General features: G+C 32.0%; 23 protein-coding genes across 23 annotated transcripts; 8 read left to right on the plus strand and 15 right to left on the minus strand.

The window, feature by feature from the left end:
- Positions 1–25,831: 25,831 nt before the first annotated feature.
- Positions 25,832–28,436, minus strand: K444DRAFT_579418 (glycosyltransferase family 90 protein). Its single transcript, XM_024877661.1, has 2 exons — positions 27,237–28,436; positions 25,832–27,187 (listed from the first exon to the last, which is right to left on the minus strand). Exons 1-2 carry the CDS (start codon positions 28,039–28,041, stop codon positions 26,094–26,096), a joined length of 1,899 nt encoding a protein of 632 aa, XP_024744591.1. The 5' UTR covers positions 28,042–28,436; the 3' UTR covers positions 25,832–26,093.
- A 2,256-nt stretch (positions 28,437–30,692) lies between these two features.
- K444DRAFT_515610 (arginase) lies at positions 30,693–31,778 on the plus strand (the record flags this gene model as incomplete). Its single annotated transcript, XM_024873611.1, has 3 exons — positions 30,693–30,779; positions 30,830–31,413; positions 31,463–31,778. The coding sequence occupies 3 exons, from the start codon at positions 30,693–30,695 to the stop codon at positions 31,776–31,778; spliced, it is 987 nt and encodes a 328-aa protein (XP_024744592.1).
- Positions 31,779–32,752: 974 nt separating this feature from the next.
- K444DRAFT_19959 (uncharacterized protein) lies at positions 32,753–33,943 on the plus strand. Its single transcript, XM_024870991.1, has 3 exons — positions 32,753–33,063; positions 33,175–33,449; positions 33,529–33,943. The coding sequence occupies exons 1-3, from the start codon at positions 32,876–32,878 to the stop codon at positions 33,627–33,629; spliced, it is 564 nt and encodes a 187-aa protein (XP_024744593.1). The 5' UTR covers positions 32,753–32,875; the 3' UTR covers positions 33,630–33,943.
- Positions 33,944–34,006: 63 nt separating this feature from the next.
- K444DRAFT_606590 (uncharacterized protein) lies at positions 34,007–34,449 on the minus strand. Its single transcript, XM_024879022.1, has 2 exons — positions 34,381–34,449; positions 34,007–34,327 (listed from the first exon to the last, which is right to left on the minus strand). The coding sequence occupies exons 1-2, from the start codon at positions 34,415–34,417 to the stop codon at positions 34,164–34,166; spliced, it is 201 nt and encodes a 66-aa protein (XP_024744594.1). The 5' UTR covers positions 34,418–34,449; the 3' UTR covers positions 34,007–34,163.
- Positions 34,450–35,212: 763 nt separating this feature from the next.
- K444DRAFT_649527 (uncharacterized protein) lies at positions 35,213–36,470 on the minus strand. The gene is made up of 3 exons (XM_024885579.1): positions 36,412–36,470; positions 35,864–36,360; positions 35,213–35,814 (listed from the first exon to the last, which is right to left on the minus strand). Exons 2-3 carry the CDS (start codon positions 36,320–36,322, stop codon positions 35,620–35,622), a joined length of 654 nt encoding a protein of 217 aa, XP_024744595.1. The 5' UTR covers positions 36,323–36,360; positions 36,412–36,470; the 3' UTR covers positions 35,213–35,619.
- A 1,660-nt stretch (positions 36,471–38,130) lies between these two features.
- On the plus strand, positions 38,131–39,557 carry K444DRAFT_658666 (glycoside hydrolase family 5 protein; the record flags this gene model as incomplete). The annotated part of the gene is made up of 6 exons (XM_024886285.1): positions 38,131–38,190; positions 38,247–38,288; positions 38,338–38,452; positions 38,502–38,821; positions 38,869–39,269; positions 39,299–39,557. 6 exons carry the CDS (start codon positions 38,131–38,133, stop codon positions 39,555–39,557), a joined length of 1,197 nt encoding a protein of 398 aa, XP_024744596.1.
- Positions 39,558–41,279: 1,722 nt separating this feature from the next.
- Positions 41,280–43,676, minus strand: K444DRAFT_579430 (putative alkaline phosphatase H; the record flags this gene model as incomplete). Its single annotated transcript, XM_024877662.1, has 5 exons — positions 41,280–41,656; positions 41,711–42,894; positions 42,921–43,418; positions 43,468–43,538; positions 43,589–43,676. 5 exons carry the CDS (start codon positions 43,674–43,676, stop codon positions 41,359–41,361), a joined length of 2,139 nt encoding a protein of 712 aa, XP_024744597.1. The 3' UTR covers positions 41,280–41,358.
- Positions 43,677–44,829: 1,153 nt separating this feature from the next.
- Positions 44,830–46,440, minus strand: K444DRAFT_515324 (aldehyde dehydrogenase; the record flags this gene model as incomplete). Its single annotated transcript, XM_024873586.1, has 2 exons — positions 44,830–45,251; positions 45,381–46,440. 2 exons carry the CDS (start codon positions 46,438–46,440, stop codon positions 44,830–44,832), a joined length of 1,482 nt encoding a protein of 493 aa, XP_024744598.1.
- A 407-nt stretch (positions 46,441–46,847) lies between these two features.
- Positions 46,848–47,993, minus strand: K444DRAFT_639532 (Metallo-hydrolase/oxidoreductase; the record flags this gene model as incomplete). Its single annotated transcript, XM_024884391.1, has 6 exons — positions 46,848–46,983; positions 47,033–47,067; positions 47,118–47,285; positions 47,342–47,501; positions 47,554–47,885; positions 47,937–47,993. The coding sequence occupies 6 exons, from the start codon at positions 47,991–47,993 to the stop codon at positions 46,848–46,850; spliced, it is 888 nt and encodes a 295-aa protein (XP_024744599.1).
- A 645-nt stretch (positions 47,994–48,638) lies between these two features.
- K444DRAFT_606598 (GroES-like protein) lies at positions 48,639–50,521 on the plus strand. Its single transcript, XM_024879023.1, has 7 exons — positions 48,639–48,940; positions 48,992–49,043; positions 49,095–49,602; positions 49,648–49,753; positions 49,819–49,931; positions 49,980–50,031; positions 50,080–50,521. The coding sequence occupies exons 1-7, from the start codon at positions 48,807–48,809 to the stop codon at positions 50,183–50,185; spliced, it is 1,071 nt and encodes a 356-aa protein (XP_024744600.1). The 5' UTR covers positions 48,639–48,806; the 3' UTR covers positions 50,186–50,521.
- Positions 50,522–51,238: 717 nt separating this feature from the next.
- Positions 51,239–53,134, plus strand: K444DRAFT_579442 (MFS general substrate transporter; the record flags this gene model as incomplete). The annotated part of the gene is made up of 5 exons (XM_024877663.1): positions 51,239–51,493; positions 51,544–51,818; positions 51,871–52,575; positions 52,621–52,697; positions 52,742–53,134. 5 exons carry the CDS (start codon positions 51,239–51,241, stop codon positions 53,071–53,073), a joined length of 1,644 nt encoding a protein of 547 aa, XP_024744601.1. The 3' UTR covers positions 53,074–53,134.
- Positions 53,135–53,839: 705 nt separating this feature from the next.
- Positions 53,840–55,379, minus strand: K444DRAFT_658670 (kinase-like protein). The gene is made up of 2 exons (XM_024886286.1): positions 53,966–55,379; positions 53,840–53,914 (listed from the first exon to the last, which is right to left on the minus strand). Exon 1 carries the CDS (start codon positions 55,251–55,253, stop codon positions 53,976–53,978), a length of 1,278 nt encoding a protein of 425 aa, XP_024744602.1. The 5' UTR covers positions 55,254–55,379; the 3' UTR covers positions 53,840–53,914; positions 53,966–53,975.
- A 2,527-nt stretch (positions 55,380–57,906) lies between these two features.
- Positions 57,907–59,685, minus strand: K444DRAFT_649534 (Metallo-dependent hydrolase). Its single transcript, XM_024885580.1, has one exon. It carries the CDS (start codon positions 59,374–59,376, stop codon positions 57,934–57,936), a length of 1,443 nt encoding a protein of 480 aa, XP_024744603.1. The 5' UTR covers positions 59,377–59,685; the 3' UTR covers positions 57,907–57,933.
- Positions 59,686–60,005: 320 nt separating this feature from the next.
- Positions 60,006–61,376, plus strand: K444DRAFT_658672 (NAD(P)-binding protein). Its single transcript, XM_024886287.1, has 5 exons — positions 60,006–60,447; positions 60,497–60,647; positions 60,699–60,863; positions 60,916–61,068; positions 61,118–61,376. Exons 1-5 carry the CDS (start codon positions 60,199–60,201, stop codon positions 61,315–61,317), a joined length of 918 nt encoding a protein of 305 aa, XP_024744604.1. The 5' UTR covers positions 60,006–60,198; the 3' UTR covers positions 61,318–61,376.
- Positions 61,377–63,787: 2,411 nt separating this feature from the next.
- K444DRAFT_606603 (HET-domain-containing protein) lies at positions 63,788–65,864 on the minus strand. Its single transcript, XM_024879024.1, has one exon. The coding sequence runs from the start codon at positions 65,835–65,837 to the stop codon at positions 64,017–64,019; it is 1,821 nt and encodes a 606-aa protein (XP_024744605.1). The 5' UTR covers positions 65,838–65,864; the 3' UTR covers positions 63,788–64,016.
- Positions 65,865–77,461: 11,597 nt separating this feature from the next.
- Positions 77,462–78,564, plus strand: K444DRAFT_623841 (uncharacterized protein; the record flags this gene model as incomplete). Its single annotated transcript, XM_024882327.1, has 2 exons — positions 77,462–77,838; positions 78,141–78,564. The coding sequence occupies 2 exons, from the start codon at positions 77,462–77,464 to the stop codon at positions 78,562–78,564; spliced, it is 801 nt and encodes a 266-aa protein (XP_024744606.1).
- A 31,503-nt stretch (positions 78,565–110,067) lies between these two features.
- On the minus strand, positions 110,068–113,727 carry K444DRAFT_606604 (uncharacterized protein). Its single transcript, XM_024879025.1, has 5 exons — positions 113,240–113,727; positions 112,245–113,181; positions 112,009–112,184; positions 111,748–111,935; positions 110,068–111,691 (listed from the first exon to the last, which is right to left on the minus strand). Exons 1-5 carry the CDS (start codon positions 113,674–113,676, stop codon positions 110,079–110,081), a joined length of 3,351 nt encoding a protein of 1,116 aa, XP_024744607.1. The 5' UTR covers positions 113,677–113,727; the 3' UTR covers positions 110,068–110,078.
- A 585-nt stretch (positions 113,728–114,312) lies between these two features.
- On the minus strand, positions 114,313–115,448 carry K444DRAFT_690642 (uncharacterized protein; the record flags this gene model as incomplete). Its single annotated transcript, XM_024887773.1, has 1 exon — positions 114,313–115,448. A coding segment is annotated over one exon (811 nt), but the record flags the coding sequence as incomplete, so codon positions are not given.
- Positions 115,449–115,459: 11 nt separating this feature from the next.
- On the minus strand, positions 115,460–116,340 carry K444DRAFT_690653 (uncharacterized protein; the record flags this gene model as incomplete). Its single annotated transcript, XM_024887774.1, has 2 exons — positions 115,738–116,340; positions 115,460–115,675 (listed from the first exon to the last, which is right to left on the minus strand). The coding sequence occupies exons 1-2, from the start codon at positions 116,221–116,223 to the stop codon at positions 115,460–115,462; spliced, it is 702 nt and encodes a 233-aa protein (XP_024744609.1). The 5' UTR covers positions 116,224–116,340.
- A 2,446-nt stretch (positions 116,341–118,786) lies between these two features.
- Positions 118,787–119,188, minus strand: K444DRAFT_515980 (uncharacterized protein; the record flags this gene model as incomplete). The annotated part of the gene is made up of 2 exons (XM_024873639.1): positions 118,787–118,999; positions 119,060–119,188. Coding segments are annotated over 2 exons (342 nt in total), but the record flags the coding sequence as incomplete, so codon positions are not given.
- A 4,140-nt stretch (positions 119,189–123,328) lies between these two features.
- Positions 123,329–124,982, minus strand: K444DRAFT_623843 (uncharacterized protein; the record flags this gene model as incomplete). The annotated part of the gene is made up of 5 exons (XM_024882328.1): positions 123,329–123,366; positions 123,553–123,675; positions 123,766–124,604; positions 124,667–124,807; positions 124,957–124,982. 5 exons carry the CDS (start codon positions 124,980–124,982, stop codon positions 123,329–123,331), a joined length of 1,167 nt encoding a protein of 388 aa, XP_024744611.1.
- Positions 124,983–134,971: 9,989 nt separating this feature from the next.
- K444DRAFT_690655 (uncharacterized protein) lies at positions 134,972–136,669 on the plus strand (the record flags this gene model as incomplete). Its single annotated transcript, XM_024887775.1, has 1 exon — positions 134,972–136,669. The coding sequence occupies one exon, from the start codon at positions 134,972–134,974 to the stop codon at positions 136,667–136,669; it is 1,698 nt and encodes a 565-aa protein (XP_024744612.1).
- Positions 136,670–140,853: 4,184 nt separating this feature from the next.
- Positions 140,854–142,647, minus strand: K444DRAFT_690656 (uncharacterized protein; the record flags this gene model as incomplete). The annotated part of the gene is made up of 6 exons (XM_024887776.1): positions 140,854–140,985; positions 141,016–141,173; positions 141,210–142,054; positions 142,121–142,289; positions 142,413–142,477; positions 142,517–142,647. 6 exons carry the CDS (start codon positions 142,645–142,647, stop codon positions 140,854–140,856), a joined length of 1,500 nt encoding a protein of 499 aa, XP_024744613.1.
- Between the last annotated feature and the right edge of the window lie 1,532 nt (positions 142,648–144,179).

Here is a 144,179-nt window from a genome sequence, read left to right on the forward strand (position 1 = left end):
TAATAATTAATTAATGATAAAATAACTATATAACTTATAGTTATAATTTTTTATATAGTAATAGCTTATATTAAACTTTATAATTATATAATAAAACTTTTTTTTAATATTATATAATATTATAATTTTTAAAGTATTTAATATAATAAAAGCTATATATTAAACGCGACTTTTTTTTAATTATATTTTTTTAATTATTAATTATTAAAATTATTATTATATTAAAAGCTATATATTAAATAAATAAGTAAAAGAATTAAAAAGTATTACTAATATTTATATTATAATTAAAGTTTTTAATATCTTTTATTTAATTTTATATAATAGAAATTAAAAAGTTAACTTTTTTTTATAAAATAAAAACTATAATATATAATTAAATAAAGCTTAAAAAAATAAACTTAATTTAATATATAAATATTATAAGCTTATAAATAAATTTATAAATAAGAGAAATTAATTAAAAAATACTTAAATATTAAAATAAATATAAGATTAGAGCTACTTTACTAAAATTCAAGCCTAATAGCCCTATATAAGCTTTAAAGCTAATCTTTAATTTTACTTTAATCTCGAATCGAGATTAAGAGAATTATATAACTTTAGCTTTAATATAAAACTCTTTCTTTATAAATTACTATATTTCTTAATTATATTTATAAAGCTTTTTTTTCTTTTTATAAACTCTTTTAAGTCTTATTTTTATTATCGGTTCACTAGGAATGCGTAGCACCGTTATATAGTCGTAAAATGCTAATTACGTAAGGTTAATAAAGTTATTATTCAGAAGTAAGGATTACAGTATTATAGTATTAATATGCGATCCCTAAATCTGCTAAGCCTAATGGGAACTAGCTACCGGTCGAGTTACTAATGGAACGCGAGGTTATATAATTATATCCCGTATCCTATATCCCATTGCCCATATCCCATTGCCCATATCCCGTATCTACACACGTAACTTCCAAAGGAATAGCTATACCAATACTGGAAACTCTCTAAAAAACGCAAAAAACAGAAAACAGTACTCCCCTCTAATTACATGCAAATTCCCTAATCCGGCCTAGTACCAGATCTCCCAAACACTCTATATATCCGTATCGCTTTTAAGATTTTGGTTATATACCAAAGGCCGCGGCCTTTTATATATAACTTCTCCTCCCATAATTTCCTCCCATCTTATATATCTATTTCCCGCTCTATTCGTATTCGACCTATCCCTCTATATCTAATTATATTGTATTCGTATTAATAAGGCGCTTAAGGGCGTTTAATGGCTTTGATTTCGTTATAGAGTCGGCAGAATTCGATTCTCCCTTAATCCACTTGACTTCCGTAATCTCTCGTTATTTATATGCCTGGCGGAGGTATATTATATTAATTATTAGGCGTTTCTCTCGAGTAGTGCCTAATTTGACGAGGCATTTATATAATGACTTCGAATCCGTATAGACGACTAGTAGTAGTTCTATTTCTAGTACTTTATTAATTATAGATTTGACTAAAGCGCCTATATTAAAACTATAAGCTATATTATAGAGTTCCGAAGCTAGAACGCTTCTAGTAACTCTCTTATATTTAGTAAAGGACTAGTAAATAATATTAGCGTATCTAGTTCTATTTACTAGAACTAGAATATATCCGATTTAAGAGAAGAGATCTCTATTATTTGCAAATGAAGCGTCCGTAAAAATAATTAAATATAAGAACTCCTTCGCTAGCTTTATAAATCTCAGTCCTCTGGCGGCATTCTCAATTTGCTATTAAATGCGCTTATTAAGTGCCTTTATATTAGTTTCTAAGGGTTTAATAGCTTAAGTAGTAATTAATAGATTATATAAAGCTTCTGGTTAATAGACTAATGTAATATATGCTCCTCTAGTATATTAGGCAATATATTAGTCCTTAATAGAGAGATTTTAACAAATAGTACTTCTATTACTTATAGTAGTAGTATTCTTTATAGAAATAATTCGGAGGTTTTTATACTAGTATTCTTATATAAAAGTAATTCCAGTAGTATCTATATAGATAATACCTCTATTAAACTTGAGATTATAGTTAAAAGTAAGGGATTTATACTCTTTAGCTAAGAACTTAGCTTTATAAAGCTTTAGTTACTTTGCCTTTGCAAAATTATTAGTTCTAATAAATAAGATATTATTAGTTTAAAGGCCGATAATTCCGAAGGGTTACTTGCTATAAAGGAGGCAAGGGTTATAAGTCGACTATTCTATAGAAAGCTCGTTAATATAATAGAAATAGTAAGTCTTAAACTAGTAATTTCCAGCTTCCGGTATATTATATAATAGTTTTATAACCTTCAAAATAGAATTGTCTTTTAGATTTAGCTCTCTAGTAAGCTTATAGAGTAAGTTAATATAGAAATTATAATTAAGCAAGGTTATTAATTAGATATAAGCTTGCGAGATATTATATAAATATAATTCTGTAGTATCTATTATTATAGTAGTAATACTAAGGATAATTCTCTGGCTAATATATTAAATAGTAAGTAATTATATTAATACTATATATTTCTTACTATTATTATAGGTTTAAATAACTAGTCTTAACTTCTTAAGCTCTCTTTCTATACCCTTATTCTTAATCTCGTTAATAAACCGGAAGTTAAAGATATATATTTCCTTTAGTACCTGAAATCTGGAAGTAACCTTAAATATACTCTTTTCTAGAAGGCTAGCGACTTTAACTTAACGGGAATTCTTATATAGTTTATTATTCTATAGAAATACCGTAATATCCGGGATCTTATAAGGGCATCCTCTGCTATACTTTAGTGAAATAGCAGGAATAGCAGGAGGAATTATACCTATATTGCCTTTGGCCTTACTATTAGATTCGGGAACAGGTTTAGGTTCAGGGTTATTAGTAATAACCTTAATATCCCCTATATAAAAGGGCTTTATAAAGGTTAAACGGAAAGTAGTATTACTATATAGTAGAGCTAGTATGCAGTTCTCTTCATTAATAGCTACTAGCTTATATAGTTTATTCCAACTACTAGATTAATTAGTATTTCCTTTATACTAAATAAGAATATTCGAATTCAGGGGTAGTTTATAGATATTAGTAATACTAGAACTATTTCGGATATTTAAAGCATTCGCAATTTAATGTCTAGCTTAAAGCTTCTGAATTTCTACTATTACCTTCTTGAGTGCCGCTAATTACTATAATATATTGGGTAATAGGGTATTATATTCGGTTATTCGAGATAAAGTACTATAAATTAAAAGAATTAGAATAATACTATTAGGTTCTATAGAGTTATTAATGGCCTTAAAAGCCATTTAAAATACGGTATTCTTATTAATTCCGTTAACTTTGGCCGTAATAATAAGGTAGGTATATTAAATCAGGCTATAGTAGCGTTCTATAATTCCGACGGAGTTATAAGCTTCTATAGGGATAATCTTAACCTTGATTCCTATAATATTTGTAAGCTAAGCAAACTTCTTACTAGTAAACTACTTTCCGGCATCCGCTATAATCTAATTAGAAGGGCCTAAATAGTTATTAATCTAGTACTACTTAAGTATATTCCAGATATATATTATACTAATATTCTAAAGCTATTAGCCGGCTTAATATCGAGTGCCTTTATTAATAATATAAAGTATAGGCTTACCGGAAATATAGAAAATATTAATAATAATAAAATAATTAAAGCTAATGTTATCTTTTAGGTTAAACTTGAATTATCCGGGTAATTGGCCGTATTTCTGGCATTACTTATAGTACTTTATAAAATACTTAAGGGCTTCTATATTAATATTATAGCCTACTTATTCTAGTATATTTCGGAGCTTACTAATAAATAGATAACCAAAACGACGGTATAGATATTATAATTCGATCTCTATAAGAAAGCAGGGGTTATAAATAAAGGATTCGGAAATAAAGCCTTATAGTATAATATTTCAAAGCAGAAAAGAATATCCGAAACATTATATTATAAATATATATTCTCTAGTAGAAGTAATAAAATAATTAGTAAGATTATTAAAATAGACCTCTAGCTTGTTTATATTAGCTAAGCTAAGCAAAAATAAAGTCTTTAAAAGTATAATATAGAATTATACTTGCCTAATTAGTATATTTACTATTATAGATCTAATAGAAAATATAGATCCGATACCAAACTAGATATTAACTTAACCTTTAATGGTTTTATTAAGTTTAATACTATTATTAGTCTACTAGAGAGCTTGAAATTAGTTAGAACTAGTGGTTAAGTATCTAAAGGCTCCGGTATTAATTATAACTTTATAAAAGCAGTAAGTATTATATCTTAATATACTATTAATTATAAAAGTTTAGGCATCTTCTATTAAAGGTTTAATAGGCTCTAATATATAGTTTTCGCCTATTATCTAGTATATAAGGGAAAGAAAAGTAAGGTTATCTATAAGGGTATTAGCTATAGTTATTAGTAGAGCAAAAGTAGTAGAAGTAGCTAAAAAGCTCTCGACTAAAGTAAAGTAGAAATCTGAGTAGTATTTCTCTTCTTTATCCGTTTCCGCTAATAAAGCTTTAAAAGCATTATTTACTAGTTTATTCTTACTACCCTTATTATCCTCTTTACCTTTAGCTTCAGTAATATACTATATATAAGTACTACTAAAGCGTTTATTAAAGTTATAGGTGTTTTGGGATCTGAACTAATAAATATTTCTACCCCTAAATCGAGCCTTCTTAGCCTCTTATTTCTCTGGTATATACTTCTATAAGTAATATTCGGGCTTCTTATATATAAAATACAACTTCGGGATATAATTATTGCAATTATAGGGCTTGAAGTAGTTATTACGGGTTCTGAAATTACGGCTGGATTTATATTAATAATTTCCAGAGGAATAATAGCTTAGAGAATTCTAAGAATAGTATTATTAATTAGTAAAGAAGATTTCGGGATTAGCTCGTTATTTGCTCTTATATATAGTAATAGATAACTAGAGCTTATTAATAAGTTAGCCGAGATTTATAGAAGGATCTGAAATTATATATTTATATATCCGGAAGCCTTAGTAAGAGGTAATAATTTTATTATAAAGAAATTCGGTATTTTGCAAGTTAGATATAAGACTATACTATAGTTAATATAGTTCGTTAATTAGTAATTAAATAGTTTTAAAGGTCGTTTTTTCCGGAAATTTAGCTATTATAGAAGCTAATATAATAGTATTTCATATATCTAAATTTCGATATTTAAATTCAGGGCCTTTAAAGAAGCTACGGATATTAATATAAGCCTTTTTATATATATATTAAAAGAGCTAGTTACTATAGAAGTAGTCTTAAGCTAGTTCCTTTAGTATAGTAGGAAAAGCTCGCATTAGTACCTTTTATAGAAGCTCTATATATTAGCAGATATCGAGGAAAATAGTAAGTTTATAATTAAAATTACTATTAGATCTATTATACTTTTACTCTTTAATATAGATCTTAGTAATTTCCTTAATAAGTCTTATAATTAAAGGTAATTAGAGGGCATTCGGATATAGTTATAGTAATAGTAATAGAGCTAGTAAAAGTAGTAAGGCTAGTAGAAATATATTATTTGCTTCTAAAGCTTCCGTACTAGTATATAAATCTGGTAAAGATATAGGATATAGAAATAGAGGTAGTAATAATAGTATAGAAATATTAAAGATAATAGGTTCTAGATACTTATTTTTAGTAAGGGTAATAAAGCCTAATAAAATCGGTCTCTTAATTAGGTCTAGTCTAGCCGCTAATAGATTCTCGTTTATTTAGATATATTATATATTTTCCTTAATAATAGAAAGCAGAATAGTTATAATAGTAAGAATACCGGTATTCTATTATATATATATGCCGCTATACTAAAGGATCTTATATAGGTATAGTATCTCCGGAAGTTCAAGCTTATTAAAGTTCCCTTAATAGATAAAGTTCTTAAAGTTATATTTAAATAGCTCCCAAAGATTATTATTAACTATTTTATAGAGAATATATTAAAATAGCTTAGTATCTAAGAACTCAGATATCTTATATACTATAGTAGTATCTAGATTAATTCCATATCTCTATTTTATTACTATTTTCTTGAAATTATTAGTCTCTATAGGAACGGAGTAATCGGATTAGACGGATCTAATAAAGAAATCGTCTGCTATAGTAGGTTCTGCTATTATATATTCTATAGGCTTATATCTAGTTCGAGATATAGTAATTCGTAAGAAGAGTAAATTCATAAAAAGAAGAATAGTTTATAAGATAGATAGGTGGGAGTTATTATATTCGAGGTAAAAATTTCGTCTATAATAAGAAATTTAGGAAGTGAAATTTAAGAAGTAAAATATCGAGATTCCGGAAGAACTTAATAGTTCTAAAGCTTAAGAGCTCCAGATATTCAGGTAGTTATAAAGAGAGTGATTTTTCGTAAAGAAGGTGGTTTTATAGGATAGTTAGATAGTTAAATAGCTGACCGTTTAGTAATTAGTAAGAATTAGTATCTTTTCTCCTTATAAAACCGAATTATAAGTAAAGGCGACTATTATTTCCCCCCTTTAATATAGCTTAGTCGGGCCTTAGTAAGATTAAGTATCTTTCCCTTTCTATAGAACCGAATTACAGGTAAAGGTAGTTAATAGTTATCCCCTCTTTAATATAGAATAATGGCTTTACTTCTAAGGAACTAAATCTTGAGCAAATATAGCTTAATTCTTCTTACTATCTAATCTATATATATAAAACAGGTCTTGTTCTAATCTGAATATAAACTAATTAGTATTAGTTTACCAGAAATATATAGTACTATTATATAGTCGTGAAATACTAATTATATAAGGTTAGTAAAGTTATTATTCAGAAGTAAGAATTATAGTATTATAGTATTAATATATAATCCCTAAATCTGCTAAGCCTAACGGGAACTAGCTACCGGTCGAGTTACTAATAGAATACAAGGTTATATAATTATATTCCGTATCCTATATCCCATTACCTATATCCTATTACCTATATCCCGTATCTATATATGTAACTTCTAAAGAAATAGCTATACTAATATTTATTTATTAAGGTTTTTCTTTTTTTTTCTTTTTTTTTATTAAAATATAGCTATATTATATTTATAAGCTTATATTAATATAATATATAAATATATAGTTTTTAAACGGCTTTTATTTAAATAATTATTAATTTCTAATAGCTATTTTCTATTATTTTTTATAAAATATTTATAGTATTTTCTTACTTTTATTTTCTTAAACTCTTATTTACCCGATTTCTTATTATAGGCTTATATATACATTTAAAGCTTATTTCTAATAAACTTATTTTCAAGTTTTGATATTTTTTTCTCTTTAAATTCTATATTAATAGTTTGATTTTTACTTTTATTATTAATATATAAAATATATAAAGAAGTATTTAAATTTAATAAAAAATTAGTTTTAATTATAATTAGAATAATATTTTAAAAAAAGAATTAATAAGTATTTATAAATAGAATTTTCTATTTATAAGCTATAGACTTATTTATAAATTAATTTATAGATATTTCTTTATTTATAAGCGTTCTTTTTTTATTTATAAATTTTTATTTATTTATAAATTTTTATTTATTTATAAGTTTTTTCTTTTTATTTATAAGCCTCTCTTTTCTTTATATCTTAAATATTAGCTAGCTATAAACTAATTCTATATTTTCTTTTACTTTTACTTTTATTTCTATTTTATTTTTTTTCTCTTATATTTATCTATAAACTATTATATATTAGTTCTATTATTTATTCTTTATAAGCTTTTACTAAATTATTCTTTCTTATTTTCTTTCTTATTTTATTTTTTATTACTTTTTTTCTTTATTCTATTATTATTTATTATCTTATAATTAAATCTATAACTTTTTTACTTATTTTAAGCTTGCTTTTAGGCTTCTTTTTTTACTAGTACCTTTTTTAAGTTTATAGAATTCTATATTTTATACTTTTATATTTATAGCTTTATTCTTTTTATTTATAAAACCTACTAATTATATCTTTCTTATATAAACTTGCCTATAACTAAGATATTAGTTATATTTTTATATAAAGCAGATTTTATAAATATAAAATTAATATTTATTTTTATAAAAAGAAAATCTTATAATTAAATAAAAGAACTAATATTTGAAATAATATAGCTAGTTTAAAAAAAGTATTTATTAGAAGCTTCTAAAGCCTATAAAGTCTATTAATTATATAAAAAAAAGCCTATAAAACCTATAAAGTTTATAGAATTTATAGAGTCTATAAAGCTTATAAAACAAATCCTAAATTATAAAATAGGCCTAAAGTTTTAGTATTTTTATATAGATTTACTTATATAATAATAGTTATTTTTTTTAATAAAAAAATAGTAAAAATATAAAAGAAATAAATTATAAATAAATAAATTCTTTTATTTTAAACTTTATTTTAGAAATCTTTAAATAACTTTATATAATACTAATAAAATATAATATAAAGATTTTTAATATATATAATATAAATAAAATATATATTAGTAAAAAGCTTTTTTATTAATATTATATAATTAATAACTTAATAATAAATAATAAATAAATAGCTATAAATTAAATATTAAAATAATTATATGTTATTAAATTTATAATAGCTTATAATTATATATTATATATTAGTTAAATATTTATAAATAAAAAATTATATAAGTAATATAATTTTTAAAAAATATATATTAATAAAAAGCTTTTTATTAAAATTATATAATTAATAATTTAATATTAAATAGTAAGTAAATAGCTACAAATTAGATATTAAAATAATTATATATTATATATTAATTATATAATAAATTAATTATAATTTTATAATAGAAAATATATATTAAAAGCTAAAAATATATAATATATATAATATTAATAATAATTATATATTATTAAATTTAAAAAGCTTATAATTATATATATTAGTTATTAGTTATTTAATAAATTAATTATAATTCTATAATAAAAATATATATAATATATATAATATATTTTAATAAACTTATATTATATTATTAATAACTTTATATTAATATAAAACTAAAAAACTATAAATTAAATAATAAATTAATTATATATATTATAATAAAAAATATAATATTTTTATTAAATAAAATTATTAATAAGCTATTAATAAAACCTTTAATAATATAACTAAAATCTATTAATTAATTTTATATTTATAATTTTAATTAATTATAAATTTAGAAATTTAAATAAATATTATATTATAATATTTTTTTTTAAATAATTTATAAAACTATTAGTTATTTAAAGCAAATATTATAAAATAATATTTAGTTAAATTTTAAAAATAAATTTCTTAAACTTCTTTTTATAAAAATATAATTTGAAATAATATATAAAAAAAAATTATACTAAAAAGATTTAACTTATATTTAATTTATATTTTTATAAAAATAAATAAGAATTTAAATATATTTATTACTAATTATTAGTTTACTAGAAATATATAATACTATTATATAATTATAGAATGCTATTTATATAAGTTAGTAAAGTTATTATTTAGAAATAGAAATTATAATATTATAATATTAATATATAATTCCTAAATCTGCTAAACCTAAAGAAGTCTAGTTTACTAGTCGAGTTACTAATAAGACACGAGGTTATATAACTATATCCTATATCCTATATCCTATATCTTATTACCTATATCCCGTATTCCGTATCCTATAACTATATGCGTAATTTCTAAAGAAATAGCTATACTAATACTAGAAGCTCTCTAAAAAACGCGAAAAATAATATCTTTCTCTAATTATATACAAATTCCCTAATCCGGCCTAGTACCAGATTTCCCAAATACTTTATATATCTATATTACTTTTAAGGTTTTAGTTATATACTAAAGGTTATAGCCTTTTATATATAACTTCTTCTCTTATAATATCCTCTTATTCTATATATCTATATCCTATTCTATTTATATTTAACTTATCTTTCTATATCTAATTATATTATATTTATATTAATAAGGTACTTAAGGGTATTTAATAACTTTAATTTCGTTATAAAGTTAGTAGGATTTAATTTTCTCTTAATTTACTTAACTTCTATAATCTCTTATTATTTATATATCTAGTAAAGGTATATTATATTAATTATTAGGCATTTCTCTTAAGTAGTACCCAATTTAATAAGGTATTTATATAATAACTTTAAATTTATATAAATAACTAGTAATAGTTCTATTTCTAGTATTTTATTAATTATAGATTTAACTAAAGTACCTATATTAAAACTATAAGCTATACTATAGAGTTCCGAAGCTAGAATACTTCTAGTAACTTTCTTGTATTTAGTAAAGAACTAGTAAATAATATTAATATATCTAGTTCTATTTACTAGAACTAGAATATATTCGATTTAGGAGAAAAGATCTCTATTATTTATAAATAAAGTATTCGTAAAAACGATTAAATATAAGAACTTCTTTACTAGTTTTATAAATCTCAGTTCTCTAGTAATATTCTTAATTTGCTATTAAATATACTTATTAAATACCTTTATATTAGTTTCTGAGGATTTAATAGCTTAAGTAGTAATTAATAGATTATATAAAGCTTCTAGTTAATAGACTAATATAATATATACTTCTCTAATATATTAGATAATATATTAGTCTTTAATAAAGAGATTTTAATAAATAGTACTTCTACTACTTATAATAATAGTATTTTTTATAGAAATAATTCAGAGGTTTTTATACTAGTATTCTTATATAAGAGTAATTCTAGTAGTATTTATATAAATACCTCTATTAAACTTAAGATTATAATTAAAAGTAAGGAATTCACGTTTTTTAGCTAAGAATTTAGCTTTATAAAGCTTTAGTTACTTTACTTTTATAAAATTATTAGTTTTAATAAATAAGATATTATTAGTTTAAAGGCTAATAATTCCGAAGAGTTATTTACTATAAAGAAGGCAAGAATTATAAGTTAACTATTTTATGGAAAATTTATTAATATAATAGAAATAGTAAGTTTTAAACTAGTAATTTCTAGCTTTTAGTATACTATATAGTAGTTTTATAACCTTTAGAATAGAATTATTCTTTAGATTTAGCTCTCTAGTAAGCTTATAGAATGGGTTAATATAGAAATTATAATTAAGCAAGATTATTAATTAAATATAAGCTTGCGAGATATTATATAAATATAATTCTATAGTATTTATTATTATAGTAGTAATACTAAGGATAATTCTCTAGCTAATATATTAAATAGTAGATAATTGCATTAATACTATATATTTCTTACTATTATTATAGGCTTAAATAACTAGTCTTAACTTCTTAAGCTCTTTCTTTATACCTTTATTCTTAATCTTATTAATAAACCGGGAGTTAAAGATATATACTTCCTTTAATACCTAAGATCTAGAAATAATCTCAAATATACTTTTTTCTAGAAAGCTAGTAACTTTAACTTAATAGAAATCTTTATATAGTTTATTATTCTATAGAAATACTATAATATTCGGGGTTTTATAAGAGTATTCTCTATTATATTTTAGTAAAATAGCAGGAATAATAAGAGAAATTATACCTGTATTATCTTTAGCCTTATTATTAAGTTCGGAAATAAATTTAGATTTGGGGCTATTATTAATAACCTTAATATTCTCTATATAAAAGGGCTTTATAGAAGTTAAATAGAAGGTAATATTACTATATAATAGAGCTAGTATATAGTTCTTTCTATTAATAGCTACTAGCTTATATAGTCTATTCTAACTACTAGATTAACTAGTATTTCCTTTATATTAAATAAGAATATTCGAATTTAGGAGTAATTTATAAATATTAATAGTATTAGAACTATTTCGGATATTTAAAGCATTTGTAATTTAATATCTAGCTTAAAGCTTTTAAATTTCTACTATTACTTTTTTAAGTACTACTAATTACTATAATATAATAGGTAATAAAGTATTATATTTAGTTATTTAAAGTAAAGTACTATAAACTAAAAGAATTAAGATAATACTATTAGGTTTTATAGAGTTATTAATAGCCTTAAAAGCTATTTAAAGTATAGTATTCTTATTAATTCCATTAATTTTAGCTATAATAATAAGATAAATATATTAGATTAGGCTATAGTAATATTTTATAATTCTAATAAAATTATAAGTTTCTATAAAATAATCTTAACCTTAGTTCCTATAGTATTTATAAGTTAAGCGAACTTCTTATTAGTAAACTACTTTCCGGTATTTACTATAATCTAATTAGAAGGGCCTAAATAGTTATTAATCTAGTACTACTTAAATATATTTCAGATATATATTATATTAATATTCTAGAGCTATTAGCCGGCTTAATATCGAGTGCCTTTATTAATAATATAAAGTATTAGCTTACCGGAAATATAGAAAATATTAATAATAATAAAGTAATTAAAGCTAATATTATTTCTTAGGTTAAACTTGAATTATTCAGATAATTAGCTATATTTCTGGTATTACTTATAGTACTTTATAAGATACTTAAGGGCTTCTATATTAATATTATAGCCTGCTTATTCTAGTATATTTTAAAGCTTATTAATAAATAAATAACTAAAATAATAGTATAAATATTATAATTTAATTTTTATAAGAAAGCAGAAATTATAAGTAAATAATTCGGAAATAAAGCCTTATAGTATAGTATTTCAAAGTAGGAAAAAGTATTCGAAATATTATATTATAGGTATATATTTTCTAGTAAAAGTAATAAAATAATTAGTAAGATTATTAAAGTAGACCTCTAGCTTGTCTATATTAGCTAAGCTAAATAAAAATAAAGTCTTTAAAGATATAATATAGAATTATACTTACCTAATTAGTATACTTACTATTATAGATTTAATAGAAGATATAGATCTAATATTAAACTAGATATTAACTTAACTTTTAGTAGTTTTATTAAGTTTAATACTATTATTAGTTTACTAGAGAGTTTGAAATTAGTTAGAACTAATAATTAAGTATCTAGAGGCTCTAGTATTAATTATAACTTTATAAAAGTAATAAGTATTATATTTTAATATATTATTAATTATAAAAGTCTAGGCATTTTCTATTAAGAATTTAATAGGCTCTAATATATAATTTTTGCCTATTATCTAATATATAAGAGAAAGAGAAGTAAAGTTATCTATAAGAATATTAGCTATAGTTATTAGTAAGCAGAAGTAGTAAAAGTAGCTAAAAAGCTCTTAACTAAAGTAAAATAGAAATCTGAGTAATATTTCTTTTCTTTATCTATTTTTACTAGTAAAGCCTTAAAAGCATTATTTACTAGTTTGTTTCTATTACTCTTATTATTTTCTTTACCTTAAGCTTTAGTAATATATTATATATAAGTATTACTAAAGCATTTATTAAAATTACGGGTATTTCGGGATCTGAACTAATAGATATTTTTATTCCTAAATCGAGCTTTCTTAGTCTCTTATTTCTCTAGTATATATTTCTATAAGTAGTATTTAGGCTTCTTATATATAAAATATAACTTCGGGATATAATTATTATAATTATAGGGCTTAAAGTTGCGGCTAGGTTATATTAATAATTTTCGGAGAAATAATAGCTTAGAGAATTCTGAGAGTAATATTATTAATTAGTAAAAAAGATTTCGGGATTGGCTTATTATTTGCTCTTATATATAGTAATAAATAACTAGAGCTTATTAATAAGCTAGCCGAGATTTATAAAAGAATCTGAGATTATATATCTATATATCCGGAAGCCTTAGTAAGAGATAATAATTTTATTATAGAGAAATTTAGTATTTTATAAGTTAGATATAAAACTATACTATAGTTAATATAGTTTATTAATTAATAATCAAATAATTTCAAATATTGTTTTTTCCGGGAATTTAGCTATTATAAAAGCTAATATAGTAGTATTTTATATATCTAGATTTTAATATTCGAATTTAGGGCCTTTAAAAAAGCTATAGATATTAATATAAGCCTCTTTATATATATATTTAGAGAGCTAGTTACTATAGAAATAGTTTTAAGCTAGTTTCTTTAATATAATAGGAAAAGCTTATATTAGTATTTCTTATAAAAGCTTTATATATTAGTAAATATTAAGGAAAATAATAAGTTTATAATTAAAATTACTATTAGATTTATTATATTTTTACTTTTTAGTATAGATCTTAGTAATTTCCCTAATAAGTCTTATAATTAAAAGAAATTAGATATTACGGTTATTATAATATATAGTACTAGTAGAAGTTAGACTAGAGTTAGCTAGGCATCTAGTATCTATAGTTACCTAATAGTTATATATAACTCCGACCTTAAGCTAATATATAGGCCTGTATATAGCTTGCGATTATTTAGATTTAAGGCTCCTTTGAGATTCTCTTCTCTCTTTAGCTTTGAATTATCGAAATAGAGATAGTCTAACTATATCTTCTAGGCTCTAGATCTTATACTTATAATATAATTTAAAGCTTATCTACTTCTCAATTCTATAGAGAATTTAAATAATATCTATCTAATTGGTTTTTTAATAAGTACAGATATAATATACTATAGCTACTTCTATACCGGTCAACTAATATTAGAATAAAAGAAAGCCCTAGAATAATTAGGCAAGAAAGCCCTGAACTAGCCAGGCAAGCGGATAGGCTAGTAACCTTACTACTAGACGAAGATCTATAAGAAAGCAAGTTCCGGAATAACTAGGCAAGTTAGAAGAAGCTATAGCGCGAGACGCTACTAGTATACTACTAGAAGATAGACCAGAGCCTCTCGTTAAGTCTTCTAAGGGGTCCGAATATTCCGTTAATGCTTATAATAGAAGAGATACTCTCTTTTAGAGAGCCAAGAAAAAAGAAGAACCTGCCTTATTAAAGGCAGAGTTTCAAGAATTACTTCGGAACCCAGAGGCTTTATATAAAGAGATTATTAAGCTAATTCTAAAGATACGTAATATTCTTGCCTATAGCGAGAATTATTATAATTAGCTAAGAGAAACCAAGTAAGCCCTATAAAAGAATAAAGCTATTATCGAGAAGCTTATTATATAGCCTGCCGGAATAACCGGTTCCCTTACTTCAGAAAATAGATATTTAATTAAACTCCCTAACTCTTCTATTTTTGAAGGTATAATTAAGGATAGTATTACCTTTAATAATTAGTTAGTTTAGATTAAGAATAAGCTCTATAGTAACTCTAATATTTATTAAATAGAGGACCTTAAGATTATTTATATATCCGGCTATATAGGTAGCTATATTCTTATACTAATCTCTCCTTACCTAAACCAGGATAGTTAATATATATATAAGACTATTAGGGAACTATATACTTATCTGGAGGAGCTATATAATAACCTAAATAAGAAGTATAACGCTCGGCAAGCGTTTAAGGAGCTATTTATAAAAAAGGGCCAGACCTTTTAGGAGTTCTATATTCTGTTCTTAAGGTATATAGTAGACGGAAATATTAACTTATAGGACCTTAAGAATAACCTAAATAATAAGCTTACCTGAAAGCTCTAAGAGGCTATAGCTATATACTATAATAATCCGGCTATCCGTACTATAAAGTTTATATAATACTATACTATAAATAACTAGTAGATCCGAGCTCGCTATAAAAAGAAAGAATAGGCGTCTAAGAAAGCTAATAAAGGTACGGATAAGCCAAGCCCAGAAGATGCCCCTTATATAAAGCCCGCTTCTAAGACTCTAGTAACGGATAAGCCTACTGCCCTAAAGCCCGGATTCTCAGATCTCAAGTACTATAACTATAATAGATTTAGTTATATATCTAGGAACTATCTAGAGCCTAAGACAGAGTATATAAAGCAAGTTTTAGCGGCTAAGCTAGCGGCACTTACTATAAGTGAGCTATTTAAGGATATAGAACAGGAAAATAAGGACCCCTAAAGAAAGTTTCCTCTTTAGGGCCATATTATATAGATATAGCAGAAGTTAATTTGAGCTAGCTACTAGGGGATAAAGCATTTATACTCTCTTATATAGTTAGTAATAATGGATTAGGTATTAAGACTTCTTCTCTTATTAATACCGGAGCAAATAGATATACTTTTATTAATTTCAAGTTTATAAGAATAATTAAATGATTTCTAGATATTAAGCCTATTTAATTAGTATTATTCTGTAATATAAGGGGATTTAATAGCAAGCAGGCCGCGCCTATTACTTACTATATTAAGTTTATACTCTTAATTAACGGACGGAAGGTTCTAGTACCTATACTAGTTATAGGGCTAGGCAAGTATAATATAATTTTAGGATAATAGTAGTTTATAAGTACTAGTATTCTAATTAATTATAAGAATAGAAGATTAATCTAGCTAGATAATTAGCCTAGAAAGAAGGGTTAGGATAAGGTCCTAACTACTATATATAAGAACTTGGAACTTGGGAAAAGTAACTAGTACTAAGAAGATATAGATAGAAGAGATAAAGCTATAGCTATAGATAAGTTCTGGAGACCTTAGCTTATAAAGAGGAAACCCCCTTATTCTCTTCCTAAGCCGGGCTCAGAAAGCTATATATAGTAAAAGAATTAAGCTCGATATTATAGAGAAATATAAGTAGCCTTGGGAAATATAGAAGTTTCTCTTAAGCCAGAGACAGAAACGTTAAAATTATACTGTTTAAAGGAAAGCTATAAGATCTAGTTGAGGCCCTTAATTAATATTACAGGCATCTCGCCGGCCGCTTTTCAGATAAACCTACGGAAGAAGGAGAACCTTTTCTTTATAATATTGTTTTTCGAGATTAATAAAGAGCTAGAATTACGGCAAGAGGACGAGTTCGTTCCGGGCAAGTAATAGCCAGAAGAGACGGAGCTATAGTAGCTAGTAAGAGTCTTACTAGAGGAGTTTAAGGATTTTGCAGACGTCTTCTTAAAGGAAGTATTAAATGTCTTACCCCCGTATTAACTATATAACTACAAGATTCAGATTAATAATCCTAAAGGCCCAGAGAGCCTAGGGTATTTCCCGCTCTATTAATAGTCGACCTACAAGCTATAGGAGGTCAAGCGCTTCCTTAAAGAGAACCTCTAACGGGGCTTTATTAAGCCAAGCCAGTCCCCTTTCGCGTCCCCGATCCTTTTTATAAAGAAGGCCAATAGAGCTCTCTAATTCTGCATTAACTATTGCAAGCTAAATGACTTAATATGGAAGGACCATTATCCTCTCTCCCTTATTTACGAGACCCTTGCGCGGCTAGCTCAAGCCAAGGTCTATATAAAGCTAGATATTCGGCAAGTGTTCTATCGGATCCGAATAGACCCAGAATCAGAAGAACTTATAATATTCCATATAAGATATAGGGCCTATAAGTACAAGGTCCTTTAGGAAGGCCTAACTAATAGCCCTGCTATATATTAGAGGTATATAAACGATATTCTCTTCAATTACCTTAATATCTTTTATATAGCTTACTTGAATAATATCCTAATTTACTCGGATAATTCCCTGAAGTATAAAAACTATATATAAAAGGTCCTTTAGTAATTGCGGAATACCGGCCTCCAAGCGGACATTAAGAAATCCGAGTTTAAGGTTACTTATACGAAGTATCTAGGCTTTATTATCTTTACTAGAGGCATTGAAGTAGATCCAGATAAGATAGCGGTTATTAAAAACTGGCGACTACTAAAGACAGTTAAGGGAATATAAGGCTTTCTGGGTTTTTATAACTTTTATTAGCGCTTTATTACGGAATACGGCCGTATAGCGAAGCCCCTAACGGCTCTGATATATAAGGGAGTTCCGTTCAAATAGACAGATTAGTGTTAAGAAGGTTTTATGAAGCTAAAGCAAGCTATACTCTCGGCACTGATTCTACGCTACCATAACCCGAATCTCCCTACTATAGTTGAGACGGATGCATTGAATAGAGTTATAGCCGGTGTTCTCTTATAGCAAGACCCCTAGACAGGACTCTGGCACCCGGTAGCGTTCTTCTCCAAGACTATATAGCCGGCAGAGCTGAACTACGATATCCATAATAAAGAGATGCTTGCCATTATTCTCTCCTTAACCGAATGGCGAGCGGAGCTAGAAGGCCTACAGGAGGCACCCTTCATAATTTACTCAGACCACCGAGCCCTCGAGTACTTTATAACCACAAAGAAGCTCTCAGCAAGACAAGCTCGCTGGGCAGAGTACCTTTCCCGCTACCATTTCAAGCTTATATATCGGGCAGGCAAGTCGAACGAACGAGCGGACGCTCTAAGTAGGAAGTACGAGGATGTGACTGCCCAGAACAAGGCAATGGCAGCCTACCGAACCCAAATTCTCCTCCTATAGCAGTGAGGCTGCTCCGTAGGAAGCTCAAGTACCGAGTCTAGTGGAAAGGATGGGATCCAGATCCGGAGTGGTATCCTGCATCCTTATTGAGCAATAGCGCCCTGGCTCTTCAGAGCTTCTACGACAAGAACCCCGAACAGCCAGGACCGCCCCAGAACCTCCCCTATTGGTTAGACTATGCTAAGAACGAGATGCTGCCGGAACCGCGTAATACGGACGGAAATCCTTGCAAGTCACGTGCAAAAGGCCCTGGCCTTTCGCACGTGACTGCAACTTAAGAATTCGACAGGGACTTTCGAAGCTCGGGGACGAGCTTACTTCGAGGGGGGGGGTAATATTACGGTTGTTACGATATACGGTACTAGTAGGGGTTAGACTAGAGCTAGCTAGGCATCTGGCATCTGTAGTCACCTGATAATTACATGTGACCCCGACCTTAAGCTAGTACGTGGGCCCGTGCGTAGCTCGCGATTATTTAGATCCGAGGCTCCTTCGAGATCCTCTTCTCTCTTTAGCTTTGAATCGTCGAAATAGAGACAGTCTAACCATGCCTTCCAGGCCCTAGATCTTGTACTCGTAACATTAGAAGTTATTCGGATATAGTTATAATAAAGGTAATAATAGTAATAGAAGTATACTATTTACTTCTGGAGCTTCTATACTAGTATATAAATCTGGTAGAGATATAGGATATAATAGTAAAGAAAGTAGTAAAAGAGGTAATAGTATAGAAATATTAAAGATAATAAGCTCTAAGTACTTGTTTTTTATAAGAGTAATAAAGCCTAATAGAATTAGTCTTTTAATAAGATCTAGTCTAGTTACTAATATATTCTTATTTAACTATATATACTATTTATCTTTCTTTATAATAGTATATAGGGTATTTATAATAGTATTAGTATTACTATTTTATTATATAAATATATTACTATACTAAAGAATCTTATATAAATATAGTATCTCTAGAAGTTTAAATTTATTAAAGTTCTCTTAATAAGTAAAATCCTTAAAATTATATCTAAATAGTTCTTAAAGATTATTATTAATTATTTTATAGAGAATATATTAAAATAGCTTAATATTTAAGAACTTAGTTATCTTATTTACTCTAGTAAAGTTCAAGTTAATTTTATATCTTTACTTTCTTACTAATTTCTTATAATTATTATTATTTATAGAGTAATTAAATTAGATAAATCTAATAAAGAAATTATTTACTATAGTATATTCTGCTATTATATATTCTATAGGCTTATATCTAATTTAAAATATAATAGTTTATAAGAAGAGTAGATTTATAAAGAGGAAGATAGTTTATAAGATAAGTAATTTATAGAAAGTATTATATTTGAGGTAAAAATTTCGTCTATAATAAGAAATTTAGGAAGTGAAATTTAAGGAGTAAAATATTGAGATTCCGGAAGAACTCGATAGTTCTAAAGCTTAAGAGCCTTAGGGGTTTAAAAGAAGGTGGTTTTTAAGAGGGTTTTATAGGAATTAAATAGAAATAGAATAAAATAGTTAAATAGCTAATTGTTTTGGTATTTAATAAGATTAAATATCCTTCTTATCTATATAACCGAATTATAGGTAATAGAATTAATAAATATTTCCTCCTTTAATATAGTATAATTAGACCTTAGTAAAATTAAGTATCTTTTCTGCTTATATAACCGAATTATAGATAATAGAATTAATAGTTATTTCCTCTTTAACTAGAATAATAGCTTTGCCCTTAAATAACTAAATCTTAGGTAAGTATAGCTTAATTCTTTCTAATCTATATATATAAACTAATTAGTATCGGGTTACTAGAAATATATAGTACTATTATATAATTATAAAATACTATTTATATAAGTTAGTAAAGTTATTATTTAGAAGTAGGAATTATAGTATTATAGTATTAATATATAATTTCTAAATCTGCTAAGCCTAAAGAAATCTAGTTTACTAGTCGAGTTACTAATAAGATATAAAGTTATATAACTATATCCCGTATTTTACATTTTATTACTTATATCTTGTATCCTATATCCCGTAATTATATATATAACTTCCAAAAAAATAGCTATACTAATACTAATATTATTAAGAAAATAAGCTATATAATATTATATATAAATATAATACTATTATATAAACTAATAAAATTATAGTTTTATAAAAGGTTATAATTTCTTTCTTTTTTTCTTTCTTTAATTAATATAATTAAGTTTTCTTTTTTATTTTTATTTCTATTATATTATTTCTTTATTAAATTATATTATATTAAGAAATATATTTTTAATAAGTTATAAAGCTTTAGTTTATTTAGATATTTAGAAAAACTATATATTAAATATTTTATTTATATAATATAAAGATATTATATAATTAATATAAAAGAAATATAATTTTTATTATAAAACTTTATAAAAAACTCAAATAAATACTATAATATTTAATATAAGAGAAAATAAGAATTTATTAAATTAAAAATATAAGAAAAAGTTATAATTTATTAAACTAAAAATATTAAAAAAATAGTAATATACTAATAAATAAATATAATTAATAAGCTATAAATACTTTTACTTTTACTATTAATAATTCTATAATTATAAAATATTAAACTAGTATTTTTTATAACTATAAAATACCTTATTATAAATAATAAATAATATATTTCTAAGCTTAAGCTTTTAAATTAATTAAATTATAAAATATAGTTTTATAAAATATTATTAAAGCTTTATATTAAAGAAATCTAATATATTATTAATCTAAATAAAAATATATATATTATAAATATAATATTTATAATACTTATAATATCTAATATATTAATTTAAAAAAAAGGCAAAAATAAAATTAATAAAGAAAATAATTAAATATTATTTATAATATAAAAAGAAATATATAATAAAACAAATTATATAATAAAGTACTTATATAAATTAAATATTTTACTTTATTTAACTCAAGTTTAATTAGAGAAGCCTTATTTATACTTTACTTACTACTTATATTTATTTAAATAACTTAAATAATATAAGTATTTCTTTAATATATATTAGCTAAATTATCTTATATTTATATAAGATACTAGATATATTATTATTATTAATTCTATATTAGAGTTCTGCCCTAAAAGAATATATAGATCTTATTACTAAAAAGAGCTTCTATATTAATACTTTATTTAGTTTTAAATATTACTACTATAATATAGTAGTAGCCTATTAAAGCAGATCTGCTCGAAAATATAAAAGATATTTAAGGCTCTAATTAAATAGAATTAAATTAAACTTTTGAATTATTCGAATTTAATTATTAAATCAAACTTATATATATAAAAAATTCAATTATAGTTTATTAAATATTTATTAAATATTAAATATAGTCGAATATTTATTATATATAAAAAAGGCATTTTTTATCTAATATAATTAGTATTCTACTAATATTAAATAATAGCTTTCTTTTATTTAAAGCCTTATATATTTAATTATATGAAAATTTGATTTCTTTTATATAATTATCTTAATTTAGCTAAGTAATATAGATATAGCACTTTCTACTAACTAATAATAAAGCTAATATTTATAGATAACTCTTTTATAAAGCTTTTTTATAGCTATAGCTATCTCTAATTATTATTATTCTCGATTTTCAAATACCGAAAAATTAATAATTATTAATACTACTTCTATTTAAGGCTATACTAATACCCTAAAATTAAGTCTTTATAAGTAATAAAGAATTAACTATAATATATTTTATAATTATAACCTTTTAACTAATATTTCTTTTTCTCTAATAGCTAATCTTATAGTAAATAAAACATAAATTTAAGTAAAAAAGGCCTCTAAAGCCTTTTAATAAAATATATTTATAGTATCTAATAAAGAGAAAGAGATTAATAAAAAGAAGTTTTCTAAAAAGTTTAGAAAAAGTAAATAAGCTTAATAATAGAAATATTCTATTATAATAACTCTTATAATTACTTTTAAGAAAGAAAAGAAGAAAATAAAGGTTATTATATCTAATACGAAATATATTTGCAAATTATATATAAATATTAAGTCTTTTTTCTATCTAATATTAAAACTTAAGAAAGTAGTTAATACTTTAAAAGACTATATTAAATCGAAATACTAAAAGTATACTAAAACCGAAAATAATACTATATAATCTAAAATACTAATTGGGCTATAAAAATACCTTCTTTTAAAAAAGCTTTAGTTAATTAAATTATTAAAACTTGCTAGCTATTTACTATTATTAAAACCGAGTTTTATAAAGTTATAATAAAAGTAATAGAATATTATTAAAATAAATATTCTTATTATATATATTTATAATTGAGTTATTATATTAGATAAGAATTTAATTATACTTTTAGATTAAATCTATTCTATAATAATTCTTTTATTTAATAAATAAACTAGCTTAAATAAGTTCTTAATACTAGTAATTAATAGAAATTAAACCGGTTCTAATATTAAGATTTATAAGGCTTATTTTAATTTTATTAAAATTAAAGAAAGCTATTTAGAAAAGAACTTAATATATTATATTTATAAAAGATATAAAAAACTAGGAATTCTTTATAAGATTCTTATATTTACTAGAAATAATATTTTAAATAATAATACTATTACCCGATATTTATATAAAAAACTATTTTATATATATAATAATTATTTAGAGAAGAATCCAATTCGAGGCAAGAGTATAAGATTTTAAAGAAAAACTAGTAAAATTAACTATTTAGTTTATATAAATAATCTTATTATAAAGGCTATTTTAAAAAAGCTAGAATTAAAAATTTATAAGAATATAATTACTTCTTTAGATTAAATTCAGAATTATAATTAGAAGAAAATTATACTATTTATAATATTAGAAGATATTATAATTCTATATATTATAGTATTTTGGTTAAATTATTTACTCTAGTAAATTCAGAAATAGAAGGCTTAAGATAATACTAAGATAATAATTTTATATAATATAGATATATACTAGAATTATATTCTCTATATATTAGAAAATACTATTAAATAATATTCTATTCTTTAAGATTTTATCTCTAATTATATTAAGCTAAAATATCTCAAATTTAATACTAAATAATAGAAATATCTTATTTAAATATATAATCTTCTATTCTCTTTTAAAGAAATTATAAAACTAATATTATAAGATAAGCCTATATTAAATATAATTCCGAGCCTCTATATTAAAATAGAGAAATTTCTAAAATTAATTATAAATAGAAAAAGTAACTATATTTCTTTTAATACTTCTCTAATTATTACTATTATAAAAGGTTATAAGAAGTTTAAAAAATACTATTATAATATAAAAAAGAATAATATTTATTAGGTTATTTATATTCTTAATTCCCGAATTAAAACTAAATAGCTAAAAAGAAATATTCCCGAAGCTAATAAGATTATTAATTAAATTAAGGCATTTCTTTAAAAAAAAATACTATTAAGCCTGAGCTTTCTTTCTAATTATATAAAGTTAGTTAAAAGAAGAAAAAGAACTTAATATATAAGTATTTAAAAGAGTATAAAGCTTCTATTACTATTAAGGATAATATTAATAAATATTTCAATCTTTTAGGGATTTGATTTATTCTGAATAAGGCAGAGAATTAAGTCCAATAGATATTAAACTAGTAAATAGTAAATAAAACAGAGTTTCTATATATATTTATAATTATATATAATTATCTTTCTATTTCTGGGACAGAGGTAGATATTAAGAGGCTTTTTAATATTATATAAGATATTCTAGGGCTTTATTAAACCTTACTGGAAGTAGATACTTTAAGGGCTTTAATTTTAGTTAAGGATTACCTGTACTATAAGAAGCTTAATTAGGTTTGAAATTATATATATAATAGAATAGAAGTATAAATAGCTTTAAAAATTACTATATATAGAATTAAATTATATATATTAGAAGAGAAGTATAGATAGCTTCAAAGAATACTATATATAGAATCAAATATTACTAGAATTATATAGAAAAAGTTCGTCGAACTGTCGAATATTCGACAAATATTCGACTAAAAAATTCGATCGAACATCGAATCGATTTATAATTAGTTCGATTCGACCAAATTCGACGGATATTCGTCGAATGCGAATAATTCGACGATTCGATCGGAGCCCTAAAGATATTGTCGCACAGGTGCCGAAATAGAGTATTGGGCCAGGGTGAGTATTGGCAGGAAACCTGTTGAATTATATAAGGGCCTGGCCGCCTTCTTATCCCTTCGTCCACTGAGACATTGCCACATTAGCGGCCGCACATGAATATCCCTAATTTGGATTATGTTTTGGCCGAATTGGGGATATTTATATGCGGCCGCTAATGTGGCAATGTCTCAGCGGACGAAAGGATAACAACTTCACATAAATATAGAATATAGAATAATCTCAAAATGACTTAAACTTTCCGAATAATACTATAGGTAATAAGGGATAAATAGTTTTAGAGGAATAAACGGCCCTTCTAGGAATTAAATATTGTACTTGGCATAGTTAAAGTTAGAACTATAGTATTTTAGCGAGGTATAACCTTATAAAATATAATAATTGAGACTGTTTTCTTTAATTTAAAACTATATTAGCCCGAGGAACTTCGAGCTACTACTCCTCTCTCTTATATAAAACACAGGGCAGCTAGGGTATAGTATATATTAGAACGGCCGTATTAGCCTTGGCACTCCACGTTTTATTTGCGGGGAGGGGAGGAGGGGACGGTGAAGGGGTGGGGAGAAAGATACCAGGACTAGAGCAAGAAGTATTTAATTCTCTCTCATCCCAAAGAAAAACGCTATAAACTAGAGTTCTTATTGAAATCAATTTCAACGAACAATTTATCTAAACAGTTCTGGCTTCAAGATCAACCTTATTATCAGAATTTAGCAATGGTGAAGTTTACTTCTATCTGGGTCCTCTCAATTGTTACAAGCGTACTTGCAGCAAGTATTCTTTTGTCTGTCTATACTTCTGTCGCTAATTTATCCATTCAGTGTGGCGACAACTGTTGTTTCAAAGATGAGGACACCTGCAAGTCATATAACGTAAGTGTTAATCTAAATCTTTAGTTATATATCATATTAATAATTAGTCAAAAAACGTGTGTATAAGCGCGATTTGCACTCCAGACATCTTAATGGACTGTGTAAGTAAAAAGGCCGTTCTTAAATTCTACCATTCTCTGATATAATTAGGGCGCAAATTGCTGCAGTACTACTACAGAGTTCTATAATGGGGGGTGGCACTACTATGGGGTTGGTTGTTAAACCCGTAAACCCGTAAGCTGAGGAGGCAGATGGGTTAGAGGAGGACTTGAACACGGAACAGCAACGTCACTTGTGGAGAGAAAGTATATGCTCAAACCAGGCCTTGCCTGGAAAGTAGGAAATGTTAAGAACGTTGAATTCAGGCCGGGTTTTCTCGGAAGACAAGGAGTGCTCTCGGATTATTTATTACATTTCGCTGTGCCTAAGAGCAAGTCTAGCAGCTTTGCAGCCTGGTATCTGTACAGTACACACTTCATCTTGGTCTCCCCAATAATGCAAATGAACACCGAACTCCAAGAGCTCCAGCCATCCTGTCGGTTTTGAAAACAGTCCTGTACGCCACGAATACTCCATGGAAATGCTGCGCCACCATCTCGTAAACAAAAGAGACTCCACCCCACCACTCTATAACAGATCCGCAACCCAGCCCATATTGTCTCTGCGCTCATCAGATAACCTGGCGTACTCGAGAAGTAGTCGCAGAACATAAATCTGCATATCTTCCTTCCTGAGCACTTTATTCGCCCACTCCTGCCCGGCAAGCGCAATCCTCTCCGCCTGCGCATCATGGCCCTCCCTCTTGACAACCTCTCCCTCAAACCCGACAAAATACTCCATGATTCCCCAGAAATCCAAGAACCTATTATCCATCGGCACGAAGTGCTTCCACGGGACTAGCCTGCTATCATGCCATTCGCGGAAAATCGTAGCTTTGATAGGAAGGGAAGTAGAGAGGAGAAATCCGCGATACCGTCCAGAGAAGGAGTTGCCGTCGATATCAGGGACGTATTTCCGGTCGAATTGCTCTGCCATCTTCATGGCCTTGTTCACCTTAAAGTATGGGTCGGTGTAGTAGCAGGTTGCATCCTTCTCGGGTTCTAAACACATCAGGTCAATGAAGCCGGTATCAGCCCACTCCTCCGTCCACCGACCGAGCTTCCCCTCTTGTTGTGCAGCGATGTCATACTCCGACGGCGGTAGAGCAAAGTTTTCTGGTATCTGGGACCAATTCTCTGCTCCAGAGACTTGTGTCGCGTTTGTCATGGCCACGAATCGATGGCGCTGGAAGCCTTTCCAGTTGTCCGGTTTGTTCTTCCCACCAGTTGCCACACCTCTCCAGATCACCTTGTTCTGCTTGTCCACCCAGTTTGCCCCGTGGTTCGCGCCGCCCGAGAACCGCTCCTCGCCGTTCCAATACATCGGCGCAGGAAGGAGAATCTCGTTATTTGTGGGCAATTTCGATCCGCCGAACATGGGGAACAGATGCCTCGTGGAACTCACGGAGAGGGGCTCGATCATCATACCATGAAGGCCCTGCAGATCCGGCTGGTGGCAGAAATCCGCCGAGAGGGAGAAGTTCGAGACATAGCCTTTGTAGGTATGGGGAAGCGTATGCGCGAGGGTGATCGAAGGGGTGTCGTTGAAGTTCGTCTGATGATCCGCCTTGCGAGCCAAGCTGTCGGGATGGCATCCTCGGGATGCGACGTCCCAAAACCGTCCTGCAAAGGTTAGTTCAGCATTTTACCCAAGGCATGATGAGACACGTACTTGTTTCCTTCTTGCTCTCCCACCACTTCTGTGCCATCTCAACCTCCGCATCCGGATGCTGACCCAAGATCTGGAAGTCTGAAACGACCTCCTTTGGATTGGCCATCTTCCGCGACGCGCGCTCCTTCTCCATATATCCATTGATGTCCTCCCAAGGCACCGCAATCCGCGGTTCGTCCATCGAATTGAGTGCAAGATCCATATCGGGCAGCAAATGCTGGATTGTCTTGGTCAAATCCAACCAGATTTGTGTCCAGAACCAACCGCTGCCAGCGCTCGCGTTTTGATTTCTAATGTTGATCGTCATTTCATAGTCCCATGCTTCCTTTCGCATCACCTTCGGTTCGACTCCCCAGAAGGGACCGAGGTCGTGGTATATCTGGTCGAAAAACTCCTCCACCATGACTGCTCCGTTCTCCTGCGCGAAGCCGTACCAGGCATCAAAGCCTGGTGGAGGATGTCGCCCTCTTCTTGTGCGGTACGCTGCAGCCGCCGACTTCAGATCACGGCTCTCCTTCCTTAGAAGATCCTCGAATGTCACCTCTGCCTCTTCGATCAACGCGGTAATGGGATGGGAATGTGCGTTTGGTCTCGTCTTGTCTCCGGGCTTGATAGGACTCTGAGGTGTTCCGCCATTCATATGGTCTTCTATTGGTCTGAATGCCGTATTGAAGGTTGCCGTCGCAGAGTTTCGCAAGTAGTAGAGCACACACAGGGTGACGACAGCGAAGATGGTGTATTTGACCTTTCCAGCTGCGCGGCGCGGCTTTTGGAAGGCCATAGTGATGGGAGAATGAAGTGCCATGAAGTGGGATGGTTGGATTAGAGACGAAGAAGAAAGAGAAGAAGAAGAAAAAAAGAGCGAGGAGGATTGCTCTTGTTGTTCGTTCGGAGGGATGACAGTGGAGTGAGCTGTGAGGCTGGTGAAAACGAGTGTGGGCGGGCGCCAGCGAAAATAGAAATTCGGCGGCGGCGGGCTAAAAGGCGGTTGGGCTTAGAACGGGGAGGTGCATCGTCAACGCCGTGGCAGCGCAGCTGGAGGGCACACTCGAGACTCGTGACTCGTGAATAAAGGCGAATGCAAAGGGCGGGCAGCCAGCAGGAGAGTACAAACAAACGGAACACAACGTTTGGGAGTGAAGAAGGAGGAGGAGGACGGAAGGGAGGGAGAAAGGGAGGGAGGTAGTCCAGGTAGTCCAGGTGGTCCACCAGGTCTTGTCGAATTGATGAATAATCAATCTTCCAGGTTCCCACATGCTCCCATTGCTGATTGCTCCCTCATCCGCCCTCGTCCTCCAGGCTCCATCATCCTCCCTGTCCTCGTCCTCCCAAAGTTTGCGCCCCCTGTATCTCTTGGCGCACGCTGCACTGGCAGGCCAAATTGGTAGGGCAAATTGGCATTCATTTGCCCCCTGAGAGTCTGACGGCCGCCCATGCAATTTCTCCCATTTCTCCCCTCCGAAGGCGCTGCAGCCATTGGCCGTCCCCAACTCCAGGACTCGCGCCCCCCCGCGAAAATCGGGCGGGACGGGTTGCTATCTCAGAATCTCACGCATCACGCATCAGCGCGAAAGCTTAGGATTCGTATCGCTGCTCTTTTACTTGGTACTCCGTAAGGCTTGCCAGTTCGCGGTTCGCGGTTCGCAGTTCGCAGTTCGCAGTTCGCAGTTCGCAGCTCGCAGTATCTTCATGTTGAATGCTGAGTGTTGACCCTTCGTTAGCAATTCCCTCGGCCCCTCCCTATCTTCGTAGTTACTTTACTTTACTTTACCTCACGTCACTTTGTACAGCAGACTCGAGAGCCGGAACAATTGTTTGCTCTCCGCCTTATGAACGAACCCCCTTTTCGCCGCAAGTGCCACTCGGCAGCGAGCCGATCACCAGTTTCATCCTACGGTAATAATCCGTCGCGGACCCGCGGGAAGCCACAGACACCAACGGAATCAGGTGGACCCGAGCCTCGATTACGAGTAGATGGGCTTGCTGGGGTCACAAAGCCACAGGCCCCCGCGCCGTTTGAACTTTGCATGACCGGATGGCAGGGCTTGGATGGTGTCCAATTATAGTCCCCCCCCAGCAAATGTAGAGCTACATCTACACAGTATTATCCTCGAAGACCTACGTCAGATAAATAGTCTCGTCGGTCAAATTATGTTTATGAAACCGGTCCGGGCATATCGCATTCATCCGAGGTTGCAGGAAAAGCCTGGAGGGCAGATCTTGGAGATCTTCCACTCAGCCTCTCAGGGGTGTTTCATTAAACTTGTTATCTGATCCGGAAAGAGATTATCATTTCCATCGCGGAGAGGCTGCATCCTTTTCACATGAACGCGAGTCAGTCGATATCCCAAAAAAGGACCCGTGATTGCGGTGGATAGCTGCTGCAATTTTGAGCCTCAATGTTCCCAATACGCCGAAGAGCTGCGATACCCACAGCTCTTGCTCCGGGTCTTCATGGATCTCGATACCCTTTAATAATGTCAGGATAAGTCGCGGGGGCAAGGGGGGGTTGGTTTGAGGTCTGTATATCTCAGTATCATCGTGTAGAAGGGACTGATGGACCTGCGAATCGCAGTTATGCGAGGGGATATTCTGAACTTTGAATATTCCAACTTCCTACGTGAATTCGGGCTTCGAGAACAGGAAGACTTCGAGCAACAAGTTGCTGTTGCAAGGAAAAGAGGATGGCCTTTTGAAGAACCACGTGACTTGCCCCGCCATCAAGCAGGGGTCGTGATTGACTGTCTCACTTTGCCTCATCGTAGCTGTAACCTTCCTTCCAACATCATTCTTCGGCCAGGACCAAGGACATTCGACGTGGAGTGCGAAATGGGAGTCTCAGAGACACCTCCTATATGGCATCGACGGTTATAAGTCCAGATCGTACCGCAATAACCATTTTCATTTAAGCAGTCGTCGTCGAACGCTTCGAAGCATCCACCCAACTCAATAATCTATTCGCAGCCCCCCTTGAGCCTTAACGATGGCTTCGAGGACTTCACAACTCACCGGCGGCGATTGGGGCGCTATCTTGACCCTCTTACAAATCCCTCCTTGATTGGGTTTTGGCTTATCCTGATGCCCTGGTTGCGCTCGACAATTCCTGTACTTAACGGTCAGTCCAGGAACGACTTGCACTTAAAGGCCTAGGTCCAAAAGTTGCCTCGTCAAAATTCAACTTTAACGGTCGAGCATCATGGCGAGAAATTGCCTTTTACCTAAGAGGCCACCGACGAACACCGCTCTTTCGAATCTTGGGACCCATAAAGAGCGAGGTCACACCTGCTTGAGACATTTACGTTCTTTCATCGCACCAAAAAAAAAGGCCTCAAACCTTGAATAATTTGGAAGCTCCTACGTTCCAGCTACCCTACTAGACCCCACCATCAAACGAACGGTCCGCCATTGTCCTCATCACTACAATATATCCGTCGCGCCCTCCTCAACTCAATCAAAATGACGACTACATCAATGGTCCAACCGAAATTTCTCTCGAAAGGTGACCAGCTCGCCGTCGTCGCCGTCGGCTTTTCTGGGGGACAAGTACGACATCTTCCCTTCCAACTGTAACCCAACCTCTAACAACTACACAGTGCAAACCTGGCGTTGACGCAGCACCGTCAGCTCTCATCGCCAACGGCCTTCTCACCCAGCTCCGCGAGGACCTTGGCTACAAATTGTACCACGATGACACTGTACATTCCTACAAAGACCTCCTCCCTGCCTCCGACCCCGACTACCGCGGGATGAAAAACCCGCTCGCCGTATCTGCAGTGACCAAAAAACTCTGCGATCAAGTCTACGAACATTCAAAGGAAGGGCGTCTCGTCCTAACACTTGGGGGTGATCACTCCATTGCCATTGGCACCATTGCTGGCACCGCGAAAGCTATTAGGGAGAGACTGGACAGAGAAATGGCGGTCATCTGGGTCGATGCGCACACGGATATCAATACGCCAGAAACCAGCGAGAGCGGCAATGTACACGGTATGCCTGTTGCATTCCTGAGCGGTCTTGCGAAAGAAGACAGAGAGGACGTCTTTGGCTGGCTGAATAAGGACAATCTCATTAGCCTGAAGAAGTTGGTCTACATTGGTCTTCGGGACGTCGATCGAGGAGAGAAGTTAATATTGAGGGAGCACGGGATCAAGGCTTTTAGCATGCATGATATTGACAGGTACGTTCTACCTCTTTGTTGTGGGACAATGCTGACGATTACACTTCAGACACGGTATCGGCAGGGTCATGGAAATGGCTCTTGGTCACATCGGCAATGATACACCTATTCATCTCTCCTTCGACGTCGATGCACTGGATCCAATGTGGGCTCCTAGCACTGGGACGCCGGTTCGAGGGGGCCTTACACTAAGGGAGGGCGACTTCATTGCAGAGTGTGTTCATGAGACTGGATGCCTGGTTGCTATGGACTTGGTGGAGGTCAATCCAACGCTGGAGCCGGGCATTGATGATATTGGTGCGCAGCAAACAGTCAGATCTGGTTGTTCCCTCGTGAGGTGTGCGCTGGGTGAGTCTTTGTTGTAGGTTTGGCGAGCGTGATGGCATTCGAGAGGCACCGGAGCATTGCATCCGGCATCTGGATTGGATAGACTGGCATTGTACGAGGCAGATTCGGTGCTTTAGAAATTGGAACCCTTCTTCCTAAGAGTTGAATAAATACCTATTTTTTTGATGATTCATTTCTCTAATGATGAACGTTTTGGGTCATTCGTTGATTGTTTCGTTTGGCGGGGCAGCAGGAGTGGCGCTGATCATGGTTGAACTGACATTTCATTTGCACAGTAATCCCTCGAGTTCAAACATTTCCCATTCAACAAATATTTCGAGGGCTCACCAGTCGCAACCCATATGCAATCCAGGTCCCAAGTAATCCGCCCCGGCAAAACTTGGTTGTCGTGGTGCTGCAGCCCAGCCACGCCACTTCGCCAGCCTCGCGATAAAAAATCGACCAAGTTTCGTGCGTCACTTCGCTCCGGCGCGCCCACCATCACCCCACCCACCACTCACTTTCCAGTGTCACTCCCTTCTTGTTTGCTAGCCAACTCAGCTTCACTCGCTCCTTCGTAGCAGCTCAATTGCACAGCATCGTCCCAAGCACAAAGGCCATTCCGAAGTTTGCATCGAGTCCAGAAGCCAGCGGTTCGGTCCACCGCCGAGGCAAGCCAATCGTTATCTCCCTCGAGTCGCGACGTGGATCCTCCACCGAGCGAGCTGCCAGCGCAAAGCCCGAAGGAACGGTGAAGCCAAACCAACAACGTGGGAACTTGAGATTGCACGCGCATGCAATTGACGTGGGTTCTTGTCAGGGCATCGGTATAAAAGGTCAACGAGAGACGTACCTGCTCTGCGCAGACGCCAGGACCGAGTCCATCCATCGCCGCGAGAAAAGCTCCAGGTGGTACCACGAACAAGCAGACTCCCGACCACCTACATACGATCGTCGCGCGCGATTTACTCGAGAATCGAGGATCCAAGCATCACGCGGAAGCAGAAGGAAACACGGGAAAGAAGGAAAGAAGGATAGGGCAGGGCGGAATACCGGCTTGCGCGACTCGGACGAACCGGCGACGGCGCAAAGGCCTCCTCGAAGCATATAACGGATCTTCTCCCCAGCAAGCAACATGGCATCCTCGGAATCCACAATGACGGCGGATGCGGTGGTCGTCCACCGTATGCGCACGAAGTACCACTGGCCCGCGCTGCAGCTCAATTTCTGGCTCCTAATCATGACCATTGGGAGCGCGACGATACTGGGTATTTTCAGTTACTTTGCTTCCGTGCAGCAGCAGTTGCAAGTTGGGACACCATGGTTAGTCTCCTCCTTTCAAGAGCTCCACTCTCCTCTGCCATGACAGAAAACCCGGGCTGGGTTGGAGATGTAATATTTGGGAATCAATGCTAACCTGCATTCTGCGCGCAGGTACTTCCCCTACTGGATCACCGTCTCCGCGCTCGCCCTCCTGTTCATCCTCATGATGCTCTACCTAATAGCCCAGCGGCAACTCCTCCCAGGAATCGTAGTAATGGGCTCCTTCATTCTGTTTGTGCTGTGGATGGTAGGCTTGATCGTCATCTCGATCCAGCTGTGGGGGCCGTCGGGGAGTGTGAACGGGAACTGCAATCTTTATGTAACAGGAGCGGCGAGTCAAGGACCGAGCCAAGCTACATTGGCGTATTTGGAGCAGCATAGTATTTGTGAGTACCCCTGCAAATTTGGCTATCTGCGAGCTGGTGGGAGGAATAGAGAGATGGAGGCTAATGTGTTGACTTGCAGGCCAGAGCTGGACAGCCGCGTGGGCATTCCAGTTGGTGGGATGCGTCTTCCTGCTTTGGATGATGATCATGGCATACCAGGTTTACGCAGAAGATTCATAGGGCCAGTATCCAGCCACCCTTAATGCCACGGAACGAAGACGAAAGACGACACGACGAGAGACGAAGGCATATGACACAGGAATTGAAGGTGTAGGAGTGTGCATACGGGTCATTAATCGGTTTGGTTTGCATATATTGGCGTTCGGCGACAGGTTCAAGACTGCAGATACACTCTGGTCTACAACATTGGGTTTGGCGTGGGAGAATACGCTCCACTGTAGTCCTGTGCATTTGTTACATCTTCATTTCTTGTCTCAAGTCACAACTATATATCAGCTTCGTGTCGAAGCATATCTCACCATCGCTTTTCAGGGCATACAGTTGTGATGTGATAGAAGAGTGTTTGAAGAAATCATTTCTCATTAAATTTCTATTCCATCCATCATTCCTCCGGCATCAAACTCCCAACAAAAGAACGACCCAAGGTCTAGTTCGACCACTTGGGATCAATAGTTTTTCTGCAAAGCAAGCTTATTAGTTCGAATACTTGGCATCCAAATTCTTGCTATAGCACAACACGGCATTAGGTTGCCCTTATCTTTCCTCCCATCTCTTCGCGAGCGAGGCGAGGACCACAAAAATGGAGAAGAAGACGTACCCAGTAGCCTTCTCGAACAAGCCTCGCGCGCCATCAGTGATCTTCTCGTTGGTGTCCCGACTCATGGTGTGTCCGGTCTTCTTCTCGAGGAAGTCGAGTCCTGATCACAAAGCCATCAGCATCTAGCTTGCGAAGGGAAGGGAGAGGAACAACCCTTGTCACCATAATCCTCATTCTGGTTGTTGCCCATGGCTTGGCCTTGGCCTTGAACGGGGCCAGCGCTTCCTTGTGCGGCCTGGTTGTTGTTGTTGCTGCTGCCGCTGCCAGCGTTGTTCATCATACCTTCAGCCTTCTTGAGAAAATCCATTGTTACTAGTTCAAAACTTGGAACTGAAGTTTTGGGATGTGTATTTTGATATAGAGAGAGTGTGGGAGAGAGAGTGTGTGTGAGTAAGAGAGTGAAATAGGGAGGAGGGGTAATTCAGGGTCCTGGCTTGACTTTATCCCCCTCCACTAGCTCGTCACTTGAGCTGCAGAGCTTGCTTGCATGCCATTAATGCAAACCTCGCCGGCCAATGCTTACTTGATCCATTGCTAGATGTCGATAGCAGCGCAACCCACACCCGGTCGAGCTGAAGTTGTCTCACTTTTCATTCGATGTGGGGTTGAGGCACGCTACGTCATTGCTGCGATTGCCGAGTGATGTGTGCCAAGAGCCTTCGTGTCAAATCAAGAACAGGAATTCGTGCTTCCTTTTTTTGAAACTGGATAAAGGGAATGTGCATGTGAATCTGAATCTGGAGAGGGAGATAAGAAAAGCAAGTTCGTGGCGTTAATTGAGTTTGCATTTGGGGGTTGCTGGAGACCTCAGCTGAGTTTCCTCGAGGGAGAGGGCCTGGATGCTCGGGAAGCCCGATTACGGCCTCGGCGGGGGCTGGAGAAGCAAGACAAAGGGGAGGCTGACTCGCGTGCATTGCGGGGAGGAGCTATGGGATGCAGAAGAGTCTTTTCTATTTTCATGTAGCATTCTTTCATTCTTTCATACCAAATATTGAAGTCTGTTACGTAAACAGCGAGTCTAGGTACTGCAGAGAGTTTCATGCGTGTTCCTCCCAAGAACATTGGCTTCACTTGGAAGACAGGGGCGATCTGGGAGGTCCTCCATGGTATCTTCGAAGTTGATATTCCCCCAAGGCAGCTTTTCGATTCCGTGTGGGCTCGTGTCCGCATCCGTTGCTGGCCAAGTTACACTTTCAATCCAGCGAAGACAGTGCAGGAAGATGGGCAAGAAAAGGGGAAGCGAGCAGATGCCGCCAACTGAAGACACATCGGGGGCACTGACAAGACAAGAAAGGATAAGAGCTTCTATGAAGCCTCGTTGATACAACTATGGAGATAGGACAACCGCAACACCTTCCCCCTGCGGCCTGCCTAGATCACGGGGAAGCAAAATCAAGCAAAAGGCAGCTCCTTCGGCATACCATAGTCATCACAACTCGCGAACCTCCAAGCCCCCTTGAGTTGGGGTATGTACACCCAGCGGAATATCTGGTGCACAAACCATGGGAAGGGAGGAAATCGTTCTCCGTGTATCCCTGACTCGTACGTAACATCTGAATTCGTGATCAAGAAAGGAACCTCTCGGACCTGGGTTCAAGATCAGCTGTTTTCCTCTTTAAGAAATAAAGACACTCACCCTGTCAGCCACTTTCTTAGAATGTGCAGCCATAGCCCTCCCAAGAAGATTCCAATCAATCTTTTCACCCTTCGCCAGGCTCTCAAGAAGGTCGATTTCATTCGTGAGATGGGCCTCCAGTGCTGGTCCAAGGTCTTCAGTTATCTTCAAAATTTTGCTTCCGTCATACGTTTTTACATCGGCTTTGACATTTTGAATGTACTCATCAAGAGCCAAAAGCCCAGGGAGGAAAGTCTCGTGCTCTGTATGGTTTCTTGACATGACTCCTTTCTCCGTGGATTGCTCCTCAAGCAGCGGGAAGTACACCGTCTCCTCGGTATTGTGATGTGAATGGAGAGTGCATGACCAAGCATCACAGAAAGTCATAAAGTCCAAAATGTCTTCAGGCTTCTTGACATGGTTGGCCTGAAGAGTGATGCAGTTGAGTCCTCGGAGGACGATGTTGTGTACCAAGGCCATTTCGGACGCATTCGAGACGCACCCGACTCTGGCTGCCCCTGATAAAGGTCGTCAGAATTGTTTCATTGAATATTTTGTAAGATCTTCACCTCTAGAGCTGCCCTTGGCGTTGAAAGCAGTTTGTAGGGGCCGTCAGCCCACTTCTTGGTCAACATTTGGGGGATTGAGGGAACAGAGACTAATGAAAGAGAACATCGTTTCGAAAATGGGAGCACTCCTTGACTTGGAGGAAACAGAGATGATCGTTTCAAAGGGTGGGAGGCCGCGATGCATCGTTCGATTTGTGGTGTGATTCTTCTACATGTGACGCTCGATTTAACGAGCCATCCGGATCGCGACGGGCGATCTCCATCCATCAACCACCACTGTCGGATATATGCAGCACAATGAATTAGGGCAGAGGGAAGAAGGGCAGAGTTATGCAATGATCTGGAGGATTGACTGAAGAAGGGGAGGAGGAAAGAAGCACCCGCCGGAGGCTCGAATGTGGTGGCAATTCGCAACTTGGCTATTCGAATTCGATACAGATCTCACTCCAGCACGAACACTTGCCCGATATCCCGCCGATTCGAATACGCGTGCTCATAGAACACAACTAGACGGCAGATTGGAGATGCAAAGGATGATTCGCGGAGGAACGTAGAGCACGACGATGGCATGAGACTTCTTCCAGGCGTTGGCATGGTCTTTTTGATACCCACAGGCCACCTTCCGTCCACCTCTCGAGTTGAAGGTAGTTCAAAGCGCCAAAACGATACGCAGTAGCACCCTTGCGAGCAGGGCTGAATTTGCGGTTTGAAATGCCGTTGTGTTGCTTGGTTCCCCGGGAGAAATAGTACTCTCGAAGGAGCTCCCGCGATGACGAGGAATGATTCCTCGTCAGGAGCTTGTTATCACTTTCAAATACTGCATTAATGCTACTGTCTTACCGGGTGGTTTGAGATATTAATTTGATCGTCGTTACGTCGGGACCAAGTTGTGCCGATGGCTTTCTCTTCTTTCCTAGTCTCACTCACTCCGTCCGAATCAGCTCCAACAGCCTGCTTTTCGTCCTCAACCTGAGGTGGATGTGGAATGGCGCCGGTAGCAAGTAGATCAATTATTTTGCGACATGTTTGACTTCACGGGTGATGGCAAGTTGCCCTCCAGATTCTGGGCAATCCAACTCCGAGGGTGTTCACCCTGCCCATGCCCGGACGACGAGATGTCATCGCCGTCATTCTCATATTATCCGACCGATACCAGGACCGAATATTGTTCTCATCCCATGTATCAGCTCACAAGAAAGAATTTTCATGGTGAATTCAAGCTCTTGGCTGATGTTCACAAGGCTGCAGCTTGAAAATCTGGGGTGGGAGTGGTGTCAATGTGTCGATTGGCGAAGCCGGGTAAACTTGCCCCTTGCACACTGCATACATAGTGCATTTCGAATCTCAAGCTCTAGAAGTCTCAAGACTTCTCCTCTCACTATCAACGTCTTTTACGCATGAATAATCTTATTTGCCGAGTGCCTCGATGGGATTGGCATTGCAATATCAGGTATCCTCCTCCCCGGGCATGCCAGGCGGAGCCTCACAGAGTGAGTTTTGTTTTGGCCTCGCAATGCTTTGATTGCTCTACCCCATCTTCCTCCCCGGATTAAGGATTTCCACACACCGACTGTCGGGGGAACAAGAGTTAATATCAGCCCTTTCTTCCCACATGACTAACAGTTCTTTTCGAGGATTTCTCATTATAGGTGCACATTTTTTGTCCCATTGATCTAGCTATCTCCAACTATTGGCGGTCATTTAAGTTACTCGTTCATTATGTTGCTTCTCATATTAATTTCTTCAATCTCCTCAGTGGCCGCTGTTTCACCCCTGGCAGTAAGTTGAGAGGAAATCTTGGTGGGCTTCGCCGTTTTAGTTGACCCAATACTCAGGGTGTCAACATCGCGGGTTTCGATTTTGGCACTGATATCACTGTGAGTCGTCTTGGCAGATGGCCATTGAAGTTTACTAACACCTGCCCAGGGAACTGCCAATCTGATAAATGTGAATCCTCCTTTGACAACTCTCGGTGGCAGCGATGGCGCGGGACAAATGACACATTTCTTCAAGAAAGATGGGTTGAACGTTTTTAGACTACGTGGGTTACTTCGTTCTCTGCTCTGTTGCCGAGCCTAACATATGAGCAGCCGTCAGTTGGCAGTTTTTGATCAACAGCAATGTTCTCTTGGGTGGAAGGGCGGGCAACGGTACCATGAGCCCCAATATGATAATGCCTACGCCGCCAAAGAATGGTACTGCCCCGAGGCCATCCAAGGAAAATTTTATCAATATCTTGGACGCAAACAATGTTGTAAAATACGATCAGCTCGTGCAGGCATGCCTCGCAACCAGGGCAAAATACATTATTGATATTCACAACTACGCTTGCTTCAACGATGAAATCATCGGTCAAGGAGGCCCTACGAATGCACAGTTTGCAGATCTCTGGGCACAAATTGCTACAATGGTAAGTCGTTCAGTAATATCAGAATTCTCCCTGCTCATTTTCTCAAGTACAAAGCAGAGCCAAATATAATATTCGGACTCATGAACGAGCCTCACAACATCCTTGATATGCCAATCTGGGCGGATACGGTGCAAGCAGCAGTTACAGCAATCCGACAAGCTGGTGCCATAACACAAATGATCCTTCTCCCAGGCAACAATTTCACTTCAGCACAAACCTTCGTTAGCAACGGCTCCGCCGGAAACTTGAGCCGAGTCCACAATCTCGATGGATCAAACACTAGCTTGATATTCGATGTCCACAAGTATCTAGATTCCGATAATAGCGGCACTCACACAGAATGCACTTCCAACCATATCGCGGACACATTCATGCCTCTTGCCATGTTTTTGAAAGCGAATAATAGAATGGCATTTTTGACTGAAACAGGGGTGGGAATACGGTTTCAGTAAGATACTCCCCTCTCTCAACTTCTAGCTTCTCTTCTAATCTGTACAAGTGTTTAACAAAATTCTGTAACACACTTACCTTCATCAATGCCAATCCCGATACGTACCTGAGCTACGTCGGATGGGCAGCTGGAGGCTTCTCTCCCTCTACCTATAACTTGACGATGACGCCGATTGGATCATCGGGGAATTTCACGGATCAACCGATTGTGGCGCAATGTCTTGTGGGTACACGCAACGGACAAGGAATAGCTAGCTTCAAAAAGCGTAGTATTCGCCGTGGATGATAAGGTATTGGTCCTCGCTAGCCAAGAAGATCTCTCATGAGTCCATGCTTTTATTGCGTTGCTAATATTTGGGATATTCGGTATATAGGTAATCCAAGCTATTCAACCCGCCTGTAATTTTCTCTATTAATTTCTTACATGTGAATTCACAATAGCTTGTTGTTGACGCAACCGGTGATTGGAGATCCCAGTAGATTGATTCGTGTACGGATGGACGGACGAGCCCGACGGCAATCAATAACATCGGATTGGGACAACGTATCGCACCAAAACAATGCCAGTTGGTCAAGCTTCCAATAAATTTTCGGCGATCCCTAGAACCGAGGAGTTGAGATGCGATGATACTTCCCTTCACTGCTCAACCGTTTCTCCATCTCCGACTCCCACACCTGGTTCGTGTCTATCAAGCGAAATATGTCTTCGGATTCAGAAAGTATCTACTTGCCAATCGTAGACACCCCGAAAAATTCTCAGCTCGCCATTGCAAGAAAAGTCACAGAAGCATGCCAAAATTGGGGATTCCTTCTGATTAAGGAACATTCCATCCCCTCAGGCGAAATCGCGAGATGTTCTCGCTTGGAAAACCCTTTTCTCCATATTCGAAGAGCGGAAAGAGTCTTGGCCTAGCACTTCGAAGAATATCAGGTACGTTGGAGCTTGACGGATTCACACAAGGATAACAAGATGTCGACGTGGTTTGGAGGCGTTCCGGGATCTTTGCAGGGCAATGAAGCTCTGCCTCCTTTCTGGAGTGCGCATACCGAAAGGGTAGAAGGGTTCAAGCATAAGTATGCATCTCTTCGACCTTGGCTTCTCTGTCGGGTGTTCCAGGACAACTTCAACATTAAAATCCAGTCTATTCCAGTTGTTCTGCCGCTGGTGGGCAGTCTGATTCTGTCTCCTTAATAAAACCCACTGGAGATTTCGAACCTTTACGTGGTTTCATTTTAGATGGTCCGCAAATCAGACAACATGCCGGAGTAATACTGAGACATCAACTAGGTGCCACGATCCAGTCCTCAAACTCCTCACCCACTTTACACTCGCCACCGACCTTCCAGATTGTAACTTCTTCGCCACCGCACATCAAGAAGACTCGGGAAACGGCAACAGTCTCCGCATGCTCATGTATCCTTCCCGCGACCAGCGACCAGAAGCCACAAGAATGATAGAGCACATGGGCTCCGGTTCCGTTCCGTTACTCTTCCAACACCAACCGGGACTCGAGGTTTTTTCTCCTACTAAGAATGGATCAAAGCTCCTTGTGCTTCAGCCTGTGCGTTTGTTTTATTTCGCCAGTCTTTGAAAGCTCCTTAGCTCCAAATGGGGATATTTTTAAGTCATGTTAACGTCGTATTCTTGGCTGGCATAGTATTGCAATTTAGCTCTTATATAAGAATTGTTCGGTATCATTACCATTTCTTGAGAGGCTGCTCTTTACTAATTTCAAGGGGCGTAGAGGACAACCGTATCCGTATCTGAGCATCTGGCCCCGCATCGAATACTAGGGCCTCTATTGTGACGTCGATTCATTAATCTCCTGTCGGGTAGTCTGCAAGAATTTGTTGCTGTGCTCTTTTTAGATTAGATAGGTAGAGTAATGATTGGATGACTCGTATAAGGTGGTACATTTCTTCTTGATGTTTATTAATGACTCGCATCAGCTGAGACCAGCTGTGCCTGGAGTGTACTTCAATTACAAAGAGAAGGAGAATATTTCTTGAGGAACTCATGGATCCATTACTATTTCACATGCCTTCCTTTGGTATCCGAACTCATTACAATCCCCTCAATTAATTGTTCATAGAGTGAATGCAAACCACCCGATAGATATCATGAATGCCAACATACCAACCAACAAGCCCCTTTGGACTCTTTTGGTTGGTGCAGCGCCGGTGAAAGGAAAAGGACTAGCCGTGGCGGTGCCCGCGGAAGTCGTGTTTGTCGCAGATGTGTCGCTGGGTTGACCAAGTCCAAGGCAGTTAGCCATATTGAAGAAGATATCGATGTTGCCATATACACCCCCGAAGAGCTCTTGGCAAGGCCCCATTGCAAAGACGGGAACATCAGTCAAGGAGTGGACGCCCTGTGCCTCGTTTCTGATACATTAACGTCAGCATATACTTCCAAGAAGCTTGAGGCTGACAACTTACGTTGGAAGAGTTCCGTTCACAGTGAAGCCATCGGGGTTGTCAGTAGGGTTGACAAAGTAGTCATCAACTGGGTATCCGGTGATGTTGGTGGCTGGGAGACGAGGACCGGACTTGTGGACCCTGTAGTTCTCTCTGTGGTCTGGGTTGGCTCCGAGACCTTGAGCGAGAGTGTATCTCGGATCCCAGTTGACTGGGAAGTTGACTCCAGTGTTGTACGAGATACTTGCATTCGTAACAGTGTACTGGCTGAGGCCAGAATTGGTGTACACGCCGATTGCGTTGCGCTTTTCTCGGTCGTTGGTCTTGGAGCTCAGATACTTAGTGTCTGCTGATCCGAAGACGTCAAATCCGTGGCCGTGATCTGCAGTAACAATAATCAAAGTTTGGTTCAGTTCTCCCATCGCTCTCAACTTCTCGATCGTAGCTTTGATGGTGTCGTCTAGTTCCAGCAAGTCACCGAGGGCTCGGTCGTAATCCAAGGTGTGCATTTGCTTGTCGATTGAGGCAGCTTCAGACATCATAAAGAAACCCTTTGATCCACCGCGAGCATGGAGGACGTCGATGGCTTTGAGGGTCATTTCCTTCAGACCTGGAAGATCTAACGCAGGCTTCTTGTTTCCTGATGGATCATTGCTTGTCTTATTGAGGTTGTCTTTGTAGACGTTGCGATCGAGCCAAACAGGAAGGTTGGATGTGCAGAAAATCCCGAGAGCCTTGGTGGTGTTCGATGCTGCAAGCATAGATGTTTTGTTCATAGAAATTGAGTATCCGGCGTTTGAAAACTCCTTGTAATAGTCCTTGCCCTGGAAAGATCCAGATCCGGCAATGAACTGCTCTGCGCCAGCACCGAAGAAGACGTCAGCGCCAGTATACTTCGTCCAAGTGTAGTTTGAAACACCACGGAGAGCTTGATCGATCAGTACTCCGTACTGTGAGCGAAGTCTGGTATGTCCCGTCAAAGCAATTGGAGTTGCATCCGCGATGAAAGCAGTGCTGACAACACCAATTGCACTTCCCCAGATTCGGGTGAGAAGCTCGACGATTGTCTCAACTTTGGGGTCATCGAAAGGATCAGCACTGGAATCAGCATATACACCCATGGCATTGACGGTACTCTTGTGACCGGAGTACAGTGCGGATGCGCTGTTGGCAGAATCGGTGATGTAGCTGTCGAGGGAATGCGTCTGAAGAGAAGATTAGCTTGTGAGACTCGACCAGAACTGGAAGAACCTGCCATCTGATGCCCGAGGACAGGAAACTGATCCATCTGCATCTTCGTCTGATACTTCCCGTTGATGCTCTTGTGCGCGATCAGACGTGCAGCAGTGATCATGTTTGTAGTCATGCCGTCGCCGATGAAGAGAATGACATTCTTGGCCTTCTTTTGAGTCGAAAGAGGGCGTACGAACCAGTTCGCAACAGTTTTCGTTCCATTGTAGTAGGTGAGAGTCGCTACATAGTCTCCTGGCTCGTACAGCGCGACACGCCTGTAGGCTTTGGAAGTCACACGGACGACTGATGGAGAATGGGCGTCTTGTGCGAAGAGATCCTCGTACCATGTGAAGTTCCAGGTCTCCAACTTTGGTTCCGCTATCTTAAAGAATGATGCGGCAGATTGTGGAGTGCCATTGGCTTTTGCGATGGTGAAGGTGAAGTTTGGATCTGGTACGCCGCCGTTCGCCTCAGAGCCATTGACAGGCGCATGAACCTAATAGATCAGCTAATTGAGAAACAGGAACCTGTTAAGTTATAAATACCTCCAATCGAATGTCGAAGTACTGTCCAGCTAGGAAATCTGTTTGGTCTGGGGGAAGAACGCAACCCAGAGCTTGATCTTGGTTAGGATTCGCGGGGTAGGAGGGGTAGCTTTTTTCGTACTTGGACATGCACCTAGTCTCTGGAAAGTCTGGGCAACTGACAATGCAACGATCGACAACACTGTCAAGAGCTTCGAAAACGAAACCATGGTTATGAGATTCAATGGGATGGGCAAGAAAGTCAATTGGCAGACATCACGGCGTGGACATCCAGGTACCCTGCCTTTATAGCGACCGGGTGACAGCTGCTTTCCAGGCAGGTACCTCGAGCTTGAGCTTTCAAATCATCACTTGGGACGAAGGCCCAGCTTCTAGGTGCATAGAGTACCCTGCACAATGCCTCATTGTACAGCAGTAGTGAGAGCAGATTATCCGCGGATACCTGAAATGAAGGAATCATGAACCTGTTTGAATGCACGTGTTGATTAAAATGACTTGGCAGTCACTTGGCTTAAGCAGCCAGAACTAGCTATCTCTGTGTACCTGCCCGGATTGTGACCGCCTAATGCCTCCTTGCGGGTGCTCCGAGATAGTCAGATAGTGCCCAGAATGGACTCAAAAGTTCTAATTCACGCATCACAGGCACAGCTAGTAAAGTGCAAAGGGTCGGACTGACAGCTTGGCATCCGCTCGTCGCGGAACAGCGTGCTGTTCTTCACTTGAATGATTCGCGGTGTGTTGCGCTGCCAAGCGTCTGGTTCACTGGAACGTTGACAAGGGGACGCCTAAGAAAGCTTGACCAACATTGAGGGTTTGAGAATGGGCATGAGCCAATCACCCACCACGTGCAGAGAATGCATGCAAAATTCCGTTTGGTGAGTAAGGGCCATCGAATTGATACTCTATGGGTTGCAAGAATGCAAAGAAGATGGATGGATCAGAGGAGGGGTTTCGATGGGAGGAGGTTGGGGATGACGAATCAGTGGGGTTGGTGGCTTTCCAGATGACTCAGCAGCGGAAATTCAACTTTACGATCGTATGCACTTGCATTTTGATCTCGGCGTCAAAGGTTCCCAGCGTGCTCTGCTGCCCGCGTCAATCCACACGAGCTTGATAGTAAGTAATTGATCCTCCCATGGGTAGTTGATACCCAGCTCTTAATACGCCCGCCTCCAAGCCCAGTACTTCTTCTCTGGACGGGCTTTTCCTTGCGTGAAGTCCACACGCGGCAGTGTTGCAGCGGTGGGCTACATTTTCTCCAGTTCCTTCGTTGACTTAGGCCTACATGTACTCCCTGAAAGAGGTGTTCAACGGCTGGCAGAAAAGCATGGCTCTGAGTACTCGAAATCCAACGTACAATCGCTAATTTGCTACATTAATCAACATAGACTTCACCGTCAAATACTCCTGAATCCCCTGCCGACCTCCCTCCCTGCCATATCCGCTCTCCTTCACACCTCCGAAGGGACTCTCACACGCGCTGAGAAGTCCCAAGTTCACGCCTACCATACCCACTTCGAGCGCTTCCGCTACTCTCCAAGATCGTGGAATGCTTTCCGTGACGATGAAAGCCCCAAGCCCAACCTCACAATCATTTGCCATCTTGATAGCCTCTTCCTCGGTATCAAACTCATACAATCCTACAACTGGGGCAAAGGTCTCCTCCCGTGTGGTCAGCATCTGGGAGCTCATATTTTTGATAATGGTAGGCTGGAGGAAGTAGCCACCCATCCCATCCATTGGTGCACCGCCGAGGATTACCTGTCCGCCGTGTTTTTTCGCGTCTACATAGGATCAGTATTGTACACGAGTAGGCAGAGATAAGAATATGCTAGAGCAGACATATTGCAGGACGCCCTCGTCGTGGGGCAATGTCCCATGGAAGTTGGAGCGTTCACTCGAGCCTAACTCACCATTTATATGGGCCATCGCTTTTTCCACAGCCCTCTCGTGGGTCAACGGTCCGATGAAAACACCCTCCTCAGTTCCTTTGCCAACTTTCAACTCCTTGATGCGTGCCGCCAACGCGTCCGCAAACTTGTTGTATATACCCTTCTGGACCATGATTCGATTGGCAGTGACACAAGTTTGACCGGAGTTCCTCAACTTTGCCAAAATGCACGCTTCGACTGCTGTCTCGATCTTTGCATCCTCGAACACAATGAAAGGGCTATTCCCACCGAGTTCAAGACTTAACTTTTTCAAGCTGCCCGCACATTGTTCTGCTAAAAGCTTCCCTACTCTGGTAGAGCCTGTGAAGCTGAGCTTCTTGACCAGTTTGTTTGTGCAAAGCTCTTTGCCGACTTCTGCGACCAGATTCAAGGTTGTCACAACGTTGATGGCGCCTTTTGGGAAGCCTGCCTCCTGTGCCAAAACAGCTTGTGCGAGGCAGCTGAGTGGGGTCTCTCCTGCTGGCTTCCATACTGTCGTGCATCCTGCAGCTAAGGCGGCTCCGACCTTGCGTGTTATCATCGCGATGGGGAAATTCCAAGGCGCCAGACACGCCGCTACTCCAACTGGCTGCTTGAACGTCAAGATGCGTTGATTCTGGTTTGCGACCGGAACCACTTCGCCATGGGTTCTCTCTGCTTCCCCAGCGAACCACTCGAGGAAAGATGCAGCATATGTGACTTCTCCTTTCGCTTCCGTCAAGGTCTTCCCATTCTCAAGCGTCAGAATCAAAGCCAAGTCGTCGATGTGCTCTAAGCAGAGGTCGTTCCATTTTCTAAGCATTCGAGCTCGCTCGCGCGGTGTCGTCTTCTTGAAAGACTGAAATGTTTCGTATGCTGCTTCGACTGCAAGTGCAGTGTCTTCTGCTCCCATTTCGGGCACAGTGGCGATCTTTTCCAGGGTTGCTGGATCGACGACGTCGAACGTCTTCCCAGATTTTGCTGGTACCCATTCTGCGTTGATGTATCCTTTCGTTTGGAAGAGGTTTTTTCGTTTGAGATCCGAAAGTGATGTTGGTGCCATTGTTTGAAGTTTCCCGTTAATGAATATTGTTGCGGATTCTTGTTGTCTGGATTTAGGAGGGTGGCGTCAGGCTGGTCATTACCCCAACAAGTCAATATTCTTGTTGTTCCTACTAGCACTGGGATACTTATAGATCCCCGCATGCGGGGTAACTTCTCGGAAGAGGGGAACGGGAATGATTCCGCACTGGGGATTGGCCACGTTGACGTCGCACAATGCGAACGAAATTCTCGGGGCTGGGTTTGTAGGGCTGGTGAAGGTGCACCCAAGACCACATGCAATCTGAAGTACTATGAAGAGATTCTTTGACTTAAGTACAGCACAGATTCTTGAGAAACAATTGCTTCGCGCCTCCCATTACCGAAATCTCCTATATCCCCCGCGAGCCTCTGTTGTAGCCATGCGCCTCAACTCAAGTAGTCCTTGATCTCACTTTGAAGTTGAAGAAAAGTCTCCTTGTCGTGGCCTGGAATGACCCTACCTTTCGTGGTTGCCTCCAATCGTTTCAATCTTTGAGTACTCTGGAACCATGCTGGATGGTCACTATTTCCTGTCAGCCTTGACTCCTATCTATACCGCGTGAGTGGCCTACCGTGCCAACCACCCTTGCGGGACTCCGTCACGCCACTACCCACGGTCAGTATAGCCAGCTAGTTATGATTGCAAAGTCAACTCACATTTTCGATGACATGGCAGTGGTCACTGATAAAGAAGAATGTTCCGCTGTTTAGCAGATTGAGCTGCATACCGACCAGGCCGTCTGTATGCCCAGGCAAGTGATGGAGGGTGATGCCCTGACAGAAGTCCATTGTTCTTTCATCGAATGTCTTCCAATTCAGTGAGAGCTACGAGTCTATATTAACACACGATCGGAGTCGGAATCTAAGATGTCTCTGCTTACATTCATGTAGTGCTGGAGATAAACACCAACATCTGCGCCAGTCGCAACAGACCAGAAAGCAGAACGCAGCTCCTTGTCATGTACCCAAATCTCAATATCTTTCCGGTCCAGGAATTGGTCCAAGCCTCCTGCATGATCCAGATGCATATGTCCTAAGATACTAATTCCAAAGGTCAGAATGTAGAAGAAAAATCATTTTTGGGAGGAATCACATCTTCTTCACATCTTCCAACTTATGCCCCGTGGCCTCAATGGCAGCTTTCAGTTCATGCCTTGGCTCATATCGAACTCGTGCAAAGACGTCGGCTACTTGCGGGCCCCAGACTTCAGGATAGTCAACTCCACATCCCGTCTCCCAAAGAATGCAGCCCTCGTGGGGGTGATCGATTAAAACGCAGTACATTGGGAGCTCTCGGCGCTTGTTGGCGAATTCTTTCCCCTCTGTGCTCTTCAAAGATGTATTCCCACCTCTTGTGACGAAGCCTTCATCGCACTCGAGCCAACCAACCTCGAGAAGATAGGCTTTGGTACCCGGGGGACATACCTAGATCATCTCGAGTCAGTATTACTGCATATTGGATATTGGACTCTATACATTTGAAATATGGCCTGGGACTGCACCAGCATCGAGAGCCTTTTGAATTCCAGCCATGTTCACGGTGTATTATTCTTTCCAAAAACCACAGTCTTCTGAGCGAAGATATAAACCAATTGATATATATTAATGAAGGAGGGGTAACACTGGAAATAAGGTCCAGTCCCCTCCAGCCCCGCACTCGTAATCTACCACAAATTTCCCCCAGGAGTCAGGACCCGAGGGACAAGTGACGTCGAACCCTAAACCTCCATTTCCCCGCTCGTTCAAAGACCATTCGAGATTGCCCAAGTGCCGTCTGTGGGGTACTGGCAGAAGATGGTTCCGCACCTTCCGGGGTCTGGGCTACTCGTGGCTTATGGCCGTGGCATTTCCGATCCCACACATCACCAGCGTCGAAGTTCTGTTGGCGAGAACACCAACCCAAGCGTCGGATATGGGCCATCAATTATTAAACCAATTTCGAGGTTGGCTCGCACTCGCAGATGGTGGATTTACGCTGGTGCAGGCCCTAATGTTTGTCACACCACCTTTGCAGGGGTTGCGCTGAAATGCCCTATAGCAGTGTGCTGCAGCCGACTGTTGCTTGTTCTTGGCAGAACTCAAGGCGGTGTAACAAACATTAGGGCCTGCACCGGCGTGGCTCACAGCTGGCCGAATTCGGATTGACCCCTCTTCGGCATCAACAGGTTCCCCTCTTTGCTCGGCTTCTTCGCTTATTATGCAGCCTAGACGTACGACGTACCACCTAGAATCCTATCGATGAGCTCACTTCACCTTTGAAGCTTCAACCTCCTAAACAATCAAATCCGCGTTGGTTTGGTTGCAAGAAACAGCGAATTATCTCTCTCGAATCTACCAAACAACACCATGTCGAAGAATACAATGAAAGCGGTGGTCTTCAAGGGGACGTTGAAGGTGGAACTCGAAGATCGTCCGATCCCAAAAATCGTCGACCCAACGGACATGATTATCAAGGTCAAGTATTCAGCGCTGTGCGGCAGGTGAGAGGGAGTTTCCATGTATCTCGTCCCACCGGCTAACAAGGAGTACAGTGAGCTGCACGTTTTCAGAGGTCACCAACCAAGCAAGACGGATTTCATTATGGTCAGTGTACAGCTGCTATCCCAGAACCACCAAATGACTTACGTTGAACAGGGTCACGAGACAACTGGTGAAGTCGTGGAAGTCGGCTCGTCTGTTAAGAACCACAAGAAGGGGGACACGGTAGTGATGCCATTCACAGTTTCCTGCGGAGAGTGCTTCTACTGCCAAAAAGGATACTCTTCCAGGTGTGAGAAGTGCTTGCTCTTTGGATGCCCACTTCTGGATGGCGGCCAGGCCGAGTTCATGCGAGTTCCTTTGGCCGACGCAACGGCTGTGACAGCCCCAGAAGGAATTGACGAGAAGAAGTTGGTTCTGATGGCTGATATCTTCCCCACTGGATATTTCGCTGCCGCCAATGCATTCAGAGGATTTGATCAGGATACTATTAGTCAAAGCGTTGTTGTTCTCATTGGTTGTGGACCCGTTGGATTGTGTGCTTTGATTAATGCCCTCGAGTACAAACCGAAGGTTGTTATTGCCGTCGATAGAGTTGAGAGCCGATTGGCACTTGCGAAGGAACTCGGTGCCGAGCCCTGGAACGATCAGAAAGACCGCGCTGGTATGTCGTTTCATTAGCAATCGCGACTTGGCTGACTATTTCAAGGCCTGGAGAAACGAGTGAAGGAGCTCACGAATGGGAGAGGAGCAGATGCGATCATTGAAGGTGTCGGACATGCCGATGCTCTCAAGACCGGATTTGATTTGCTTCGGTGAACACAATTTCCCCGCAATGTCAAGTTTCTGTAAGAACCGTGATCTAATTCGGCGTTTGCAGTCCATGGGGAGTGATCTCGAGCTTCGGAGTTCATAACGAGGAGATACCTTGGACAGGCAATCAGGCTTACGGCAAGAATCTAAGAGTTCAGATGGGCCGATGCCCAGTGAGAAGTAAGACCTACTGGTTTCAGTTGGAGTAGTTCATGCTCACAATTATAGGTATCTTCCCTGAGGCACTCGAGATGTTGAAGAAGAAGCAGCATTTGCTGGAGTGAGTCGTTTCCTCATTGTGACGACATCCTTTGCTAACGTCAGCTAGCTTCATGACAGATAAGTTCATGCCATTGAGTCAGGCAGTCGAAGGCTACGATATCTTCAACAAGATGCAGGTTCAGAAAGTCGTGTTCGTGCCAGAACATCAGTAGCCGGGGTACAAGCATCTGTTCAATATTGAAACGCATATAAGCTCTGTAACCTCAAGTTCATGCATCTAACTCCAAGAAGGCGAGCGACGGAGTTAAGCATACTCCACCAGATGTTGACGAGTGTTCATAAAACCAGTTCTTTTTCGTTGCTTCAATGGAAGCCACATCGGAATGGGATTCGTGTCCAGAGCAAACCGAATCTTCTTGGCTTATTGGCTTGTAGTTGAAATTTTACTTCCGACGCCCAGATTTTGCCAAGTGGAATCCTCTCTGTGCCGATCTCCTTCCGATAATATTGAAAAGTTTGTTTCTGGGACCTCATTTTCGTTCGCTTCCACCCCCTCTGGCGAATTGAAATGAAAGAAATTTCAATGTCTAATAGCTCTCGAGTGATCCTGTTCTCTTCTCTGCTTCCCTGGTTGTACGTTCGGTTTATTGCTTGACACAGTTGACCAGAGCTGTACATTTACCCTTCGGGAGGTTTGGAGTATATTGCCTTTCAGGCTACTCCCTCGGACGTAAATAACTATCATCAGCATCGCCATCACCACCAGAGCTGTACATAACCTCGTAAGACCGTGGAGCCCGTTATCTGCAAAGGCTATTGGCGCAAGGTTTACCGATTTGATCTTGCATCTTCAATCAGGGTCCAAGTGGAAGATCACGAGAGCACACGATCGATTGGGATGTCGACCTCAGGCTGTTCTACATGATTTCCTCCCCGAGCATCGGTAGAATAGAGCCGAAACGACAATATGCCCCCAAGTTGCGGGGAATTGTGGGGCTTGGCGAATCCAAATCCCTGAACGACAGCTCCCTGTACACGATATGGTAGAAAATGAATCTCTTCGTCAAATTAAAATTCTCCCCACCGATTCCACAGCAAATGCGGGCACCGAAGCATCTGGGGGAGTCTAGCCATGTGGGGCATTGTGCCGTAAACATTCTTTAAAGAGTTAATAAAAGCAAGCGTCCCCTTTGTAGGAACCCTAACCTGCACCTTTTGCTGAATCTACTTTTCCCCAAGCATCAACACCGACAACTTCGATAAATATGGGTCTCGGGGTCTTGGAAGATACTCACCTGGAGCACGTGCCCGGCACTGCATTGCTCACTGATGTCATTTCGCCGGATCACCATGGAGTTCTCGACACTTCAGTCCTCAAGCATGACAAGGGCAAAGATTCGGATGTTCTACTTGTGCCACAACCATCCAACAGTCCAAATGATCCTCTTAACTGGCCACTGTGGAAGAAAGACTTGATGCTTTTCTTGATCTGTATTGACACTGCGGTTGTTGGAGCATGGGTACGTGGAGTTAGAAATTTGTGAGCAATACTGATGAACAATGTGTTCAGGGACCCATGATTTCTCCTGGATACGTCCTTATGACCGAACAATTCCACATGTCATACAATGCCCTCAACGGTGGGCTTGGGTGGGGAATCTTCGTTATCGGGATTTCATGCTTCTTCACCAACTCAATGGCTGTCATTTGGGGTCGCAGACCTATCTTCCTACTCGGAAATCTTTTGCTTTTCATCAGCAGCACATGGGGTTACTTCGCACATTCGTACTCGTCTCTTCTTGCCTCGCGATTAATTGGCTGTATCGGGATGTCTCCCTTCGAGGTGTAAGTATAATCTCTCCCGTGCTACAGTAATCTCTTGCTAATGGAACTCTAGGCTTGTAACAACGACCATTGCGGACATATACTTCGTTCACCAACGTGGTGTTCGGCTTGCAGCTTGGGGTCTCTGCCTGTCTATTGGTGTGGGCGGTGGCATTATGATTTCTGGCTACATTATCCAAGATTTGGGCTGGAACTGGACTTACGGCATCTGTGCTTGTTTCTTCGGTGTCTGGACCTTGGTCTTATTTCTTTTCTCCCCGGAAACCGCATATCGTCGAGATGCTTTGCTCAATACGGATCTTGGTACTGATGACAGAGCGGCCGAATTGATCCATGGAACGGAGGAGAAACCCATCACGAATAGCAATGTCGAGACTGTGGAGCGTGCTGATACCCATGTCACGGTCACTGAAGCCAGACAAACATGGGTCTCGGAGTTGAAAATCTTCCATGGCCGAGTTTGCGATGACAGTTTCTTCAAGGTGTTGGCAAGGCCACTGATGATGCTTATATTTCCCCAAGTCCTGTTCTCCTTTATTGCATACGGCATGACGACGTCATGGCTTATTGTGGTCGGAAGCGTTCTAGCTCAGATCTTTTCGGCGCCACCATACAACTTCACACCTTCTGGTGTTGGGCTTGTCTCAATCTCCACAATTGTAGGCTCAATTATTGGCGCCTTCACGTCGGGTCCTGCAGCGGACTGGGTGGTAAAAATGATGAGTCGCAACAATGGTGTTTACGAACCCGAGTTCAGGTTTGTGGTTGCAACCTCGGACAACAAAAATGCTAATGTCGATAGACTCGTCCTCATTGCCGTTACTCTTGTCATTGGTGGCATGTCGTTCTTTGGTTTTGGCTGGTCGATTCAAAACAGAGGTACGCGCACTGCGACCGAAACACGTAACTTGCTAACGTATCAGACCCATGGATCGGCCCAGTCATATTCTACGGCATGCAGTACTTTGCAGTTGGATTTATTAACATCGCAGTCTATGGATACCTGACGGACTGTCATCGAGACAAGGCTCCCGAAGCTTTCGCAGCAATCAACCTGCGCAACATTTACTCTTTCGGCATGAACTATTTCATCTCGTCATGGATTGATAGCCAAGGTCCGAAAGAAGTCTTCTGTATTATTGGGGGAATCCACGTTTTTATTTGCTTAACGGCAATACCAATGTACATCTATGGGAAGAGGTGTCGCAGCTGGACGAGTCGTGTGGAGATATTCCAGAAGGTGATGAGAGCTTGATTGTAGTGAGATAGCCACACTGGGTGGAGACACTCTACGAACTGGCCGGTATGGGTCAGATCAGCTCGACTCTACGGAGTAGCGGAAATTCTGCTCTGTGTTCACTTTTTCAACCACACCAGCAGTTTTATCAATTTTCTACTCTCGATTTGATGCTGCCTGGACTACATCTGATCTACTAAAACTTCAGGCGCGATCTACATCCCTTCTCTTCTCGTAAATATAGGGCCGAACTCGCAGATAGGCTGATAATACGACTCACCTGCACCAGCTTTACTTAGTTGCTGGTGGCGTGCTTAGAATATGTCTCAGATGATGTCCAGATCACCCAAAGCTTATAAAACGCAGTAGCATATTAGTAACCAAGAAACGAATGAACCGGAAACTAATTATGTAGTAGTCGAGAAGGTGAAAGAAGTGTAGCCTATAATAGCGAAAATTGAGAGAGTTCTCTTATTCAAGTTAGATGAAACGTGCGTGGCGTGGATAGGACGCGGCTGCCGTAGACTCATTGCTATGCACGGGTACGAGTGTGTGATCTTTGTTTCTGGGAATTATCTCGGCCTCTTTGCTAGCTAGGGGGCAGTGGGCCTTAGGGTATCTTTGGACTTTTGGGACTGGCGTTCAATTCAACGTTTGGGTATAGTGTTCGTATGATGTCTGGAGGAAGAGATAAAAGGGTCGTTATACCGCAAACTCTTAACGTATTATACAATCAGAAAGCGGCGCTCAAATGTGAGCAGTGTGAGAAGAGAGCAGTCCCCGTGACGTTCAGACCACAGCCGTGAGATGATGAAAAGCCAATTACAGAATCCCGAAAATTCAAGGTGATCTCGAGGATCTACAACTTGTTAGCATATGATACTTATGCCCGCAGCTAGTCATCACTCACCAATTCGATCTCAAGATCGGAAGTGAACGTCTATTCTGCGCCGTTTATTGCTGCCATCTTCCTCATATGAAGATGTTCGTCTATGGTCTTGGCCACCAAATCCTTCAGAACGATTCATGGCTCCTCCCAAATCCTGGGAAGATCCTAATCTAGGATTATCGGGAAGAGGATGGTAAGGAGTGTTCTCGGCCGATACTGTCCTCCTCGTCTCGTGGAGAGCTACAGAAGACATCTTATCAGTCGCTCCACTTGAGCCAGTTGGAGCCGTAGCAGTCCGCAATATTACAGGGTGATACGGTCCACTGTCGCGTTGTGCTGCTTCAGGAGAAGACATGACGGCCGATTGACTGTAATTAAAAGACCTTTCCGCTTTAACGCCCCCAAACTGAGACAACCACTCTTCAGTTGAAAATGGTATCGCTGGGGGACCACCAGGATTGTCTCTCTCGGTAATTGCTTCCTGTAGTTGAGGATCGTCCTGTAGTCTCAAGTAATTGTCTCTCAATTGGGCTGCCGCTTCAGCCGCCGTGATTCGAACTGTTTGATCCTCTTCCATCATTCTTTCGATGACAGCAAACATTCCATCTACTGTGATTCGCTTCCTTAGGCCTCGTCGCATGGTGTAGAATGAACCCATTGCCTGGCGGACGCAATCTATAGTTTTGTAATAGATTGCTGTCCTCTCCCCAGTTGTGGAAATGGAATTCTTTCTGTCCAGCTCGAACATATCGATGAAGTTTCGAATCCCCTCGTATTTGGGAGCTTGTGTCGCACCCATCTTACCGAAGAAGGCGAATTGAAAGGCGTACCGTATCATAAAAGCGATCTCTAATAAAACGCATCCGAGAGCCCAGACATCTCTACCACGCCCCATCAAAGATTCTCGTTCCGGGGGGCTGTATAAGGCTGTCCCACGATGCCATTCTGTCTTGGATGTCTCGTCGCTGTCTTTGAACCGGGACAGCCCAAAGTCGGCAAGCTTGAACATCCCATCGTCAATGAGAATATTCGCCGGTTTTATATCGCAGTGGATAATGAATTTTCCGTTGTTATCAGCATGCAGTGCTGCAACACCTTCAGCGAGACCGATAGCTTCTCGAAATACCGCGTACCTCCAGTCGGAGAGGCAGCCAACCAAGTCAGGATCGGAGGAGGGGAACCCCAACCGCTCCCAACGTGTGTCTTGTTCTAGTCGCAGAAACTCGTACAAATTTCCACCGCGCGCATAAGGGAGGACAATATTGAGGGTTTCAAAGCCCGAACACCTCGTCTCGAACGTAGAAAGCATGCCGAGCAGATGAGGGTGTTTCCACTTCGACACCTCGACAAGATGATCTTTCTCTCTTAAGAAATCGTCATGAACGTATGGGCGAGTTCTTGGTCTTATATAGAACCTTTTAACCGCAACTACACACTGCAAAAATTAGCTGTTGCTTGCTTCGCTAGTGAGCGTGATTTGGCTTACTGTCTTTGGAGAGAATTGTTGAAGGTCACAGCCCAAGCTAACTTTAATGACTTGACAGGAGCCATCCTGATGGATGCGGATGTGGTCCTTAAGATACTCGTCGTGGGGATCTTTGAAAATATGGTGCTCGTATAATCTCAGTCTGGGTCTCGCGAGCGGAACCAGATCGACCTCGGAGTCTTCGAGCCCACCAAAGCCAGCTCGATACAATTCTGCCGTTGCTGTATGGACTGTTTGGCGTTGAATAGTGTCGCACAGTCCGGAAATAGTGAACCCATCTGGACTCGCCGACGCCATGGAACCCAGTGTAGATGACAGGGCGCTGGTCTCAGACCCGTTAGTAGCCAGGACGCTTAGCATATTCCCCCTCTGATTGCGTCTCAGGGCATCCATTTTTTTGCACGTTTCTTTCCACATCTGTGCGTAGTGATGAGGGCGCATATTCGTAGTGTCAAATATCAAGAGAACTTTCGCCACAGCAAGCAAGATCCTCCTGTCAACATAATCCGTCCATTGGACCGTAGGCTCAGTGTTCTGGTGAGGCTCCAAGAACAAATGGCCTTGATGAACGTAGCTGCTTCCAGAATAGACAATCACGAGCAAATTCTTCTGGCTGTCGTTCTCTTTCACGAAACCCTCGATGACATATGAAAAGACGCGTTCACTGTCTTTGAGATCTGTGTGATCTACACTCGTCGATTGACAGAATGCACCGTACTTGTCATGAAACACAGACTGGAGTTCCTTGATCTGCAGTCGCATTAGATCACATTCGTTTGTGTGGCAGACTGCAACCTTGCCTGTTCAATTTTATCGTTCGTGGCATCAGTCCAGCTCAGGAACAAGCAGCACAACTTCTCGTACGTTGCTGGATTTCCACAAACAGTTGACGACCCATCTTGCGACGACATTGCGGCACCTGTTGCCAAACCGATTCAATAGACGGCGATCACGACATGGTGATCGGTAAGAGGGCAAGTCAATTAATTTAGGAGGCAATTATTACGACAGGTGGGGAAGAAACGAGTGATGCCCAACGCACAACAGCAAAGCAGGGCGTTGGGCACAAAGTCTCGTTCGTTACACATCATGCCCAATCACCACGGCATAAGGAGGAAAAGTAATATATAATACCTCAAGTTCTAATGGATCAAGCGAAAGTGCCGATATTTACGTATGTGGGCTATTGCCGAAACAGTGCGGTGCTTAATGCAATTGACACCCAGCATTTCTTTAAGAGTTATTGGAAATTCCGGCCTCGCTCGACGGGCTCGATCGCGTTGGATACAGAGAAGTTTCACGAACATTTAGAGATATCAACGGCCACGATGATTCGCGGTTCCCCGTTTTGTCAAACCGAGGTTAAGCCTTCAGGGGATGTTCTCGGTTGTCCTCCAGCAGACTACTTATCTGAAGTAAAGCTGTCTGAGGAAAGAGTACCTGTGAACAAGTCGCTTCAAGGTGGAGAGCCATCTTTTCTACTTTGGAACACCAACACCTCTCGATCACACCAATGCACTGTGTTTACAACGTCAAAGGCGTGCATCCGACGGAGGACGGGTGTGGGGGGGGGAGCTCGGAAGCTTGAGAACCTACGACTTGATCCTCAAGAGATACCTCCTGGCATTAATACGAAAGCGGTGACGACTCAGTGCGCGCCTGTTGGGTGCCCTACCACATCGAGACCTTGTGGCTGGTCGAGTGGTTTTGTCGACTTGTTTAAAACATTCCAAAGACCCTTCTAGCATCGCGGTTGGAGTCTGGATCGCAACGTTTCACCCAATGCGAAGTTTCTTGTAGAGAACACTTGGATTTGTATTTGAATTACCGGGTTTAACTTTGGATACTTCTCTTTTCCTAGTAGCTATATAAGTTGATTCAGGTGACCTTGCGCCAAAAGGTGAAAATTGTGAAGTCACACTTCTAGACCTCATTGTTTAAACTACCTTAAGCTGCTTGGCTTTGACGGTCACTTGCTCGAATTCTAAACTATCCCTGTTCTTTCGAAATGACTACGGTGGAGAGCCCATCTTTTAAAAATAGTGCGCTCTACTCAATACTCCGTAGAGATGAACTGCCAGCAAGGACTAATGGAACTCTAATCTCTCACACCCAAGGTCAATAACACTTTAAAATTTCGGCCTGGAACCTTAATAGATGTTAGAAACTAGACCCCCTCGCATATTCGACGACGTCGGTGCTTTAGCCGTATCTGCAACGAGCTTCATAACTCGCGATCTTAAGAATGACTCTCAGAGGTTGAAACTAAAGCATTAAACAATTATTTCATTATTTACAAGCTCGGGATCTATAGAAGCGATACACTCCAATAAGTAGGTCATTAATTGTAGTTGCGGGTGTAGCAGAGGGAAATCTCTCCACAATCATATCAGATTATTAACTACTCAGTCTTCTGTTCACTTAAACCCCACAATTTTCATCCTAACTCGATTTTTAATTATTTCATTCAATTCTGCTTCCGATTTCACTTAAAATTTGTAGCCTACTCTAATTTATCAGTCATCTTCCAAGCATCTACCATCTCATCGGTATTCCGACTCCAATCCGCACTTTTGTAACTCTCCTCCAATTCTTTCATATTCTCTCGCAACTCGTGCTTTAGAGTTGACCAGTCAACCCTCAAGAGCTTCCCGTTTTCTTTCACCACCTCGCCATTTATGATAACATGCTCAACATCCGACGGTGAGGCATGCAAGACCAAAGCTGCAGCAGGGTCACCAGCAGCAACCATGCAAGGCGAGTCAGTACTGATGAGAATGATATCTGCTCGTTTCCCAACTCCGATACTCCCGATCTCTGACTCCCGATGAATTGCCTCTGCACCACCTAACGTGGCCATGTAAAGCACCTGGTCTACTGTTGCCTGCAGTTGTTTTGGAATCTTGTTCCTGCAAGCCAGTTCATGATTGTCGCGAGCTCTTTGCATCTGAAGACACATACGCATTGCAGAAAATAGATCTCCACTACAGATCGCACTTGAATCAACACCAAGGCCCGTCTTGCAACCATGCCGCATCGCTGGAAATGCTTCGGGCCACCCGTGTCCCATTTGCATCTCAGATTCAGGCGTTGATGAGATGCCCACTCCGTGCCGTTTAGCGGCTTCAAAATCCTCTTCCAAGGGAAAAGTAAAATGTGACAGGACCATGGTATCGGAAAGAAGATTGTTTTCGCGTAGGAATTTCATAGCAGACATTCCGTGGCGACGGCAATCGTGGAATGTAATGGGAAGCCCTCGATCATGGGCAAATTCCAATAACTTCTTCGTGTCTTCAACTGGACGATATTCGATGCCATCATAGCCAAGCCCGAGTGTAACTCTTCCATCATTCTGCAAGTTGCCAAGTGGGACTTGATTAGACAACTTGTAAAATTGATGTAGCTGCCGCTGGTGAAGTTCATTCGGCTTGTCGGAGAATCTTAAGGGATTGATGCTCTCGGGGAGACCATAGGGTGCAAAACAGTAGATACTCCGAAGGCCCGAGTCAATGCTGGCCCTAATGCATTGTTGGATATGTTCTTCGGAAAGCTGAATGTGAGAATGATCGAGAACGGTGGTAACTCCGCAATGAATTGCCTCAGCCGCTGCACCCAGTTGGGCAAGGTACACGTCATGCGGTTTGTAGAATAACGCTCTTCCAAAGAGAAGGTGCCCACAGTATTCTAGCAAGGTTTGGTTCGCAACTGATGTTCTTAGGTGTGATTGCCAAAGGTGGCGATGGGTGTCCACGAATCCAGGACAAACAATTTTCCCACTTGCATCAATGATCTTTGTTTCTGGCCTTGCAGGAATGTGATGTCCAACCTTTGATATAACTGTACCTTCCACGAGCACGTCTAGGACACTAAAGGTGGCCTTCTTCTCTTTGTCGAAAACCAGGACGTGGCCTCCTCGGAGAAGGACTGAATTAGATACGGCAGTCATCTGGAAGAAAGCTATTTGTGCGCTTGAAGGCCGAATAAACGTGTAGACTGCGTTGAGGTGACGACGAGAGATTGCTAATGTTGGCTCGGAGAATCGGCCGAAGAGGACGAGGAAGAGTAAGATATGCAACTCAACTAGATATATTGCAGCTCAATACGAGAATTGCAGTTTCATGAATACGCCCACGCATCCCCCCTTTGGGTGCAGCACCAAGTCCTCTCCACTACTAGAAAGGCACCGCAGCTCGTATAACGTAAACTCCTCGCCAAAGTCATGGACACGTTACAGTCTTGGTGGACTCCAGTACGGTTTGTCATTTCTAGCAAGCACAGGACGCGCAATCATGGAGCTGGAATGTCACTCCTTTCAGCAAACGCTGCGGGTAGTGCGGGGTTGCGGAGCTAAGCTGCGGGGTTGCAAATGAACCGCGATCGGAACTCCACCTGAACTTACCCTTGGATAGCACTCGCAATTTCAATTGGAGTGAGAAAGAGAAGCCAGAAAGCTTTTTTGGTATCCTAGTCCTCACTCAGCTCTTACTCATGATTATAAATTCAAGGTCAATACCCGACATACCCGGCTATTTGGGCTATTTACGAAATCTTCATCACGATATGGAGTCTTGGTGAGCCGTTTGGGTTAGAGCAGGGATCATATGTCATCATTTTCTTAAGTAACTCCTAACCCGAGGTGACATCTTTACATAGCCTATTAAGCGGATCACGGACGGATCATCGACAGATATAAGGAAAGTTGGAGAACGATAAACTGACTTAACTGGAATAAAGTGACTGGTCAGAGGGATCATATGCTTTGCCAAACATGCCACGACTCATTGCAGTGACGGGTGCGACAGGCAACCAAGGCGGATCTGTTGCGAAGCTTCTGCTTCAACATCCCGGGGAATACAGAGTACGAGCTATTACTCGCGATGCACTTTCAAGTTCATCAAAATATTTGGCGGATTTGGGAGCCGAAATTGTGCAGGCCGATTTAACAAAGCCAGAAACGTTGTCAGCCGCGGTGCATGGTTGCTGGGGAGTTTTCGGCGTTACTAATTTCTACGATGCGGTATGTTCTCTGGGAAATCTCTTTAGGTATGTAATACTGATCGAAGCAGAAAATTAAGGATGACCCAGGAAGCGAAGAAGTTCAAGGGAAAAATCTGGTGAAGGCGTCATATGCCGCTGGCGTGCAATGTTTTATCTGGAGCTCGCTTCCAAGCTCTGCACAAATCTCGGGAGGCCGATTGGTCTCCAAGATATACGAAGGTACGTTTCATTTGTGGGTGTGGTGGCTCTTGGCCGACAATTTTTTCTAAGGAAAACACCATGTCGATGCCTATATCAAGCAAATCGGACTTCCTGCCAGTTTCCTCTATACAGGCAATTTCTACGAAAATATGGTCCTTCGCAAACACATCACCTATAACAGGTCCAAAGACGTCGTTGAATTTCGCCACACGGTTATCAAGAGAGATACCAAATGTAAGTAACCTCTTAGTGAGCAACTTTGCATATCTACTAAAACCCCTCAAAGTAACCATGTTGTATGTCGAGAAGGATCTATCAGCCACAGTGAAAGGCATTTTCGACCAGTGGGATTCGAAAAAGAATGAACTGAATCATAAGATCCTTTATTGCACTGACGCACGTGTCTCAGCCGGGGATATTATTGAATGCATTGAGCGAGGTATAGTTGCTAGCTCCCAAAATATGAGCCCCAGATTAAAATCGACTAGTGACCGGTAAAAAATGCACTTGGGAGTCATTGCCGACGACAGGCGTTCCTGATCGGGACATTATGTATCAACTGTATAACGAGATAGGAATGTATGGGAATAAGGAACTGCCTGATGAGAATATCGTAGCCCTAGGGGTAAAGATGCATGGTATCGAGGATTTTGTACGAGAACGCTTAGTTCCTTATCTGGGTCTTTAAAATCTGAGAGGGGACTATGTCGACTTTGGGTAAATCCACTAGGGAGAGAGTTGATTAAGAAGTCATCATAATATCCCTACAGCTTTCTATCCTGACGACTGGCCGACTTCGATCTGTCGTTTTTGGTGAGGCCCATCTTGCGTTTGCTATTACTTTATACCGCTAGAAGCTGCGAGAGCTATAGAACTTAAGATACCTTAATATCTAGAATAAATAGAGCCCCGAGCCCCAAGTACCTCTAGAGAAAGTACAGGTTCAATAGGAGGAAAAGAACCGAGAAATCACAATTCATCGCCTTAAAATAAAGGACTATTTTAATGGTCGACTTCTAGGCACCTGCGTTGGGTTTGTCCAACCCCGAACCATTGGGCACCAGCAAAAGTTTGCAATGCTTCTAATAGGATACATGTACTGCCTAGAGACAGATTTTGCTTATTGAAGCTTTTTGAGGTCTGAATCTGGGCTGGCAGCGTGTTGCTTGGAATTCAGGCTAGCAGTGAAAGTAGAAATGACAGCGATACTTGAGATGAAGACAACAAATGCCAAAGGGTACTTGACAGCTCAATCGAATAGAGGATGGATCAAATCTATGTGCGAGGTGCTTAGCAATAGACCGGGATTAGATATTCGATCAGCATGTCCAGAATGGGTTTGATGATGATGGGTTTGTATTGGATCCTGGAATGTCTGTCCATGATTTGGAAACTTCGCCGTGTGTACTCTGTAACTTGTTTGGAAGCGTTGGGCCAATGAAGTCTGTCGAGAGCGAGACATCCAATTGCCACCTGCGTCGATATTCCGCCAGGGTAGAATTTACTGACCTAGAAGAACCAACACACGCATTCATATATGGTTTTCCAGCTCCCTTCGCTGACGTGCCTCTTGGCGTTGAGGTTGAGGACGGCAGCAGTCCCCGTACTCTCAGCACGAGAGCCAAAAATACAAAGAGAGGGGGCTAAAGAGAAGGGGCTACTTGTACTCCGTGCCGAAAAATACAGAGCCGTTATCGATTCTCCGAGTGAATGAGATACGACGACAACTGTTCGATTCCCAATTTGTCCGAGATTGTATCTGATATTGCAAGGAGAAGCACCCGCCAGTCTGCCAGACGAATACCAAAGATCAATTGGCGTCCCCATTCTTCAGGTTCTGGATTGCATTTCTGGCTCAGTTATTAAACTTCCTCCAAATTGCGAGTATGCTGCACTTTCATACGTTTGGGCTGAAGCGATTCCCATCTCCGGCACGCCGATAGATGATGGTGATTACCCGGACATAAACAACTTTCCACAAATAACCTGGGATGCCTTGAAGGCAGCTCTGAGGATTGGTATCCTGTACCTCTGGGTTGATAGATATCGCATCGACCAGTCGGACGCGCACGAGAAGCAGCATTAAATTCGTTAAATGGATATAATCTACGCAAATGCCACGATTAAGATCATCTCAGCGAGTACAAATCGTCAATATCCGGGGTTACCTGGTGTCTTGGAAGCTTGCGCAAGCAGCAGCCGCGGCTGATGGCTAAGGGTCATAACTTCTGTTGAAATTAGGGGCCTGAGGCCCCTAATAGGCTTAGTAAGCCCTGGAACGGAACGCCATGGGGCTGTGCACCAGGGGCTTAATACCCTGTATAGCCGGAATACCCTGTAGTATGCCCTGTAAAGCTGAATTGGTTCAGCTGGCATAGGTAAAAGGCTCAGCAGGTTTAGGGGTTTAGTGCATGTGATTTAGGGTGTTCAGGGCTATATATATGGGCTACTTACCACTGTAGAACAGCAGTCAATTCAGTATCGTTTACTTGGTTTACATTGCACGCACGTGACCCTAGCTTTATTATTAAGCTAGTTCAACAACTTCATTTCTACTTTGCGAAATGGCGGGTTGGCGGTGGCACAATCGCGATGGGCCACTCGCGGCTGGATCTATCAAGAAGGAATTCTATCCAAACGCGGCCTCATATTTACTGAGGACCAAATATTTTTCCAATGCAATGGAATGCATTGTGCTGAAAGCGTCACATTGCTTTTAGATGAGCTACACGAATCCAAGATCAAAATCTTCGGGAAGAATTTTCTGGATGGCCCATTAGGTAGAAGGTCACCAGGAACTGATCCGTTTGATAGTATGAAATATGTTATCCCGTATACTAAGAGGTATCTAACCTTCGGGGAAGACAAAATCAATGCTAAGAATGCATATTTCATGCTTACTAAGTACCCTGTTTTCCCGTTTTATGTTAGTTATGGGCAGAAACCGGAAAATAAGACGAGGGACGAATAAATAGGCTCACTCGGGTGAGATAGATAGACTAAGTATTAAGGGTCAGCCTCTGTCTCAGACCCTCCATATAAGCAAGCGCATTTACTCCAGGTGTGACGGCGGGATCGAGGTAATGGCCAGGGCTCAAAGATCCAAGAATCTCATGTATTGAAAATACTAAGCTAAAGAGAAGAAGGAGAGAGAGAGAAGGAAAGGGGATAAAAGAAGGGAAATACTAGCTAAAACCACTGAAACGCCGGCTAGCTAGGTGAAACCAGTCATGTGATAGCTACCCCCATATGGCCCCCAGCCAGTACCGTTACACCAGGAAGATATAAACCTTAGACTCGACTCCGTCTAGCCATGTAAGTAAGAAGTCGATGAAAAGAAGTCCTACTATAATTTTCCGCCTTGAACTCTGTTCAAGGATTATAAACTTAGCAGAATAAAGAAACTTCCCACGCGGTGCGAATATCTATATATATATTGAAGCGCTCTAACTCAGTCGGAGGAGAAAACGTTCCAGCAGCAAACAGCTCGTGTGGCAACAGATTCGCTCCTCTTACGTCCCTTGCCGTGATCGTATCTCTCGCAAGTCCTGCGCATCCGATAATTTGGTATGTGTAGCGATTACGGCCCGCAACTGAAGCAGGGTTGTTGCTAGTTGACTGTCGAATAATAACGGCGCGTTCTATACCAGCAATGTGACAGATGAAGTCTCCAACTTGAGTGCCTAAAGGCGCTAGTCCCATGTAGCTTGGGGTGACCTCAGAGGGCCGTGGCTGTAGTAGAAACAAGCGGGAACCATGTCGACCTGAGTCTAGTGATAACTGTTCAGATGCAGCCATACCAACGTTTGCCCCGAGGTGGGATTCAAAAGTATCGATGCTATATTGCCTAACTTCTTCCCAAGTGATCATGCGATCAAAAGCGAAAATAGTCCTTTGGGATACTTCATCAAAGACCCGAAGTGCCTCTAGGAAAAGCTCACTCTGCTCTAGAACGGTAGACCTCAGTTGGGAGTCCGAGATATTCCTCCATATAAGGGATATCCAATCGTTCGATTTCTCGGGGTTGGCGACGACGTCGCAATACAAATGACCAATTTCATTGATCCTCCCAACGAGGCATCCTGGTACACGGAGGCTTCTGACCTGGGAATTGAGGTTGATATCTCCAGCGCTGAAGTTTCTAGCTAACCCATCCGGTTCTAATCCCACTCTTCCTCCTACCATTCGCCCCAAGAGGCGACTCATATCCAGGATATCATGCTGGCTCCGGCTTTCGTCACCGTGGAGGAAGAAGACGGTGTCTGTGAAAACCTCGAATGGAGATTTTGAATAGTCCATTGGAAATCGGTCGTGAACATCAACCGCCAACCCTATGAAACCATATATTTTATCTCGTGGGTCCTTGCATAAAGCGACCTGGTTGGTTCTCAGCAGGTTGGAAAGTGTATGGCCGCCTTCGAATCGACCCTGGCGCTGGCCATCTAATTTTAAAGGGATACTATTTGCAAGGCTCTTCTTGGATTTGATCATCTCGATGAAGCGGTTCCACTCAATGAATGTAAAATCATAATGGATCCGCAGCCCTCCGTACCTTGCTTTCCCAATTTCTTGGATTATCCACAACCTCTTCCAATAGTCGCGTTTGCAGAGAGACATGATTTTGCCCTCGTAGAGTGATTGAGCTAGAGGTTGTCCCGACAACGTTGCGCTGCTGATTATGGGATGTTTTGGGGTGACCATTGCATACATATTGTTTTCTGAAGAGATATGATGTTTGAAAGTGGATGCTATACCGAGCCACACAATTACCATTTGTGCTCTCGCGTATATATATGGCATCAGGCGGACCTGGCGATTCCGTTCCCCAAGATCGGACTGATTAATGCTGATGGCATCGATCCAAATCGCTTGTTGCTGTTCACCAGCCGATTCCAGGCCCCGGATATTGACCAGAGCAGCAGCGAGATTCTCACCGACTTCAAACTTTATTCCATCCAGCAGGATTGTTCTCTTTGTGGTACCATCACCCCAGGCATATGACAGCGCCTTATATTCGGGCCTGTCACCGAATGCGACATGAGCTAAGGTGCACTCGATCTCCTCAGCGCGCCGTTTAGCTCGTCGAGGCTGGAGATAGACAATGCGAATGCAGTCGTCTTCTAATGGCTTGTACTCAAAGGACGTGATCATGGAAGCCGAGGAAGGCCCCTCTGTCGAGCTACTGCATAATAAGTGACGGAAGTGCATCGTGGGCGAGTTGTGCTTTCGAGAAGTGTGGGCTTGACGTCGATTCACGATGAGCCGGTGCGAATTACCTCCTCTGTATCGAAAACATTTACAAGGTTGGTTTCAGGAAGCCGCCGCAAGTGGGTTGTTGCCTGAGGCCCCAACCGCAATGATCTTCTGTAGGCACACCTCACTAATTCTATATCCTCTCCCCACCAAATGTTTTATTAGTAAGCAATGCAAGAAACGATTTCTAATCTCGCAAATCCTTAAATACCCTCTTTTTATTCCCTAAATACCCTAATGTTATATAATAATAGAGTTTTTTTTATATAAATTAATATAAATAAAATAACTTATATTATTATTATTATTATTATTATATAGTATTTTATATTATATTTAATAAATATAAATATAATTTTATACTTTTAATTAAATATATATTCTAAATATTACGGGTATAGTATTCAGGGCTTAGAAAGCAAGGTAGAAGGTCCCTTACAAAAACGATTCAAAGCTAAGGTAGGGAAAACTAGAATATAGAAGACTGCGAGAGAGTATATATACCCTATAGTATACTAGTCCCGAAGGGGCTAGCCTTCTAAATATTTCTAGTATATTCCAAGCATATTTCCCTAGTGAGGCGGCCGCGTCACGTGCGCCTAGGAGGCATCTAGTATCTGGCAAGGTATCTCAGATACCGGATATCTAGGAATTATAATATTACCCCTCTCTTTATAATAAGCTTGTCCCCGAGCTTTATATAAGTCATTAATTCATCTAATTTCGTACTATATTCCTTCCCAAAGTAAAACTAGTATCTCGGATATAGATATTATATATAAAAGGCTAGTGCCTTTACTATATAACCTAAAAGAATTTATTATTATTTCCGTATAATTCTAAATAAGTATTATTTTTTATATAATCTAGCTAGTATTACAGGTTTTATAGAGGTCCTGGTATATTAATATTATTATTATAAAAACTCTATAAAACCAGGGAGCTATTACTTAGTACTAAAGCTAGATATTATACTAGATCTTTATCCTAACTAACCTACTAAATTCTATACTTTAGCCTATTTCTTATTAGCTTAACTATAATAACTCGTTTAATACTATATTCTTATTTACTATCTTCTAGTATTAATAGAAGCGGTTCCGGATTTATCTAATCTAGTAAAGAATTCTAGAAGTCTTTTTATAGCTTCTCTATATAGAAAACTAGATATATCTTTATAGTTTCCGGTAGTTTTAGGAGAAATAAGTAGCTATACTATTCTAGAATCTCAAATAGGTTCTCTATTTGGTTCTCTAGCTTCCGGCTCGAATAATCGGATTTCTAGTACTTTATAGTAACTTATACTTTATTTCTTACTTTGAAATTAATTAGATAGCGGTATTTATTAGCTTATATTATATATTATTTCTATACTTGCTTTATATAGCCTTAGGTAAGTTACTATAATTTATATAATTAATTTACTAATACTTTAGCTTTATTTCTATTTAGCTTCTTTTTAGATAAGTTAGCTTTAATAGGGGAATTCTAGTCTAGAGAGGTATAAGGCTCGTAGCCCTTTTTAGTTATAAATAGGGACTAGCTAATAGTTTTATACTAAAGAGAGGCTTATTAATAATTAATTATAGTAACCTATTTATTCTAGTTATTCTAGTAATAGTTAATATACGGATATAATCTCTAATTAAAGTACTAATTAATAATCTCTATTTATTTATCCGTTTGGGGGTAATTAGCTATAGAGAGCTTAAGCTTTATACTAATTCTTATATAGAATTCGCTCTAAAAATCGGATATAAATTAGGGTCTCTAATCTAATATAATTATTTCTGGAATATTTACTTAATATATTATATAAAGTAAAAATAGAGGTATTAGCTATTTGGCTATAATTATATCTTATACGAGAATTATAATTAGGTGCTTAGATAAGTAATTCACGAATATAGTAATTATATTATGGCCCGATTTGCTTTCTGGATAGCTCTTAAAGTCTATAGTAATATGCTATTAGAGGTAATTAGGAACTAGAAAGAGATAAAGTAAACCAGGCTTCTTATTTCTGGATATATGTAATCTCTTATAAATATAGTAATTACTATAGTATTAATTAATATTCTTGCCTATAAATAGCTAGTAATATTACTTCTTTAATAGCTAATAGAGCTTTATATATTCAGGATATCCAGAAAGGGGTTTATTATATACTTTATAAATTAGGGCAGTCTATAAAGATAGTCCGGGAATCATTTCGTTCTTCGTAATATAGAGTCTTCTATAGTATAAAAGAAGGCCGTCTTATAATATCCAGATATTACTTTTGGCTTAGGCTATTATATATAGCTTCTCTAGATCCGGTAATATATAATTATTCTATAGGATCTTATTTATAAGTTATAAATTACTATACTCGGTAAGAGCCTCTAATAGTGCTTCTATAGGGGCTACTATAGCGGAGTTTACTAGTAAAGCTTCTAAGAGAATACCTTTTTTTAGGAGAATTATATCTTTAATAGAAATATTCTTTTCCGGAAAATCTTTAGTATATACTTGGTTTTTAGAGCCGAATTCCGGATTAAGTAAGCTAACCTTATAGAGTATTACTATAAACTATAAGTTATAAATAATCTCTGAATTAATCTTATTTTTGGGGAGAAGTACTTGAGTTTATAGCTTTTCCTTAATCTGGCCCTAAGTATCTACTTTATTTTATTTTTATAATAAAGTATCTACTTACTTATTCGATTTTCCAGAATAATATATAAGCTTAAAGTAATAGCAGAATAAAAGCTTAGCCTATCTAGCTTATTAAGAAGAGAGCTTCTTAGTAATTATAAAGTACTTTAAGGTATAATAATTAGAATAGATCTTAAAGGAAGTATTCTAAAGACCCTCTAGCTCAGCTCTTTATTTCTCTAGTACTCAAACTATAGCAAGTATTTCCTTATTATATATATTATAATTAAGCTTTACCGGAAGTATAGTTTTGGAAAAATAAGCTATAGAATATTAAAGGCCTATTTCTAGATCTTATTAAAAGAATAGGCCAGTAATTACTTCTTTAGATATATCTATTTCTATTATTATAGGCAGATCTGAATTATAGTATTATAAAACTGGAATAGAAATTATAGCTTTCTTTAGGTAAATAAAAGCCTTTTAGTATTACTCGGATTACTTAAAGGAAATACCCTTTTTTATAAGTAAGATAAGAGATCTAGTAATTCGTTTATACTTTTTAATAAAGCATTTATAAAAGTTATAGAAGCCGAGAAAGAACTATATATCCTTAATTATCTTTGGGAATTACTAGTTATATATTATTTTAACTTTATTAGGATTTACTTTAATACTAGATATAGAGATAATAAAGCCTGAATACTTTATATATATAACTTTAAATTCCGATTTCTTAATATTTACTTAGAGGCTAGTAAGATATAAGTAGTCTAGTACTTTTCATATATACTATTTGTACTCTACTAGATTCTCTAAGTAAATAAGAATATTATTAAGATATATTATATAAAAGTTATCTAGATACTTAAAGAATATATTATTTATATAGTATTAATATATAGCCGGGCTATTTATAAGGCCTTTCCAGAGGATATTATATTTATATACTTTATAGCAGGTATGAAATATTATTAGTTCCTGAGAGTCCGGGTCTATAGCTATATAATAGAAAGCTTAGCGGATATTTAATTTAATATAGATCTTGGCCTTAGATAATTAACTTAAAGTTTTATTAATAAAAGAAAAGAGATATTGATTTTTCCGGGTAATATTATTTAGGTAGCGGAAATTAATACAGAAGTATAAACCTCCGTTTGCTTTCTTTATAAAAAGAACTAGTAAAATAAAGAAAGCCTAACTAGCTTTAATAAAGCCTTTAGCTAGATTATCTTCTAAGAAATACTTGATTTCTATAAGCTTTTAAGTAAACTACTACCGGAGGAATTAATATCTAATACTTTTGGTTTCTTTTAGGCCTTTAATCTAAATCTTATAATTATATAATTTATAAGAAGAAAAGATATCAGATTTCTTTTTAGAGAAAATAGAGGCATATTTCTTAAGTTCCGGGAATAATATTCTCTATAGCTACTAAAGCTTTATTTCTCCCGATTATTAATTCTCTGGGCTAGAAATAACTTCTTTTTTCCGAGCTTTAAGTTCCTTATTAATCTTATAAATAGAGATTTAACTAATAATATTATCTTCTCTCTTAGCTATATAATTAAATACTATAAAGGTAAGAATAGCTAGGTTTAATATTTGCTTTTTATTAAGGATCTCTTCCTGCTTCTTTGGCTTTTACTTGGGTATTATATCTTAATTAGGCTATAGAAGCTCCTTTTCTATAGTTTTATATAATTCCTTCTAATTAGTTTAAAAAAAGAAAGATTGCTTTAGAATAGAAGATTTCTAGAAATAGCTTATAATAGAATCTCGTTAATTAGTATTCTTTTAATACTTCTTATTAGGTTACTTCTCTAGCTATTACTGCGAAATACTAATAATATAACCGAATTATATAGATTTAGGTTTATTTTTTTAGCTATATAAGCCTATATCTTTTATAGTTAATTAGAATATTAATATATACTACCTATTTCCTACTAAGAATAATATTATAATCTCTAAGATTTAGAATAATTATAGGTATATTAATACTTTATTTATTAATTAGAAATAAGACTTCTATATATTTCTTAGTAAACTTAGCTAGCTTTCTATTAAAACCGTATATAGTATAGAATAAGGAAAGGGGTTATAATTCTATTTCTAAGAATTACTTTATAAGCTAAATAAGCTTTATATTAATAAAAGTATAACTATTAGCTCTAGTATTAATAAGGGAAAAAGACTTAATTCCTAATTTATTTATACTAATAGTATAAGGTATTATAAGAGTATTTCCTTCTATTAAACAAGTTAAGTTAATCTTTACTAAATCCATATTATAAGCCCCTAAAGTAAAGACTTTCTTTAGGGGTACTTGTTTCCCGGTTCTATACTAGAATTAGAGCTCGAATTCTTTAAATACTTTATTAGAATAGTATATTCCGGTAAAATAGGAACTAAGCCTGGCTCGATTCTAGAAAAAGCTACCTTGATTTCCTTATTATATAGAGCCAGATAATATCTAATATAATAGTCGAACTCGTTATAATTATAGTACTTAATAGTTAAGAGATCCTTAGTTTTTATAGGATATTACTTATATTTATAAGAGAATATATACTTAATAAAAGTAGTTAATATAGGCTCCTTAGGCTCTTTCTTAGAAGTATACTTCTTAGAAATATACGAGAATATAGTACTAGAAGTAAACTTAGCTAGAATAGCTTCTGCTTTCTTATACTTCTTAGTCTTCTTATATATAGTCTTAATCTACTAATTATTAGTAGTATAGTACTAAGTAAAGCAAGTAGTATTAATAGAAGAATTATTATAATATATATATATTAATTTCTAGAGCTTTAATAAAAGCTTCTTATTTAGTTTATACTTAATATCTTAAAAACTAATACTGCCTTCTATAAATAGTTATAAAAAGAAAGTATAGAACTCCTGAAATACTTAACTAAAATATATTTAAAGCTTACTAAAGTTATGGCAAGTATTCTATATCTTATTAGAATTAGAGTATAGCTTCTTTAGGTAGAATTAAAGCTTTAAAAACTAATAGTACTAATTCGGACTATCTTTATTTATATAAGAATTAGTTAGGGCAAGAGTATTACTAGTAAGTTTACTAGAAATATAGATAATCTTGAGATTTTCTAAGAAATATAAATTAGTATTTCCTTATAGCTTATTCTTAACCTGAACTAGCTAGTTATTAAAGATAATATAATCTCTAGTAAAGAGAATTAGATCTGGGAGCTTAGTAATTCTAGTATCTCTAAAGAGAATATAAGATATAGGAGATCCTAAACGGAAATAAGCGAGAAATAGTTCGGAATTCTTTTAAGAGAGGTTCGGAGTAGCTAGAGCAGGCGGAGCAGAAATAATTAGAGCTATTATAAGTTAATTTACTATAGCTATATAGTACTTAATATTATTCTCGAGCTTAGTATTATAGAGCTTAATATTCTCGAGAATAGCTTTATTATAGCTATAGGTATTCTTATATAAAATAGCTCTTTGAATATTCTTCCGGTAGCTCTTTATAATAATATTAATATCTGAGAGTAAGATATTAGGTTTCTTAGCCTATTTATATAACTCTCTAGTAATAATATAGTCTTTAGTCTCTAGAAGCTTTATAATAAAAGCAGAGGATTTTATTTCTATAGACTTATTTATAAATTCTCCAGAAATATTAACGGGATATTCGATTCGGGAAGGGCTACTAACGGGACGACCTGAACTAGTAGAAGTTTTACTAGAAGCCTTAGTAGAAGTTAATATAGTTCCTGGTTATATAATATCTTAGGAAATTAACTTATTATACTTTTCCTCTACTATATCCTCTCTGGTAGTCTCGTTACCGGCGTGTATATAGGACTTATAAGGTTATAGGATAGGGCTTAAGGGTAGTAGTCAGGTTACTGGCCTATAGATGCCTATTACTCTAGGACTTGGTTAAAGAGTAGCCTTTATTTGAGGTTCTTCGATTTTCGGGTTTTTCGGGAAGGTTTCTAATATATTACTAGTATATATTTATAAAGATATAAATACCTGATTTCTCTGAGGGTTCTAAAGCTTTTCGCTTTTACTATTCTGGAGTCTATTACTCGTATTTCTGAGGTTCTATTATCTTGGCAGCGCCTATATTACTAATAGTTCTGAATTAGTTTATTTGAAATCCTCTATAGGATTAAAGAGAGTGAGCTTTAAATACTATTACGGGTACGGTATTTAGGGCTTGGAAAGCAAGATAGAAGGTCTCTTATAAAGACGATTCAAAGCTAAGGAAGGGAAAACTAGAATATAAGAGGCTGCAAGGGAGTATATATACCCTATAGTATACTAGTCCCGAAGGGGCTAGCCTTCTAAATATCTCTAGTATATTTCAAGTATATTTCTCTAGTAAAGCAGCCGTATTACATATATCTAGAAGGCATCTGGTATCTGGCGAGACATCTCAGATACCGGGTATCTGGGAATTATAATACTAAGTTTAAGAAACATGAGCTAGAAGTATTAAATCAAAATTATATAACTAGTATTTATATAATAATTATAATTATATTTCTATATTATTATTAATAATAAAAGAAATATAAAATAGTTTATAAATTGAATTTATAATACTTTTATTAATACATTCTAATATTTACTTATAGCTTACTATTATTTAATATAAAAGTATTATTATTACTTTATAATTATTTATATTTATATTTAAAAGTTAGTTAAAAGAAATAAACCTTTTAATTAATTAATAAAAAAAAGTATTAAATATTAAGCCAGAAATTAAATTAATTAAATCTAATATTTTATTTATTAATTTATTTTCTTTAAATATAAAGCTTAATACTCTTATATAATTAGAATTATTTAAAGTCTTATAAATTAAGAGTTTTATATTTTTTATAATATTATATTTTTTATAATATCTCTTTAATTATTTCCTTACTTATTATATGAGTATAGTATTTTAGTAAAATACTAAAATTCGGGTACTATAATTAGCCCGAGCGCCGCTAACTAAGGCAGTTTCTAGTAAGACACTATTTAGTAAGCTACTAGTTTTCTCATACTAGTATTTTAGTCCCAAAAATAACTCTCTTTCCATACGAGTATAATGTTTTTATATAATCCGGTACACCAAGTAGTCGTGTGCCATGTCTGCAAGTCCTATATTATTCCTGGGTACTCAAGCTAAGAGCATTACTTACGGGCAAAACTACACCGACTTTCTGGTAAAGAGCTCAAAACTATAGTTCAGCTCTTGAATAGCTACAAGCTGAGAATGGTAGAGAAGCTAAAGGAGTAAAATACAGGAATCGAGGATTAATGTCGAATGATTGAAGTAGTTACTTACCGAGTAGGCATTATACTACCTAATCCTTCTGCCGCTATATTTCACCTCTCTTTTAATATTTCACATTGAAGCGACTTAGTACTCCGACCCCCCGAGTAAGCGGAGCTAATAAAACATAACTAGCAATCTCTTAAAGGCTCCCTGAGCCGGCTGCCTATATAACTTAAAGCGCAGAGAAGAACATCCTCTGGTATATAGACTATGCTCGAGATATTTGTAGATTAATCTCAATGCCGTGTTCTCTATTCCGGTATCCTCGCTACGAGAGCCGCATAGCAATTCTATAATTATAAAGAGTTTAGGTCCGGTAAGCAAATGGGTAGTTAATGGCTACAACTTGTGCAAGGCCTTATTCTATACTATCCCACCCAGCTACAAGAAGCTCAAGATAACTATTCTTTACGCGTATACCTTAGGAATCTTTAGGCAGCCCTGTGCCTTAGTAGCACAATCCCGCCCTACTGCGCTGTCCAGTACTAAATTCCTGATATAAGTAAGGCCGTCATGCAAGCCATTGGGAAGGCGCCCTGTCGCATGATTAACAGAAAATCGATAGAGTTAGGGGAGTACAAACTTACTTTCCGGCCAATTACGAACTTCATACGGGTACCTCTGCAACGCAAGCCATCTGCAAAAGGCGCTGCCACACAATATGAGGGCAACAGGACTTGAAAAGATAACATGTAATACTCGTATTCCAAAGCCACATTTTCAGCCCTGTACAGGCTCCAGCAGCACTCAGTATTGATTTATATATATACTTGAGTTCTCACCCATTCAAAGGCTCTATGGCTTATTAACTTCATTCCAAGTAATCTGCTTTCTTGAACCTAATAATACTATTAATAAGGTCATTCGTATTACCGAAATGGCCACCCCCGGTAGCCCAAATACCTTCTTCACTTTCGGTCCCTCTCAATCCTTCGTCGCCTATATTCCAGGCATCTACCAGACAAGTACCAACTTCTCTCCTGAAATCACTGCCATTCTCGATCCCGAGAACATTAAGTTCCTCAACTTCGTGGCGTTCCCTAATACATCTACTACTGGCCAAGTCACCGATGCATATATAGGCTACCACAAAAAGCACGATCTCAGAACTGCCGGCTTCCTGTTTTCACTCTTTCTACCTTCTAACCTCACACTCTTTGAGGAGTGGATCAAATCCCTCGAGAAGAAAACAGAAGAAGTAAAGGTCATCTCTAACTATAATAGCAATATCTGGGTTAGTATAGAATGCAAAAAAGTATCAAATGGCTCCCTTATAATCTTCTTTTGGAGACAAGACAGTGGCTAAAAAAAACAAGCATGCAAGGGTATGGACTATCTCCCACTTATATGGCCCTGGAAAAGGGAAACGCCTATATTATTATTTGGGAGGACGGGTATATTATCTGGGACTTAAAAGGGTTATATAATTCCCTTGATTAATAATTAACTAAAATTTTATTTACGAGTACGAAACTATTATACGTATCGCTTAATCCGTACTTAGAGAAAAGCTACTTTTATATATTTAATAATTCTAGCTACGCTTTTTAATTCCCCGAAACCAATAATCTCAAGGCATTAGAAAAATTAATTCTGGACGGGGATCTAATGAGAGTCATTATTAATAGTCTAATATTAAGGCAAAGTAGCAAAGTAGTAAAGGTAAAAGATAAAAAGAATATGGATAATAAAGGAAAAGACGGGATAGTAAAGACTATTATAGAGAAGGCAGCGGAAAAGGCAGTTAAGGAAAGGTTAGAGAATCTATTAGATAGTTTCTAGAAGCTCTAGTATTATTCGCATACTATGAAAAAGTATAGTAAGATACTTAAGAAGAATAAACTCGTCTTGTAATTCTTGTACCCTTAGTTTTCTGGCAATATTTAATATAATAGTTATAACTAATATCTTATATTTAATTAATATCGAGGTTTATTTATATTTATAAAAGTCCTTACTTCCTTTTTTTAATACTTTATTATTATTATTATTTCTTTAATTCATTCTTTTTATTAAAAAATAATTAAAACGTGAATTAAATAAAATAGAATTTAAATATTTAAAAAGCGGATATATAAGCGAGGCAGTATTATAGAATGAATATTAGTAAGAAGCTATTATACTAAAATTATATTATTAATAACTCGATATTAAATTATAGCTAAATAGCTATAAATTAGGTACTAAAATAATTATATATTATTAAATACATAATACTTAAAAGCTAGATATTATATATGGCTTCCTTAAATAAATTATATTCTTATAATAATAGTATATATATTAGAATTCGAAAAAGTATAATCTTCTTATACTCCTCACCGCTCTATAGGACTAATACTTCTCCCTGATAGTGTGTTATATAGTAACTCGAACACGTGTATAAGGTCTATTAGTTCAGGTAGTACAGGCTAATTATTAGTATATGCATGCCAAGTACGCTCCGCATTTCAGCCTTTTTTTCTTCCTTCGCTTACCTTTACTTTTCGCAAACTTCCTTCGTAAACCTTTATTATATTTATGGATTATATTTTCTTATTAAAACATGACTTTATACTAATACTCTAAACTCGAGAACAAGACGAAAGATATCCGACTGGTTAACTTATTGCCCGGCCGGCGAGACGACAATATCAGACTCAAAATTTCGAATATACCGCTCGTCAAGCCTCCTACCCAGTTAGTACAATGAATGTCTTTACAGAAGATCCGTGAGACTCTTCCTTCCGGCTAAAGTACTTACGAGATAACCGAAGGTCAATATCTCTTCTAATACGACGAAACAGACCATACTTCTTGGGCATATCCACTTACCTACATTAATCCGTTATTTTACGAGCTTCCTCCTAAAGCTGAATCTTCTGAGTCCAGTCCCAATTACGAAGCATTATCCTATATGTGGGGCACAAAAGCAAATTCCGAGATCGTATATATTAAATCCGAGGATACGGAATCATTAACGCTTCAGATACAGGAAAATCTTACCTCCGTACTAAGATATCTATAATATGAAAACAAGCCAAGGACCCTTTTCGTTAATGCTATTTGTATAAACCAAGAGGATATTCCAGAGCGCAATAATTAAGTAACCCGAATAGCAGATATCTATACGCTAGCTTACTATATAGTTATCTGGCTAGGACCGACATTAAATAATAGCAAGCTCGGAATCTCTATACTAGAATATCTTGGTGCTCAAGTTAAGAGTATAAAAGACAACTAGAGATATTACTCGCCAAATACTACATATTTAATATGGTATTACCTATTATGCAGACTTCCATACAATCAGGAGGCTTGGAATACTATCTATGATTTGATAAACCGCCCCTGGTTCGGTCGTCTGTGGATAGTGTAAGAGATCCACCTTACAAATCACCGCGCTATGATTCGGTACGGTTACAATGAAATTTCCTGGCCTCGGTTTCGTCGGGCGTTAATATGCGTTATAGAAAAGACAGAATTACCGTTGCAGGAATTTTCTGATAAGGCCGTGAAACTAAATAGGTTAATGGAATACTTCCCGGAGAGCAACTTTGACTCCTTGATTTATCTGTCTATATATCAACTTTGTGTTGATCCTCGAGATAAGGTGTATGGGCTGTTAGGTTTGGCTTCACCTAAAATGGCTGCTACTGTACGGCCTCAATATTCTTCGCCCGTTGGCACTGTGTACAGAGATATATTCCTTCTTTTGCTAGATCAAATGCAACGGCTAGACTCACTCAGGTATGCTAAGTGGCAGGAAGAGCTGGAAGAGCAATTTTCATCATGGATACCTGATTGGTCTAATCTTGAGGTTGAGCCAACAGCTTATGGGAATCTTCCATCAGCAGCTTCTCTCTCAAGGGCGCATGCCACATTTGTTTCTCCCAACTTGCTACAAGTAACTGGTATATTTTGCGCAACTGTCTCATTTGTCTGCGATCCCGTTGGGCGACAAGCTGCTCATATTTCAGGGGCAATTCAAAGATGGGCGCCTGATAATCTACAAACCGGTTCGTAGGTTACTGGTGAAAGCTTGTTGGATGCTTTCGCATCGACACTTACCGAGAACGAACTGCGAGATCGATATGCGACAATTGGCTCGTATCCCACGTTGCAGGAAGTGAAGTCCCATATTTTTGGTGATATGACGAAGACGGAGGATTTGTCAAATGGGGAAACATGGAACAGAAATATACTGAGGCGTCTGAGCAGTCGTGCTTTCATCACCACAGAAGAGGGATATTTTGGATTAGGGATACCGAGTACAAAGTCAGGTACGACTAGCGACGGAATAATCTGGCTGAAAGCTAATGCAGTGTTTCAGGCGATATTATATGCGCTATATTGGGATGTGCTTTCCTGATTGTTCTACGACCTGCGCCTTCGAACAGGTACTGCGTCGTGGGCATTTCCTCTTTGCATGGATTTACCGATGGAGAGGCTCTTCTGGGACCTTTACTATCGCCTTGGAAAGTGCGAATAAAGCTTGACTCCAACGGCTATGACAAGATTTACTTCATCAATTCCTTAACGGGTGAGAGTACTCACGAAGATCCACGACTGGAGGCATTGCCATCACATTGGGAAGAGCTTGAAGCTGTGCGAACACAGGATGATCCATTACTCTTTGGGCGGTTCAGAAATAAACTTACTAGAGAAGTTTGGAACTCCGATCCACGCCTACTTCCGGAAGCTTTGGAAAAGCGTGGCGTGAAAATTGAGACTTTTGAGCTTGTCTAAGCTATATAATAATTAATGACTTATCTAAAAGAAAGGTAAATATCTTACAGTATTATAAAGAAGTAATTAAATAGCTTAAAAGAATAGAAGCAAAGAATTAAAATTATATATTTTATAATAGTTTTATTACTTATATTATAACTAATTCGAAATCTATAAATTTATTATTTTTATTTAAAACTAGTTTTCTTTATTTTACTTTATACTTTATTATTCTCGGTATTTATAAATTAATTAACTTATATAAGGTTTTCTAATTACACGAAATACTTGAATTAAAAAAGAGTAAAGTATATTTTTTATAGCTTTATTTATACTCGAGGCTTATTTCCTTATATAATACTTATTTATTATAAGAAAAAATTATATAAAATATATAATATTAGAAGAACTTATAATGAATAATTAATTAAGCCTTTAATAATATTATATTAAAAGAGAAAAAATTTTTATAAGCGAAATTAAAAAAGAAAAAATCTAATAATAAAAAGATAAATTTTTAAATTAGAATTAAAAGTTTATATTTATTATTTATATTATTAATAAAACTTTACTTTTTCTTTTAAATAATAAGAATTACTTTTTATAAAACTATTACTTTTATTAATACTTTTTAAAGTTTATTTATAATTTATTATAATTTAATATAAAAGTATTATTATTAGCTTATTATTACTTAAATTTATATTTTAGTAATAATAAATAATTATTATTATATTAAAGAATTAATTAAGAAAAGCAAAGCTTTTAATTAATTATTAAGAAAAAGAAGTATTAAATATAAAGGCAAGTATTTACTTAATTAAGCTTAGTATTTTATTTATTAATTTATTTCTTTTAAATATAAACTCGAGTACTTTTATATTTATTAAAATTATTTAAAGTTTTATATAATAAAAGCTTTATTTTTTTTTTTATAATAATTATTTCTTTAATTACTTTCTAAAATCCATTTAAAATCCTGGCTTAATTTAATAATTAATTATAAATTATTAAAGTTTTAAAGAAATATTTAATTTTTTTATATATAATATCTTATTATAAAGTTTTAAGAAACTTTATAACCTTTTATAATACGTGCAAGGCCGCACGTGACTTTATTATATATAATGAGCCTTATTTATTAAATAAAGAAATTTATAATTTATATATATTATTATTATATTACTATTTATTTTATAAGTTATAAGCTTATAATTTACTAAATTATATTTGTATTATTAGAGCTTTTTATATATATAAAATATATAATTTTTTATTAATTTTGCTTTTATAAAGAAAATTAATTAAATTAATTCTAATAAAAGTATTAATAAAAATATATTTATTTAATACTTTTAATAAAGCTTTTTAAAAGCCTTTAAATAATAATAATAATAATAACTTTAAAGTCATTTAAAGATTTATATAATATATATTATAATAAGATAATATTATAGTAGTAGTAAAGAGCTTAAATTAAGCTAAAGGCTATATATCCGGCTAAAAGTACTGGCTATACGCTAAGTCACGTATAGTAGCACCACGTGACTAGTGCCATATAATAATATATTTAAAAGCTAAAACTAAATTAGCTAATAAGATTTTTGTTATAATATATTTAATAACTAAAATATTAGATTAAGAAATTAAAACTAGAAATATTTAATTTTATAATATTTAGCTAGTTATTAGAAATGTCTTTATTTAAAAAGGCCGAATTTTAATTATTATTAGCTATTAGTTATATTATAGCTAGCTTTAGATTTCGCTTAAATTAAAAAAATATTAAAAGTCCTACTTTTCTAATTTCTTTTAATTTCTAGAATATTAATAATATTTAAATAAAACTTGCTTTATATATAATTTTAATTTTTTTTAAAATATATAAAAGTTTTATACTTATTATTTATTTAAGAAAAGGTATTTAAAATTAAAATTAAAAGAAAAATTATAAATAAAACCTAAAACTAGTTATAATATAATAAATAATAAGTTTAAAATTCAAATAATTATATTTCTTATATTATATAATATTTTATAGCTTATTTTGACTTATTTTTTTAATTCTTTTTTAACTTTTTAGCTAATTAATTTAATATTTCTTAATTTTATTATAATTCAACTTTTAATTTTATTAGCTAATATAATTATTTAATAATTATTTATATTTTATTATTTTTATTTTATTACTTATATTTTATTATTTTCTAATTATATAATAATATATATAATATAACTATTTTATTAGAAAAATATATTATAATAGAAATATAAAACAAATAATAATATATAAAAAAAAAACTTTTATAATATAAAATTATAATATATAGGAACTAGAATTAAGAAATAAAAATTAATATTATAGGTCAAGCCTTTATATAAAAAAGACTAGTAATTTAATTAACTAAATAGAATTCTCTAAAAATGAAAAATAAAAATAAAAACTAAAAAACAAAAACAAAAATAAAAATAAAAACAAAAATAAAAATAAAAATAAAAATAAAAATAAAAATAAAAATAAAAATAAAAATAAAAAAGCAGAATTATATTTCTTAAAATATTCGAGTTTTTTAAATAATATATAATTATTTTATTAACTTAAAAAGGCACGTTATAAATAAAGGCTCTGGTTTTTATTATATAATTTAATAAAGGCTTTTAGCTAAATATATAAAACGGGTCTTAATTTATTATATTATTTTCTTTTTTATTTATAAATACTAGTTCTATAAATATATAAGTAAAACTTCTTTCTATTAAATAATTGCTTTTTAAGCTTCTAATATTATTATTTCCTTAAATATAGAATATAATTTCTATATAAAATATATATAACTCTTTTATTTTATAAATAGCTTTTTTAAAAGCTCTTAACTATATCTTATATATCTTTTATTAAGAATTTATTTAATCTTATATTTGTTTTTTTTATTTATAAATTATAATTATAATTATAAATTATCTTAAAACTAATATAATAGCAGATTTATTATAGTTAGCTAAAGAAGCTTATTATAAAATATATTATATATTTCTAAAAAAATATTAAATTAAAAACTATAGCTTTCTATTATCTTAATTATTATATATTTAATATACTTTATAAGTCTAATAGTATAGGTCTATATATACAGGCTCCCTTTAATAAGGTTCACCTACCAAAAACCAACCAAAAACACCTAAATTATGGCTTCTACTCCCCTATTCGATTTTGACTACTAAAAGGGCTATAAGATTCCTATAAAATATAAGGAAGCTATCCGCTAGTTATACTAGTTTGGAAAGGTACTAAAACTTCAGCTCTAGAAATACTACCGCCTCGGCAATACTATAATTAATCGAATCCTCGTATATAAGAAGCCTAAATATAAGCGCCCTAATTGGATAAGCCTAGTAAAGAAGCTTAGTAATACGCAAGTCGATATAATTATCGAATATTACTCCGAGAATTACGAATAGTATTACCTAGACTATAAATACTTAGTTCTAGAGCTCAAACTTAATATTACGACTTCTACTCTTTAATAATAATTCTATTAATAAGACTATTTCAGGTATATAGCTTACTAGAAGCCTTATCTTACGGTAGTATAAGTCCTTGGCCGATTTCTTTAGGCAATTATATATATATTTTAGATAAAGAAGTAGCTAAAGGTACTATAGTCAGATGAGGTTATATTCTTAGTTAGGGAGAAAATAGTAAAATATAAAGTAATAAGAAATAAGAGTAAGCGAACCCATTCTACTTATATATAATACCAGTTTTACCGGGGGCATATAATACCTGTCTATACCTGAGAAGTAATTAGATATAGCTATAAGAGTTCCTTAATATTCCTCTATAAGTCTAGTAAGACAGAAGCCTTTATTCAGACAGATTATTTAGTACAGATCCTCGAGATATACCTCTAGCCGATTCTTGAGGCTTTTACTATAATAACTTACCTACTTTACCCAGTTACCGAGCCTTTATTTATAGAGGATAATAACTCAGCTTATAGCTATAAGTTAATCCGAAACTACTATATTAAATAGTATACTACTTATAGAATTATCCTTATACCTTACCTCTCTATAAGCCCTAATATAAACCCAATTAAAAAGTGCTAGAGGAGGATTAAGCAGGCATTATATAGATACTAGTAGTAACCTACTATAGAGGCTAAGATAGAAATAATAGTTTTAAAGGAATAGGCTTATATTCTATAGGAATAGATAAATTCTTTGGTTTTAAAGCAGGAATATTAGATATATATATTAATAGAGTACTGCAGATAGTCTACTCCTAATTAAATACTATAGTTATATATTAATTTCCTGGTTTTTAATATATAAAGCCTATATATATAGACCTATATAACCAGACTCGTTATATTAAACTTTTTAATTAGCTTATTTATTCGAATATTTTAGAAATTAAGCTAGACTTTACTTCTAACTTTAAATTCAGGAATCTAATTTCTTTTTAGTTTACTATTTCTTCTTAAAATTACTAGATTATTATTATTATAACTTATATATAATATTATTTATTATTTAAATAAATAATAGTTTTTTATCTTTTTTACTAACTTTATTCTAAAGTTATATTAGCTTAATATAGTATTTATAATATAAAAAGAATAAACTAAATTTAATAAATAAGGCATTTTAATTATTAATTACTAGCTTAATATATAATAAGAAAGTTATCTAGTTTATTTAATTATAATTTATAAAAATATAAAAAAAGATTTCAATTATCTAGTTTATTCTTTTTATAACCTTATTTATTTTAGAATAATATATTATAAATAATTAATAAATAATATCTAATAATTTATATATTCTAGTTTATAATACTTTTATAAATTACCTTTTCTAATTAAAAACTATTATTCTTGAAAGCTTATATTAGTAATAATAAATTCTTATAAACTACTTTATTATTATTTCTATTATAGTATTTACTATAGTCTCAAATATTGTTTCTTTTTTTAAATGGTTTATAATAATTATTATATTAGTATATTCTTTATTTAATAAAATTTCTATTATAAAATTAATTAAAATCTTTTATTAAATTTAATTCGGAATAAGAAAAGACTTTAGAAACCTCTAATAATAGTTCTTTTATACTTTATTTCTCTTACAAGTATTATAGTTCTATATAAGCTAATATATTTATTTTAATATATTTAACTAGAAAAATTATTATATAAAAATAATACTTATAATATTCCGTTTTTAATAATTATACTAAATCGAGTTATAAGTCTACTAAGTTAGCTTTATATAAAGCTTTTCTAAATTAGAAATCTATTATTATTTCCGGAAAAGAAATTATTTTAATTAAAATAATTAATATTTCTCTATTAATATTTTAATTTTTAAATTAGTTAGAAATATTTGTTTTTCTTTTTATATTATTTTAATTATAGCCTATTATAGCTTATTTTTATTTTTTATTTTTTAGATATTATACTAAAGCTTTTATAATATATTTTAGATATTATTTCTTATTTATTATTCTATTTATTTATTATTATTATAGCTCTTATTTTATTTTTAGTTTCTTAAACCCGATTTAAAAAGATTTTCTTATTTTGAAAGAAGTTCTATTTTATTTCTTTTATTTCTTTACTAATTTATATTTATAAATTAGACCTCTATATTTTACTAGTTTCCCGGCTAAATATTTCTTTTTTAATTTCGATTTTTCAGGCCGGGCTTAAAAAATCAAATAAATTTCTTTTTAATATTTTTTTTTACTTATATTAATATTATAAGAATTGAGTTTTTAGAAACGTTATTAAGGATTTCTGGCTTTAATTATTATAATATCTTAGACTATTAATAATTATTTCCTTTTTTACTAAAAAGGTTCTATATTTACTTTAAGAATATATATATATTCTTTATTTTTTTTAAAAAAACTATATAAGATCTTGAAATTATATTATAAAAGAATTAGAATCTATTTTATTTATTATTTAATAAATTCTCGTATTATTATAAAATACTTCAGGTTTCTATAATTTATTCGAATTTTGAACTAATAAATATTTTTTAGCTTTATATTCTATTTCTTTAAATAATAAATAATAATAAATAATAATAAATAATTCTTTATTATAGACTTTATAAAATTATAGAATACTTTCCCTATTAATTTATATAAGAATACTATTTATATTTTATTTAAAGGAATTTGTTTTAAGAATTATTTCTCGATTATAATTAAATTATATTAATATTAGAACTAAAATAAATATTTTCTTAAACTTTTAAAAAGTAGTTTTTATTTTATTTATTTATAAGAATACTCGGTTCTTATATATGAAATTAAATAGTAATTATTAGTTTATTAGAAATATATAGTACTATTATATAGTTATAGAATACTAATTATATAAGCTAGTAAAGTTGTTTTTTAGAAATAGGAATTATAGTATTATAGTATTAATATATAATCCCTAAATCTACTAAGCCTAAAGGAGTCTAGTCTACTAATCGAGCCACTAATAGAATATAAGGTTATATAACTATATCCCGTATCCTATATCTCGTATCCCGTATCCTATAACTATATATATAACTTCTAAAGAAATAGCTATACTAATACTAGAAACTCTCTAAAAAATACAAAAAACAGAAAATAGTACTCTTCTCTAATTATATATAAATTCCCTAATCCGGCCTAGTACCAGATTTCCCAAATGCTCTATATATCTATATTACTTTTAAGGTTTTAGTTATATACTAAAGGCTATAGTCTTTTATATATAACCTTTCCTCTTATATATTTATATTCCCTAATCCGGTCTAGTACCAGATATTTAGATACCAGATATCTAGATACTAGATATTAAGGAAATCTCTATATATATTCTTCTATCCTTATATCTATTTCTTGCTCTATTTATATTCGACTTATTCCTCTATAACTAACTATATAGTATTTGTATTAATAAGGTACTTGAGGGTATTTAATAGCTTTGATTTTATTATAGAGTTAGTAGGATTTAATTCTTTCTTAATTTACTTAACTTCTATAATCTCTTATTATTTATATATCTAGTAAAGATATATTATATTAATTATTAGGCGTTTCTCTCGAGTAGTATCTAATTTAATAAGGCATTTATATAATAACTTTAAATCCATATAAATAACTAGTAATAGTTTCATTTCTAGTACTTTATTAATTATAGATTTAACTAAAGTACCTATATTAAAATTATAAGTTATATTATAGAATTCCGAAGCTAGAATACTTCTAGTAACTTTCTTGTATTTAGTAAAGAACTAGTAAATAATATTAGTATATCTAGTTTTATTTACTAGAACTAAAATATATTTGATTTGGGAGAAAAGATCTTTATTATTTATAAATAAAGTATTTATAAAAATAATTAAATATAAGAACTCTTTTACTAGCTTTATAAATCTCAGTTCTTTAGTAATATTCTTAATTTGCTATTAAATACGCTTATTAAGTACCTGTATATTAGTTTCTAAAGGTTTAATAGCTTAAGTAGTAATTAATAAGTTATATAAAGCTTTTAATTAATAGACTAATATAATATATATTTCTCTAGTATATTAAATAATATATTAGTTCTTAATAGAGAGATTTTAATAAATAGTATTCCTATTACTTATAATAATAGTATTTTTTATAAAAATAGTTTAGAGGTTTTTATACTAGTATTTCTATATAAAAGTAATTCTAGTAGTATTTATATAAATAATACCTTTATTAAACTTGAGGTTATAGTTAAAAGCAAGAGATTTATATTTCTTAGCTAAGAACTTAGCCTTATAGAGCTTTAGTTATTTTACCTTTATAAAATTATTAGTTCTAATAAATAAGGTATTATTAGTTTAAAGACTAATAATTCCGAATAATTACTTACTATAAAAAAAAATAAGAGTTATAAGTTAATTATTTTATAGAAAGCTTATTAATATAGTAGGAATAGTAAGTTTTAAACTAGTAATTTCTAGCTTCCGGTATATTATATAATAGTTTTATAATTTTTAGAATAGAATTATTTTTTAGAATTAGTTTTCTAATAAGCTTATAAAGTGAATTAATATAGAAGTTATAATTAAATAAGGTTATTAATTAGATATAAGCTTATAAAATATTATATAGATATAATTCTATAATATTTATTATTATAGTAGTAATACTAAAAATAATTCTCTAACTAATATACTAAATAGTAAATAATTATATTAATATTATATATTTCTTACTATTATTATAGGCTTAAATAACTAGTTTCGACTTCTTAAGCTCTCTTTCTATATCCTTATTTTTAATCTTATTAATAAACCGGGAATTAAAAATATATACTTTTTTTAGTATCTGAAATCTAGAAGTAATCTCAAATATATTCTTTTCTAGAAGGCTAGTAACTTTAATTTAACGAGAATTCTTATATAGTTTATTATTCTATAGAAATACCGTAATATCCGGGGTCTTATAAGGGTATCTTCTGTTATATTTTAGTAAAATAGTAGAAATAGTAGAAGGAATTATATCTATATTACTTTTAGTCTTATTATTAGATTCGGGGCTATTAGTAATAACCTTAATATCTCCTATATAAAAGGGCTTTATAGAGGTTAAACGAAAGGTAATATTACTATATAATAGAGCTAGTATATAGTCTTCTATATTAATAGCTACTAGCTTATATAATTTATTCTAATTATTAGGTTAATTAGTATTTCTTTTATATTAAATAAGAATATTTGAATTCAGGAATAGTTTATAAATATTAGTAGTACTAGAATTATTTCAGGTATTTAAAGTATTTATAATTTAATATCTAGATTAAAGCTTCTAAATTTCTATTATTATTTTCTTAAGTACTATTAATTATTATAATATAATAGGTAATAGAATATTATATTTAGTTATTTAAAATAAAGTACTATAAACTAAAAGAGTTAGAATAATACTATTAGATTCTATAAAGTTATTAATAGCCTTAAAAGTTATTTGAAATATAGTATTCTTATTAATTCTATTAACTTTAGCTATAATAATAAGATAGATATATTAGATTAGACTATAGTAATATTCTATAATTCTAATAAAATTATAAGCTTTTATAAGAATAATCTTAATCTTAGTTTCTATAATATTTATAAGCTAAATAAACTTTTTACTAGTAAACTGCTTTCTAATATTTACTATAATCTAATTAGGAAAACCTAAATAGTTATTAATTTAGTATTATTTAAATATATTCCAGATATATATTATACTAATATTCTAAAGCTATTAGCCGGCTTAATATTAAGTACCTTTATTAATAATATAAAGTATAGGTTTACTAGAAATATAGAAAATAATAATAATAATAGAATAATTAAAGCTAATATTATTTCTTAGATTAAACTTAAATTATCTAGATAATTGGCTATATTTCTAGTATTATTTATAGTATTTTATAAGATACTTAAGGGCTTTTATATTAATATTATAGCTTATTTATTCTAGTATATTTCGAAGCTTATTAATAAATAAATAACTAAAATAATAATATAGATATTATAATTTAATCTTTATAAAAAAGTAAGAGTTATAAAGAAAGAATTCGGAAATAAAGCCTTATAATATAATATTTTAAAGCAAAAAAGAGTATCTAAAACATTATATTATAGATATATATTTTCTAGTAAAAGTAATAAGATAATTAGTAAGATTATTAAAATAGATTTCTAGCTTGTCTATATTAGCTAAGCTAAATAAAAATAGAGTTTTTAAAAGTATAATATAGAATTATATTTGCCTAATTAGTATATTTACTATTACTAATCTAATAGAAAATATAGATCTAATACTAAACTAGATATTAATTTAATCTTTAGTAGTTTTATTAAGTTTAATACTATTATTAGTTTACTAAAGAGCTTGAAATTAGTTAGAACTAGTAATTAAGTATCTAAAAGCTCTAGTATTAATTATAACTTTATAAAAGTAATAAGTATTATATTTTAATATATTATTAATTATAAAAGTCTGAGTGTTTTCTATTAAAGGTTTAATAAACTCTAAGATATAGTTTTTGCCTATTATCTAGTATATAAAAGAAAGAGAAATAAGGTTATTTATAAGAATATTAGCTATAATTATTAATAAAATAGAAGTAATAGAAGTAGCTAAAAAGCTCTTAATTAAAATAAAGTAGAAATTTGAATAGTATTTCTTTTATTTATTTATTTCTACTAATAAAGCCTTAAAAGTATTATTTACTAGTTTATTCTTATTATTCTTATTATTCTTATTATTCTCTTTGCCTTTAGCTTTAGTAATATACTATATATAAGTATTACTAAAGTATTTATTAAAGTTGCAGGTATTTCGGGATCTGAACTAATAGATATTTCTATTCCTAAATCGAGTTTTCTTAATCTTTTATTTCTCTAGTATATATTTCTATAAATAATATTCGAGTTTCTTATATATAAAATACAACTTCGAGATATAATTATTATAATTATAGGACTTAAAATAGTTATTATAAGTTCCGAAGTTATAGTTAGGTCTATATAAATAATTTCTAGAGGAATAATAGCTTAGAGGATTCTAAAAATAGTATTATTAATTAGTAAAAAAGGTTTCGGGATTAGCTTATTATTTACTTTTATATATAGTAATAAATAACTAGAGCTTATTAAAAAGCTAGCCGAGATTTATAGGAGGGTCTGAGATTATATATCTATATATCCGGGAGCCTTAGTAAAAAGTAATAATTTTATTATAAAGGAATTTGGTATTTTATAAATTAGATATAAAACTATATTATAATTAATATAGTTTATTAATTAGTAATTAAATAATCTTAAATATTTTTTTTTCCGGAAATTTAGCTATTATAAAAGCTAATATAATAGTATTTTACTTATCTAAATTTCGATATTTGAATTCAGGGCTTTTAAAAAAGTTATAAATATTAATATAAGCCTTTTTATATATATATTAAGAGAGCTAGTTACTATAGAAATAGTCTTAGGCTAGTTTCTTTAGTATAATAGAAAAAGCTCGTATTAATACCTTTTATAAAAGCTCTATATATTAGTAGATATCGAGGAAAATAGTAAGTTTATAATTAAAATTACTATTAAATTTATTATACTTTTACTCTTTAATATAGATCTTAGTAATTTTTCTAATAAGTCTTATAATTAAAGGAAATTAGAAGTTATTCGGATATAGTTATAATAATAATAATAATAATAGAAATATACTATTTATTTTTAGAGCTTCTATACTAATATATAAATCTAGTAGAAATATAAAATATAGTAATAGAGAAAGTAATAAAGAAGGTAATAATATAAGAATATTAAAAATAATAAGTTCTAGATACTTGTTTTTTATAAGAGTAATAAAGCCTAATAGAATTAGTTCCTTAATAAGATCTAATCTAGTTACTAATATATTTTTATTTAATTATATATATTATATATTCTTTTTTATAATTATATATAAGGTATTTATAATAGTTTTAGTACTACTATACTATTATATAAATATAATATTTCTAGAAGCTTAAACTTATTAAAGTTTCCTTAATAAATAAAGTTCTTAAAGTTATATCTAAATAGCTTCTAAAGATTATTATTAATTATTTTATAGAAAATATATTAAAATAGCTTAGTATTTAAGAACTTAGTTATTTTATCTATTCTAATAAAGTTTAGATTAATTTCATATCTTTACTTTCTTACTAATTTCTTATAATTATTATAATATATAGAATAATTAAATTAGATAGATCTAATAAAGAAATTATTTATTATAGTATATTTTACTATTATATATTTTATAGGCTTATATCTAGTTTAAGATATAGTAATTTATAAGAAAAGTAAATTTGTAAAGAGAAAAGTAATTTATAAAATAAGTAGTTTATAAGAGATATTATATTCGAAGTAAAGTTTTCGTCTATAATAAGAAATTTAGGAAGTGAAATTTAAGAAGTAAAATATCGAGATTTTAGAAGAACTTAATATTTCTAAAACTTAAAAGCTCTAGGAATTTAAAAAAAAGTAGTTTTTAAGAAGGTTTTTCAGAAATTAAATAAAAATAGAATAAGATAATTAAATAACTAACTATTTTAGTACTTAGTAAGATTAAGTGCCTTTCCTATTTATATAACCGAATTATAGGTAATAGAACTAATAGGTATTTCTTTCTTTAATATAATATAATCGGACTTTAGTAAAATTAAATATCTTTCTTACTTATATAACTAAATTATAAGTAATAGAATTAATAGTTATTTCCTCTTTAACTAAAATAATAGCTTTATTTCTAAATAACTAAATCTTAGGCAAGTATAGCTTAATTCTTTCTAATCTATATATATAAATAGATCTTATTCTAATTTAAATATAAACTAATTAGTATTAGTTTACTAGAAATATATAATACTATTATATATAGTTATAAAATACTAATTATATAAGTTAGTAAAGTTGTTTTTTAGAAATAGGAATTATAGTATTATAATATTAATATATAATTCCTAAATCTACTAAGCCTAAAGGGGTCTAGCTTACTAGTCGAGCTATTAATAAGATATAAGGTTATATAACTATATCCTATAATCTATATTCTATTACCTATATTCTATTACTTATATTCTATTATCTATATTCCGTATCCCGTATCTTATAACTATATATATAATTCTTAAAGAAATAGCTATATTAATAGTAATTAAATAATCTTTGAAAATTCCCGAATAAAATATTAATAAAAATTAGTAAATTCTAGAAAACTTTATATATCTTTTATTAATTTCGGGGCTTTCTAACTTAAAATAGCTTCTAACTTTTATTAGATTTATATAAATGTCTTTTCTAGTCTTTATAATAAACCTCAAATATTTTATTAATTTAATTTAAAATTTATATTTATTAATATCTAGTTATAAATTTATTTCTTAAAATTATTAGAAAACTTTTTATATATATTTATAATACTTTTCTTTTAATTCTAATAAATAAACTAGAATATTATTTATATAAATAAAATAGAACTTATTTAGAAAATCCCTAAAAATCTAATTAATATATTTCTAAAATATATTTGAAATATTTATTAGACTAAAAGAAATTATTAATTATTTATAAAATTTATATCTTATATAAGAAGCTATTTTTTATTTATTTTTTTAATAATATAAATCTTATAAAAAGCCGCTATAATATTAAGCTTTATAAACTATTTTGCTTTCTCGATATTTTAAAGAGTTTTATAAATTATTAGAAGCAAATACTAATCTTTTTTTATAAGTTTATTTAAATTCTAATAATTTATATAAAACTATAATTTCTTATTAGATTTCTATATAAAATATAGAAATTATAATAAGAAAATAGCTTATTTAAATAAATTCTTTATCTAATAGTTTTATAAATATCTTTTATAATATTAGGAACTTATTTCGAAATATATTATATAATAGGTTCTATAATATAATAATTTCTTTTAATTTAACTTAGTAATTAATTTCTTAGCCTTAAATAAATAATATTTCTTTTATTTTAATTAGAAAAAACGTTCTTTAGAAGCTTTTATACTATATTAGAAGCTTTATATAAAAGTTAGTTTTCTTTTTTTAAATTAGAGCTTTTTAAATATTTATTAGACTAGCTAAAAAAACTTCTATATTTCTTTTCTTATTTCTTTTTATTAAATATAAAAATAAAGCTATTAAAACCTATATATAATTTATTATTTATAGGCTAAAAGTTAGTAATTTGCTTATTTTATTATATATTAAGATTTCTAATAATAAAAGAAATAGCTTTAATTTCGAATTATAAATTTATATATTTTATAAATAAATCTATTATATATTTAAAATTATATTTAAGCTAGAAATCTTAGAAATTATATAAAGAAAAATACGGGATTTATAATAGTTATTAATATTTATATTAAATATTAATATTTTTCTAATTATATCCTATATTATTTTATTAAAAGCCTTTATTTATTTGAAAATAATTAATATATATTAGATATTATATTAATTAATAAAATAAAAATTAATTATTTTATATAATATATTATACTCTATTACTTTATTAGTAAATTTAGTATTATATAATTATATAATAACGTATACGGCTAGCTAGTATTTAGAATACTAAAGCTCCTATATATATAAGCTTTCTTCTTTAATTTAGAATCCTCGGATTAAGAGCTACTCTATTTGCTTTCCAAGCCCAGAGCCCGGTTTCGTAATATAATATATATTTAGTATTAATAAAACTTTATATAAAATACTTATTATTAATTATTATTAATATAAGAAAAGAGAACCTAGTTATATCTTTTTTAAATTATTTCTAAGTTTACTAATCTAACTTTATTTTTATATGTTTTTAATAATAACTTTTATTAAAAGCTAGTTTTTTCTTGAATTAAATAAACTTAAGCTTTTTTTATTTTTACTTTTATTCTTGTCTAAAATATTATTATATTTTTTAGAGCTATTTTTAATATCTTTATATTTTTTGCTTTTATTTTTAATTACTATTTCTCTTTTTCTTTCCTTTATTTACTAGTTCGGGAAAAGAAGCTCAAATATAACTTTATTTAATAATTATATATAAAATAATTATTTTAGCTATATTAAAAATAAAGTCTTTTTCTCTTTTATTAATTAATTTTATTTAAAAAGATCTAATTAGAAATATTCTTTAATTATTATCTTATATTATTTATAATAAGCTTTTATTTTATTAAATAAATAAATAAAATAGCTTTAGATAAAAAAGAGCTTTTAGGTCTTTTATTTAACTAATTTAAATAATAGGTTTTTATATTCTTGATTTTAGCTAATTAATTATTAATTATTTATAATTAGAAATAGTATTTCTTATATAACCTTTTCTTTTTTATTTCTATTATTTCTTTTATATATTTAATTATAATTATAACTTTAAGATACCTTTTTTTAATCTTATTTTATTATTTTTATTTTTCTATTTTTAGAATTAAATAATTAGAATTACTTAAGAATTTGCTTAAAGGAATTAATTTTTATTAAATTCGATTTAATTTTTTTAAGGCCTTTTATTACTTATATAAGTTATTATTAATATAGCTATTTCTTTAAGAGTTATATATATAGTTATAAAATATAAAATACGAAATATAGTTATATAACCTCGTATTCTATAGATAACTTGACTAGTAAACTAGACCCTATTAGGCTTAGCAGATTTAGAGATTATATATTAATATTATAATACTATACTTTTTATTTCTAAATAATAATAACTTTACTAATTTAATATAACTAGTATTTTATATTTATATAATAATATTATATATTACTAGTAAACTAATACTAATTAGTTTATATATATAAATTAGAGAAGATTTTAAATTAGTTCTAAAAGTATTTAATAACCTAAAATAAATCTAGTCTATTTTATATTAAAGAAAGAAACTACTTATTAACTTTATAAAATATTTAATAGCCTATAGAAAAAATACTAGTTTTTACTAATTAATAAATAATTAGTTATTTAATTAATTAATTATTTAACTTCTTTTAGTTCTAAGATTATTTTTTTAGAAACTATCTTTTCTATTTATATAATACCTGTATTTATAAGACCTTTTTCTAGACTATATATCTCATATATATCTTTAAAGCTTTTTAACTACTATTTTAATTTTGCTATTAAATCGAATTCTTTAAGCTTTAGATTCTTCCGGAATTATAATATTTCACTTTTTAAATTTCTTATTATAAACGAAATATTTAAGAATAAAATATTTACTTTAATATCTATAATATCTCTAGATATCTGGATATCTAATATCTCTACTAGATATCTGGTATTTAAATATCTAAAATAGCTAGTATTTGAATTAAATATCTGGTATTTTAACTAAATATTTAAATTAAATATCTAATATCTTAATTAGATATCTGAATCTAATATTTGAATTAAATATCTGAATATTTAAATACCTTTATTACTAAATTCTTTTTATAAATCTATTATAAACTATTTTATTTTCGAACTTCTTTTATTATAAATTATATATATATATACTAGAAAGAATCTGAATTCGGTTTAATATAAATACTAATAAGAAAAAGAAGCTAAATAGAAGAATAATATTAATCTAGTAATTATAATAAAAGCCAATTTTTAGAAATATCTAATTACTAAGATATAATAATATATCTTATATAAAAAAAGTAATAATAATTTATAAAATCTATTTTAGAATAATTTTAAAAGCTTTAATACTATAATATATAGTCTAATTAATTATATATTAATATAAAATCTTTAAGTTCAATTTTGATATAATAGTATTTATATTAAATAGAATTATAGAAATCTTACTATTATATAATTCTTTATTAACCTTATCTAAAAGAAAATAAAAAGTATATAAAATAAAGCTAATATTATTAATAATAGTCTAATTAGAATAGATTCTTTTTAGGAACCTATTATATTAGTTTATTTTATTTTAGATAAAACTAGATATAAAAGAAATAGATGATTTTAATCGAGAAATCAAGCTATTTATTTATTACTTCTATTTTTATTACTATTAGTATTATTACCGAACCCGAACTTCTATTAATTAATATCTATTATTATTACTAGAAAGCTTATTAGGGAAATAATAAAGATATATTTTAAAATATAAAAATATAACGGAATTAATAATAGTTTTAATTATAAATTTACTATTTTCCTTAATATTTATTAATATATAAAGCTTTTAGAAAAGGTACTAATAAGAGCTTTTCTTATTATATTAAAGGAACTAGTATAAAACTTCTTCTATAATAATTAGTTCTCGAGCTATATATATATAAAGGCCTATATAAATATTTATAGCTTTTTTAAAAGCCCCGGTTTCTATTATTAAAATCTAAATAAATAAAATACTATTATTTTAGTAACTATAATAATAAAAGACCCTAAAAAAACAATATTCGAGCTTGTTTAAATACTAATTAATAACTTATATAAATTATAATATGGTTTTATTTCTATTTTATAAAATATCGAATTTCTATATAATAAAATTATTATTTTCTATTAAGGCTTACTAGTATACCAATATATAGTTTCGGACTCTTCTAATAAATTCGGCTAGCTTATTAATAAGCTCTAATTATTTATTATTATTTATAAAAAGAAATAATAAATTACTATTAAAATCTTTTTTACTAATTAATAATACTATTTTTAAAAGTTTTTAAACTATTATTTATCCGGAAATTATTAATATAAATTCAGCTATAATTTCGGAACCTATAATAATTATTTTAAGTCCTATAATTATAATAATTATATTTCGAAGTTATATTTTATATATAAGAAACCTGAATACTATTTATAGAAATATATATCGGAAAAATAAAAGATTAAAAAGGCTCGATTTAAGAATAAAAACATTTATTAATTTAGATCTCGAAATACCTGTAATTTTAATAAATACTTTAGTAATATCTATATATAGTATATTACTAAGTTTAAAAAAGAAATAAATAATAAGAATAATAAAAACAAACTAATAAATAATATTTTTAAAACTTTATTAATAGAAATAAATAAAAGAAAGAAATATTATTTAGATTCTTATTTTATTTCTATTAAAAGCTTTTGAGCTATTTCTATTACTTCTATTTCTACTATTTCAATAACTAATATCTTTATAAATAACTATATTTCTCTTTTCTTTATATACTAAATAATAAATAAAAACTATATCTTGAAATCTATTAAATAAATAGAAAATATTTAGATATTTATAATTAATAATATATTAAGATATAATATTTATTACTTTTATAGAATTATAATTAATATTAGAGCTTCTAGATTCTTAATTACTAGTTTTAACTAATTTCAAGCTTTATAATATACTAATAATAGTATCTAATTTAATAAAACTATTAAAGATTAAATTAATATCTAGTTTAATATTAAATCTATATTTTTTATTAAATCTATAATAATAAAAATATTAATTAGGCAAATATAATTCTATATTATATCTATAAAAATACTATTTCTATTTAGCTTAACTAATATAAATAAGCTAAAAGTCTATTTTAATAATCTTATTAATTATTTTATTACTTTTACTAAATACTTTATATTTATAATATAATATTTTAAATACTTTTTTCTATTTTAGAATACTATATTATAAAGCTTTATTTTCGAATTCTTTATTTATAATTCCTATTTCAGTTATTTATCTATTAGTAAATTCCGAAATATACTAAAATAAACAGGCTATAATATTAATATAAAAGCCTTTAAAATATCTTATAAAATATTATAAATAATACTAGAAATTCGAATAATTACTAGAATAATTCAAGTTTAATCTAAAAATAATATTAGCTTTAACTATTTTATTATTATTAATATTTTCTATATTTCTAATAAGCCTATATTTTATATTATTAATAAAGATATTCGATATTAAACCGACTAATAGCTTTAAAATATTAGTATATTATATATTTGAAATATTCTAAAATAGTATTAAATTAATATTTATTTATGCCCTTTTAATTAAATTATAATAGATACTAGAAAGTAATTTACTAATAAAAAGTTTATTTAACTTATAAATACTATAGAAACTAATATTAAAATCGTTTCTATAAAAGCTTATAATTCTATTAGAATTATAAAATATTACTATAGCCCGATTTAATATATTTATTTTATTATTATAGCCAAAATTAATAGAATTAATAAAAATACCGTATTTTAAATAGCTTTTAAAGCTATTAATAATTCTACTAGATTTAATAATATTATTTTAACTCTTTTAGTTTATAGTACTTTATTTTAAATAACCGAATATAATATTCTATTATTATCTATATTATAGTAATTAATAGTATTTAAAAAAGTAATAATAGAAATTTAGAAGCTTTAAACTAGATATTGAATTACAAATATTCTAAATACCCGAAATAGTTTTAATATTATTAATATTTATAAACCTTTCTTAAATTCGGATATTTTTATATAATATAAAAGAAATATTAGTTAATCTAGTAATTAAAATAGGCTATATAAGCTAATAGCTATTAATAAAAAGAACTATATATTAGCTCTATTATATAGTAATACTATTTTCTGTTTAATTTTTATAAAGCCATTTTATATAAAAGATATTAAAGTTATTACTAATAGTTTCAAACTTAAAACTATTTCCGAATTTTATAATAAAAGTAAAAGTAATATAAGTATAATTCCTTTTATTATTTCTGCTATTTTACTAAAGTATAATAGAGAATGCCTTTATAAAAACCCGGATTTTATAGTATTTCTATAAAATAATAACCTATATAAGAACTTCTATTAAATGAAAGTTATTAGTTTTTTAAAAAAGGATATATTTGAAATTATATCTAAATCTCAAATATTAAAAGAAATATATGTTATTAATTTCCGGTTTATTAATAAGATAAAGAATAAGAATATAGAAAAAGAGTTTAAGAAATCGAAACTAGTTATTTAAGCTTATAATAATAGTAAGAAATATATAGTATTAATATAATTACCTATTATTTAATATATTAGCCAGAGAATTATTCTTACTATTACTATTATAATAATAGATACTATAGAATTATATTTATATAATATCTCGCAAGCTTATATCTAATTAATAATTTTGTTTAATTATAATTTTTATATTATTTTATTTTATAAGCTTATTAGAAAGCTAAATTTAAAGAATAATTCTATTTAAAAAGTTATAAAACTATTATATAATATATTAGAAGCCGGGAATTATTTATTTAAAACTTATTATTTCTATTATAATAATAAGCTTTTAATAAAATAGTTAATTTATAAATCTTAATTTTTTTATAATAAGTAATTATTCGGAATTATTAGCTTTTAAACTAATAATACTTTATTTATTAGAACTAATAATTTTATAAAAATAAAGTAATTAAAGCTTTAAAAGAATAAATTCTTAGCTAAGAAATATAAATACTTTATTTTTAATTATAATTTCAAGTTTAATAGAAGTATTATTTATATAAATATTACTGGAATTATTCTTATATAAAAATACTAATATAAAAACCATTTAACTATTATTATAAAAAATACTATTATTATAAATAATAGAAGTATTATTTATTAAAATTTCTATATTAAAAACTAATATATTATCTAATATATTAGAGAAATATATATTATATTAATCTATTAATAAGAAGCTTTATATAACCTATTAATTATTATTTAAGATATTAAATTCTAGGAAATTAATATAAAAATATTTAATGAGTATATTTAATAAGTATATTTAATAATAAATTAAAAATATTATTAAAAAACAAAGCTTTATAAAACTAGTAAAGAAGTTTATATATTTAATTATTTTTATAAGTATTTTATTTATAAATAATAAAAATGTCTTTTCCTAAATCGAATAGATTCTAGCTCTAGTAAATAAAACTAGATATACTAATATTATTTACTAGTTCTTTACTAAATATAAGAGAATTACTAGAAGAATTCTAGTTTTAGAACTTTATAATAAGCCTTATAGCTTTAATATAAGTACTTTAATTAAATTAATTATTAATAAAATACTAGAAATAGAACTATTATTAATAGTTTATATAAATTCGAAATTATTATATAAATACTTTGTTAAATTAATTATTATTTAAAAGAAATATTTAATAATTAATATAATATATTTCTATTAGATATATAAATAATAAGAAATTATAGAAATTAAATAAATTAAGAAAAAATCGAATTCCGCTAATTTTATAATAAAATTAAAGCTATTAAATATTTTTAAGTATCTAATTAATATAAATATAATATAATTAAATATAGAGAAATAAATTAAATATAAATAAAACAAGAAATAAATATATATAATAGTTTATTATAAGAAAAGAAATAATATATAAAAGGCTATAGTCTTTAATATATAATTAAAACCTTAAAAATAATATATATATATAAAATATTAGAAAAAATCGAATATTAGGCCGGATTAGGAAATTAGTATATAATTAGAAAGAGTTTAGTATTAATATAGCTATTTTTTCGGGAATTATATATATAGTTATAGAACTCGAAATACGAGATATAAATAATAGAATATAAATAATAAAATATAGAATACGAGATATAGTTATATAATCTTATATTTTATAAATAATTTAACTAGTAAATTTGACTCTATTAGATTTAGTAAATTTAGGAATTATATAATAATATTATAATACTATAATTTTTATTTCTAAATATTAATTATTTTACTAATTTTAATATATTTATATTTTATATATATTATATAATAATATTATATATCATTAATAAACTAATATATATATATAAAAGACTTTAATTATATAAATAAATTATAGCTTTTTAGGTAAATTAGTTATTAAATATATTATAATAGTTTTATTTATTTAATATTATTATTTAATTTATATATATATATAAAAGAAAAGTCGATTTTAATATTTTATTTCTTTTTCTAAATTTAATTAATTAATATTTCTTAAATTAAAATAATTATTCTCTTTTAATTATATTATTTAAAATCTTTAATTATATTAAATACTAGTATATTTACTTTATATAATAAAAGATATTAAATTTTTTTTAGTTTGAATTATTATAATTATTTAAATAATTAATTAAACTTTTTTAATTAGCTTATATAAGATTACTTATCTAATATATATCTAAATATAAAATTTATATATAATTCTTATTAATTTATTAATTTTTATATTATATATATAACTAATAAGCTTTTATAAAGCTTTATAAATTAAATATTTTATTCTTATATTTCATTTTTCTTTTAAATTACTTTTTAATTTAAAATATTATAATAAGAATTTTATTTTTTAAATATTTATATAATTTATAATTTTTTTATATTATTTTTCTTTTCTTTTTAGTTTTTAGAAATTAATTAATATTTATTCTCTAATTTCACGTTTCACTTCTTATATATTATAATTTTATATTATAGAAATCTATTTTTCTTTATATATTATTATTTGTTTTATATTTTTATTATATTAATAATTTAGAAAAAATTATATTTTAAAGCTTTAATTTTATATATTTCTTTTATAATATAAAGTTATAATAATAATTCAAGCCTTAATTAAATTAATTTATATAATAATTATATTTTTATTTAATTTAAGACTTTCTTTTATTAATTCTTTTATAACTACTTTTAAATATATTAAGCTTTAGCTAATTTTATAAATATTATAATCTTGTTTTTTATTTCTTTATTTTCTTTTATTAAGCTTTATAATTTAGGCTTTAATTAAATTAATTTATATAATAATAGTCTTAGTTTAAGGCTCTTTTATATCTGAGTTTTAATTACTTTATAATTACTTTATATTTACTTTAATTTTTATTAATTTTACTAATTATATATTTCTTAAAATTATATCTTTTATAATACTTTTCTTTTCTTTATATTTCTTTTCTAATTAATTATATAATATTAAAAGCTTTTAACTTTTAGCTTCTTTTATTATATAATTATAAAAGTATAAGTCCTTATTTTATAATAATAATAATAATGAATTAGTTAAATAATAAAATATATAATATATAAAGCTAAAGCTATATAATAAATATAATAAAGTAATTATAATAGATTTAATTTTATATAATTTCCAAAAATTTTAATTCTTTTTTAATTTAATTTAATTTAATTTCAAGCCTAGTAATTTCTATAATTATTATAATAGCTATAAAAGCTCTAATATATTTTAATTTCTAGTTTTTTCTTTAATTTATAATTCTTTTCTTAATTTATAAACTCTTTTTTCTTTTAACTTCTCTTTATATTTTTAATTTCTGATTTTCTTTTCTTTTATATATAATTTTAATAGTTTTAATAGTTCTTTATTTCTTTTTTATTTAATTTTAAACTTAATAATTTCTATTATTATTATAGTAATTATAAAGGTTTTAATATATACTTTAAATTAATATCTTTAATTTATAATTTCTTTCTTTAATTTATTATTTCTTTCTCTAATTTATAGTTTCCTTTTTCGATTTATAATTTCCTTTTCTAATCTATAATTCCCTCTTTTAATTTATAAATCTCTTTTCCGAATTCCGAATTCGGAATTCTTTTTTATTTTCTCTAAAACTCGTAATACCTATATTATAATAATAATAATAAAAGTATTAGTATAAATATTTTATATAATTTTAGATACTTTTAGTAAGTACTTTAAATTTTTAATATCCTTAATTAGTATAATCAGGAAATAGGTAATGTTTATTAGAAGATATAGAATAGAAGAGGTTATAAATATAATAGTAGCTACTAATTTAAGATTTCTTACCCGGTCCTTAACTTTATTAAGAATATTATTAATATTAGAAATACTAGTATAAGAGTTAGAAACCTTAAATATAGTAATTAAGATAATTCCCTAGTTTTAGATAGAACCGTTCCAGATATAGCTTCTATTAGTCTTGAATTGAATGGCACTTTCTATACTCTTATTAGAACGGAAAAGAACTATAAATAGACTTAAAAAGACCTATAAAGATAGCTAAAGCGATTTTGGTCTAGTCGAGAATATTTATATAAAGATTCCTTACTTAAGAAAGCAGTTATAGATAATAGTAATAATAGTAAGCTTTTATAGTTCAAGGAAAGAAAAGTAACTAATAATTAAAAATAGCTCTAATAGCCAAAATTAATAAATTACTATTACCTGTACTATTATTACTAATCTCTAAATTTTGCTTCTTAATAAAGCTATCTCTACTCTTAATACTAAGTTAGAGATAGTTCTTAAAGCTATTCTAAATATAGCTTTATAAGAATATACTATAATTATTATTACTTATAGATTATTTACTATTAAAGGAGCAGACAAGATTATTATTATATTTAAAGGCTTTATAGTTAAATAAGAAACTTATAATAAGTTTATTTATTACTATAGTAAATATTTCAAGTTTCTATAAGTATAGAAAATAGCCCGAGAAATAGTACTTAATATAAAGTAAAAGTTAGAAGTTATTAATATATTAAAGCTTAAATATTCTAAGCTAGTATAAATTTAATCCAAAAGCATATTAATTAAGGAGAGAGCCCTTAGCTAAACTATTTCTAGATAGTCGAATTAATAGTTAGTTTTAACCCAATTAGTATTTCCAGAAGTTATTAAATATAGAAATATATATATATCTTTAGTTCAGATTTCGAGTTCTTTAGAAAGAATTTCGAAGCTTATTACACGATTATATAAACCCTTATTAAGTAATAATAGTACTAGAAAATGCTATAGAATCGAACCTAATTAGATTAAAACCGACTATTAATTTAACTATTCGGAAATAGTTTAGTACTTAGTATTATATAAACTTTTATAGCAAAATCAGAATATATACTAGAAGTAAAAAACAAGATCTATTCTAGTACTTATTATAAATACTAATTAAATTTATAGCGAGTTTTACTAAGCCAGAAATAGGAATTATAATTTTCGGTTCTTTTTATTCTATTTTTATAGAATTAGTAGTTCTAATTCAAGGCCTATTTATAAGTAAAGAAATTACTATTCTCTTATATTTCCCAAGTTAATACTTTATACTCTAGTATAATATTAATTTCTGGTTTCTAATATATTTCATTATTAGAATTACTATTTTAGTAATATATACTAGCTAGGGCTCTGCCTTTATATATTACTCCGAAAGACTAATCTTCTATACTTATTCTCAAGCTACTAGAATAATATTCCGTTAGAATATAAATGTCTTTAACTTATTAGAAAACTTTTCTAGAGGGATCTATTTCTATACTTTTAATAAATATTATAAATCTGGCTAAAATAAGTAAAGCCACTCTAGGTATTATATTTAATACTATTACTACTATTATTATTATACTAGCTATTACTTATATATTTAGCTAGAAGCTTAAATTAATATATATTTATATAATATCTATTTTAATTTATTATATCTATTTATATTTCGAGTATAGCTTATAGCTAAATAAATTATATATAAATCTCTCTATAATTCTCTATTTACTAATTCCAGCAATTCCCTAATTAGGGCCCCTAATTCCTAAATCGGATACTATAATTAGGAAATAAAAGGTTTTTTATAAATCGGGGTTCTTAATTTCTAATTAGATAATATTTCGGTATTAGAGCTAAAGAAGCTGAATTCTCTCTATTTACTAGCTTATTTAGTTCTATATTCTTTATTTTACTATATTTTATATTTTAATTCTATAGGTTATAGTTTAATTTATTAATTTAAAATATTAAAGGAAATAATAATAGAAGTAAAAACACTTCTCTAGAACTCCCAAATATATATAGGGCCTCTATTTCCTTATTATCTAAATATAGTTTATAGTATAAATATTAATTTTTTAAATATAATTACTAATTTTATATATTTTTAATTAATTATCTTATTTTTAATATATTTCTTTTAATTCTTTATTTATTTCTATGTTTATATATATTTTATTAATATACTTATAAGTAAGTAAAGTAATATTTTAATATTACTATTTTAGGAACTCGTTTTTCTGGTATCTAGTTTTTGTTTTCTCCTATTACTAAAGAGCCTACTAATAATTAGTCTACTAAAAACAAAGCTATTTGAAATTAGAGGCTTATTAAGGAAAGTAGTAAGAAAATTCTTATTACTAGAAAATATATAAATATTAAATAATAGTTATAAAATTCTAATATTTTACTTTCTAGTAAAACTAAGGCTAAGAAGTATTACTAGACTAATATTAAGTATAATTTTCTTTTTTATAAGCTTTAGAATAGCCAGATATATTACAAGAAATACTATAATAATTAATATAAAAAGCTTATTCCCGCCCGGTATATTATTTATTATAATAATACTTTTAAGATTCTTATTATTATTTATAAAAAATTACTATATTCTAATTAATAACTCTTTTTATAAAAGCTACTAGTTTTTATACTAATTAGAAAATAGGCTCTAATACTATATTTAAATATATATATAAAATTTAATATAGCTTATTTTATAATAATTATATATAAATTAATATATAATATACTTATTATAATAAAAAAAGGCTTAAAAGAATAATATAGAAATATAGCTTATCTAATTTCATTATTTAGGCTAGTATATAGTTCTGAATTTAATAGATTTTTATATAAGTATTTCTTAAATTATATAATTTATTTCTATATTTCTATATTTCTTATATTTTATATATTTTTAAGCTTTCTTGTAATTTTCGTGATTTTCGCGAATTTTAAATCTTTTTATTTATACTTTATTAATACTATTATAATATAATTCAAATAGAAAATATATATAAATCTAGTAATTAAAATAAAACATTTTTAAGTTTATTTAAATTTATATGCTTAAGGCTAAAACTACAAATAAAGCTATAAATAAACTTATTAAATAGCTAAATAATAATAAATATATTTCTATTCTAGCCTATAATAATAAAAGAAAGTTTAAAGGCAAAGTTATTAAGATTTATAAATAAAGAAAAATAATAATTATTTATAAATAAGCTTATTATTCTCAAATATAAAACTCTATTAAAATTACTAATTATATATTTAAAAAACGCTTATAAGCTATATAAGTAAATACTAGTATCTAATTATAAATATTATTAATTCTATTAATTATATAAGTTATTAATACTATTTCTATTTCTATTTTACCTAAAAGTAATATATTATATAAGATATAATTTAAATAGAAGCTACTTACTAATTTTTAAAACTATAAAAGAAATACTCGATATATATATATAATATTAGAGAAAGGAAATAAAAGTAATATTTCTAGAGAATTATTTATAATTAAGATTACTAAAAGAGAAAAGAATAAAGAGGATAGCTTATTTATTAATTAGGAAACTAAACTAGAGGAAATAGTAGAAGAAATAATTTTATTTAAACTAACTAAAAGAATTATAGAATATATAAAGAAATAATAAAAGAAAATAATAAAAAAAACGAATTCTAAGGCTTTTAAATATATTAATTAAGAGATTATAGTACTTTAGATATAAAAATAATAAGAATACTAGTAAAAGTTCTAGAGAATACTTTAAAAATATATATTCTATATAAATATATTAACTAAAGCTAATAAATATAGGAATACTAGCTTATTACCAAATATAATAAATTTACTACTTTCTAGCTATATTATATTCTTAATAAAGTTATTTTCTAATTAACTTATTCTGAATTACTTACTACTAGAATAATTTATAAAAAGAATAAGATTATTATTTCTAAAGTAATAATAAAGAAGAATAATTATAATTTAATTATATCTATTTAAAAAGCTAGAAGAATATCTAAAAGAGTAAAGAAAAGAATAGCTAAAAAGTAAATATATAAGAATAAAGCTAAAGAGAGAGAATCCAGTAATTAAATAGAGGAAAGGATACTAAAAAGGGCTAAGGTAGCTATAGAAGCACCTAGATATAGTAGAAGAAAATATAAATAGTAAAGCTTAATATAGATAAAGTATCTTTAATATATCTTTATTTTATTATTTATTTCTAATATCTAAATATTACTTAATTAGGTAATAGGCCCCCTAATCCGTAAAGAATCTCCTATTTCCTAATTATAGTATTCGATTTGGGAATTGGGGGCCCCGATTAAGAAATTGCTCGGATTAGTAAATAGGAAGTTATATCTTATTCTCTAAAGACAAATTCAGAGCCTAAAACAGGATATTTTCCTGATATACTTTACTATAAATAGATAATATCTTATCCCTAGAATAGCTATTAGTATATTTGTATTAGCTTATATTTTTAGCTCTTTAAGAATATAAAATAAGCTAAGCTAATACTATATTACTAATTTGCTACTATATAGTTTCAAACTTTTTCTATTAGTTTTACTACTACTATATTAACTTTTATACTATTATTATAGCCCCGGTATTATAGCTAGGGCAGTATAAAGAATAGTATTTATACTATTTAAATAAGAACTAGCCGGTAATTAAATTTAGTTATCCGAAATATAAATAATACTATTAAAATAGTACCCTAATATAGACTTCGTAATTATATTTCAGCTAGTAAAAGAATAATAGCTATTCTAATATATAAACAGAGATATTATTACCTACTTTAATATAGAATAAAGGAGGTATTAGTCTTAGCTTTAAATAGAGAGAATCCGCTTGGCCAAGAAGTTTTGAATTCGGAGCTAGTATATCCGAGACTCTATATCTAGGGAAAAAGTTAGTTTAGCTAATATAGTAACTAGTAAAGGATAGAAGAGCCTTATAGAGAAGTAGTAATATCTCTCTCTAAATAAGGCCGGTAATAATACAGGAGGTTAGGGTTCTTAAATATAGAATATAGGCGTTTATTAAATACTTGAAAGGGAAGCTACTAGAGAAAGAAAAGCTAAGAACTTTTTCTTATTCTATAAAAGTTATTACTTAAGAATAATATTCTATATAACTCTTATATATACTTCTAATTTACTTGATTTCAAGTATTAATAATAAGCAAAGTAAAGATACTTATTAAAACCTCGAGTTATAATAATAATATAAGTAATACAGATATATTATATAATAAAGTATACTAGTTAGCTAGGAAATTAAGTAGAGCAAGTAAGTAAGTTCTGCTTTTAATATATTATTATATAGTAAAACCCAATAAGTAAATAGAAGGGGGTTATCCCAAATATCCTTAACTAACTAACTATTAAGGTAAAGCTTGAATTAGGTTATATTAAACCTGTATATATTTACTTAACTTTGCTATAATATAAAATTTTATAAAGAACCCTCAGATAGCCGCTTATATTCTCTTAGCTTCTTTACTATATATAAAAGCAAACTCGCCTGGCTTCTCGAGATTGATTATTTACTCTTTGCTCTAGTATAATAACCCTAGATAGCCTAATATCTATATTCTGCCTCTTTTCGAACTTCCCAGCCAAACTTCAAACCAAGATCTGGCAATGCTCCCTTCCAGGTCCTCGTATCATTCAAGTATATTATATAAACGGTTTCTTCTCTTTTCCTAATACTCTTCCTCTAGCAGGGCTTTATACCTGCCGACATTCTCGGGAAGTAGCTGTCTCTGTTTTAAATTCACTTTTACTTACTATAATAAGAACAAAACCTTTATGCCGATATATTTTAATCTCGCTCGCGATACTATCGATCTTACTACACTTCCCATTCCTATATAGTTTGCATTTAAGGAACCGACTTGCGTATTCGCCGATATTAAGAAGGTCCAGTCTTTAACCATTGAGGTTTGTACGTCTGAATGTATCGGGATGGTACTTAGTTATATTATATTTGTATGTTGTAATAATCTTAAGGAAATAGTTCTTATTATAGGACGCCATATACATCCGCTCTTAGAGTTCAAGTTTACTGAACGTGTTAAGGATCTGCTCAAAGGATAAGAAGATTATTTCACTTATTTGGGACCGAGAATACCTCTACCTGTAACGATTTTCCTTTTACTACTTGTGAATACACTCTATATACAGTTTAGCGTGAGATATAATACTTCTAACAAACTATAGTATTTTGTTCTATATCAAAAAGAAAGAATGGATATTTCTGGCACCGCTGCATAATAGATCAGAACATGCAAGAGTCATAACAAATATATAGCTGATTGCTTCTTCGAGTTGCATTAGTATATAAACTCTTGACTTGAATTATCGAGTTCTGATTCAACATTTCGCCTCCAATGGTTTTGCAAATCCAACCTCAGCTTCTTTATACGATTTAAGTCTCTATAGCCATCTCTGTATTTCTAGAATTGCGTCTATTACGTTCTCAATATTAGCCTATAACAAGAGCCAGTAGCTGAACCATAGTATTACTTAAGTTGAACCATATTATTAGTAGCGAGAATACCCTTGTATTTTCCATAATATGGTTCAACTTTCCTTAATAAAAACCATACTGTATCTACTAGCTTTAATAATATATAGACACCAGTCCTCGTTCACACCCACGTTCCAACCCCGACCTTCTCCCAACGGCCTGCCAGGCATACTCCCAGTATATGCTTAGCTTTACTACTAAGAAGCAGTATATAAGTAAGTTAGAATATATCTTGCTTTACTATTACTATTACCAGTGTGTCAAAAAATAATCAAGGCTAATTAATTAGAATTAATTATAATTAATTATAATTAAGTATAATTTGATTAGCTTGATTTTTATTATAATTAATTATAATTAATTATAATTATTACGTAATAATACAAAAGTATACTTTCTTAGGCATTTCTAAAAATTATTAAATAACTAATAGCTATATTAATAAAATATAAATAAAATTTATAAAGCATATATAAGAGTATAAAATTAGTCTAAATCTAAAATAACAAACTAGTTTTTGTTATGTGGTACCAGTCACGTGGTGCTTTTGCACGTTTGCACGTGACTTAGCATGTGGCCAGTGCTTCCTTAGCCTGGCAGATAGCCTTTAGCTCAATTCAAGCTCTTTACTACTATTGTAACACTGGAAATCAAGGAGGTTCTAGCGCCTTTGGCTTCGCTTACTAATTAGTACTAGGCCTGGTTTAGTAAAGAGCGCCTTTAGTAATACCGAATACGGCTAGCCCAGACCTTATTTTAGCCTTATCTCGGCTTCCGAAGCTCCAGAGTCATGTGCGTAATCACGTGATAAATCTAATTAATTATCTTTGATTATCTTTGATTATAATTAAGTATGATTTGATTAGCTTGATTTTGACTTGATTTGATTTGAGTAGGGGGGTCTAATCAAATCAAACCTAATCATTTGATATACTGACTATTACTCAAGTATATGCTTGGCATATGGAACTCATATACCTAGCATACGCTTTATCTTTACTATTAAGAAGCAGTATATAAGTTGGTTAGAAATTAGAATATATCTTGCTTTACTATTATTATTGCTCTAGTATATGCTCGGTATATGGGACCCATATACTTAGCATATGCTAACCCCTAACCCGTAGGGCCTTTACGCTTTAATATATCCCAATGCGGGGGGCTCTCACCGCCCCCTAACCCCCCGGAACTAACCCGGATCCTAACCCCTGACCCTAAGCCCCCTCGCAAGCTCGGGACTAACTCGAACCTTCCTAGCCCGTATAGCTTATATAGCTTATATATATGCCTAAAATATAACTGGTATAAAACCTATTCATTTGCTCGGCTAGCTGTCTCGCTTCCTTAAGCAATACTATGGTTCAGCTAAATAAACGAGCATATGCAGAGTTTGATAATATGGTTCAACTTAAGCGATACTATGGTTCAACTAAAACCCCCTATAACAACAAACTCAGACCAGCTGGAAAAGGGGCGACGTGGGTCATCACTAAGCATCTGCAATGGAATCAAAAGCCGTCTCCTCCGAATTTCGATAGATGAAAGATGATAATAGAGATTGTACTATCTACTTATCCTCCTTCGTCGTCGCTATCGATTTCAGACCCTTGAGTCTCCGTTTCTTGGCTAATGCTCCTCCCAACTCTACTATATATCTCATAGCTTTCTTCGCGACAAGACCCACATAAAATATCCCATCCACAATGCTCAATAGCATACTTCCTTTTTCTTTCTAATCGCTCCGAGCACGGATTCCCTGTATTTGATATTGGTACTACGCCCACATTTATCATCCCTTGAATCGTGTCTTCTTCATTTTCAAGTTTTCCTGACGAGATATACTCCAACATTCGAATCTTCCAGTAACCCCGGAGAAAGTGTGCGATAAGTCCATCCGTCGCGAGATAGTGCGCCATGAATTCATCTACCAACAGTTTTAGTTGCTCGATTCCGTGCCGTTCCTCGTAATGCAGCTCATGCTCCTCAGATTCCTCGAATCGAGGAGCAAATCGCTCGAGTTTACCGCCTTTACAGACTGGCTTACAGCAAGTGTGTGTTAGACCCAATGCTTCAAACGTTGCTAATCGCAAGATGCTGTACGCTAGAGATCCTACGAACTGATCTCTGCGATCGTCCATAAAGCTTAGTACCTCCTCTGCGTCTTCATATGAGCGACTGCCCTTCAGAAAAAAGACAACAAGATTGCAACCAGAAGACGTGCAGGGACAACAACAATCATCATAGAGTTCAAGGGAATATAATGAGGGATAGGCCTTAGAAACTTCATAGAATAGTGGACGGGTTTGAGCGCGGTGGTAATCGCTGAACTCGCTCAGGAAGTACCAGATATAACATGGCAAGGGCGTTGCAAGGCCGCGACCATGGGTCGGGGGAGATTGAGACTCCCGCATGCTAACTCCCTTTCCCAAGAGCCAAAGAACGACGAAAAAATTATGACAATCACCCTCGGAGCAGTGAAGCTCAATAGGAGTAAAGCCGGCTTCGTTTTCGACATCGATATCCACGAATCCAGCCTCCCAAAGTTTATCTGCAGCTATCATAGTAAGATCTCGCTGATGATAAACAAATTCCCAGGGATATTCCCTCTGAGCACGCATCGGAGCACGCAATTTGATCCCTTCACTGTCTGTTGCTCGGCAGGCTCCTACGAATTTGACATCGAGATTTTCATCTGTGTCTAAGTGTGGTGCTGCATGAATATCCGAGGACAGACTGATGGTTGTCTCATGATAGAGAATTTCTCTATGACGAGCCATGATGCTTACAACCAAAGACAAGACGGGCTCGCCAATTTCTCTGGCATAGGAAGGTCTGCCCCATCGATCGGTTTCCCTAAACCAAGAAATGGCGAATTGCAAGATATCGTCTTTATTCTCCAATGATGTGGATAATAAAATGTGGGGTGCTTCGAGATCGGTGGAGTGGAAAGAATATGCTAATGGGGTATGGCCCTGTCTTTCAGGCTGTTTAATCAATTGTGACCCTCCATGATTGAGTAAAATTCGAAGTCCCCGGGGCCAGTCGAATGCAAGGTGGAGCGGATTCTGGTCCCAAATTGTTTTCTCAGACATTAATGAATTTGGAAACTTTGACAATATTCTGAGAACATCATCCTCATTGCGACGTCGTATTGCGGAGCTAAGAGGACCTATTCCGAAGGACTCTGGGGAATTATTCTGGTTAGAATATTGAGGATGCAACTGGTCAAGGACCACCCACCTTCGTACACCTCGGGAACCTGCCGCACGAAATGGCATGAATTCACACATGCTACTTCATCTTCGAATCCGTTATTTATAAGTTTAACCGCATCTGCTCCTCTACTGGCTAATTGAGCCATTACCAATAAGCTTGCCTGAGAGAAAGGTCTGTCACCCGACCCTAGAGCCAGATCGTCCCACAGTGTTCTATGAAGATATCATTGTATAAGTTAGGAAGCCATATAATAATAAATTCAAATACAAGGAACTCAGTACTCACGCATAATGGCAATCAGGTTCATAAGCGGGAACGTGAGCATCAAATAGCCCAACCGTCAATTCGATCCATCTTGATGTTTTATACATTTCATCAGGGTCGGGCAACCAATGCACTTTACGAAATTCATCAAATTTATGCCTATGATGCAAGTGATCGCTTAGAGCAAAATGAACATGCTATATTGACATTAGTTTCTTGAGAAATTCGGGGTATCGAGCCAGATTCCTTTTACATACATGGAGAAGATTTCTTCCTTTTTTATCAACATCATAGGGCGAAGCCTCCCCTTCCTGAAAGAGTTTCAGAATTTGTTCCAATGACTGTCTAAGGTAATTTTTATTCGCCCAGTATTTCCGAACCTCGTTGCGATTAAGCAAAGTAAATGCGGGAGAATCGTTTCGTACAAGGGAGCGAAGAGTAAGAGTCGGGCTCATCGAACTACCGCCCGCTCCTTCGGAGTGATTGAAGGATATCTCGATGGCTTTTGCCAAAAACCAATTTAACACCGTTATTCTAGCTCCAAAACTAGATTTCTTCGATGATCTGACATAATAAGGGCAATGTTTGTCGTGAGCCTCCGCGGTCTGAGTATGTCGAAAGATATGAAGTGGACCCCATTGTGTGGCTCGAGCTTGGAGGTATGAACGACGATAGCACGAGCAGGGGTGTGATAAAGCTCGTGTGGCGCTATTGCTGGGCCCTCCGGGAATCGTGGCTTCAGCTTCTGAAAGCTTTGCGTTCAATTCGGTGTTTGTGTTACAAACCCATGATAGCAATGAAGGCTTCCGAATCAATTCTATCTGCACTTGTTCTGCGGACGAAATTGATGGTTTCAAATTTTCTCCTTCTTGCATATGTCTCTGGATCTCACTGAGTTGGTCGCAGATTTGATTCAACTTCGTATCCAAGCCCGCTACCCCAGAAACCTGCTCTGCACTGCTGCTAATTGTGTCGACCTTTGCATCTAATTTCAGTACTGAGTCGCATGTATTTGAACTGATTTCATGGATACTTTGAAGCTTGTGGTTGGCTAAGGATATGGCTGCTTCGTTGTTTGAAGTATTAGCCTTCAGAGCCTCGACGGTGGACTGAGATTGCGTCGCGACTGATTCAATCGATATGGCTATCCTCTTGACTTCCTTGCTAGTCTCCAGCTGATTCGACAAGATATTTCTGTTTCAGGATTAGCTATAATTGATGTAGCAGTGGGATTATGAGCAGAGGTATTCACAGTTGCATAGCCTCGCTAGCAAGACTCAAGTCGTCCTTCAGCTCTGAAATTGTTTGATTAAGTCCTTGGATTGTAGCTCTCTTAAAGGGGTATATCAATTTCTTCTTGTTCTGCTGTAATCGGTCTTTCAGACTCTTAGGTGGTTCCTGCGATCGGCACTTTATAAGAGTCTGGGCCAGTTTCTTTTGGCCCTCCTCCAAACGGGATAACGAGCGCTGAAAGTTATCCACACCGAAAATCTGGTGGTGAGATATCTTGGGTATTGCATGACTCAGAACTGATGCCGTGTCACGTAAGTTGTTGAGATGTTGCAAGGTGTTTGCGATCTCAACATCTTGCGACTCCCAAGACTCGTAATATGTTATCAAGCTTTGAGAGACCTGTAGAAGCAGGGACAGGAGTCCTGCGGCGCTTACGGCGATTGAGAGGGGATCCATGTGCGAGTGTTAATGAAAGGGTCTTGAAATTGGAGAATATGAGTAGGGAAAGAGGGACAACCTCCGGATTAAAGAGAGGAGAGCGAAGTCAAGGCTCTGAGGTTCTGTTCTTATGTTGTGGTGGAGGCTGTGCGAGGGTTGTAGTGGAGGCTGTGCGAGATTTTGGAGAAGTTGATTGGTTGAGATGCTGCAATATGTTGAAATTAGGGGCCTGAGGCCCCTAATAGGCTTAGTAAGCCCTAGAACAGAGCCTTAGGGGCTGTGCACTAATAGGGCCTAAGCCATAGGCTTATTACTGAGTAGATTATGCCCTGTAAGGTTGATTCAGGGCATAATATGCCCTGTGAGGCTAAATCGGTTCAGCTGAGGTTGAATGGTTCAGTATAAGGCTCTCTGGTTTAAGGGGTTTAGTGCATGTGACTTAGGGGGTTCAGGGCTATATATACAGGCTACTTACCACTATAGAACAGCAGTCAATTCAGTACGTTTTACTTGGTTTACATTGCAAGCACGTGACCCTAGCTTTATTATTTAGCTAGTTCAATACAATATTGAAAAGTTTTCCGCCACCGTACCGAGGCCTCTAACCCCTGTACTGCCAAAACCCCGATTTTTAATTGCATTCGATATTAGCACTTTATCCGTTACGCTGCCACCAGGGACGGGTTGGCCCGTGCACGACGATTTTCGCGTAATTCTAGCCAATTAGAAAGCTAAACCACCCCCTTAAAAGTATCAATTCTCACTTCTCTCTATGGAATACATCAAAACAACCCCGATTCTTACATAAATGAACGTCGCATTGCTCGCACCCATAGATACTCTAATGCCTTGAGCTTTCCCTGCCCTGATTAGCTGCAATTTGAGCTAGTGCAACCCGTTTTTTCGGCCGATCTCCATATCTCATACCCTTACAGCATACACACTTCCCAGCCTTACTAAGCTTTACTTGCTTGTGCGATTATATAGGCACTTTAGCTTCCTGGCTAATCTGTGATATCCTTCGCTTTGGACAGATCTCACTATCCCTTCCTTTAGTAATTAGAGTACTAATAAGCTGTCTCCTGAAGTCCTGCTGACTCCTGAAGCTCACTTGCCTAGGTTCTGGCACATCACTGCATAAAGCAAGTAAATAGCAATTGATTAGAACCGTACGAAGTAGCCAGTGCTCTAGTACTTGGTGCCCTCCTCGCTCCACGTGCCGCAAACCAGCGTTCTGGGCAGTCAGGTGATCAAACTCATTAACTGCTCCCATATGATAATTATATCCGTCCGCAATTACAGGAATTAAAAGTACCTTTATAGCCTGATTACCAAAAGGTTTTCGTACAGTCTTTGCTTTAGAAGAAGTCTCCTTAGGCCTCTTCCTTAGCCGTAAAACACGCTCGTCACCTGATATAAAGGAAGACATTATTAAAACAAAAGCTTGATCTTTCCACCCAACGTGACACACTTCCCCATTAGGCGTATACCTGGAATGGGTTTCACCCCAGGGTATTACGTCCTTTTTATCTGATTTCTGAAGGTCAAGAAGCTCCTTAATAACCCTACTAGTTGTCCTGCAAGTCCTAGTAATTGCAACTCCCTGGAAGCGAGCGTATTGAATAAAGCGAGTAGAAACAAAGAGATTATCAAGGTAAACGTGATAGCCAGAGCCTTTAGGAAGCTTGGGCAACCTTTTAATCAAGTGCAGGACTACTGCTTGTGTCTTATTTCCCCCATTTCTAGCCTTAATCGTCCCACCAAGCTCTCTTAAAGTATGTATTCCCACAGGTCTATTCTTTTATCCAGGAATATGCCAGTTCCACACAAGTAAGAACCCCCTCTGGGCTGCTCCCCAGACCTTATATCCTGTAGGTATGGGCTTGTTTGGAATAGTAGTTGTCTCCTTTAATCGACCTTCAAATCGTACGATTATCTCGTCCACTGCCAAGTCCCGTCCAGGCTTCCAAACTCTCAAATTAACCTCTTGAATGTGTCTACTAAGGGCTTCGACCTGCTCGGTAGTTTATTAGCTAGTTTCAAGTAAAATGAATAAAGAAATAAGGAGTTATTAGCTACCTTCTCATATAGGCCTTGTTCCTGATTTCCATGGAATCGCACACGCATATGGAGCTCCTGAAACCGATTCCTACTTAAATACTTCGTAATTGGGTGCTCAGATGTTATATCCTTTATTATCCAATAGTCTGCGATCTCATTATCCATATGCAAGCTTATATATATTCGAATCGCAAGGTAGATATATATCTCTCTATAGCATATTGGGTACCAGTCGTTTGCTCGTATATAAGGGCAGGATTCGTCTTGAGGTTTTCGCATATAATTATTCGTCTTCTTAACTATCAAATCAATAATTTTGGGGGTATAATATATAGTAAATAAAGTAATAGAATTATCGGGAGAAACGTCTTCAGGTAAGGTGATTTCCCAGCCGAATTCGGGCAATTGCATAGGCTTAAAGGTACTCCCCTGCTTACGCAGTGGATCCTTATTAGGCCAAAGGGTCCCTTTATCGGTAGGATCAAACACAGTATTGTCTGGCATCGTAATTGTAGTGCAATTAATTAATTAGATGGTTTATTTACATGTAAATAATAAAGCGTGTTTTTGGTATTCCTCCGGAATATCATTTTTTCCGGTTCCGAAAACCCGTCCCTGGTGGCAGCGTAACGGATATATAGCATATTCGCACTTTATATAATACTTTCGCATATTATACTTGACTTTTAGTATTACTTTAGATATTAGAAATACTATATTTAATTAGGGCTAGACCCTGGAACTAATAATATTAAGGTTTAATTATAAATCGAGAATTAATTATTTATTATTTATAAAGTTTAAAGGAATTAATATATTAAAAATCGCTTAATTATTATACTAATTTAGCATTTTTTAATAAGCTTTATTTAATTTTAATTATTTTTAGAAATCGCGATTTTATATTTCTTTTATTAATAATAGAATTAAAGTTAAGAATTCGAATTTATTATTTATATTACTAATAACTAGCTATAATATTAAAAATTATTATATTTATATTATTAATAGAACTCTATTTTCATTTTTAGGTAATAAGAAATACTTTATATAAGCTTATTATTTTTTTTTGATATTTCTTAGAATTTATTTATAGCCTATTATTATCCAATATAAATATATTATTAATTTATAATTATTTAAGTTTATACTCTAATAGTAATAATTATTATTTATTAATATATAATCTATATTTATAAAAGTTTCTAAAAATACTATTTATAGATCTATTTATAATTATATTCGAAAGTTAATTAAAAGAAATAATATTTCCGATTAGCTAATAAAAAAGAAGTATTTATTATTATTATATCTAGTATTTTATTTATTAATTTATTTTTTAAATATAAAAGTATATATTCTTATATATATTAGAATTAACTAGAATTTATTAACTAAATCTTCTAATATATTTATCTAAAGTTTTATACTATAAGAGTTTTGCCTTTTCTATAATAATATATTCTTATAAGCTTATTAGAATAATTATTTCTCTAATAAACTAGAGTTTATTTATTTCTATTTAGGTTTTCTTTTTTCTTATAACTCTTTTTTTTAAAAAAAAACTTTCTTATTTTATTTTTTAGCTAGTAATTCTTATTATAAAACTATAGGTATTTTTATTTTATATAATTATTAATTTAAATTTCTTTTAATAAATAAAGTTTATTATATATATTAAAATCTATAATTATTAGTTTTTAATCTGGATTATTTTATTTATTATAATTATAATAATAAAATAAAGAATCTAAAAATTATTTCTATTCTTTAATAATTTTTATTTATTTTATTATTCTTTATTAACTATTTAATATTTTTAATAACTTCCCAAATTTATTTACTATTAGTTATAAGGCTTTTTAATAATATACTTTATATTCTAATTTCCGAATTTAATAACCTTTTAAATTAAAATTAAAATTAGTATTAAATAAGGCTAATAATTAGTTTATAACTTGAAATAATAGCTAATAAATATATTCTTATAATTAATAAAACTCTAGCTAATTAAATAAGAATTCTTAGTTTATTTATTAAAGAATTAAAATATTAAAAAAAGTTTTAGCTAAATAAAGCTTATTATATTTAGTAAAAAAATATAAAAAAAAGAAAAATTAGAATTAGAAATTCGAATTTACTGTTTGTATTATTAATAGAACTTTATTTTATTTTTTAGATAATAAGAAATACTTTATATAAGCTTATTACTTTTATTAATACTTTTTAGAATTTATTTATAGTCTATTATTATCTAATATAAATATATTATTACTAGCTTATAGTTATTTAAATCTATATTTTAATAGTAATAACTATTATTTCTTAATATATAATTTATAATTTATAGAAATTTTCGAAAAATACTATTTATAAATTTATTTATAATTATATTTAAAAGTTAGTATTAGTTTACTAATAATATATAGTACTATTATATAGGTATGAAAATATTAGTTATATTAGTTAATAAAGTTATTATTATTTAGAAGTAAGGATTATAGTATTATAGTATTAATATATAATTCCTAAATTTACTAAGCCTAAAAAGGTCTAGTTTACTAGTCGAGTTATTAATAGAATATAAGATTATATAACTATATTTCGTATCCTATATCCTATTACCTATATTTTATTACTTATATCCCATATCCCGTATCCCGTAACTATATATATAATTCCTAAAGAAATAGCTATACTAATACTAGAAACTCTCTAAAAATACAAAAAATAGTATCTCTTTCTAATTATATACAAATTCTCTAATCCGGCCTAATACCAGATTCCCCAAATACTCTATATATTTATATTACTTCTAAGGTTTTAGTTATATACTAAAAACCGTAGCCTTTTATATATAACTTCTCTTTTTATAATATCCTCTTATCTTATATATTTATTTCTTGCCCTATTTATATTTAACTTATTTCTCTATATCTAATTATATAGTATTTATATTAATTAGATACTTGAGGGTATTTATTAGTTTTAATTTTGTTATAAAATCGGCAGGATTTAATTCTCTCTTAATTTATTTAACTTCTATAATCTCTTATTATTTATATATCTAGTAAAAATATATTATATTAATTATTAGATGCTTTTCTCGAATAGTTTCTAATTTAATAAAATATTCGTATAATAACTTTAAATCCGTATAGACTACTAATAATAGTTCTATTTCTAGTATTCTATTAATTATAGATTTGACTAAAGCGCCTATATTAAAGCTATAAGCCATATTATAAAGTTCCGAAGCTAGAATACTTCTAGTAACTCTCTTATATTTAGTAAAGAACTAGTAGATAATATTAGTATATCTAGTTCTATTTACTAGAACTAGAATATATCCGATTTGGGAAAAAAAATTTCTATTATTTATAAATAAAGCATTTATAAAAATAATTAAATATAAGAATTTCTTTACTAGCTTTACAAATCTCAGTTCTCTAGTAGTATTCTTAATTTGCTATTAAATATACTTATTAAGTGCCTTTATATTAGTTTCCGAGGGTTTAATAGCTTAAGTAATAATTAATAGATTATATAAAGCTTCTAGTTAATAGACTAATATAATATATATTTCTCTAATATATTAGGTAATATATTAGTTCTTAATAGAGAGATCTTAATAAATAGTACCTCTATTACTTATAGTAATAGTATTTTTTATAGAAATAATTAGAGGTTTTTATACTAGTATTTATATATAAAAGTAATTCTAGTAATATTTATATAAATAATACTTCTATTAAACTTGAAATTATAATTAATAATAAGATATTTATACTTCTTGGCTAAGAACTTAGTCTTTTAAAGCTTTAGTTACTTTATTTTTATAAAATTATTATTTCTAATAAATAGAGTATTATTAGTTTAAAGGCTAGTAATTCTAAAGAATTACTTATTATAAAGAAAACAAGAATTATAAATTAACTATTTTATAAAAAGCTTATTAATATAATAGAAATAATAAGTTTTAAACTAGTAGTTTCTAGCTTCTAGTATATTATATAGTAGTTTTATAACCTTTAAAACCGAGTTATTATTTAGATTTAGCTCTCTAGTAAGCTCATAAAATAGATTAATATAAAAATTATAATTAAATAAGATTATTAATTAGATATAAGCTTATAAGATATTATATAAATATAGCTCTATAATATCTATTATTATAGTAGTAATACTAAGGATAATTCTCTGGCTAATATATTAAATAATAAGTAATTATATTAATACTATAACGGCGGAATTAATATAATAATTAAAGACTTAAAGTTTAAAGAATCTTATATATTAGAAAATACTAAGCTATAAAATAAAATAGAGAGAATGCCTTAATCTTTAGTATTATTCTATCTAAATAATTCAGGCTTAGCTTTATTTTATATCTATTTCCGATATTTTATTCTTAGTAAATTATGTCTTTATACTAGCTATTATAATAGGCTACTAATTACTAAAGTTCTTATATTATAAAAATAGTTAAGATAATAACCTTAATTTTATAAATAATAATATATAAGAAAAATAAAAAAGCTAGTATAGATATATTAATTAAATATTCTTTTAATTTCTTTTCTTTTATTTAAGAATTTACTTTTTATATAAATCTAGTTAAATATAGCTAAATACTAGTAAGTATTACTAAACTACGATTTAAAATATTAACTAGCTATTTTTGAAGTAACCTTAAAACTAATTCTCTATTCTTATATTTCTTTATTTAGCTTTATAATTATAATAAATAAAATCCTATATAATATCTTTTATAAATCTAATATATAAAGCTAATTATAATTATAATACGAGTTCTAGCCGAATTATCTCAAGTCTTTTATTAATATATTTACTATTTATAGTAGCCCTAATTAGCCTATAAGATAATAGTTTAGATTACAGGCCGAGTTATATAAATATTATTATTATATAAGAATAGAAGCTAGCCTTTTTACTAATATTTAGCCGAGTTACTAGACTTTATCTGGCTCTTTATACTTTTTCTTTTATTCTATTTTTATTTCTATTATTTTCTTATTATAACTTAGTATATTTTTTAATTATTTCATTTATTATTTACTATTAAGTTCTTAGCTAATTTATAAAAATACTATATTCTATAATATATAGAAAGATCTCTTATTCTAATATTTATATTTTTTAATTTCTTCTAATCTTTCTTTACTAATTACTTACTAGAAACTCTATAATATCTCAGAAAAATAACCTATAAATATTTAAAGATATTAATATAGAAATTTAGTATTCTATTATTTTTTTTCTTTAACTAATATAAATATAATAAGTATTTTATATATTATATTATTCTTATAATAAATATTATTATATTTATAGCTAAGCCAGAGAATTATAAATATTTATTCCGAATATAAATTACTAATTTCTTCTCCTCTAATACTTCTATTATATAAGAGTAATATAATAAGTATACTAATTAAGCTACTTGAAAGTTCTATTTCTATTATACTAATTTAAGGCAAAACTAGCTATATTATATAGAAATACTAGATTTATAAAATAGTCTAGTTTCGGGCCTTAAAGCTTAATATAATATACTTTAGACTTATTTAATAAGTCTATAGCAAGTTTATATTATATTATTTATTCTATAGCTTTCTAGAATCTCTTTATATTTATATTTGGAATTAGATATCCGGGCTAGCTTTCTATTAAATATAGTAAGAAATATTTATCTTAGTTAGACTATTTAAGATTTTACTAGATTAGTTAATATATACTAAATATTACCTATATTATAGCTTGATTTCTAATAGTATTATAAGATTCTTTACTTTAATATAAATTAATAGACTAACTATAAAGGTATTATCTGGCTTATAGGCCAAATATAAAACTATTCTCGATATACTTTTCTTTAAGCTACTAGATAACCTATATCTAATAATTAATAAGATTAGTAAAAACTTCTTCTTTCTTTTTTATCCCGACTTCCTAATAATACTTTAGTATAATAATTTTCTAGAGAATAACTTCTATATTAAAGAAATAACCGGCTATATTACTAGTATTATAGATTGGGCTAATACTAAAGTTACTTCCTATAATATCTTACTTAGTAAATTAGAAATTATTCTGGGTATCTAGATAAAACCGAATTAGTATTTCTACCCTTTTTATATTTCCCTATAATAGTAGTTCTGGAATATATTTAATAGCGAAATTAGGGAAGTTTCTGATTTAGATAGGCATTTAATAGAGGTAGTTAGACTAATAGGCTTGCTTTGGATATATGATATTAAGTAAAAGAATACTATATTAATAATATATCTTGAGAGATTTATTCTACTATAAATTACTAATTTATACTACTATCTTACTTTGGCCTTTATTACTATAATTAACTATTCTCTATAATAGCTTGGAATATTAATATTATAAAAGCATATATTAATTATACTAAGCTATTAAGGAAGTATAGCTCCCTTTATATATACTAGTATATATAAAACTGGGAGGCTATATATTACATACCTGAGGCACGTACTAGTATAGCTTGCTATTTTAATATAAAGTCTTCCCTAGACAGGTATCCGGCTCCTTGCCTCAGAGAGAAATAAACAAATACCCTAGGTCCCTCTATCTCGTATATATATATCTTCATATAAAAGGCTTTCTAGATAGATAGATAGTAGTCGCCTCAGGTCCTCTTATCCCAGGCCTCCTCTTGCATATAAATAGTTATATGTCCAGACATTAACTAGTATTCCCGGCAGGCTATTTACGGCTCCCTTTCTTGTCTGACCAAAATCCTCCCTATTCTTCTCGTAGACCATAACCATAACCCGCCTTTTTCCCCTTTATATTTTCGCCCGGCCCTGTCCTCTAGTCGTGGGTATGTATTTGAACGAGTTACGATATACAAGAGGAGGTCGAAAGTAGAGGGTTATATCGTGAAAATTTTTTCTCGGATCTCGATCGTGGGTATCGCTCGCAGGCGATCTGTAAAGGCCCGTTTTCCAATACGAGCTATAGCGTAATCGGCCCACCGATTTCCTAATCGGGAGTGCCCATTTAATAATAGGGGGCTGAATACGATTCGGGAGCTATAGTGGGTCCCGATTTAATAATCGTATAATATTTGGGTATGGGCCTTAAGGGGGCTAAAACTATTAAATCTACTAGTATACCCTAAATATATCTATACCCCTATATACGCCCCTTTACTTTGAATTTATTAGCTATAATATACCCTATAGTATTATAGGCTTCATTTTAGGAGTTCTATGCTGTTGAACTAGCTAAAGCAATATAGCTAGGGTCACGTGCTTGCAATGTAAACCAAGTAAACGATACTGAATTGACTGCTGTTCTACAGTGGTAAGTAGCCCGTATATATAGCCCTGAACCCCCCAAATCACATGCACTAAATCCCTATGCCAGCTGAACCGATTCCAGCTATACAGGGTATTCCAGCTGGACAGGGTATTAAGCCCCTGGTGCACAGCCCCATGGCGTTCCGTTCCAGGGCTTACTAAGCCTATTAGGGGCCTCAGGCCCCTAATTTCAACACAATTGATTACAAAGCAATTCGAAGCTGCGCCCAATTAAACTTAATATAGCTGTAGAACTATTCTTCACTTCCTCTGTCTCTGATTGGCGAGACGCCTACTCCTAATTAAGTTAAAGCGATCCCACATCATAGCAAATGCCAGCACCAAAGGAACAACGCCCGCGAGTTCTCTCTAAACTAGGTTACGATTGCGAAAGAAGCGTCCCATGTATAATCTGCCGGGGAAAAAATTGGAGTAAACACAGTTTCGCCTGGTCCAACCACTAAAAAATCGGAAATACCTTCTGGGGTCTGGGGGCTAACGAGCGTCCAAGTTACAGTAGCTGTGACGGAACAGGTGTTCTGGACATAATATTGGAGATTAGGGCTGACACCCGGTGCCAGGGTGACAATAATACTCCCACCTGGACAATTCAGAGTTACAGCATTGTTGTTCGAAGGAGTAGATAGGAGAGTTGGGCAAGGCTCGGTCGGCGATACAGATGTAGACGTACTGGGGGCCGCCGGCGATGAGGTGGTGCTGGTGCTAGTAGCGGTGCTTGGAGCAGTAGATACGGTTGAGGGGGGTGTCGATGTAGTTTCTGCAGTGTCACCACTAGTTGTAACGCCAATAGCAATAATCGCCAATACAGATTTTATTACATCGATCGGTATTATAGTATTGTCCCTGAATGCGAATTCGTTTGCAAAGGGCTTCAAAGCGGTACATCTCGCGGAAGTGCTGCTGGAAGTGCTGCTGGAAGTGCTGGATAGGGCTTCCGAGCTCGAAGAGGAGCTTGAGACTGCGGGCTTTGATGCTGTAGGGGTATTATTGTCATTGCTACCTCCATTTGTGCCCGTACCGTCTCCTCCAACGGGAGGGTCCTTCGGGACGGGTTCAACAATTGGGATTACAATGATGATTGGAACAACGATGCCGTTTTGGGTAACAGAAGATGTCGTTGTAGATAAAGATGTGCTTAATATATCTCCAGACGGAATTGATATGGACGTAGTTATTAGAGCTCTTGTTATGATCGGCACAGCCGTGGCAGATCTACTCGATTGAGTCCCGTTGGTTGAGCGGCTTCGTGGGAGAGACGCAGTAACCGGTTTAATAGATGAAGTACTAGTATTCAATGATGTTGTAGATCTAGTCGATCGAGTCCTGTCGGTAGAGCTACTAGCTGGCTTGTCTAGTCGTATATCGGCAGGTTGGAACTTATTCGATCGTTTTGAACTAGAACTACAATCTTTAACGGATCCTAACGGTGGTACAGAATATACGTCTAGGGCAAAAATGACCATCGAATCGGCGTTGACAATCTTTAAACTGGGTGCTAGTTCTTGGCATCTATAAATCAGTAAGTAATATAATCTAATAAGAAATCCTGAGTAAGTGCCAAAACCACTTACTGATTTGGACCGTATGCTTCGTCCTTACACACATTAGAATCCCCAACGATGGATGCTAAATGCTGGGCTTCGTGTAATAAGACAAACCCTTGGCTAATACCAAAGAGATCAACTTTCCATTTTTCGGCACTTTCTTCAAGACTAAGCGTGATGGTATCGAAAAAAGCTGGACAGAGGCTTATCCAATTTCCCGATTATGTTACCTCAGGTGACGAAGCTGTAGCTGCGTCAGGAATTCCTTCCTTTATGGGGCAAATTTTTTTGAAATTGCGCCGTCCAAACGAACGGACAGTTGGGCATAGATATACCAGGTCATTTTGACCTAGATAATCTATATAGTTTGTTTCCCTTATTGGCTCTATTAGGTTGTCAATTACACCCTGGAAGTTTCTGGTAAGGATATGTGCTTTCATATTATTGTTCGCATTAGCTATTTACAATATTAGTAAAGCAAACTTAATTAGAGAATAATTTATACATACAAGACCCAAACCAACGATACCAAGAAAACGCATCCAAAACAAGATCAGATCCTAACGCAGTAATAGCCGCATTTGCCAGAGTCCGAGCTTCACTGACTGCCGTTTGTATTTGAGTAATTTGGCTAGCTGAACAGCCTCCTCTCTCTACTACATTATATATGAAAATATTAGTTATGCCACGCTTGTCTATACCACGATACTATCGATAGCGAGGGTTATTATTAATGTCCATTGATATATTAAACGGAATGAGAGAGGTATGTGCTATATTAGAAAGAGTGAAAAATAAGATTAGAAGTCGGAATAGAGTAAAACGACGGGCCATATCGATCAATGCTTATAGCAGCAAGCAGTTGTTCAGTGACAGTATCAGTTAGTGAAAACAGACTTGATTATAGAATGAAGATTGGATTAAAGGGTCTATATATAAAATCAAGCCAGGATAAGTGAAACGTGGCCTGTTGTCTCGGAAGAAGCGGACTCGGAAGAATGACTAGGAAAGTCTCTAGAATCTCTTTCTCTCTTTTATACTTTAGTACTCGGGGTATTAGCTATACCAAGCCTTTTAGCACCTTCCACTATACAGGGGGTTCTCTACTAATGATTTAATACACTGTTTATACCGCTTTTAATAATACCAAGTCTGTAATCAAGACAGCTAGTATATAAAATATTAAGGGATTTACTTAAAGTGGCATTCTTGTATATAGACTCATATAAGAGTAATATTTATAGCTGATACCCCGGATATAAAGTACAGGCTCGGTAACGATATTTAATTTCCGGTATAGCGAAATTAAAGGCTCTTAAAGTATTAATAATAATAATAAGGGGAATTTATATAAGTATTTTTTATATGAGACAAAACTGAAATATTTAAGCCTTAATAAGGTTTTTCTTAATTAATATATTATCTCGTTTAAAACGGCCCGATATAATAAGAATAGAAGCCTTATATTACTAGCTATATTACTAATAAATATAAAGTTAGGTTTCTTCTTAATTAATATATTATCTTATTTAAAACAGCCCGATATAATAAGGATATAAGCCTTATATTACTAGCTATATTACTAATAAATATATAAAGTTAGGTTTCTTCTTAATTAATATATTATCTTGTTTAAAACGGCCCGATATAATAAGAATAGAAGCCTTATATTACTAGCTATATTACTAGTAAATATATAAAGTTAGGTTTCTCCTTAATTGATATATTATCTCGTTTAAAACGGCCCGATATGATCAGGATAGAAGCCGTATGTTACTAGTTAAGAAGTAGGTGCAGCACCGCCTCCGCCAAACATTGTCCGAACGGAGGTTAAGCGCGACGAAGACGAGCTTGTTTTCTTTCCCGATAGTGAGCTCGTCTGGCTTAGCCCTCTGCCAGTCCCGGTGTTCCCTTGTGTTGGGAAAGTTCCTGTATACGTCGCATTGAACGACGATGCTAGGGCCAGGTAGGAAGCCGGGACCGGTGCAATCGAGGCACCGTAGGATGAGCATACCGAGGTGTTCATCTCATCTAAGCCCGTTACGTAAGGGATGCTGAATGCAGCCATGCACCAGTCGCATCTACCTCTGCGTCAAAACTGATAGGGACTTTCTCGCGTCCTCCACCGAGAACGGGGTTGACGCCAAGCTGGGTAGAGCTAGTCGGGCAGAGCAACTTGAGTCATCGTTGTCGCTCAGAAACAACCTTGGGATGGTGTCTGAATTGTTGCTTGTGGTTCGAGAGGTTAATGAGGCTATTCGTTTGCAAGAAGAAATTGTCGCATGCAAGACAAAAGTGGTGGGGCTCGAGTGCCATGTGATTTGTTCAGCAATCCGATAGTGACCGAAAGACCCAGGGCCAGCTTCATCGCGCTTTGCGAGGCATTAACTATGCATCGTCCGAGCTCCAAAAGAGAGGGTTTTGCTGTGATCGATATACTATCCTCACTATGTCCGCAGAAAGTCAGAAGTCTCCATCCAGGATTCCAGTGATCAGAATGAATACAGTATCCTTCCGAGATATAAGTGCTTTTACGAATGACATATCAGCTCTTGCACAATATGGAATAAACGAGTTGAATCTCTCCAAGAGTCTTTCGACAGGAATTGGCATTCTGGAAACGCTGTTCGACATTCAGAAGTCACATTTGTTATCGACAACATCTGAACAAAAACTTCACTTATGTGCGCTCACAGTTCAGGTATTAAGTTTAGGACTATCCCTTTATTCTCAGAGCTATATTGGGGAGTACCAACCAATTTTCTTGGGTAGTTCACTAAATAAAGTCATACTTGCCGGTAGCTCATTAAATCAGATCTGCATTATTGCAAGCCTTCAGGAGCTAGCCTATATGGGATTTAATTTAATTTGATTTAATAATTATTTGCGTCCGGCGGGGTATTAGCAAAACTGGCTACCTCCTATAACCTCCCATAGGGTATAGGAACGTACTAAGCTATAGAATTATAGTATATATAGTATTACTACAGAAAGCATTTCTAGTATAAGCGAATATACTATAAGGCTTGTAACTATAAACCTCCTGCAGCCAGTTAGGGTAGTAACTAGGTTACTTATAAGAGGAAAACCCTCGAGAGTAGCCCTGCGAGAAAAGCTTAAAAGGTGTAACCGAAAGGCCTAAGGTTCAGAGCTAAAGAATATAGCGAGTTTTAAGGGCTATAAAGCCCAATAATAAAAGGAAAGTATTAAGATAAATTAAAGTGCCCCCAATTCCTATAGTAAGAAAGCTAATTAGTAAAATAAGATACCTCTGAGGCCCGAATAGAATAATAGATTAAAAAGCTTTATACTAATGAAAATCCCTTCGGGAAAGGCACTATACTAACCCGGAAGATATCTATAAAACAAGAGTCCAGCTTGCTATTATATATATAAGCACCCGTATATTTATTCCTAATTATAGCTTAGTAAGAACAGATTTTAAAGTAAAACTCCGTAGTAATAAAAAGGTTTATAAAGTCTTCTGGCTAGTTTATTAGGCTAGTAAAATAACTAAATGCCTCTATAGCTATAATAGGTAATATATAAATATATGGTTTTTATAGCTATTATTCGAATTTCCTAGCTATTTTATAATAGTATATAATATATTCCGGGTCTTTAGAATACCCTATAGAAGCAGATAAGATTAATATTAGTATAATTAAACTTCTAGTAATATTAAGAGAAGTTCTTATAAATAGAGTATATTACTAGAAAGTAATATAAAATAGGATATAAAAGCCCGAATTCCGGTAGTAGTTTAATACTATAGTCTAGTTTCTATTTCTTATATCTTATAAAGAGTTTAATACTATACTAGATCTATTAGAAGCTTTATATCTCTTTATAGTATTATTTAAAAATTAAGCGAATGCCGCTTATTATTAGTTATAATATAAGACTAGTATTATAGTACTAGAAGGTATTAATATTAGTAAGCTTATTTACTGCCTTATTTCCTTTAATTCCTATATATTTAAAACCCTATTTAATATAAATATTATAGGTTTTTATAATTCTTTAATAATTATAAAAGGCCTATTATAAGACTATAGCTGTATTATTCTATAAGTATTAAATAACTAAGATACTATTTATATAAAGTATAATACAGTATTAACTAATTTCCGGAAAGAAGTTCTTAATTATATAATAAAGACCTTTTTAAGTATTAATAATTTTTATATTAAAAATATAAGAGAAAGTATTAATAAAGCTATAGCTCTTAAAAATTTAATAATTATTCTAATAAATAACCCATTTATAACTTACTAATTTAATGCCTTATTTAGTTTTTTTAGCTTTATTCGAGAAAATTATAATATCTTCTAATAAAAGAGCTATTTACTAGACTTTAAAATTAGCTAATACTATTATTTTATTAATTTCTTTTATAGGGTCGACTAGATAACCGGAAAAGAAGTAAGATACTATTAGCTTTAAATATAATATATTAGAGAATAAAATACCTAATTATTATATCTTTATTTTAGAATATTATTTAATACCGGCTTTTTTATTTCTAATTATCTAGAATAAAGTAATTTATTAAATAAGTAGATATTTCTTATCTATAGTCTATAGATATATTATAAAATATAGTTTTAATTCTTTAAGTATTATTATAGAAATAGTTCTCTAAATTAATAAAACTTCTTAGTAAATAAGAGTAAATATCTTATTAATTATATTAATATATTATTTGTTTCGGGTATTAACTATAAGCTTATAGTTCTAATAATATATATATAATAGTTTAATATAGCCTATATATTATATTTTAATATTATAGAATATTAATAGTAAGATATAAATAATAACTACTTTATATAAGCAAAATATAAGTAGCTTATTTTTAGTTCTAATAAGGCCTCAAATATAGTATAAGACTTTATAGGCTTTTATAATTTATTCTATAATATAATATCTAAATAAGAGCTTATAATTAAACTAGATATCTAGCTAGTAAAGAGCGAATTAATTAGATTAATTATAAGAATTTTATTAACTATATATAATAGTATATAATTACTTCTTTTTATTAATAAGTGAATTATCTCAAGCTTTTTAAATATAAAAAAGATCTTGTTTCCTTTTTATAAGTAAAGATATTATAGATATTAGAAGCTAGGAGATTAATATTAGTATTTAGTAAATATAATATCTAAAATATAATTCGGGGTTCTATATAATATATTTTACTAGATATAGTATATAAATTATTAGTAATAATAGAAATTTCTGGAAAGTATTATATTTAATATTATAATAACTAGTAGTTTCTTTTTCGAGCCTAATTCTAACTTTCAGGTTAGTAAAAAAGCTTTAAATAAGCTAAAAAAAGAAATAGAAGCTAGTTTTATTTAGTTATATAAATAAGTAGCTTTTTAATAAAAAGAATATTAAATGCCCTTTAGATATCTATAGTAATTATAGTTATTTATTTACTAGAGGCTATAGTAGCTTTAATATTATAAGTAAATATAGCTATAAGATCTATTATAAAATATTTTAGAAAAATATCCTTATATTATAAATAAGAGTAATTCAAGTAATATATTTAATAATAATTCTCTTAAGGCTTTTTGAAATATAAGAAAGTAATATAATAGATCTCTAGAATTAGATAAAGAATTTATTTTTCTTTCTAATCTTTAATATTATAGCTATTTTAGTAAGTTTCTATATTTATAAAAAGTAGTTAAGAACTAAATACCGGTTATAAAGTCTATAAATAACATATTTAATAATGTTCTAATAAGACCTAAATAGTCTAACTATAACTCGACTTATTCCGGAAAAGATATTTAATATACTAATAGTCTACTATTTTATATTTTTTAGAAAAATTATCTATTTCTAGAAAAAATTCCCAGTTTTATTCCAGTTATTTAATAGATTTTATTCGAGATTATTAGCTATATTAAAGTATCTAAGAACTTCTATATATAGGATTTCGGTCTTCTATAATATGTTTTTAATCTAAATATTATTAATTTCTAATAAAAAAGCTTTAAGATTTAAAATAAGCTTATATTATCTAATAATCTTATATAGATTCTTATTATTATTAATATAATTAATCCGTTATTTCTAGTATTTCTATTTAGCCTTATAAACTATAATTAGAAATTCCCGAGTTTTAATAGAAACCTTATTTATATATATATTTCTATATACTAAAAGATATAATTAGTAGGCTTTTTTATATTTTAGTATTTACTAGACTATAGAATTATTCTTTTTATAATCTGGCTTATTAATAGTTTAAATTATAAAACTAAAGACATCTATAAGTCTCTTTATATAACTATCTAGTTATTATAGATATAAGATATTTTAGGAGTCTAATAAACTAGCTATATTATTATTAACTAGTTTTATAAATTTAGGGAAGTTATATTCCGAAATTCAATAATTAAATTAGTTTAAAGAAACTATATCTCGGTTAGAAATAATAGTAACCTGAGTTTTATAATTCGAGCTATAATATAGATTAGTTCAGATTAAGATATATATAAAAGAAATATTCGAGAAAGTAAAATTCAGAATATATTTATATTTCTGAATTATAACTTTAGAAGCTTTTATAAAATCTATATTATTATTAGTAGACTAGTAAGCGAGTTCTGCCTTGTAATAGACTAGTTATATTTCGGGTTCAAATATATTATATTAGATATTAAAGTTCTTCTTTACTAGATAATTAGAAAGTATTATAAGATATATAATATAGTCTATAATTTTATAGAAAGTAGCTATTTATATATATTAAGAATTATATATCTATTAATATTAATTTAGAAAAGATTCCGATTATTAATTAGATAGTATTATTATATTTTAAATCTAGGTTCTTAATATATATAAGTTATAATATAGGGTCTAACTTCTTATCTAATAGAGTTTTTACTATTTCAGAAATTAACTAGAGTATAATAATTAAAACCCGGATAATTCTATATCTTAATTCCCGAATAAATATATAATTCTTAAATATAAACTATATTTATATTTTTAATAAAGGCGGTTTATAGAATTATAATATAGTAGAATATTCTTTTACTAATATTTGCCTAATAGACTTATAAGTCCCGGTTTCTGAACTATTATATATAGTATAAGCTATAGAGCTATTACTAGCTTTTTAATATTTATTATCTAGTTTAAATTTCATACTATTATTTCTAAAGCTTTTAGTAATAAGATTAGTAATATTAAGGTTTCTATCTATAATTATAGTTTATTAGAAATAATTATTAGAGGTTAGGGCAAATAAGATTAGGGCAAATAAGAGAAAGAAAAAAGTAATAGAAATTATCTAAAAGAATTCTTTCTTATATATAGTAACTATTATATTTTTCTATTTCTTCGATTTTATAATATTAGTAATAACTAGGCCTAATATCTATAACTAAAGTTATAAGTTAGTTTATATTTATTCTAAAATATAGGTAAAGAAAAATACTAGTATATTAAATTTCTAATATTTGTAATTACTTTTATAATAGAGGACATTTAATTCTTTCTTAGTCGGCTTAATAATCTTACTATTTCATTAGTAGGAAATAATAGAATAGTAATTATATCCGGCTAAAAACAGTCTATAATAGTTAGTATATTATATCTTTTTAATATAATTTAGTTCTAAAAAGCCAATATATTAGTTAATCTAAATACTATAAATATTATAATAAATATATTTTATATATTTTATAGAATTATAGAAATCTTAATAGTCTGGATTATAATAGAATATAGTAGTCTTTTTATTAATAGCCTTTAAGGGCTTACTAGTATTAAAGAATCTAAATAAATAAATAAAGGTTAAGAAAAAGATAATTCAAGTAATTTTGCTAATCTAGGAATTCGGGCTATAATAAAATAGTTAGTAGCTAATAAGTTACTCTATAGTCTGAGCTATAACTTCTTTTTCTATAATCTCGGCTATACTAATTATTATAGTTATTTCGAGTCCGGAAATAAAATAAAAGCTAGAAGAAATACCTGAAATAGTATAATTATATTAGATTTCTAGTTATTTAATAGTTTTTACCCGAAAGATTCGGGTAATAATTTTAATATTCTTCTAAAAGCTAAATAAGTCTCTAGTTAAGAAATCGGATAATATAATAGCCTATCTAGTCCGGATTAGTAAGATTAATAGAACTAAAGCTAAAGTAATATCTATAACTTTAGTAGTAAGTTTCTAGTAAAGTATAAATAGCTCCGGTCTATTAAATAGAGCTTAGGGCTTTACTAAAATTAGAAAATAATAATCTTTTTTCTTTTTCTAGTTTCTGCTACTATTAGCTAAAATAGAATAGAAGAAGCTAAGGAAGGCACTTCCGGAATTTAATATAGGTCGATTTCCAGAAAAGGAAATAGATCCCGATTTAATAGACCGAGACTTAATTCCTGAGTTTTTCGGGGTTTTTATAATATCTGTCTAGCTAATGAATTTTACTAAATTAGTTATAGGTATACTAGAATTTAGTAGGCTTTTAATATAAATAGAAATAGAAATATTAGATTTAGTAAAGAAAGAGTTTATAAGATATCGGATAATTTTATTATATATATCTTATATAAACTTATACTTATTAGGCTTATTATAGGCAGATATAAACTGGTTTACTATTACTATAAAGTTATATATAATAGTTTACTAGATATAAGCTTTATATTCGAGTATTTTAAATTAGCCGGAAATAGCCTTAGAAGTAGTATTATAGATATATATACTATTACCTAAGTTAAGATAAGAAAAAGAATTAATATTAAGCTTTTTCTATTTTTTTAAAGTATAATTAAAATTAGTAAATAAGGAGGGGTTTTATAGGCGTATGAAATCCGTAGTTTAAAGGGCAAATTATAACGAATTTGCTCGGATAGAAGTAGAAAATAATATTACTACCTAGAATAATATATAAAGTATTAGGAAAAATAGAATAAGGCCTTAGAAATTAATTAGAAAAGTTTCTATATATTCTTAGAATATGAAATAAAAGTTATTAAGTAAATAGTAAGTTTAGGAAAAAAGTTATAAGTGGCCTATATAGAATCTATAATAGAAGAAAGGCTTTTTATTTTTAGAATAAATTATTCTAATTATATTTAATAAAATAATATATTAAAGTATTACTTATTTATAATATATAAAGATATTATTAATATATAGGAGCCGGGTTATTTTATTACTATAAAGCTAATTAAAATAGAATATCTATTATATTTAATAAGAATTTACTATAAGTATAAGCTTTAGTTAATATTATAGATTAAAATATAGGAAAGATAAGGCCGAGATCGAGATAATATTACCTTAGGTACTATATAGAAAATAAAGATCTACTAGAAATAAAGGTAATAGATAAAAGAGTTATAAGTAATATAAAAAAAGAAGAGAGAAATTCTTATAGATAATATTAAAAAGCAGTGCCTTATTTAATATATTAAATAATTTAATTTAATTTTAATAAAAAAATATATATATTATTAAGTATTAGTATAGCTAATATCTTAAGAATTAACTTAGTTATATAACTTGAAGGTAATAGGATATATATAAAGGCAATAGGTATTAAAAATTATCTATTTATAGAATATATATAAGAATACCAAAATTGCCTTATATAGAAAGTTATATTAATCCCTAATATAATACCTAAAACTTTCTATAAAAGTTTTATATAATAGAAAAATAGTATATTAATCTTTTCCAAGATTTTTATAATAATTAAATTTGGGGAGAAATTACGAGACATTTATAAATATATAGTTCTAGACTTCCCAAATCCTCGCTTAGCGAGTTAAACGGATTTTAATACCTGCCGCCTTTATAAATAAGTAACCGGACCGGATATATAATCTTATATTATATATATACGGCCCTTTTTATAGACTAGACCCTATTAAGTATAGCAGATTTAGGGGAAGTATATTACCTTCCTATATATTGTCTCAAAATCTGGATCTACTATTATTATTGCATCTCAAAAGTCAATAACTTATTATTGCTCACACTAAAGACTCCAAATGTTTTTCTTCAAGTTTTCTGTCGACCGCTCTCTATTCCTGCGGATTTCAACTATCTGCATTATACTACTAAGCCTTTTGTATCCCTCTGCTTGTCATGGTTCTAGCATCCCTAATACTCGCGGACAACAATCGACGTCAACGGATATAGCAGTGTCTACTTCTCGAAGCACAACAGCGACCGATTCGTCCAGTAGAACGCCTTTAGTTTCGCACAGTATATCAACCCCCTCTAGTTGGTCTGTATCGACCCTTAGTCGAAAGCACCGAGAAAGCAATAATGGTAGAACTATGTCAACTTCAATCCATAATAAATCTACAACAAGTCATTTAGCCTATATATTATCATCTTTAACTACCAGGGGAACTACATCAACTTCTCGGACTCACATAACCTTACCTTCTACTACTGGGGGAATTACATCAACTCGCTCGATTACTACAGTATCCACTAGTACCGTAACTTCAAGTACTAATACATCACGAGGAGGTGGAGGAGGTGCGCCGCCTCCTCCGCCTCCTCCACCTCCTCCACCTCCTCCACCTCCAACCTCTCCACCTCCTGCCACTCACCCTACGACACCTCCTCATAGCACTATAAGCACGTCAAAATCGACAACGACTACCTCGTCGACAGCTAGCACGTCAACATCGATACCGATCCCGTCGACAGAAATCTGTAGTGAAGATAATGATTGCGGCTCATCATGTTCACTCGAAGAAGCCCGATCTCTCCAAGAGCCAGAAGCTTTATTTAAGCGTGTAATGAGGGGTCCAGAGAATTACGGCGGCGATGTGAATAGATTTTTCACAGAAGAGATAAATAATGCAGGGACAAGTGGGGAATTATTAGCGTATCGGGGGATTCCCGGAGCGGCCAAGCTGGAATATTTTCGAGGTCAGGATATTAGGACTGGTGTAATTGGCCTTTTTGGATGTACTTCGATTATCGTTATATCCAGAGGAGCCGTGTGGGTATCGCATTGGTGGGAGAAGCAAGTCTTTTTTTTAACAAGTTTCGATGAATTTCGAAAATTGTTACTTGTACCTTTGGTCGAGGGAAATGGAGATAGGATGCCGGGCCTTGGCGCGCTCGCCGACCCTACGCAACCCTTTGAGGCCAAATATCAGCCTCGAGCCATTATTGCATCCGTCAAGTTGAGAGATGGTCGATATATTTTCGAATATAACGATAAAATCAATTACATACAAGACAAACTCAAAGCGATAATACCCGGTATTCGCATTACAACATACAAGTACGCAAGGAATAAGAAAGAAGCTCTAGAGCTTTCATCACCTGCTGGGAAAATCCTTATTCAATATAGTGCTACTGAACCAAACTGCGAGAGAAAATACAGGGTTTGGATAGAGGCTCAGGAGCAGCTTGAAGAGTCCTGGCACCGGACTGAAGGACTACCGAATATTAGTTCAGGAGATATGAATACTTGTATGAGCAGCTCGACAATCACCTCTTCTGACTATTCTACCAGTAGGAGGAGCTCGACAATCACCTCTTCCGGCTATTCTACCAGCACCCCTACCAGCAGTTCTCCGCTAGTGATAGAGACCTCTACCAGCAGTTCTCTGCTAGTGGTAGAGACAACTCTATATACTCCATCGACAACTTCGTCGGCAGCTACTTCGGCACCTTCCTCGACGATAAGCTCATCCCAAACGATTTCGACCATAATTCCGGCGGGTACTATACCATGCCCTAGTTTAGGAAATTTTAATACGCTGGACTGCCCGGACGGTGACGACGAATCTATTGCAGTAATGGGAGAAAATCCAGTAGCTGGTGGAGATGGTTTTGCGTATAACCTGTACTCTGCCTGTAATAATGCTCCAGTTACTGTAATGCTCACCTGGTCTAATGGCACGATATTAGTCGAGACATTACCGTCTGCCGGTATCAACGCGTTTGATACACCTGGAAATCTGGAACCATGCTTATTTTGGTCCGTGGCTGCTGCCGCAGTCACGTGACTACCGCTTAGCTAGTATTTTGTTGGATTTAGCGTCACGTGGGGACTGAATAGAATAGAAGAAGTATCTGTATTGCAATATATATCGAATACTTCCAGATATATTTGGCAAGTCTTCTTCTATATATAATAGGCTTTCTAATCTGCCGATTATTATACTAACCTATAAATGCATTATATATAGCTTCGGGTATCTATATAGATTTGTTCTATATAGCTTCAATTATAAGTAAATGCCTAGTAAGTACTAATAGCGTTTAATGCTGCGTTTATAGGTAAGAAAGACCTAATATATCCTACTACTATAGTACTAATTATATTTTATATTACAAAAATGCAATACTATAAAGAATTATAGCTTAATAAATATATACTATATTATCTAATATATATACTAATACTTATTTTATATTACTAATTTAAAATAATAAAAAGATTTATAAAAGTATTTAAAAATAATATATATAACTAAAGTTATAAATATTAGTAGTTTTGCTTTAATAATAAAACTAATACCTTTTAATATCTTTAAAAAACACGAAGTAGCTTTAGTATTTCCTTTAATATAATACAATTAGTAGTTATTTATTATTAAAGGCAACTTTAAAGAGAAAATTAATTAAAACTTAAAGTAGAATATTACTTTTAATATATCAAGTTATTAGAAAAGCCTAGATTTAAATTTTAATAAGCAAATAACTTAGTTATTTTATATAATTAAGGTTATAATAGCGAGATATTAATAAAGGAAATATAAATAAACCTTTTATTTTATTAATAACTTTACTTAAAGCTAATATATTATATCTTTAACTAGAACTAAACTTAATAAGAAATATAAAAAATTTATATTAAATATAAATATTATAATTAGCTTATTCTTTAATAAGAAAAAGGAAGTTCTTAAATTATAATATATTTATAATATTTAGTTCTTATATATTTTTTAAGGCTTATAAAAGATTTAATAAATAATAATTCTATTTTATTTTATTTTTAATTAAAACTTATTAATAAGTAGTTTATAAGCTTTAAGTTTTATTATTATAAAAAAAGAAAAATATAAGTATATATACTTTTTATAAATACTTTTAATAAATCTTTTATTATTTTATTAAATCCTAAAATTGCGGGAATAGAATTAAAATAAAAAAAGTCGAGCTTTAATAAATTTAAGATTAATTAATTAAAGTTATTTCTTAAATCCTTAATATTTAAATTTATATATAAGTATTTTATATTTATTATAATAGTAAAGCTAGTTAACTTATAATACCTTAAATCTTTAAATTTAAATAAGGAAGTTTAATATAATACTAAGAGTATATTAAAGAAAAAAAGAAAGTTTATATTTAAAATAAATATTTTATATTATATTATAATTTAATATTACTCTTTTAAGTTTATATAAGAGGTTTTCTAATTAAAATCAAAAAGTAAAGCTATTATTAAAAGTTAATATAATTATAAAAACGATATATTATTTTTTATATCTTTTTTATTTATTAATAAAAAAATTTATTATTATAATATATTTATATTTTTATTAAGTTTAGTTATTTTTCTTTTATAATCTTTTTTATTTTAATATCTTTTTTATTATATTATATTTGTTTCCTTATTAAATCGCTTTTATTTATTTCTTATATTATAATATATTAATAATTACAAGTAATTAATAAGATATATATTTATAAGCTTTTAAATATTATATTTTCTTTTTAGTTTATAAGTAAACTTTATATAATATTCCTGTACTCTTATTAAACTTAATATAAGATATTATAATATTAATTATATACTTATATAATATATTCTTTACTTAATTAATAATAATATATTAACTAAAGTAATTATTTTATATTAGTATTTATATATTTTCTATATAAAAAGATACTTTTAAGAGTTCGGAAATATAATAAAAAATAAAGTATATATGCTTTTATATAAAAGAAATAAGGGAATTATAATAAATACAAGAGTTAAGGTTATAAAAATTAAATTACCTTTTTTACTTTTATATTATAATTCTTAAGAATTATTATATAAATCTAATAACTTAAATAATTATTCTTATAAAATTATATAAATTTAAGAATATATTAATTAATAATTACTTTATTCTTTACTTTAATTAGGTCTTTTATAGTATAAGTTAAGCGTTTTATATAATATTAAAAGTTATATAAATTAAATTAATTCTAGATTCTTTAATTCTCTTTTATTAATTTAGCTTTAGTTATTAGAATATAAAGTAGTTTTCTAAGCTCTTCTTTTATATATAATTATATTCTCTTAATTAAGTTCAAATCTAATTAAAAAAGTAATTAATTAAAGCCGTTAAATTTATATTATAATTATAAAAACCTAGCTTTTCTTTTATTAAAAATATATTCCGGACTAAGGATATTAAAAATCGGAAAGATAATAAGCCTAAGAACTTACTTCAATTATGCTTTAAAATATATGCCTTTTTAGCTAAAAAGCTTTTTAAGAAATATAATTAATAATTAATTTATTATTAAATTTATAAATAATAATATAAAAATTAATTAATAAAAAAGACATATTATAAAGCGAAATACCCCGATTTATATATATATAAAGCTATATTCTTTAAATATTAATTAATACTTAACTCGAAACTATATAAATTAAATAAATAAACTAATTTATTTAATAATTTATTTAAATATATAAAACCCGGAATAATAAAATAAAATACTAAAATATAAATTAAATTAAATTAAAGAAAACACGAATAACAAGTATAAATTTAAATAAAAGTTAATTATAATTATAAATCTTCTTTATTTAAAAGCATTTCTCTTATATATATATTTATCTTTCATACTTATAAGCCTTATATTAAAGGTATAACTCGGTTAAAAAAGCTATTAATAGTTTAACTTTTATTAATTAGTTATTAAAAAGAGTATAATAAGGCTCTTATATTAATTTATTATAAGTATATTATTTAAAATTTGGGTTATAAATAAGTATAATAATAAAATTATTATTATAATCTTTTTAAAATAGTTATATTACTTATTAATTATTATAAGAACTAAAAAGTATAATACTAATAAAGATATAAACTTTAATATTATAATAAAGTTTAATTTTATTTAAAATATATTCTTTTTATTTAATATATCGAATTAAAATAATAATAAAAATATAATCTTCTTATTATAAAAATAACTTTTATATTAAAATAGTTAAGCCTTAAGAAATTTAGTACTACTTTCTCTCTTTAAATAAAAAAGAGCAAATATAAAGTTATTAATATTTTTATTTATAATAATTTAGTAACTTAAATTAAGAATACTAAAATATAAGCCGGTATTATAATATATTTTATAATAAATAAGGTCTTAAAAGTTTTATTCTTAAGAATAAAAAAGACTTAAACGGTTTTAATAATAAGTATATAATGTTTATTTTATAATTATTATTACTTATTTACTTTAGAGCTTATAAAATTAATTTTTAAAAAGGGAAAATTAGCTAATTTTAAATTAAATCGATTTTATAATATTATTTTTAAAAATAAGTATATTACTTAATATATTTTATTATTTAATTATAAAACTACCCGAATTACTATATTATTTAAGTATAAATAACTTAAAATAAAAGAAAGTAACTAGGCTTATTTCTTAAAGTATTTATTTCTTATTAAATAAAAATAAAGTACTATTTTTAATAGTATTATATTTAATATAATAATACTTTTTATAATATATTCTTTATTTTTCCTTTATTTATTATTCGGCTTAACTTATTTACTTATTTAATAGCTATATATTACTTTTTTATTTATTTAGTTTATAAATTATATTTTACTACTAACTAGTAATATAATATATCTTACTTATAAGTTAAGTATATACTTTATTTAATTATAATAACTTTAAGAATAACTAAACTTTTATTTCTTTAAGTAATTATAAGAAAAGATTTTTATAATTAAGATTTAATTTATTATTAAAGTATAAGAATAAGTTTAATATTATACTTATAAGAAAGCCTTAATAAATTAAGAATATAAGAATCGCGTTTATTATATAACGAAATTAAAATAAGATTAAGTTATTAATTAATTTTAATAAGGGCTTATTATTATTTAATAATTGTTATAAAAACGACTTTATTCTAGGGTCTAATATAAATATAAGTAGCTTATATAAAGGGAATACCTTCTTCCGGAATTATATAATTCTCTATACCTCTAGTCCGGCTAGATCCTTTATGAGTTTTCTCTTGTAGGAGCCTAGTAGTATTATAAACCCCTAGTACTATTGCCTTATTAGTCTATCCTATATCTCATATAGCCTTATAAACCGCTCTAGCCGTATTAACAGAATACTTATTATCTACTTCCCAAAGCATTCTAACAATATAGCGAAACCCGGCAAGCTGGTAGGCGCTAATAAGATGGATTGCTTTATTAGTAAGTCCCTTTACTTTGTTTGCGCCGGTCGAGCAAGCAGAGAGATAGGCTATGAACGGTGAGTCCTCGTGGAGCTAGTAGTCACGAAGATCTGACACAGTCAATAGTGTAGTCTTCCAGTCTTCAAGGAGCAAGCGGCTTCTCGAAGGATCCGAGGGATCCGACTCTCCATGGCCGGCAAAATGGAATATCTTGCAAATGCGCAAATGCGCTAAGACGTCTTCCCGGCGTTGCTGTGGTAGCTTAACCAGCCTTAGATTCAATAATAGGCAGAGGTCTTTTAGTATCGCCACTTCGGGCGCGGCAAAAATGAGTTCCGATTGATCTGGTGTCTTTTGCATGCAAACTAGAAGAGCATCCTCTGATTCCGAGGGCGCTGGCATTCGAACACGCTGTCGGCGCCCGTATATCAGTGCCTTCACTGATGAGCTGTATGACGACATGACTCTATCAAGCACTGTTTCCTTAGAGCTGTCGAAGTAACGTCCCGCCGCATAAAGTGGGAAATGGCTGAGTGCTCCTGTAGGGATCCACCATATACGAGGCCAGTTATCGCCAGAAGGAGGTTGGGTAAACCCTAGTGCCTCTAAGCAAGGATACGCAACGACACGCCAGAGCCAAGCCAGTGTTGTCGTCAGATCCGATCCCAGGTTCTTGGCTCTTTTCTCGACTTCTTCCAGGCTCAATTGGGGCAATTCCAAAGCCCTAATTTGACACCGCTCAACGAGGAACGCATCGCACCGATAGAAACTTACGTTAACGACTACGATAGGGTCTAGGTCTGCCCCCGCTATCAATTCATCCACAGTCGGCGGGAGAAGAAAGTTCTCGAACCCAGGCTGAGCACGAATCTTGATGAGGAGCTTCTCGAATTCCTGGTCCGCTTCAAGACGTCTGCTAGCTTGCGATTCCCAGGAAGAGGTGTTACCGCTAGAGATCAAAGAAGTTGTCCTGTCCGCTGGCGCGTCTAGTTCGTCTCGAAGGGATATAAATAACTTTGCCAGATCAGGATGCTGCTGCCCAAGATTAGAAATATCTCTGCGGACCTCCATTAACAGACCAGCAATGATGCCACGACCGAGTTCGAGGAGCTGCAAGGCATAATAGGCTTCCTTTCCTGCGCTTAGAGCAGTGGCCGCCGCCCTAGAAGCGAGGCCAGCGAATTCTGTAAGCAGATGTTGTTTGTCCGTATGCTTTAATGATCATAAACTCACTAGCAGGAGAAGTTTAACAGCACCTTCCAAAAAGGCGCTTGATTCTTCCCACTTTGACTGAGAGGCGAGGATACTTGCTGCATCCCGGGCTAGTTTGATGCGCCTGGACGGTTCCGTATTCGGAGAATTCCAACCTTCCCTGTAACGGAGGAGTGATTATCTGAGATCTTCACTAGACCCGGTTGCGTAAGATCGTTCAAGAAGCCTGTTTCCAAGAATATTCAAAGTACGAGCACGATCCCTGTGACCGAAAGGTATAGCCACTACCCCTTCATCGCTAACCTTGACAGCACAGTCAAGATCGCCCATCTTCCCAGTCAGCTTAGATCTTCTCCTGAGTAAGTTTCCGAATAGCATTAAACAGCCAGGCCGATCTGGTACGGTTTAATTTAAGAACGCTCGGATCAAAACTCGGCATTTTCGCGAATTGCCACCCCAACATTAAATTAGTTGCATTTTATATGCGAAATCACGATAAATTAATGATCGCATGGCACTAAAGATAATTAATTGGTTACATACGAGATTTTTAGTACTCAGATCGCCCCCCCTTATTCGTTACTAAACCTCACGTGCTTGCCCCTATACATAGACTTTTTTCTAGCTGGCAGGACCCTCCGGGCTCCATTATTATCTTCACTACCCTCTCTACCCCCTAGAGCATTAGCTAATCTATTAGGAACAAAAACGCTATCCCCAGTAGCCTCCAAATCAATTACTCCGTCATCAAAGGTCTCTTCTTCCTCTGATCTCTTTCTCTTTCTAGCAGGTGAAGCTATAGCTTCAAATTCGGGCTCTGATTCGCAATCAGCCGCTAATTGGGCGTTTACTTGGGACATAGTAATTCCACCTGGAAAGACCCTCTCCTGGCTAGCTTGAGCAGGAGCAGGAGCGGGAGTTAGAGTTTCTAGCTCCGGGGTTAGGGATATTAATATTACAGGGCGGCTACTTTAACCATTTTCCTATTCTGGTAAAGGCGATTTTAGCTCGTGCTCCTCGTTAATATTAAAGCATATATATATATGCCTTGAATTAGTCTTTTTCTATTAAGTAAATTAACTAATCAGGAGCTCAAGTGCCTCCTATTTAAAGAAAGATGGACTTAGTGCCTCTACCTCCTTCGTCTTCTCATTAACCTAATATTAATTAGCTCGTTTTAATATATTAAGTTTATAATTAAGGTTTACCTTAATAGCTAGAAAGGGAAAGTCAAAGCTCTATTTAACCTCCTCCCATTCTGGAAGCTCATTTACTAAAAAATAAAGCTATTAATATAAATATATATTCTTTACGAGATATATAGCGAAATCTATAAGTAAGAGCTCGTTTCTATTAATTATATTAGCTATAGTAATCGCATATAGTAAAATAACTTACTATTTATATGCCTCCTGAATATTACGTGAAATAATAATATTTATAGGGCTCTATTTATTAAGATTAATATATGTTTTATGACATGTACCACGCTTTATTCATACTTCCTTTATATTACTTAATGCCTTATAGGTGCGAAAGATATATAAAGCTAGTACCTTATAACGTAGTTCGACTAAAGGAGGTAATAGTAAAGCAGGCTTCCCTTTTGGGACATTAATTGCATTTGCTCGTATAGTTTAACTATAAGTTCTATTAGATCCTAAATTAATTATATAATATATTAGCCTAATATTTATATAGAATTAAAATAAGGTTTATATCTTTAGGTATAGCCTCTATATATATCTTTAAACGCGCTAAAGCATAGTTTTTTCGCTGAGTACTAAGCCTCTCCTACTTAGCCCTAGATTGGGATAAACCCTCCTGAATAGTATCTAGAGCGTTATTTTTATTAGTTCTAT

This window comes from Hyaloscypha bicolor (genome assembly GCF_002865645.1).
Source record: "Hyaloscypha bicolor E unplaced genomic scaffold K444scaffold_10, whole genome shotgun sequence".
Classification (NCBI taxonomy): domain Eukaryota; kingdom Fungi; phylum Ascomycota; class Leotiomycetes; order Helotiales; family Hyaloscyphaceae; genus Hyaloscypha; species Hyaloscypha bicolor.

Excerpts from the sequence above, each read along its gene's own strand:
- K444DRAFT_579418 (XM_024877661.1), bottom strand. The coding sequence starts at position 28,041 with ATGGCACTTCATTCTCCCATCACTATGGCCTTCCAAAAGCCGCGCCGC. Across the intron at positions 27,188-27,236 it reads GGAGAGCAAGAAGGAAACAA|GACGGTTTTGGGACGTCGCA; the intron begins GTACGTGTCTCA and ends TAACCTTTGCAG.
- K444DRAFT_19959 (XM_024870991.1), top strand. The coding sequence starts at position 32,876 with ATGGCATCCTCGGAATCCACAATGACGGCGGATGCGGTGGTCGTCCAC. Across the intron at positions 33,064-33,174 it reads TTGCAAGTTGGGACACCATG|GTACTTCCCCTACTGGATCA; the intron begins GTTAGTCTCCTC and ends TTCTGCGCGCAG. Across the intron at positions 33,450-33,528 it reads TTTGGAGCAGCATAGTATTT|GCCAGAGCTGGACAGCCGCG; the intron begins GTGAGTACCCCT and ends GTTGACTTGCAG.
- K444DRAFT_606590 (XM_024879022.1), bottom strand. The coding sequence starts at position 34,417 with ATGGGCAACAACCAGAATGAGGATTATGGTGACAAGG. Across the intron at positions 34,328-34,380 it reads TGAGGATTATGGTGACAAGG|GACTCGACTTCCTCGAGAAG; the intron begins GTTGTTCCTCTC and ends CTTTGTGATCAG.
- K444DRAFT_649527 (XM_024885579.1), bottom strand. The coding sequence starts at position 36,322 with ATGGCCTTGGTACACAACATCGTCCTCCGAGGACTCAACTGCATCACT. Across the intron at positions 35,815-35,863 it reads CTAAGAAAGTGGCTGACAGG|GTCCGAGAGGTTCCTTTCTT; the intron begins GTGAGTGTCTTT and ends TCTTGAACCCAG.
- K444DRAFT_606598 (XM_024879023.1), top strand. The coding sequence starts at position 48,807 with ATGTCGAAGAATACAATGAAAGCGGTGGTCTTCAAGGGGACGTTGAAG. Across the intron at positions 49,044-49,094 it reads GCAAGACGGATTTCATTATG|GGTCACGAGACAACTGGTGA; the intron begins GTCAGTGTACAG and ends TACGTTGAACAG. Across the intron at positions 49,932-49,979 it reads GGGCCGATGCCCAGTGAGAA|GTATCTTCCCTGAGGCACTC; the intron begins GTAAGACCTACT and ends TCACAATTATAG.
- K444DRAFT_658670 (XM_024886286.1), bottom strand. The coding sequence starts at position 55,253 with ATGCTTTCTACGTTCGAGACGAGGTGTTCGGGCTTTGAAACCCTCAAT.
- K444DRAFT_649534 (XM_024885580.1), bottom strand. The coding sequence starts at position 59,376 with ATGACTGCCGTATCTAATTCAGTCCTTCTCCGAGGAGGCCACGTCCTG.
- K444DRAFT_658672 (XM_024886287.1), top strand. The coding sequence starts at position 60,199 with ATGCCACGACTCATTGCAGTGACGGGTGCGACAGGCAACCAAGGCGGA. Across the intron at positions 60,648-60,698 it reads GGTCTCCAAGATATACGAAG|GAAAACACCATGTCGATGCC; the intron begins GTACGTTTCATT and ends ATTTTTTCTAAG. Across the intron at positions 60,864-60,915 it reads TATCAAGAGAGATACCAAAT|TAACCATGTTGTATGTCGAG; the intron begins GTAAGTAACCTC and ends AACCCCTCAAAG.
- K444DRAFT_606603 (XM_024879024.1), bottom strand. The coding sequence starts at position 65,837 with ATGCACTTCCGTCACTTATTATGCAGTAGCTCGACAGAGGGGCCTTCC.
- K444DRAFT_606604 (XM_024879025.1), bottom strand. The coding sequence starts at position 113,676 with ATGGATCCCCTCTCAATCGCCGTAAGCGCCGCAGGACTCCTGTCCCTG. Across the intron at positions 111,936-112,008 it reads GAACCTGATTGCCATTATGC|AACACTGTGGGACGATCTGG; the intron begins GTGAGTACTGAG and ends ATATCTTCATAG. Across the intron at positions 111,692-111,747 it reads GGTTCCCGAGGTGTACGAAG|AGTCCTTCGGAATAGGTCCT; the intron begins GTGGGTGGTCCT and ends ATAATTCCCCAG.